Consider the following 115,767-nt stretch of genomic DNA (forward strand, 5'->3'; position numbering starts at 1 on the left):
TGAGGTGTTCCTGTTGCCAGTCAAAGCCATCTCTAGAAACCCCAAGGGGTCTGCCTTGGGTGTCCCCACCTCTGCTATCAGCCCTGGTGCAGACCTAGCCTCCATCTCCTGCAGAGGCCCCGTGGCCTCCTTGCCTCCCCACTCCCAATTCCAACTTCATCCAGAAGCTAGAGGGTGTTTTCCATCCTGCAGCCTGCCCGTATCCTCCCCTGTGGAAGCCCTTCCACGGCACCCCCTCTTCATTGCCACACTCCCCACTGGAACTGGAAAGGCTCAGGGTCCGGCTTGTGTCCCCCCTCCAGCTGTGTCTTACCACTCCTTCCCCCCTCCTCCTCGGTGCTGCCACACTGAACAGTTTTCAGTTCCCTGAACAGGTTCTTTCTCATCTCTGGGCTGTTCTCTATCTGGAAGGCTCTGCTGTGCGTCTCGTTTGTGGAGTGATGGCGACACATCTTCATTCCCCTCAGTCCAGACTGGGAAGTGGTCCCTGACCTGCAGATCTAGGGTGGAGCCTCCTTTCAGCCCCACCACCCCCGCCCTCCCCCTGTGACAGACGTTCTTTGTGTTATGACTGTCCCTGTCTGTCTCAGCTGCCAGACCGAGAGCATTTTGGAGACAGGTGCTGTGTCTCATTGACTCATTCATTCACCCATCACGTAATTGTTAAACACTTGTTATATTCTAGGCACTGCACTAGTTGCTGAGGATATATAAATGAACAAGTCATCACATTCTTGTGGGGAAGGAATGTCTTACACTGAACAGTTTAACAAAGAGACAGACAGGACAGGTGGTGACAAGTGCTGAGAAGAAAAATTAAGGAGGGTGAGGGAATAGAGTGGCCAAGAGCCTGGGTTTCAACAGAAGGAGCTGGAGAATGAACCCAGGGGCGCTGGAGCTGGGGGCGTGGGAGAGTATCAGAGAGCTGGCATGAACTGGCTTATCGCCTGGAGGGGAGGGCTGGTTCCAAAGCCAGTCTTATAGCAATTTTTTCCATTTGGTGATAGTGAACTTTGGAAGAGCTAGGGGTGGGGAAGATGGGAAGTTGAATCTCCTCTGAGATACAACTCTCTGAGGGGACTGAGGTAGTCCTGGGTTAGGGTGCGCCCTGCTACTGGCAAGAGAGAAGCAAACTCAATATGGAGGAAAGCTTCCCTTGGTTAGGCCAGGAGGATGCCCAGAGTGACATCAGGCAATGGGCTTCAATACAAAACTTACCAAATCACAAGAAAGTAAGCCGCTGAGTGAGAGTCAGCAGAAAAGAAGGAAGTAACAGATTTAGACCCCAGGGATGGAATACAGAGTAGCCATATATGACATGTTTAAAGAAACACAAGATGCAGTCACAAACATGAGCATATAAATGAACAGGAATGAAGAGAGAGAGAGATTTGGGGGGAAAAAAAGGAACTTCAAGAAATAAAATATTTTCTCAAGTTGGATATGGTGTCTCATGCCTTTAATCCTAGTGACTCAAGAAGCTGAGGCGGGAGGATCACTTGAGGCCAGGAGTTTCAGACCACCCTAGGCAACATAGCAAGACCCCTGTCCTAGAAAAAAAAAATAGCCAGGCACGGTGGGGGCACACCTGTAGTTCTAGTTACTTGGGAGACTGAGGTGGGAGGATTGCTTGAGCCCAGGTGTTTGAAGCTGCAGTGAGCTATAATCACTCCACTGCACTCAAGCCTGAGTGACAGAACAAGACCTTGTCTCTACTAAAAAAAATAAAAATAAAAAATACCTCAAAATCTAAAATTCAACTAACAGTAAACAGTTGAATAGAGAGTTAATTAGCCCAGCGTGGTGGCATGTGCCTGTAGTCCCAGCTACTCAGGAAGCTAAGGTGGGAGGATGGTTTGAGTCTGGGAGGCAGGGGTTGCAGTGAGCCGAGATCGTGCCACTGCACTCCAACCTGGGCAATAGGGCCAGACCCTGTCTTAACAGCAACAACAAAAAACAAACAAACAAACAAAAAAAGAGAATTAGTAAGCCTGGAGTTATATACATAAAGCATGCAACAGAGATAAGATGGATAACATGAAAAGAGGTTAAGAGATAAAGAGAGTAAGAATGAGAAGATCTTATATATTAGAGTCCCAAAAGAAGAAAATAAAGGGAATGGGAAAGAGGCGGTATTTGAAGACGAAATGGCTGCACGTTTTCCAGAAGCGATGAGAAAACACAGTCTCAGAAGCAGGAAACACGAAGTATCTCAAGCATAATGCATAAATCCATGCTTATACACATTTTATTGAAACTACAGAATGTCGGAGAGAAACGATGAAAGCAGGCAGGGAGAAAGGACAGATTGCCTATCAAGGACAACAGAACGTGAGCTGGCTTCTCAACCACCGTGACAAAAGGTAGGAGGCAGGAGTAATAGCTTTAAAGTGATGACAGCAAATAAATGTCCACTTAGAAGTGTGTCCAGCAGGGTCCAGGTGCTGTGGCTCACGTCTGTAATCCCAGCACTTTGGGAGGCTGAAGTGGGCAGATACCTGAGGTCAGGAGTTCGAGACCAGCCTGGCCAACATGACGAAACCTCATCTTTACTAAAAATACAAAATTAGCCAGGTGTGGTGGTGCACGCCTGTAATCCCAGCTACTTGGGAGGCTGAGGCAGGAGAATCACTTGAACCCGGGAGGTGGAGATTGCAGTGAGCCAAGATTGTGCCACTGCACTCTAGCCTGGGTGACAAGAGCGAAACGCCATCTGAAAAAAAAAAAAAAAAAAAAAGTGCATCCAGCAAAACTGTTGCTGGTGGAAGATATCCAAGTTACCGTTGGTGAATCCGTTTGGATCTGCAGTAACCTCTTGCCTCCTCAGAAGAAAGAATTTGACTGAGGGGTATAAGGCAAAAGGAGAGACTGAGCGAAGTTCAGAGCAGGAGTCAAAGTTTATTGAAAAGCTTTAGGGCCGGGTGCGGTGTCTCACGCCTGTAATCCCAGCACTTTGGGAGGCCGAGGCGGGCGGATCACTTGAGGTCAGGAGTTTGAGAACCCCCTGGCCAACATGTTGAAACCATGTCTCTACTAAAAACATAAAAATTAGCTGGGCCTGGTGGTGGGTGCCTGTAATCCCAGCTACTTGAGAGGCTGAGGCAGGAGATTTGCTTGAACCCAGGAGGCAGAGGTGACAGCGGCCTGGGCAACACAGCGAGACTCCATCTCAAACAAAACAAAACAAAACAAAAGAAGGCCAAGCGGTTGACCTGAGAAACCGAGTGCACAGCTTGGCCTCTTGACTTGGGGTTTGATACCTTGGCATACGTCCAGGATCTTGAAAGTAAGCTGCTTCCCGCTCCTGAGCTCTTACTGGGAAGCTGCTGATCGCTTGCAGGTGTTTTCTATTAGGAGACTGCCTTTCCCTCGTACTGGCTGTGACCAATTACTTTACAGAAACAGTTAACAACCAACTGACCACCGCCTGAGAGTCACCCAACACTCCTAGTGTGTGTGTGTGTGTGTGTGTGTGTGTGTGTGTTGGGGGAAAGTCCTTTCCTGCCCTGCTCATACCTAACTAGTTACCCACTGTAATAAAACTACCATTCAAGAACCAAGACGAAAAGGAAAAAAAAATACATTTAACATATACAGGTAAATAAAAGCTGAGAATGACCCAAAGAAACTCCCAAAGGATGTACCTCAAGAAGGAAAATGATTCCAGGTCAGCCTAAGATGCAAGAAGAAGGAATGGTGAGGTTAGAAAATGGTAAAAGGGGCAGGGCACGGTGGCTCACGCCTGTAATCCCAGCACTTTGGGAGGCCGAGGCAGGCGGATCACGAGGTCAAGAGATCGAGACCATCCTGGCTAACATGGTGAAACCCCGTCTCTACTAAAAATACAAAAAATTAGCCGGGCGTGGTGGCGGGTGCCTGTAGTCCCAGCTACTTGGGAGGCTGAGGCAGGAGAACGGTGTGAACCTGGGAGGCGGAGCTTGCAGTGAGCCCAGATCGTGCCAGAGCGAGACTCTGCCTCAAAAAAAAAAAAAAAAAAAAAAAAAAAAAAGAAAGAAAGAAAATGGTAAAAGGTTGGGCACAGTGGCTCACACCCATAATCCCAGCACTTTGTGGGACCAAGGTGCGATGAGAGCATGAGTCCAGAAGTTCAAGACCAGCCTGGGCAACATGGTAAGACCTCGTCTCTACTAAAAATACAAAAATTAGCCAAGTGTGGTGGTGTGCACCTGTAGTTCAAGTTACTCGGGAGGCTGAGATAGGAGGATCACCTGAGCCCAGGGAGGTCAAGGCTGCAGGGAGCCGTGATTGCGCCACTGCACTCCAGCTTGGGTGACAGAGTGAGACCTTGTCTCAAAAATAAATAAATTTAAAAATAGTAAGTGTAGCTAAAACCAATCCAAAAATCATCTGTATAAAATAATAATTTTATTTGCGATGTTGAGAGGAAGGAATGTGAAATGTTGGAGAATAATAGTGTATAAATAAGGAAGAGTAAGACTGGAGCTAGTGTCCTAAAGTGTTAGCTGGCATTTGTGGGGAGGGGTAGGGAGGGTGTTAAGATATTGTTTAATATGAGATATTATTAATTAAATACATGTGGTAAAACTTCAAGGGTTTAATTGCCTTTAGCTAAAAAAAAAAAAAAGCAGCTTCAAGGGCAGTAGAGAGAAAAAAGTAGGATAGATAAAACAATCAAATAAAACTCAAAGAAAAAGAAACAAAAAGTGGAACTAATAGAAATCCAAAAGTAAGATAACACAAACATACCCAAATATATCCATAATTATAATAAATATAAACAGACTAAATGGATCAGTTAAAAGGCAAGAGACATTAAGATTGAATGCAAAAACAAAACCCGGGTATATGCCATTCATAAGAAACACAGCTCAAGTAAAAGGACATGGAAAGGTTGAAAGTAAAAAGATGAATCAAGGCTGGGTGTAGTGGCTCACACCTATAATCCCAACACTTTGGGAGGCTGAGGAAGGAGGATCGCTTGAGTCCAGGCATTCATGACCAGCCTGGGCAACACAGTGAGACTTCATTTCTAAAAAAGACAAAAAAATTTGAAAATCAGCGACACATAGTGGTATGCGCCTGTAGTCCCAGCTACTTTGGAGGCTGAGGCAGGAGGATAACTTGAGCCCTGGAAGTGAAGGCTGCAATGAGCTGTGATTCTACCACTGCACTCCAGCCTGGGCAACACAGTAAGACTGTCTCAAAAAAAGAAGAAAACAAAAATGAATCAAGATATGTGAAGGAAAAAAGAAACAAACAAGAGCCTGTATAGCAATTTTGATATAAAACAAATTATGTTTTAAAGCACAATGCACTAATAGAGATGGTCACAACATAATGATAAAGTGTTCAATTAACCAAGAAGGTATAATAAAGTAGCCTTAAAAGGTATAAGGCAAAAATTGGGCCGGGTGCGGTGGCTCACGCCTGTAATCCCAGCACTTTGGGAGGCTGAGGTGGGTAGATCACGAGGTCAGGTGATCGAGACCATCCTGGCTAAATGGTGAAACACAGTCTCTACTAAAAATACAAAAAATTAGCTGGGCGTGGTGGCACGAGCCTGTAGTCCCAGCTACTCAGGAGGCTGAGACAGGAAAATGGCATGAACCTGGGAGGTGGAGGTTGCAGTGAGCCGAGATCACGCCATTGTACTCCAGCCTGGGCAACAGAGTGAGACTCTGTCTCAAAAAAAAAAGTATAAGGCAAAAATTGAAAGAAGTTTTTCAAGCTCGAAATAATTGGAGAGTTATGCCATATCCATGGATTGGAAGACTCAATATTGTTAAGATGAGAGGATTCTCTAAACTGGGGAGATTCAATGAAATCCCAAGCAAAATCACAACAGACTTTTTTCCCACAAAGGCACAAAGGCAATTGAATGGAGGTAAAGGATAATGTTTTCAACAAATGATGCTGGAACAAATAAGCATCTATATGCAAAAAATATGAACCTTGACCCATATCTCACACCATGGACAAAAATTAACTAAGTGAATCATAGATCTAAACATAAAGTACAAAGCTATAATACCTCTAGAAGAAAACATAGGCAAAAATCACTGTGACCGTGGTTAGACAAACATATCTTAGGACACAAAACAGGCAAAAACAGATAAACTAGACCTCATTCATAGAGAAACCAGACCTATTTATCAAAAATAGATAAACTAGACCTCACCTCTGCTCTTCAGAAGACACTCTTAAGGAGAAATAAAAGGAAAAACTAGAAGAAAAACTTTGCAGAAATACATACCTGACAAAGGACTTATATCCAGAATATGTAAGAACTCACACGCTGGGTGCGATAGCTCACACCAGTAATCCCAGCACTTTAGGAGGCCGAGGTGGGCAGATCACCTGAGGTCAGGGGTCCGAGAGCAGCCTGGCCAACATGGTGAAATCCCATCTCTACTAAAAATACAAAAATTAGCCAGGTGTGGTGGTACATGCCAGTAATCCCAGTTCCTTGGGAGGCTGAGGAAGGAGAATAGCTTGAACCCGGGAGGCGGAGGTTGCAGTGTGCCAGATCGCGCCACTATACTCCAGCCTGGGCGACGAGTGAAACGCTGTCTCAAAAAAAAAAAAAAAAAAAAAAAAAAAAGGGAAAAAAAGAACTCTTACATCTAAAAAAATATTCAAATAAAAGATGGACAAAAGGTTTGAACGGACATTTCACCAGTGAAGGGATATGGATGGAAAAGAAGCACATGAAAAGATGCTCAACATCTTTAATGATAAAGGAGATGCAAATTAAAACCACAATAAGAATATGCTCTACATCTATTAGTAAACTACATAAAAAACAAATGCAAAACCCCAAATTGACTATGCCAAGTGCTAACCAGGGTACAAAGCAGCTGGCACTGTCATATACTGCTGGTGGAAATACACATGGTACAGTCACTTCGGAAAACAGATTGGCAGTTTCTCACAAGTTAAATATACACCGACTTTATGCTCTAGCAATCCCACTCCTAGATATGTATCCAGACAAATAAAAACACATGTCTGCACTGATACCTGTATGCAAACATTTAAAGCATAACAGCTCTACTGAGACATAATTCATATACCATAAAACTAACCGTTTAAAGTTTTCCGTGTAGTGGTTGCAGTTGTAAAACCGTTACCTCTATCTAATTTTGGAGCTTTTTCATCATTCCAGAGAAAGACCTCATACTCATTAGCAGTAACTCCCCACTTCTCTCTCCTCCCAGACCCTGGCAAACTATTTATCTACTTTCGGTCTCTATGAATTTACCTATGCTGGACATTCATTATTCAATATAAATGAAATCACATATATCACAAGTAGAATCTTTTGTTCGGAGATTTTTTTCTTAACTTAGCATGATATTTTCAAGGTTCATTCATGTTGTAGAATGTATCAGAATTTCATTCTGTTTTCTGGCTGAATAATATTCCACTGTGAATATACCACATTTTGTTTAACAGTTCATCTTTTTTTTTTTTTTTTTTTTTTTTTTTTGAGATAGAGTCTTGCTCTGTCCCCTAGGCTGGAGAACAGTAACACAATCTTGGCTCACTGCACCCTCTGCCTCCCAGGTTCATGGGATTCTCCTGCCTCAGCCTCCCCAAGTAGCTGGGACTACAGGCGTGCGCTACTGTGACCGGCTAATTTTTGTGTTTTTGGTAGAGATGAGTTTTGCCATCTTGGCCATTCCGGTCCTGAACTCCTGACCTCAGGTGATCCGCCCGCCTCAGCCTCCCAAAGTGCTGGGATTACAGGTGTGAGCCACTGCGCCTGGCTGAGACTTTTTAAGCTATTAAAAATATAATATATTCTGAGAGTGGTGGTGATTGCATAACTATATATATAAAAACTCACAGAACTGCTCATTTAAAAAGTAAATTGTACTGTGTTTAAATTTACTCCAATAAACTTGACTTCTAAAAGTTGATAGACGCCGGGCGCAGTGGCTCATGCCTGTAATCTCAGCACTTTGGGAGGCCGAGGTGGGGCAGATCACAGGGTCAGGAGTTTGAGACCAGCCTGACCAACGTGGTGAAACCCTGTCTCTACTAAAAATACAAAAATTAGCTGGGTGTGGTGGCACATGCCTGTAGTTCCAGTTACTTGGGAGGCCAAGGCAGGAGAATTGCTTGAACCTGGGAGGGAGAGCAGTTGCAGTGTGCTGAGATTGTGCCTTTGCGCTCCAGCCTGGGTGACAGAGTGAGACTCTATCTAAAAAAAAAAAAAAAAAAAAAAAAAAAGATAGAATAGGGAGAAACTGACAAATGTACCACCAACGTGGCATATTTAAAATGCTTCTCTTAATTATTGATAGCAAAGCTGAAAAAAATAGCAAAAATTTCAGCAACAAGATTAAACTTGATCTAATGGACAGTGATTCAATCCCACCTTCCACAGTTAGGTGCTCCCCAAGCAATCACGGACCATTTACAAAAATTGATTGTATGCCAGATTAGAAAGCAAGTTCCAAAACATTTCAAAGAAGAGGTACAGGTCAATTATCCCTTACCCATAATGCTTGGGATCAGAAGTGCTTAGGATTTTGGATTTTTTTTTTTTTTTTCCTTATTTGGAGTATTTGCATTGTATACTTACTGGTTCAGCATCCCTAACCTGATAATTTGAAATCCAGAATGGTCCAATGAGTTTTTCTTTTCTTTTATTTTTCCTTCCTTCCTTCCTTCCTTCCTTCCTTCCTTCCTTCCTTCCTTCCTTCCTTCCTTCCTTCCTCCCTCCCTCCGTCCCTCCCTCCCTCCTTCCTTCCTTCCTTCTTCTCTCCTTCCCTTGCTTCCTCCCTCCCTCCCTTCTTCCTTCCTTCCTTCCTTCCTTCCTTCCTTCCTTCCTTCCTTTCTTTCTTTCTTTCTTTCTTTCTTTCTTTCTTTCTTTCTTTCTTTCTTTCTTTCTTTCTTTCTTTCTTTCTTTCTTTCTTTCTTTCTTTCTTTTTCTTTCCTCTTTCTTTATTTCCTTTCTCTTTCTTTTCTCTCTCTCTCCCCTCCTTCTATCCCCCTCTCTCTCTGTTTCTTTTCTTTTGGGACAGAGTCTTGCTGTGTTGGCCAGGGTGGAGTACAGTGGCACTATCATAGCTCACCGAGTATACTGGGCTCAAGGGATCCTCCTACTTCATTTTCCTAAGTAACTGGGACTACAGGTGTGCACCACCACACCTGGCTAATTTTTAAAATTTTGCAGAGACAGGGTCTCACTATGTTGTCCAGGTTGGTTTCGAACTCCTGGGCTCAAGTGATCCTCTCACTTCAACATCTCAAAGTGCTGGGATTAATGGCGTAAGCTACTGTGTCCAACCCCAATGAGCATTTGAGTGTCATGTCTGTGATTTAAAAGTTTTTAATCTTGGGCCAAGTGTGGTGGCTCACGCCTGTAATCACAGTGCTTTGGGAGGTTGAGGTGGGCACATCACTTGAGGTCAGGAGTTCGAGACTAGCCTAGTCAACATGGCAAAACCCTGTTTCTACTAAAAACAGAAAAATTAGCCGGGTATGGTGGTGCACACCTGTGGTGCCAGCTACTCGGGAGGCGGAGGCAGGAGAATCACTTGAACCCAGGAGGCAGAGGTTGCAGTGAGCCGAGACTATGCCACTGCACTCCAGCCTGGGTGACAGAGTGGGACCCTGTCTTAAAACAACAATAGCAACAAACACAATAAACAAAAAAATATATAAAAGTTTTAAATTTTTGAGCATTTTGGATTTTGGATTTTCAGATTAGGGATACTCAACCTGTATTTGATAGAGGATATTCTTAGATCATAATACAATGAAGTTAGAGGGTAATAACAAGAATACAATTTTAAAAATCCCCATGTATTTAGGAATTTGTCACAGGGATCAACAAACTGACCAAAGAAACAGAGAAGAAAGCCCAGAAGAAGATGCAGGCAGACGTGGAGCTCTGAGCTCTGCCAGTGGGAACACGTCAGATCAGTGTGCAAGAGCGACTATTCATTACTCAGAGTGGGTAAAGTTGGTTGTCCATGTGAGGGGAAAGTGCAGTTGGATCGCTACCTTATAGCATAACCAAGACGCAGTTCTAAATGGATTAATAATAGAGGTACAACTTTAACACCGTTTGGAGAAAACATAGGTTAATATCTTTCTGCCTTCGGGGAAAGAATTCTTAAATAAAATACACCAAAAAGCATTACCTGTGATACAATAATTGATACAATTAAAAAATAACAATTTTGTTTCCCCAAAGATACCATTAAGCAAGTGAAAACACCAGCTAAATCTGCGAGAGACATATACACATATACATGTATGACCAAGATTGGTATCAAAAACCCCTATGGACTAGCAAGAAAAGGATAAATGGGCAGAAAAATCATGAACCAACGTTTCACCAAAGATGAAACAGCTATGGCCAAAAAAATATGACGAGATGCTTAAGCCCACTGGCGATCAGGCACGTGGAAATCAAGACCACAACGAGACATCATCTTCCACACGTTTGATCGGTAAACATTATGATGTCTGATACCGCTCAGTGTTGGCGAGGACATGGATCAACAGGAACTCTCAGAATTGTTGGTGGGAGTGTAATTAGTTCAAGCACTTTGGAAAAGCAGTTAGGCATTTCTCTTTGTATAGAGCAGGGGTCCCCGACCCCCAGGCCGTGAACTGACTGGGGAGGAATCATGATCACCTGAGCTCCACCTCCTGTCAGATCAGGGGCAGCGTCAGACTCTCATAGGACTGAGAACCCTATTGTGAACTGTGCATGTGAGGGATCTAGACTGTGTGCTCCTTATGAGAATCTAATGCCTGATGATCTGAGGTAGAACAGTTTCATCCTGAAACCATTCCTCGCTGTGCACCCCAAATCTGTGGAAAAATTGTCTTCCATGAAACCAGTCCCTGGTGCCCAAAAGGTTGGGGATTGCTGGTATGGAGGCACACTGGCACATCTATGCTCTGGCAAATCTACCTCCCTACTATATCTAAGGGGAAGCCTTTCAGTGTTCCTAAAGACACACCTGAGAATGTTCATAACAGCGTTGTTAGTAATCACAGAAACAGCTCAACTTCCCCTTGATAAGAGAGTGGCCTTGTGGTATCATCACAGAACAGAACATTCTAAACCTCTAAAGTGAATGGACCACAGCTACCAGCCACAGCGTGGGCGAAGCTAAGACACATAGGTGTTTATTAAAAAAAACAAAACAAAAAAAAGTCCCAGAGACTACAGTTTCATACCTTTAAAAATTTTACTTAATTATTTTACTTTTTTTTTTTTTTTGAGACAGAGTCTTACTCTATTGCCCAGGCTGGATTCCAGATTCCAGTGGCATGACCTCGGCTCATTGCAACCTCCACCTCCTGGGTTCAAGCAATTCTCCTGCCTCAGTTTCCCAAATAGCTGGGACTACAGGTGCACACCACGCTCAGCTAATTTTTGTATTTTTAGTAGAGATGGGATTTCCCTGTGTTGGCCATATGATCCTCCCACCTCAGCCTCTGGAGTAGCTGGGACTACAAGCACACCACCACACCCAGTTATTTTTATTTTTTATTTTTTGTAGAGACGGGGGTCTCACTATGTTGCCCAGGCTGAGATTACAGGCATGTAATCTTGGTGGATACGCCTTTTTTTGTTTTGGAGACAGTGTCTTGCTCTGTCACCCAGACTGGAGGGCAGGGGTGCAATCTCGGCTCACTGCAACCTCTGTATTCCAGGCTCAGGCAATTCTCCTGCCTCAGCCTCCCAAGTAGCTGGAGTTATAGGCGTGTGCCACCATACCTGGCTAATTTTTTGTATTTTTAGTAGAGATTGATTTTCATCATGTTAGCCAGGCTGGTCTCAAACTTCTGGCCTCAAGTTGATCTGCCTACCTCGGCCTCCCAAAGTGCTGAGATTACAGGCGTGAGCCACCCGCCCAGCCCATACATTTTTAATAATGGTTTAATGCCAAGAAAAAGTAAGTAATATGTATCTAAACACTTACACTGCACTGAACTTTACAGACAGAGCTGTAAAGGGTACATACAAAATTCAGGATGCCTCTGGGGTTGGGGAGGGGAGGTAAGGAAGGGTAGGGGAGACTCAGGAATTTGGATTTTATTTGCAGGCAAAGGAGGGAGCACTGTTTCTAAGAAGAGTGATGATACCACCGTATTATTGAAAAATGATGAAAGAGAGCATGGGGGAAACTGCTGTCTTCCATATTCAGGCTTTTTCTTCTCTGAGCCCATTTCCTCCCTAGCAATGATAAGAGGAAAACACTCCCGGTGAGTCAGATGCTCTCTAAATATGGTTGTCTGTTGAATGTTGACACCGGCCCTGTGTTTAGTGTCATCCTGGGAACACGCATGAGAAGCTGAAGCACAGACAGGTTAAGTGGCTCGCCCAGGGTCACATAGGTACTCAGCACTGGAGCTGAGATCACACCAGGCTCTGCTTCCTCACCAGAACCGTGGGAGGTTAGGAGTGACCCTACTGGACAGGGATATCTGAGGTGGGAGGGGCTGTGTGTGTGCTCATGCTGAGGCCAGCATGCTGAGAACATCAACCTCAATTTTCCTCCCTACAGGGTCCGGCGGGGAGGCAGGGAGCAAGGTCGTTAAGGATGGGCAGGGTGAGGGGGGGATTCCCTGACAGCCTGGGTTCTGCCCCTCACTCACTACAGGCCCACGCAAGCCTCTTGGCCTCTCTGAGGTTCTGTATTCTCACCTGTCAAACGGGGGTTGTCCCGGGTGTTACTTCAAGGGCTGATGAGAAAGGGGTGAGTGTCCTGGCTCACTGCCTGGCGTGACAAGCAATGCATAAATGTATGCTATATGAGTCACCTGTCCACGGTGGCCCCAGCAGCTCTCTCTAGCAGGGTTTGGCCAAGACTAGGTCCTTCAGAGTGCAAGCAAAGTCCTGGTTTGGGGCCTAGCACACTATAGATGTGGCAAACTGTGTCCAAGAATGTTTTGATGGGAACCTGCCTGGATGACAGAAGATCAGAGTGTTCTGGAAGGTCCCACCCTTCCCAGCTTCTCACAGCCCCTACGGCCCCAGCAGCCAAGCCAGGCTCTGGGGTGATCATTCCCATAGCAACCACCAGGGGTCAGGCTGGCCACTTCTGCCTTCTTCCCTTGTCCCAGTACCTGTGGGTGGCGATGACATCCCTGCCATCTATGAGGAAGAGCATTTCCAACAAGAGCAGGTTTGAGGCCCTGGCTTAACTTTCCCAGTCCTGTTAAAGAAGAACATTGGTAAGTGTGTCCATCCATCTGTTGGACTGTCTGTTGTTCTAACCCATCCATTTATACTTCTGTCCATCCATCCATTTATCTGTTCATTCTTTTGTCTGCCCATCCATCCGTTATCCCTTTGTCTTCTATTTCCTCAGCCATCCATTCATCTCTTCCTTCATCCAGCCATTCATCTGACTATCTATCTGTCCATTGTCCTCCACCCGTCATCCATCCATCCTTCCTCCTTCATCCACTCATCTGTCCATCTGTCCATTCTAATGTCTGTGCATCCATCTATCCATCCATCCATCCATCCATCCTTCCTTCCTCTTCATCCGCTCATCTGTCCATCTGTCCATTCTAATGTCTGTGGGTTTACCTCTCCATCCATCCATCCATCCATCCATCCATCCATCCATCCATCCAATGTTCAAACACCTGTCCATCTACCCTCTGTCTATCCAACATGCAGTGAGACCTTCTGTTGAGCCAGGACTTGCTCAGCTCCAGGGTACCCTGTGAAGGAAGGAGACCTGGTTCCCGCTTCTGCCACTTCACTCCCCCACCTTTGGCTCACCATTTACTGGGGCCTGGAGAGGTATTAGGCAGTGCTAACATAGTGAGATGTGTGTGGTCAAGCTTGGGAGTGCAAAAATGTCATATTTCTTTATTATTTTTTACATCACATTAGACTCCAAGGCCTTCCATCCCCTGCATGGGTAGGAAATTCAATTTGCCTTTTGTGGAAAAGGCCCCTGGGTTAAACAAAAATCTGGGTGGCTTAGGTTGCTTGCTCCTGGAAGGAAAACGGAGAAAGGGCGTGGGGTTAGACTTCGTGGTCTCATCGTGGTTCTCTGCACCCTCCAGGCTTGGTCCAGGGAAAGCTTTGCTAAGGCTGAGAAACCTCCTTCTCAGAAGCACCCCGGACCTGCTTTCAGGCTGTGCCTGGCACAGTGGGAGTCTCTGGTCTCAGACAGGCCCTGCATTTGTTCCCTTACCCAGGAACCCAGGCTGCAGGAACACAGACCTCTCTGGAGTGCCTGGAGCCTGTGGGCTTGGCTGCTTCCGCTAGTGGGTGTTAGAGTGGGGAGAGAGGTGTCAACCAGCCTGAGTCAGGCGGTGCAGGGCAGGAGGGTTTCCTATAGAAGGTGACTTCTACACCAAGACCACAGTGTTGAATAGGGTTAGGCAGGAGAAAAGGGAGGGGAAGTGGCACAGGCTTGGGGTTGGGGGTGATTGGGTGAGAGAGAGAATGCAGGAGAGTGGGCTTGGTGAGCAGAGTGGCGGTGGGAGGAGCTGGAGAGAAACTGGAAAAATAAGGAAGGGCCAATTATGGTGCTCGGGAAGTAAGGAGATACTGAAGGTCTTTGACCAGGGGAGTTCCTGATCCAAGTGGTGTTTCAAAAAGATCACTGTGGCAGTGGGTGGAGACAGGTTGGAGTGGCATCCAGGGAGGAGTAGCTGTCCTAGATTGTCCTTGAGCATCAGCAGCAGATGATGGTGAGCCACCCCACCTGGGTCATGCTGCCGGCAGCAATGAAGGGAGGGGTAAGGCTCTGGGAGGTGTTGGGAGGTAGAACCCACACTGCAGGTCAGGTGAGGGTGGGGCATCATCAAGGCTGAAGTCTTGGACTCTTGTGTAGTTGGGGTGGCCTATCTGTAACTAAGGTGGGGAACCCAAGGGAGGGAAGAGAATTGGTGATGTGTGTGGGTCGGTTTGATTGATAGATTGATGGATTTTCAGAGACAGGATCTACTCTGTTGCCTAGGCTGGAGTGCAGTGGCACAATCAGAGCTCACTGCAGCCTCAAACTCCTTGGCTCAAGTGATCCTCCCATCTCAGCCTCGTGAGTAGCTGCAACTACCAGTGTGCACCACGATGCCCAGCTAGTTTTAAATTTTTCTGTAGAGATGGGGGTCTTGCTTCGTTGCCTAGGTTGGTCTTGAACTCCTGGCTTCAAGTGACCCTCCTGCCGCAGCCATCCAAAGCATAAGGATTATATGTGTGAACCACCATGCCTGGACTAGTTATTTATTTTTAAGCATTAAAAAATGGTGAACTATGCAGAATTCACAGGATATACCCATAGTTTAACAAAAATGATAAAGCAAATCCCTATGTAACTACAACCCTGGTAAAGAAAGAGAACATTGCCACCACCCCAGAAACCCCCATCCCCAATCCTCCATCACAACCTCACTGTGCTGGAGAGGGAAACACTATTCCAACCCTTAGAGGAATCTTTCTCTCACTTTTATTTATGATTTTACCACCTGTACAGTTGTAAACAATACAGTTTTAGCTCTTTCGTGTTAGTTTTGAAACAATACAGTTTTAGTTTTGCTTATTTTGGAAGATTACATGAATGAAACCCACCTTCCTTTACTCAACGTTATGTTTGGAAGATTCATCTGCATTGCTGCATGTAGAAGTAGTTCATTCCTGTTCATTGCTGTATGCTATTCCAATATGTGAACATACTCTGATTTATTAATCCATTCATTTCCTGATGGATGTTGGGATGTTTGCAGGTTAAAGCTGTTATGAACAACGCTACTATAAGCATTCTTATAGGTGAGTAGGTACAAATATGCATGTACTTCTGCAGGCTATGTATCTGGAAGTGGACTGTCTGAACCACAGGTTATGAGCATCTTCAATGTTACTAGATAATGCCTGCTTTCTAAAGTGGTTGAACAAATTTACAGCCCCACCTAGCCATCCTCTGCCCCCTCCTAAGTGCTCCACAGAGCCACACTCTGTATGGCTAATTTGGGGGAAATCTCATGGGTGTGTCGCGATGGCTCATTGTTATTTTAAATTGTATTTCCATGGCATGTATTTATCGGCCGGTTGGATTTCCTCTTTTGAAGTGCCTATTCAAATGCTTTTCCAGCTTCTTATTGGGTCATTTGGCTCTATAGCAGACACATCTGGGGCTAGCATCACTCTGATTTCAGCCTCCATGTCATGGAGCCTCCCACTGCCAGAGAGTCAGTCTTTCCACATTCTACCCCAGGGACTCCTCCAACCATGTGGGAAAGCCTGGAATGGTGGAGAAATGCTCCAGCCTCCTGACCTTCATGGAAACAACCCTGGAACTCTCAGGGGCCTTGGAGGTCCCAAAGGAACCCAGTCTTCAGTACCTATAGCAGTGACCTCGACAATGCCTGTGAACTGGGTTTCTACCTCCCTCCTCCACCAACTCCTGCTCCTGGCATGACCTTCTAGATATACTGCCTGCACCCAAGTCCTTGTCTCAGGCTCGCTCTTCATTTCTTCCTTGTCCGTTTGTAGGAGGTATTTATGTATTCTGGATAGTACTCCTTTGCCAGTTATATTATTGTCAATATATTCTCCCATTCTATGAATTTTCTTTTTTACTTTTTTTCCCTGCTGTCTTTTGACAAACAGACATTCTTTAGTTTAATGTATTCTAATTTATTAAACTCTTACTTCTGGTTAGTTTATGTTATGGCCTGGAAGTTTAATAGCTTTTCACCCATAGATCTTTAATTGATTTTGGTGACTGGTACGTGCTAGGGTCAAATTTCATTTTTTTCCCTGTAGGGATACCCAACTGTTCTAGCACCATTTATTGAAAAGTCAACTCTTTCTTCAATGTTTAGAAATGTCACCTCTGTCATAAACCAGGCAGCCACATATGTATTAGATTACTGGTGAGTGCCCTAACTTGTATATTTCTGCATGTCTTAAATTATTTCTTATTTCAGTTTTAGAATTTTATCTGGGTTTTGCACATTTCCTTTTAGATTTATTTCTCAGTACTTGATATATTTTGAAGTATTATAAATGATGGTCATATTTGTTATGGCCATGTAACAAATCACTCCAACACTCAGTGGCTAAAACAACAAATATTTATCTCCCCATTTTTTTGTGCCAGGAATCCAGAGGTGGCCTAGCTGAGTGGCTCTGGCTCACAGTCTTTTATAAGGCTTCAGTCAAGTTGGACGACAGGGCTGAGGTCTCATCTGAGGTCCTGACTGTGGAGGTGATCCACAGGGCTGCCTCATGACATGGCAGCTAGCTTCACCCAGAGCAAGTGATCTGAGAGAGAGAGATAGTACGAGAGAGAGTGAGAGAGAGAGAGAGAGAGAATCCAAGATGGAAGCCACACTCTTTACAACCTAATATCAGAAGGGACATCCCATGATTTCTGCCATATTCTATTCATTAGAAGTTAGTCACCAAATCCAGCCAATACAAGAAGATGAGATTACACAAAGGAGTGAATACCAGGAAGTAGGGTTCACTGGGAAACTGCTTTAGAGGCTGCCTATTGCAGCGATTTTTAAAAATTTTCATTTCTTAATTCTTACGGCTACTATATAATATTACATAATTATTATTATTTTTGAGATACAGTCTCACTCTGTTGCCCAGGCTGGAGTGCAGTGGTGCCATCTTGGCTCACTGCAACCTCTGCCTCCCAGGTTCAAGTGATTCTTGTGCCTCAGCCTCCCAAGTAGTTGGGAGTACAGGCACATGTCACCATGCTCAGCTAATTTTTGTATTTTTAGTAAAGATGCTGTTTCACCATGCTGGCCAGGGTGGTCTCAAACTCCTGGCTTCAAGTGATCCACCTGCCTCAGCCTCCCAAAGTGCTGAGATTGCAGATATAAGCAACTGTGTCTGGCCTCATAATGATGTTTTAATATTGATTTTTGTATACAGCAACCTTGCTAAACTCTCTTATTGAATCTAATAGTTTATCTGTGGATTGCTTTGCATTTTTCATGTACTCATCATATCATCCATGAATGATAAAGTTCATTTTTATCTTTCCAATCCTTGTATGTTTTATTTTATTTTATTTCTTTTCCTTGGTACACAGGCCAGGTCTTACAGAACAAGAGTTTAACAGCTGTGGTAATGGTGAGCTTCCTTAGCTTGTTACCAATCTCCAGGGAAAAGTTTTTAACAGTTTCACCTGAAAGTATACTATCTGCTGTAGGGTTTCATATACCTGTATATTTAATCAGATATTATCAGATTTAGGGAGTTCCCTTCTGTTTCCAGTTTGCTAAGGGTTTTTGTTTGTTTTAAAATCATGAATGAATGTTGAATTTTGTCAAACATCTCTTTGCATATATTACGATCATTATTAGAATTTTGGTATTTTAATGTCATGAATTACATTAATTTTTTTGGTAATGTAAACTATGTGTTGCATTTGTTAAACCTAACATTATCCTTTTATATGTTACTGGATTTAGTTTACTAATTTTTTAAAATAAATTTTGCATCGATGTTCTTAGGAAAGAGTAGCCTGTAAGTTTTCTTTCTCATACTGTCTTGTTGGGTTTTGGCGTCAAGAGTATGCCAGCCTCATAAAACGAGTTTGAGTCCTCGTAAGAGTTTGGGGCCAACTTGGAATTATTATTTGTTCCTAGAATGTTTGGTATAACTTGCCAGTGGAACTGTCTGATCTTAAGTTTTCACTGTGGGAAGATTTTTGAGTATAAATACAAATCCTAGAATGTCTAGGACTGCTCAGAATTTCTATTTCTACTTACATCAATTTAGGTAAGCAATGCTTTTCTAAGGCTTTTTTTTTTTTTTTTTTTTTTTTTTGAGACGGAGTCTCGCTCTGTCCCCCAGGCTGGAGTTCAGTGGCCGGATCTCAGCTCACTGCAAGCTCTGCCTCCCGGGTTCACGCCATTCTCCTGCCTCAGCCTCCTGAGTAGCTGGGACTACAGGCGCCCGCCACCGCGCCCGGCTAATTTTTGTATTTTTTTAGTAGAGACGGGGTTTCACCGTGTTAGCCAGGATGGTCTCGATCTCCTGACCTCGTGATCTGCCCGTCTTGGCCTCCCAAAGTGCTGGGATTACAGGCTTGAGCCACCGTGCCCGGCCCTCTAAGGCTTTTTATAAATTTTAAATTTATTGGCATAAAGTAGTTCATAATATTATCTTCTTATATAATTATGGTCATAATAATGTTCTCCTTTTTCTACCTGACATAGGTTATTTGTGCTTTTTTTTCCTAGGGTCTTCGTTATTTCTCCAGAGGTTTGCCAATTTTGTTAGTCTCTTCAAAGAGCCAATTTTGATTTTTGTTCATTTTCTTAATTGTATGCTTACTATTTTGTTAACTTGTGCTTTGGTCTTTCCTATACTTTTTGGGTTGAATTTACGATTCTTTTTCTAAGCTCTTTGAAATGGATACTTAGTTCATTAATTTTAAGTCTTTATTCTTTTCTAATATATGCTCTATATTTTCTTGTAAGTATTAACTGTAGAAAAATTTCCTACCAGCTTTGATATATATATTTTCATTATTATTCACCTCAAAATGTTTTTAGTTTTTAATTGTAACTTCTCTGTGATATATTATAAAGAAGTATGTCTTTACATTTTCCACATTATGGGGATTTTCTAGTTATTTTTTATCGATTTTAGCTTAATTATATTGTGGTCAGAGCAACATTACATGAATGGTTAAAATTCCTAGAAATTCATCAAGATTTGTTTTAGGCTCAGAATATGAGCCAAATTTATAAACGTTCTGCTTGACACATGTATCTTACAACAATTGTGTGCAGCGTTATACACATGCTCGTTAAGTCTAGTTTATTAACAGAGTTCTTCAAATCTTTTATACTCTTTTGTCTTGTTTTTAAAATTAAACTGAAAAAGGTGTCTTAAACTCTTCTATTATGGCTGTTGATTTTTCCATAGTCTTATTAAGTTTTGCTGATATATTTTGAGCTTATGTTGTAGGCACAAATTTAATATTGCTATGTCTTCCTAGTAACGTTTGTTATCTTTACCTCTGGTTTTTGCCTCGAAGTTTATTTTGTCTTTCATGAATATAAATACATCTGCCTTTGTGTGTGTGTGTGTGCGTATGTGTGTGTACGTGTGTGAAATAAATTGTGTGTGTGTGTGTGTTAGATTCAGGGAGTACATGTGCTTGTTTGCTACATGAGTATTACGTGTGTAATGGTGCAATTGGGCTTCTGGTATACCCATCACTCAAATATTGGACACTGTATTCCATAGGTAATTTTTCAACTTTCTCTTTATTAGTATTTTTACCTTATTACTTTAAACTTTATTCTTATGCTTTAAATGTATCTCTTCTTTTGTAAACACTATAATTTCCCCTCCCCCCATTCCAAATCCAGTCTGAAATTCTTTGCCTTTTAACTGGAGCATTTAGTTCATTTATATTTAATGTAAATGTATATGTAAATGTAAACATAGTGTATACTTCGTAAATGTTTAGAATTAAATCCATTACTTTATCTTATCTGCTTATTCTGTTCTTTTTCTCTTCTTTCTGGACTTAAAAAATTATCTGCAAATATTTTATCCTTTAATTTTGTCTCTTAGCTTGTTTGAAATGACATATTGCTTCTATTACTTTAGTACAGGGGTTAGAGACCTTTATTCTGTAAAGGGCCAGATAATATATATTTTAGGGTTTGTGGGCCACAGTCAGTGGCTTTTATTAGGATCTGTGGGCCACAGTCAGATTTTTTATAGCCATTTAAAAATGTAGAAACCATCCTTAGCTTGCAGGCTGTATAAAAACAGGCTGCAATCTGTATTTAGCCCATGGGCCATAGTGTGTAACCTCTTCTAGTGTTCACTCTAGAAATTATAACATGCACACTTAACTTATCAAAGCCTACAGTTAATGAAAACCTCTACCCTTCTGGACAACACATTGGTATTAGAACATTTTGAGTCTATTGCCTTCCTAACCCCAATTCCTATGTTATGTTGTCTGGTATTTACATTTTTTCCCAAACTCTACTAGATATGATCATTACTGAATTTGTTTGTTTGTTTGTTTGTGTGTTTGTTTTTTGAGACACAGTCTTGCCCTGTCACCCAGGCTGGAGTGCAATGGCACGATCTTGGCTCATTGCATCCTCCAAGGTTCCAAGGTTCAAATGATTCTCCTGCTTCAGCCTCCTGAGTAGCCGGGATTACACGTGTGTGCCACCACACCCAGCTAATTTTTTGTATCTTTAGTAGAGACGCGATTTCACCATGTTGGCCAGGCTGGTCTCAATCTCTTGACCTCGTAATCCACCACCTAGGCCTCCCAAAGTGCTGGGATTACAGGCATGAGCCACCACGCCCAGCCGATCAGTACTGTTTTATGCAGTCAATATTTGTGCACATTTGTCTGCATATTTACCGCTTTCTCTGCTCCCTATTCTTTTTGTGACCTCTGACCTTCTATCTGGATCGGGTCCCTTCCACCTCAAGTACCTGTGTTAGAATTTTCGTTAGTGAAGGTTTGCTGGTGGTGAACTTTCTCAGTTTTTATTTGCCAGAAAGTGTCTGTATTTTGCCTTCATTATTGAAAGCAGGATTCCCAGGATTCTAGTCCCAGCTCTGCCATCATAGCTGCTGTGTGACTATAGCCTAGTCCTGTCTTTTTGGAACTCAGGTTCCCCATGGGTGAACCAAGAGGAAGAGCTAATCATCTCCCCTCCTGCCACCAGCTCATGTGACCAAGTCCCAGTGTTGTGTCTGTACTGGGAAGTTTGTTATCAGAGTTGCTGAAGTTACTCAAGGCCCCTGAAGAGCTGGGTGATAGAGAGTGAGCTGATGAGATGAAGTTGCCTCCCCAGAAGCCACAGTCTTCAGAATCTACTGCCTCTAAAGTTACCACAGCCATAGCACCTAGGTAGGTGTTACCCAATATCTGGCTTGGGCCAGCAGTTTCTCACAGGGATGGATGAGCAATTCTAGGTGAGAACTTGCTGCTCCCCTTGGGCTGGACAAACTCAAGAAGGCAGGCTTCCCTTTCTGGGCCTCCAGGCCCACCTGAGACCTGCCTTCCCTGAGCCCAGGCAGGACACCTGGGTTCCAGCCTCTAACTCTGTACCTCAAACCAGTCCCTGCCCTTCTCTGGGCTCCAGTCCTCCCCACCCCCTCAGTGAAATGGGGTAAGGCACAGTTGAGATAAGTCTCAAGGGCCCCTCCTGCTCTGCCCATCAGGCAAAGGTGTGACGGTCCCTCCTGGTGTGTGGCCCTGATCTCCGTCTGCTCCTGTGGGGGAAAGGGCAGTGCTGAGTGTGGGCACTGGGGCAAGGACCTGACCACTGAGCACTCCTCACCTGTGCCTGCAGGTGGCAGCAGCACTCACCTGGCAGACCCTGTGGGATTGCAAGAGCTAATTTGCACAGGGCCTGGGAAAGGGTCAGCTCAGTCATGCAAAAAATAATTCCCAGCCCACCGATGCCCGCTTCCTGCCTCTGCCAGGCCCTTGCAGGCCCCTCGCCTCCACCCTCAGAGGAAGCCAGAACTGGGAGACGCCTTGGCCAAGGCGTTCCGGAGTAGGTGCTGCAGGCCCTCTGTGGCCAGAGCCTCTGCTCACCCAAATCCTGCCCTGCTTCTAGGCCAACCCCCGAATCCATTCTCATTTAGTTAGGGCTGCCAGCCTACAGGCAGTTAACTGCTCCCACCGGCAAAACTTTAACGAGAAGTTAATTAATAAAACTCATGACTGCCAGCCCCACTTCTTTCAGTGAGGACTGATTTTATTAACTACTCAGTCATTGGGGCAAAGGCTGATATCCCCGTGTTTGTATCCTTCAGGATCCTAGGGCAAATGAAAGGTGACTGGTTATCTTTTCTGGGCAATGTGCTTTATAAACCACACTTCTTTCAGTCCTTACAATGAGGTACTACTATTATATCCATTATACAGATGAGAAAACTGAGGCCTTTCTGTTTACTCTCTTCCCCAATGTCACCTAAGTAGAAGTGAATCCCAGTCTGACTCCAAAGGTATTTTCCCCTTGAGTGGCCCCTCAAAAACCGCTCTGTTTCCTTTTATGGCTGGAAGGTCCTAGAACCTATGAGCTAAGGGGATGTTTCTACCTTCTCATGGCCTTGCAGGGAGGAATTGTGTAGACTCAGGTTTGTTCCCAAAGCAACTCCTTTGCTTTAGTGATGAAGGGAGCCCTCACCCCTTAGCTCTGCTGAGACAGTCCTTGTGCCCCTCTGCCTCCCCTCTAACCACCAGCCTCCAACCTGAATGAAGTTCCAGATTCTTCCTCTGCTTTTCCCTTACCTCTTTCATGTCTGTGGTTGCCCCCGAGGCAGTATTCATATGATTTCAGATGACACAGAAGATTCATTTTTAATTTTACATAATCACTAGTCCTTTGTTAATTATGGCATGTGCCCTTCATCATTTAATGGGATATTATATTTTATTTTAAAAGTGATCATTTTGAATTACATGTAGAAAGACCAATTGATCTGGAAGAAAATATTAAGTAAATATCTGGCCAGTTTCTAGACTTGTTGAAAACCACTGGAACAGAACTTGCCTACCTGAAGTTGGGGAGACCTGGTTTGGGTTATCCCATTTCTTCTTAACCAAACCAGCCCAGGGAGGAGTTCGTCAGCCTCAAGAGAGAAGTCCTGTCCCTTAGGGGAAGTTGGCCTTCCTCCTCAGCCAACAAGCTCGTGCTGCAGCTGGGTTATTTATTTCTCTGACAATGTTATCAATGTGCTACACACGTGTGGTTTCAGATAATCGTGGTTGCCTCGGGTGGACGTGGAGGGCAGGTTGACTGCAAAGAGCCCCAAGGGAACTTTCTGGAAAGATGGACGTGTTCTGTATTATTTGGTTGGTGTGTTTGGTCCAAGAGTGTACATGTTTGCCAAGTCATCAGTCATCACCCTGTACACTTAATATGTGGAAATTTTATTGTAGGTAAACAAAGTTGTTTTGAAAACAACATCAAAACCAAAGCCACAAATATTAACTGATGTTGGGAGCCACTCATATTCATTTCTGGTTCTGAGTTCTGAGCTGCAAGGTGAGCTCTGGTCAGCTGCACTGTGGCATATGCTTGCTCTCATTCAGCCGACATTTCAGCTGCTCCCAAAGTCAACATTCATGAGTCCTGCCATGTGCCAACCACAAGAAGAATGCATAAAATGACAGAGAGACGCTTTTGACAAAGGGACATCACAAGTCAGGCAGGAAAGGGTGACTTAACCGATAAATTATGTTGGGACAATTGGTTCTCCATTTAGATGCAAACAAAATTAGATCCTAGTAGGGTAACTATAGTTAACAGGATTTATAGTTTATTTCAAAGTAGCTGGAATAGGAGATTTGGAAGGTTCCCAATGCAAAGAAATAATAAATGCTTGAGGTGATGGTTATCCTAATTATCCTAATTTAATCATTACGCATTGTGTGCATGGATCAAAATATCACATGTATCACATGTATGACTATTATTTATCAATTTTTAAAAAGACTCACCCCACAAAAAATTAGACCCCTACCTCACAACATGTTCATCCACACAAACTTTCCAGATGAATTAAATGTTAAACAGATACTATAAAAGTATTAAAAAGAAAATATAGGAGAGTATTTTAAAAATAAATTCCAATCAGAAAAAGCCTTTTAAAGCAAGACATGAAAACCAGAAATCGTAAAGAAAGACTACATCTAACTATAAAAATGCAAAACTTTTCTATGACCAATGACACCAAGAATTTAGCTAACAGCATGCAGAAGACCCTGGGAAAATATTTGGCTCATGTGTGTTAAAGAATTAAGGTTTCTAATATGCAAAGAGGTCCTATGAATCAGTAAGAAAGTGGCAAAAAGCCCAATTAAAAATGCGTAAAGCAGGTGCCCTGCGTTGCCCAGACTAGCGAACAATACAGTCAGGATGGCTAAAGATGACCTCCAAGAAACCAAAAGGTGAGAAGTCTGGTTATGCCTTTTTTATGCAGATGTTAGAGAAGAACACAAGAAGAAAAACCCAGAGGTACTTGTCAATTTCACAGAAATTTCCAAGAAGTGCTCTGAGAGGTGGAAGGCAATGTGTGGAAAAGAGAAGTCTAAGCCTGATGAAATGACTGAGGTGGATGAAGTACTCTATGATTGAGAAATAAAGGATTACGGACCAGCTAAGGGAGGCAAGAAGAGGTCTCTAAAGCCCGCAAAAGGCTACCATCTGGATTCTTCCTGTTCTGTTCAGAATTCCACCCTAAGAACAAATCCACAAACCCTGGCATCTCTATTGGAGATGTGGCAAAAAAGCTGAGTGAGATATGAAACAACTTGAGTGACAGTGCAAAGCAGCCTGACATCACTAAGGCAGTGAACTGAAGAAGTGTGAGAAGGGTGTCACTGACTCTAAGTCTCAAGGAAAGTTTGATGGCGCCAAAGTTAAAATTGCCTGGAAAAAGGTAGACGAGGAAGAGGATGAATTAAAAAAGCTGTTTATCCATCTCCTTGTCAATATCTTAGAGCAGAGGAGTGTCAGAATTCAGGGGTCCCCAACCCCTGGTCCATAGACCAGTACTCACCTGTGGCCTGTTAGGAACCAGGCATCACAGCAGGAGGTGAGCGGTGGGTGAGCAAGTATTACCACCTGAGCCTCCTGTCGGATCAGCGGTGGCATTAGATTCTCATGGGAGCCTGAACCCTGTTGTAAACTGCGCATGAGCGGGATATAGGTTGAGTGCTCTTTAAGAGAATCTAACTAATGCCTGATTATCTGAGGTGGAACAGTTTCATCCCAAAACCATCCCCCTTGCCTCCACCCCCGGCCCCCGTCTGTGGAAAATTTTCTTCTGTGAAACCGGTCCCTGGTGCCAAAAAGGTTGAGGACCGCGGCTGTAATTGACTCATCTCTTATTTGCGAAGTATCTGTTGCCCTCATTAGTTTTACTTACAAAATTTGATCACGATCATGTTGTAGTCTCTCAGAGCGCTCTAGAAACTGTCAGTGGTTTACATAAAGTGGCCATGGGTGTCCAGAGCACCCTGAAACTGTATCAAAGTTGTACATAATTCCAAACCTTTCTTTTGTTGTTTGTTTGTTTTTTGAGACAGAGTCTTGCTCTCTCGCCCAAGCTGGTGTGCAGTGGTGTGATCTCGGCTCACTGCAGCCTCCACCTCCTGGGCTCAGGCGAATCTCCCACCTCAGCCTCCCCAGTAGCTGGGATTACAGGTGCATGCCACCATACATGGCTAATTTTTTAATTTTTTGTAGAGATGGTATTTCACCATGTCACCTAGGCTGGTCTTGAACTCCTGGGCTCAAGCCATTCACCATTCGCCAGCCTTGGCCTCCCCAAGTGCTGGGATTACAGGCATGAGCCACGATGCCCGGCCTCCAAACATTTTAAAATGAAAAGGCACTCTCATATTCTCACTCTGTGCACTTTGCTGTTGGTGTGACAGGGCATTTAAAGATGTTTCTGGGCTGGGCGTGGTGGCTCATACCTGTAATCCCAGCACTTTGGGAGCCTCAGGTGGGCAGATCACCTGAGGTCAGCAGTTCGAGACAAACTTGGCCAACATGGCGAAACCCTGTCTCTACTAAAAATACAAAAATTAGCCGGGCGTGGTGGTGCATGCCTGTGGTCCCAGTTACTTGGGAGGCTGAGGCACGAGAATTGCTTGAACCCAGAAGGCAGAGGTTGCAGTGAGCCGAGATTGCACTACTGCACTCCAACATGGGGGACAGAGCGAAAAATACCAAAAAAAAACAAAAAACAAAAAAAAACACCCCAATTAAAAAAAAACCGTGTTTCTGGGATTTTTATAATTTGTAAGATGGTGTTAACTATGTGGTTATTGGCTAGAAATCCTGAGTTATCAACTACATACGTCTATAGTTTGTAAAAAGAATAAAACAACTGAGGCAAGCTCTTGATGCTTCTTGTCTGGCGTTGAGGCTGCGGGGAAGGTGCCTTTTGGAAGCGCCATAGCTCAGGGCATGCACCGTGACGCTGGACTGGTTGACTGCAGTGGGCATTCATTTAGCTTCAAGTTGTCTTGTTTCTGTATATGGTGACAGCCTTTTGCTGCCATTCTTAGCTAGGGGAAAAGGTAGGGGGTCAGCTGGCATGAGAAGTGTTTAGTTTTTGTTTTGTTTTTTAGTTAAGTGTGGTGGTTTTTAAACAAACTCTAGAGCTCTTCATTGTCAGTAAAGCAAAGAGCCACTGCAACGAAAGTTCAGGAACCTTCTGTCCTTAAACACAATTTGCAACATTCTGTTATTATTATTTTTTGTATGTTTAGAATGCTGAAATGTTTTTGAAGTTTAATAAACAGTATTACTTTTTTTCAGTTGGGTAAAGGATATAAACATTTGTTTCACAGGAGAAGAAATAAAAATGGATGATGAAGTTACGAAAATATGCTCGGTTCCACTCAGAATTACAATAGGCACACTAAAACAATTTTTTGCCAATCTAGAGAGATCACCTCCACATTGGAATGGAAATGCTGGGACTCTAAATTGGTACTACTTTTTAAGGGGGGCAATTTAGCAGTGTCTATGCCTTTTTATTTTAGACAGAGTCTTGCTGTGTCACCCAGGCTGAAATGCAGTGGTGCCATCATGCTCACTGCAGCCTTGACCTCCCTGGCTCAAGTATCTGTACAATTTTTAATTGCACAATTCTATAACCTATTAATCCCTCTTTTAGGTATCTATCCTTTAGAAATAGCCACATGTGTGCCAAAATATATATGTTAATTACTGCAAAGTATATTACACCAAAGAATAGGACCCCTAAATTTCCTTCAGTAGAGGGTTATGGCTAAATAATTTTACATTCTATGCAATGGAATTCTTGTATTAAAAATAATGAAATAGAACTGTATATTCTAAGCTGAAATGATATCCATTATAACTTGGCAAGAGAAAGAAAAGCAAGTTGCAAACACTATGTATAGCATACTAATTCTATTTTTGTAAAACAATTGCATATATGAGTTAAAGGGATATATAATAAAATGTCTTGCAGTTACTGAATGTTTACTGTATATACCAGGAGCATTGAATTATTATTACTCCTATTCTACATATGAGAAAACAGGAACAGAGTGGTTAAGTAATTTGCCCAAGGCGGCACAGCTGGTAAGTTACAGAGCAGGGATTTGAACTCTGGTAACCCAACTCCACAGTCTGAGCACTTAATCCTATACATGGCCTTATAGGCCAAAAACACTTCTGTTAACAGTGATGACCTGGAAAATCAACACTGGAGGGGCAGGGTCACTTTTTAATAAATAATTCTAAGCAGACATTAAAAAAACATGAACTGGTGAAAAGGACTTATAATGAAAAGCCCCAGTTTCCTGCAAGCCCCCTCCCCAGAGGCAACCACTTCTAATAGTTTGAGCTCATGTGGCAGTTACCTCCAGAGCCATAAATAACATGCTTATACTGCCATTTCCTGATTTATTAACCTTGGACATTGTCTGTTGACTTCTACAAACACTCAGAAAAGGAAAAATCAGCTTATCTTTTTTCTCCTTTCTTCTTGTTATGTTGCTTCTTGATAACAAGGCTGTTTGCTGCCACTGACTCTGGTCTAGACCCTGGACTGGACACTCGACCGCACAGTTGCCAAGACTAGGCCCACTGAGGTTCAAGACGGAAAAGGGACTTGCCCAAAGTCACTATGAGTTGGTGCTGGAGGTGGCACCCAGCCCCTGATCTGCATGGCTCCAGGACCGGGCTGTCTCTGTGATATCCTCTGGCCCACCCTGAGAGTGACTGTGACACGGGCCTCTCTCACTCTGGCAGAGGCTTAGCATGGCTGGGGTGGGTGGCCCTGGCTGGGTTGCCGCTGAGGGCTGGCTGAGGCCTCCTGCTGCTAAGGCAGGGGCAGGCGTATTTGCAGAGCGGCAGGTGCAGCCTCCCAGTGTTTTATTCTCCACCACTGCCGGGTCTAGACTTTGACCCTCAGGGACTTTTACACAGCTGGCCTTCCAGATCACTGCCCCCATAGCCTCTCTATCTCCAGGGGAAAGTCTGAGCCAGTGGCTGAGACTGGCAAAGCGCCAAGCACTGGATACCCGGGACCCTAAGGGCGAAACCACCAGACTCACATGCCCTGAACCTGCAGTCACCTGGGGCCATCAGGTGGGGGTGGGGGTGAGGGTGTATAGGGGTGGAAGAAGCTTTAAAAAATGACCAATGCGGGCCAGGCACTGTGGCTCATGCCTGTAATCCCAGCACTTTGGGAGGCCGAGGCGGGCGGATCATTTCAGGTCAGGAGTTTGAGACTAGCTTGGCCAACATGGTGAAACCCTGTCTCTACTAAAAATAGAAAAATTAGGTGGGTGTGGTGGCGCACGCCTGTAATCCCAGCTACTCGGGGGGCTGAGGCAGGAGAATCACTGGAACCTAGGAAGTGGAGGTTACAGTGAGCCGAGATGGTGCCACTGCACTCCAGCCTGGGCAACAGAGTGAGACTCCATCTCAGGAAAAAAAAAAAAAAAAAAAAAAAATGTCCTGAAGGCCTCTTCAGCCCGGAGAGACATGAGCTCGGGGGCTGCGGGCAGACAGCAAAGAAACACGGGGTTAGGGTGCAAGCCTGGGACTTGTAGGGGCCCCTAGCAGTGAAGAAAGGCTTTGCCTAGCACACAGTGGCCCCTGAAAGGGTGCTGGTGGCACGGTCCCCACCCTTGTAGTCCCTTTTCCCAGATGTGAGCTCCTGATAGCTTTATTTGGGGTAGAGGAACGGTCCTGTTCATGATGTGTCTGCATTTACAAAGGCTGTTCACTCATGAAGTCACAGACTCCCCACCTTTCCGAACCTTGGTCTCCCCATCTGTAAAATGGGTACATGGGCAGGAATGGGGGTAGGAATTGAGGATTGCGGGAGCCTTCTGGCTTTAAAATTATGAGCCCTGAGGAAGGTCCCTGAAAAAGCTTCTGCTAGGTAGGTTGTGACTTTGGCTGCTGTAACAAACTCAGAGTAAGAACCCATATAAACAAGAAGCTGTTTACCTCCATACCATGCGAGGGACCAGGCTGTACGGTGGCTGTGGTGGCTCCTGGACTTTGGGCACTCATACCCCTTCCCTTTCTGCTCCTCCAAAAGGGTGCACCTCTTTTTTTTTTTAAGGGCATGATGCAAGAGTTGCAGACTTTACTTACGGCCGCATCCTATTTTTCAGAGCTTGGTCATGTGGCCACCTAGTTGCAAGGAATGTTAGGTAATAATGTCTTTATTCTAGGGGGCCGTGAAACCAGCTGAAAATATGGGGTTCTATTCATATAGAAAGGGGAGGTGGATACTGAGGAACACTTACAGTTTCTGACATGGAATCTAGAGGTTGCTTGCTGGAGGCCCCATGGGTGAGGTCTAGCCTTAGATAGGCTTTGTTTGGCTTAAGACAGGCTTTAAATCTATTTGAATTCATCCCCAACTTATAACAATTAAGATTTTCATACTAATTTCAAATTTCTGGCTTCCTTGAAAAAACTGAAGGATCAGGCCACATGGGGCTTGTATTTCCTCAAGTGACAGTTCACTGGAGCTGGGCAGTGCTTCCCAGCATGGCCCATACTCTCCAGTTCACCCCAGGCACCCCCACTCCCTATTGTCTCCCACCCCGGCCCCTCCTGCTCTCTTTAGCTTTGCTGCCTGGCTGCTGTGGGCACTGCAGTTTGTGATTCTTGGCCCAGCATAGCCACCGGCTTCTATAAACAAGGAAATTGAGGCACAGAGAAAAAAGGGACTAGCCCAAGGTCACCTGGTGAGCCTGGACAGAGCTGGGACTGCAGCTGCCGCCTGCACACTCAGCCTCAGTGTACTTTCTGCCACACTGGTCACTTGAGGATCACCTGGGTGCCCATGTGCTCAGGAGAAAGGATGGCCCAGTGGTTGAGCCATTAGGTGCTGGAATCTGATGGGTCTGGGTTTGAAATTTGGCTCTGTCACTTTCCAGGGCAAGTAACATCCAGCTCTCTGAGCCTTATTCTTTTTCTTTCTTTTTTTTTTTTTTTTCCTTTTTTGGACAATGGAATGGAATAATAATAGTTTGCCTAACAGAATCACATGAAGATTAAAGTGAGGTGCAGGGCCATTGGCACTGAGGGTGGGCATCTCCTTACATGTTACACCCTAAGTATTTTGCTCTTTCCAGCCTGCACAAGAAATACTAATTACTGGGACAGGAATTCAGAGACAAGTGGAAAAGCAGAAGGCTTTATCCCTAGGCAACTGGGGGACGTGGCTTCCCCTTCTGTGCAGTGCAGCTCAGTTTCCTCCCTGTGGGGCCACCGCAGCCCCACACTGCTGGGACCAGTCTGCAGGGCGAATAGAATCTGTGTCAGGCTGCAGAGGTGGGCCTGAGCCACGTCTGTGCCGGGCTGTCCCGGAAACACAAACACCCTGTCTGTCTTAGGAGCTGCGCCTACCTGCCCTCTCTTTCTTCAGCAGCCAGAGCTGCCTGCTTGGGTTTTAGTTCTGGCATGAGTTGGCATAACCTCAGGGAGGCACCACTGCATCTCCTGTCAGCTCTTCTAAAGCCACGCCTCCAAGTATGGCGTGCTTTGGGGCCAGCTGTGACAGCTGGGGGGCAGCCCCAGTGCAACCCCACCACAGTCCAACATTTGGTTTCAGATTCTATTTACATAGATTTATGTACCTAGATACTTGTGGGTTTGGTTTGGTTTTGTTTTGATTGCACAAATAGCATTAGAACAGCTATAATGGAAACAATTCTAAAATGGAAAAAAAAAAAAAAGGCACGCACAATGCTATCAGTTGGTTTGGCTTCCTAAGAGCACTGCTTAAGTGCTGGCAATAAGCCCGACACTGTGCTGTCTATGGTTGATCTCACTAAAGCTGCACAACCACCCAGTGAGGAAGAAACCTGTCACAGATGGAGAAACTGAGGCACCAAGAGGTAGGTCACTTCCTCAAGGTCACACAGCGAGGACTGGAATCCAACTCCAGGGTCCTGTGCTTGCCCCCTCCTCAGGGCTGCCTCTCCTTGCCTCTCATCCCTGCCACCTCTCAGCTTGCCCTGGAAGCATCAATTTGACATCATTGTTCACTCTGTGCAGAGCTTTTCCAAGTGGCCCTGGGTAGCAGCCCTGTCTTTGAGTGGGGAAACAGGTCCCTGAGACAGGTGGAGACATTGCCTTTGTTTTCTGCTTATTTCACTGAATTTTATATTGCAGTCATCCCCCAATATCTGTGGGGGACCAAATTGTAGGATGCTCAAGTCCTTCAGTCATGCCCCCCACGACTTGTGCAGAGGGCCGACTGTATAAGCACTTTCCTTTTGTTGTGACCATATGACCATGAGCTGGGGGTGACCAGCTCTCTCAGTTTACTGGAACTAAGGGATTTCCTGGGAGGCAGAGCTTTCAGTGCTAAGCAGAGACAGTCCCCAGCAAAATGAGATGGTTGGTGACCCCAGAGGACAAAACTGGGTTGTGCTTTCTGAGCCATCTCCTGGCTCAGCTGAGCACTTGGACAGCTTCGGCTCTCCACTGGTCAGGCTGGACAGCCCTGTGACCGCAGCTTGTCCCTGGAGTGTCTTTTCTTCAGGACCCCTCCTGGGTAGGAGGAGACCAGGCTTTGGAGGTTCCTCAGAGGAGATGTATGGGACCTGAATACAGCTTTCCTGACCTGCTGCTCAGAGGAGCCCGCAGGGAGGTGAGATGGGGACCCAGGACAGGGCTGAGGGCAGGCAAGGGCCAGGGGCATGTTGGAGCTTGCTGTTTTGGCTTGCAAGAACAGTGGTTAAATTTTTAGGCATTTTGTGAGTTGGTTGTTAAACACAGCCACTGTGAAGAATTAAATTACATACACAAAATTAAATTACAGTCATGCATTGCATAATGATGTTTTGGGCAATGACAGACCACATAGATGATGGTGGTCCCATAAGATTATATGGGGCTTGTAGAGAAAGCTACATACAGCACTTGATATTGGCCTTGCAGGTCAACTAGGGGGAAATGATTGATATTCAGTAATGGTGCTGGGACATTTGGCTTTCCATGTAAGAATATATACATTTTAAAATGCATCCTCTAGGCTTGGATAAGCGCACTCTATGGTGTTTGCACAACAGCAAAATCACCTAATGACACATTTCTCAGAACGTGTCCTTGTTGAGTGACTCATGACTGTATATTTAAAAAGATAATAAATACTCAGAATGAAACACTTTCTGATTATTTTACCACCATCATTCATTGTAATGGATTGAATCCTGTTCCTCTTTGCCCCAAATTCATATGTTAAAGTTCTAACCCTGAGTACTTCAGAATGTGAGCTTATTTGGAGATAAGGTCTTTACAAAAGTAAGCAAGTTAATTGGCGTTTATTAGCATGGGTCATGATCCAATATGACGGGTGTGCTTATAAAATGGGGGAATCGGGCAGAGACACACACACGCAAGGAGGGCACCATGTGAAGATGAAGGCAGAGGTCGGAGTGAAATTTCTACAAGCCAAGCAGTGCCAAAGACGGCCGGCCAACCACCAGAAACCAGGGGAGAGGTGTGGGACAGATTCTCTTTCATAGCCCTCAGAGGCACCAACACTGCCGATACCTTGATCTTGAACTTCTAATATCTAGAACTGGGAGAGAATACATTTCTGATCAAGCCACCCCGTTTGTAATCCTTTGCTGTGATCGCCATAGCAAATGAATCCTTCTGTGCTCTTGAGGTTGCCATTGGTTGCATTTGTAGAGCAGAAAGAATGGTGAGTTTCTGTGCACCTTTTCCAAATGCTGTGTTCGTTTGCTATCTTGCAATTGGCCATGGCAGAAGTATTTATGTATTACAACTTTCTTTTTCTTTTTTTTTTTTTTTTAGGTAGAGATTGGGGCGAGTCTCAGTAGGTTGCCCACGCTAGTCTTAAACTCCTGGTCTCAAGCGGTCCTCGCACCTTGGCCTCCCAAAGTGTTGAGATTACAGACACTGCACCTAGTCTGAGAATATTAAAACCATGGAAATCTACAAATGTTACAAATCAGGACTTGCTTTGTTGTTTTGTTGATTGTCTAGATAGAGTTGACAAAGTGGTGAAATGTTATTACGGTACATTCCATGCAATCGATGTGTCATGTCTGTAGCAGTTACATCATGAACAAAACAAACAATTTGAAAACCATGATCGGATTCATCTAACTATTCAAAATCTGTATTCAAAATCAGATTCAGCAAAGATTCCAGTATCTGAAGACTATTATCCCACTAGGCAAAAAATTGCTCACGTCATTGATGGACAAATGAGATACCAACATATCTTTGCTGTTTCCCTTTTTCCTAGTTAATGTAAATGAAAAATAGCAATATAGGTATCCAAACAACACTTAGAGAGCCAGTTGTTAATGTTTAGTAGCCCACTACTAACGTGGGGTGGAGGAGGCCAGCTCTGGCCCGTCCAGGACTGAGGGGCCCAAGGCTGCAGGGCCCGCACGGGTGGGTGGACCGACTGCCTGCTTTTCAGCTGCTTTGAGTGGACCAGTTCCAGTGTCTCCTCCCTGGGAGTGGGGTAGGGGAGCTGCCTTCCTACCCTCTACCCTGGGGGGCTTCTGTAAGGCTTCTGCTTGGTCCCTAGTGACCTCTGGCTATCAGGATCCTGTGGTGTTAGCAGCTGAATTTATTTTTCTTTTTTCTTTTCTTTTTTTTTTTTTGAGACGGAGTCTCTCTCTGTTGTCCAGGCTGGAGTGCAGTGGCATGATCTTGGCTCACTGCAACCTCCACCTCCTAGCTTCAAGCGATTCTCCTGCCTCAGCCTCCCGAATAGCTGGGATTACAGGCGTCCACCACCACACCTGGCTAATTTTTTGTATTTTTAGTAGAGACCAGGTTTCATCATGTTGGCAGGCTGGTCTTGAACTCCTGACGTCAAGTGATCTGCCTGGCTTTGCCTCCCAAAGTGCTGGGATTTAGGCATGAGCCACTGCGCCCAGCCAGCAGTTCAATTTCTTGATGGGGAAGTAAGAGAAGAAATTAAAAATCAATGAAGTAATTAATCAAGTAATTCAATAAATATGAAGACAAATATATGTAATGAAAGGGCAATGAAGAAAGCCAACTAAAAAACAAAAGAGTGGAGATAATTATGCCTGGTCTGGCATGCAGGAGAGGCTGCTGGGCCTAGCATTGATCAATAGCCTTTATCTCGTCAGAGCAGGGCTGAGTCCTTCAGTTACTCTCCTTGAAATATAAATTGGTCCCCTCACTCCCTGTTTGAATCCACCTATGGCTTCCTGCTGCCCTGGGACTAAAACTGTATTTCCATTTCTGTCTTCACAGCCCGGCTCTTTGCCCTCATCTCCTTTGCCTCTGTGCTCCAGTCACAATTACCAGATGCTAGTTTCTCCAACATGCTGAGGATATTCCTCACTCTGAGCCTTTGCACATGCTGTTCCTTCTGCCTGGTATGCTGAGCCCCAGGCCCACTCTTTCCAAGGCTGGCTCCTCCTTATCCATCAGGACCTTGTTACAAACGTCACCTCCTCCAAGAATCCTTCCCTAATTACCTGGCTAAAGTGAATTTTTTATTTCATTTCATTTTCACTCTTTTGTTGTTTAGGTTGCTTTTTAAATTGCCCTCCCATTACATGTATTTGTCTTCATATTTATTGAATTATTTGATTAATTACTTCATTGATTGTTTGATTTCTTACCTTACTTCCTCATCAAGCTATCAGCTCCATGAAGGCGGGGATGGTTTCTGGGCTCTGTCATGTATGCGGAGCCCAGCTTGAGGCCTGGCACTTGGTAGGCACTTAGCAAATGTTCGTTGAATGAATGAATAAAATACATTCACTGAGAAACTGTATGACCTAGAGATAAATCATGGACCTATGGTCCAACAGAGATATGGATTCAAGTCCTGTCACTGGCACTGATTGCTGGTGTGCTCTGGGGCAGGTTCCTAAATCTCTTTAGGCCTCAGTCTCCCTGTCTATAACCCCCATTCCCTTCGAATGATTGTTATGGTGATTAAATAAATCAATCCATGCAGTTTTAGGAATGGGCCTGGCACAGAGAGGTGCTTGCGAGTGTTGAATGTCAGTATTCTTATAAGTAAAGGGATGTGGGACTTTGGGGTTCAGGGGTTCAGAGGTTTAGAGCCTGACTTCCCATAAAAGAGGATGGGGGAACTCCAGGAGGACTTCTTGGAAGAAGGGGCATTTGAACTGGGCCATAAAGGGGGGTGGATGGCATTTCTCTAGGCAGAGATGACAGTAGGGAGATCAGGAGCCAGGAGGGACATCTGGTCCCAGAAAGAGATCTGCGGGTAGGCCAGGCCTGCTCTGGGGCTGGGAGGAGAGCCACTGGGTGCCAGGGATATACTCAGTGTGAACTGCTTTGTTCTAGGCCACAGGCTCTGCCCCCAGTCTTGACATTTGGTTTTCACCTGTTTCCTCTGTGTAATTGACACGGCAGCTGCTGACTCTGAGGAGGCATGGGGAGGCCTGGCTGAAAATGCCCCTGGAAGAGGTGACTCAGTTGCTCCTATCTCGACCCTGGCAGAACTCAGGTAACTCAAAACACAGGCAAACCTGGAGAGGCCCCCGATGCTATGCCAGGAAAGCTCTGCAGTGTCACGGAACACACGGAAGTGGCCTGATGCTACTGACTCATGGAGGCTTGGTGGATTGCTCTGAGTTGTTTTCTGTCACCCTCCATCTCCTTTTCTGTAAAATGGGGAGAGGCACTCCTCAGAGCTGCTGGGTCAGTCAGGGGAGCCTTTGGTTGGCACAGTGTGTTTCAGAGTGGTTCTGTGTCTCCTCGGCCCCAGGTGTCTTCATGTGATTCGCTTGAAAACACAGCAGGACAGGTCCTGTCATTATCCCCATTTCACAGATGAGGAACACTGAGGCTCAGAGGAGGTCCCTGACCTGCTCAGTACCACACAGCTGGAGAGTGATAGACCCAGGGCTGGAGTCAGACCCTGGACAGTGCACAGATGGATGATCACGTATTGACAGAACTTGGATGTGACCACAGGATACAGAGAGTGGAGAACTGATCTGATGAACTGATTGCAGGAGGCATGGTAATACCATTTCCTTTCTAGAAAGCATGGTGAGGATGGTGGGGCTGATCCTAGTGCTGGCTGCAGAGCAGTGGCATGGAGACTACCTTCCAGATGTGGCCAGAATGCAGGAAAGTTTTCCTATTGTTCTAATATGAGGAGGCAACACTGCAGCCAGAATGGTTTAAAAGGTCAGTAATTCATTTTTATTTTTATTTTTTGAGACAGAGTCTCTCTCTGTCGCCCAGGCTGGAGTACAGCAGCACAATCTCGGTTCACTGCAACCTCTGCCCCTTGGGTTCTAGTGATTCTCCTGCCTCAGGCTCCCAAGTAGCTGGGACTACAGGTGTGCACCACCATGTCCGGCTACTTTTTTGTATTTTTAGTAGAGACAGCGTTTTGCCATGTTGGCCAGGGTGGTCTCAAACTCCTGGCCTCAAGTGATCCACGCACCTCCTTTTCCCAAAGTGCTAGGATTATAGGTGTAAGCCATTTCGCATGGCCCAAAGGTTAGTAATTTAAATTCTCCTCTGGATTTTGATGTGGCAGATGTTTACTGAGCACTCAGCCACGTGCCAGCCATGGGTGGAAGCGCTTAGCATTGTCTCGTTTAGTCCTCACAACTCCATGGAGAGATACTGCTATCAGCTCCATTCTGCAGATCAGCAGACTGAGGCTAAGGGAGATAAGCCAGCCGGTCAGTGGAGCTGGATGCCGACCCAGACGGTCTGCTCCAGAGCCCCAAGGCTCATCACGCCTCTGCTGCCTGCTCTGTGGACTGTTTGTTTTCTAAATAAATCTAAGGCCCTGGTACCCAGTAGTTGCTGTGCAAATATCAGGTTAGTGGATGCATACATGAATTAGGTAAAAATGGCCCAAGTGAAATAACCTGTGAGTAGGAAGAGATTTTAGAGACCATTTAGACCTCCCTGTAGATGTGGCAGGTGTCTTATTTGCAATGCCCTAGCTGAACAACTCCTTGGCTTCCCTCTGAGACAGGTAGCTCACCCCCTGACCTTGTGGACGGCACCAGCTCTCAGAGGGAGCAGGGAGGCTGAGCCTGCAGCTCTGCTGGAGCACAAGACGACAGAGCTGGGGACCCTTCCTGCCCCTCCACACCTCCTAAGTGCCCCAAGAGGGAAGGAGTCTGCATTTCCTGAGGCCCTCCACTGAGTAGGGGTGAGGGGTGCGCAGGCTGAGACTGGCTCGATAAGGGGCCTGGAGTCCTGGTGGGAGTTCTGGAGTCAGACTGCCTGGGTGGAACCTCCGTTGTGTTCCTGAACCCCCTGTGCCCTATCTGTAAAATCCACATTATAAAGTGGTTCCCTGAGGTCAGGAGTTCGAGACCAGCCTGGCCAACGTTGTGAAACCCCATCTCTACTAAAAATACAAAAAGTAACCAAGTGTGGTGACACATGCCTATAATCCCAGCTACTTGGGAGGATGAGGTGGGAGAATTGCTTGAACCCAGGAGGCGGAGGCTGCAGTAAGCCAAGATCGCATTACTGCACTCCGGCCTAGGGGACAAAGTGAGACTCCATCTCAAAAAAAAAAAAAAAAAAGTTGTAAAGTGGCTTCTGCCTCTTGGGGTATGGTGAGGAGTCCGTGGGCTGATCCCTGTAATGGGCCTAGCACAGTGCCTGGTTGCCAGGATTACATAATAGCTTTATTATTATCATCTATGGCCACCAGACATAGAACTGGACACTCTCTGGCTCTACCCCTTCATCCCAGGGGTGCTGGGCTAGGTCCTGGATTGGTGGTGGGGAAGGAGTCCCAGAGACAAAGCCCTCACCTCACAAATGCTCCCTAGGTACCTGCTGAAGCAATATCCTGACGCTGTCTCTTTTCTTCCCTTTATTTTTATTTTATTTTATTTTTTATTTTATTTTATTTTATTTTATTTTATTTTATTTTATTTATTTGAGACAGAGTTTCACTCTTGTTGCCCAGACTGCAGTGCAATGGCACGATCTCAGCTTACTGCAACCTCCACCTCCTGGGTTCAAGCGATTCTCCTCCCTCAGCCTCCAGAGTAGCTGAGATTACAGGCACGCGCCACCACCCCTGCTACTTTTGTATTCTTAGTAGAGACAGAGTTCACCATGTTGGTCAGGCTGGTCTCGAGCTCCCGACCTCAGGTGATCCACTCGCCTTGGCCTCCCAAAGTGCTGGGATTACAGGCATGAGCCACTGCGCCTGGCTTTTTCCCTTTACTTTTAGAAGGCAGACAAGGCAAAGGCATGTGCCCTCATTTACTAGATGATCTGAGGCACAGAGAGGTTAAGAAACCTCCCCAAGTGCACCTAGCAAGTGAAGGTCCCAGCCCAGGGTCTCAGGCCCAGCCCCTGCTGCTCTATCACAAGCCAGGGGCCCTGAGGCCAGAGGGCATGGGGGATGGAGCATGGGTGTCAGGGGTGGAGGAGTTGCCAGCGGGTAGACAGGAAGTCACTGGGACTCCCCTGGTGTCCTTATCAGGGTAGGTGGCATCTCTGGGGCCGTGGGGAAACCCCGGAGCCTAGAGGTCAGGCTGTTCTCCCGCAGATCCCCCTTTCTCTGATACTCCCCCTTCTTCTGGTACCCCAACCCTGTCTGTACTCAAGCAGGAGACTCGTAGGGCAGAGCAGGCCTGCAGGCCCATGGTGCAGCAAAGGTGGCATCGGCTGTTGGGAATTTGCCATGGGGAACAGGGGCAAGAGGGAGCTGAGACTAGGAATGCCAGTGGGGTCTGGGCTGGTCTCCAGGAATGGATCTGGGCTGTGGCCAGCAGATACCCCTTCTTTACCACCTTGGGGAGTCAGAGAGGGCTCCAGTCCAGACCTGGCTCCACCAGACCTGGATTCACCTCTGCTCCCATCTGACCATCTGTCCACCCATCCCTGTTTCACCTCTTGCGTCTCACCTCTACCTCAGCTCCTTTCTTCAGCTGTGGAATCGAGCTGGCCTCCTCCTCCTTGCTTCTTAAACACCAAGCCCTGGCCTTGAGGGATGTCCCAAAGGCCACTTTCCTCACCCTATTCAGTCCTCATGTGTCACTTCCCAGAGAGCATCTAAGCTGCCCCACCCCACCTCCATCACTCTTCCCCCTTTCCTGGCTTAATTTTGCTCCATAAGTCTTACCACTGGATTTATTTGTTTATTTGAGACTGAGTCTCACTCTGTCACCCCAGCTGGAGTGCAGTGTCACAATCTCGGCTCACTGCAACCTCCTCCTCCCGGACTCAAGCAATTCTCCTGCCTTAGCCACCTGAGTAGCTGGGACTACAGGTGTGTGCCACCATGCCTGGCTAATTTTTGGTATTTTTAGTAGATACAGGGTTTCGCCATGTTGGCCAGGCTGGTCTCGAACTCCTGACCTCAGGTGATCCGCCTGCCTCAGCCTCCCAAAGTGCTGGGATTATAGGTGTGAGCCACTACACCCCACTGCCACTGGATATATTTAATACTTATTTGCTTATTCATTTCTTGTATCTCTGCCCACAGTTCTGAGGGCAGAGGTTTCTGTGTTTTCTTGGCTGCAGGATCCCCCATGCCTGGCACAGGGCTTGGTGCACAGCAGGCCCTCAATAGACACTGGCGGAAGGCATGGTGCATCCCCTGCCTGTCCGCACTTCCATCCATCCACTGTCTGTGCTTTCTTCCCACACTTCTTCACCCATCAATCACCCAGAATTTCTCAATCCCAGGCCCTGTGCTGGTTCTTGGGTTTGGTGCACTAGCAGGGCACACAGATCAGGAAAGAAAGAATTCCCATACTTAGGGGTTGGTCCCAGTCCAGGGGGAGCCTGGCGGACTGTGGGAGAAGCAGTGGGGTGAGGGGAGGTGAGGGAAGGTTCCTAGGGTGCATGTAGCACCTCGCACCAGCTGTGACCCACAGTGGCACCTGATAGAGACTTTGTAGAATAAATCAGCCATTGCCCGGATGGCCTCTAGAAGGGGTGGCGGGGCTCAGACGGTGTTCTCAATGTTGGGGATGTGACGTAGGAATCAGAAAGCATCTGGAGGAGGGGTGCCTGGGTGTGAGAGCTTGAGAAACTTCCCCTGGAGAATTGCCGGACTGAGACAAGGAGTGAAGGGTGGGGCAGGGGCCAGGGAGGCAGGGTTAGGGGTGAGTGGGCCAGGGCCTGCCTGGAGGACTCCACTCAGCACCCTCCCAGGACGCCTGGAGCAGTGGCCGCTGAGCTCTTTCCAGGAAGGGGCTTCTATCCCTGCCCCTTTTTCTACCTCAGTTCTCCCTTTGTCTGGTGTCCTGCAGGAGCCTGGACACTCAGAGAGCAGAACGAGTAGGACTCCCCATCCCCCTCACTTACCGCCTCCTGACCCCACCAGCTGCTGGTTGGGGCCTGTTTTTATTACAGGCAGGTGAGTCTGGGCCCAGGATTCCAGGCGGGGCCTGGACTGAGGGAGGAGGCAGGAAGAAACTCACAAAGAGTTGGCAGATTACGGATGGAGGGCAGCATCTCCCAACAGCCTGGGCGGCCGCTGAGACCCTAAAACAACCAAGGACTCCCCCAGGCTCATCCAGCAGCCTCTGCTTCCCAGGAAAGAGGCGCTGAAGTCCATGGAGAGGTGAGGGGTGGGGGGCTCAGCACCTACGGGCCAGGTTGGCCCCTGCAAGGACACCTGGGAACAAGAGAGGGTGGCAGCTGCAATGGCTGTGGGGCAGCCGGAAATGGAGCGAGACAGGCAGGCGGAGCCTCACCTGGGGCTGCCCGCCAGCCCAGACAAGCTCAGACTGGGTGCCTGTGGCCCTGGGAGGAGGTGGAAGGGGAGGAGCAGGCCACACAGGCATAGGCCGGTGAGGGACCTGCCCAGACCTGGAGGTAAGAGATGGGTGGGGGACAGGGGTGGGAAAGATAAGTGGGGTGCCCCTGCCAGCCTGTCCCCTTGACCTTGGCCATCCCTCAGGTCTAGTTCAATGCCCTGAGGGTCCCGATGTGTGTGGCCTGGCCCTTGGCCTGTTCAGGGTACTGGGCGTCTCTCAGTGGAGGCCCTGGCTGTTCTGGGGTTACCCCTTGCAGTGCACAGTGTGGCCGGGCATGCTGGCATGGTGGTCATCCTGGCACCGGGAAGCTGGCAGGTGTGAGGTGTGTTCCTGGTGTCCAGAGGAGGACACTGCAGGACGCAGGGCAAGGGTGACGCTGTGGAGCCTGAGTGTGGACGGGAGGCGGGCAGCAGGACCTGAAGCTTCCTGCCTGCTTTCTGCAGCGCCCTGAGCAGCTTCCTGTTGGGATCCCACGGAAACTGGTTTGGGAGCAGGTTGGCCCAGGTTGTTTGACTTTTGACGGGGGAAGAAGGCAGCCTCCCCTGGCGAGCCAAGTGGAAGGAACGGGGTGCAGACCTGGGGGCGTGCCTGGCCAGTGGCCAGCAGAGGATCCCCCTGCTCCCCCCAGGTCCCTGCACCCAGCAGCACAGCCCTCCCTGCCCTGGCTGCAAGAGGCAGGAGAAGAACTTCAAACGGTCCCTCCCTCCACCGGCTGCTTGTCTCTTCTGGGCCAGGCCCCTCAATGGTGGCTGAGGACTCTTTGGAACAGGGAACTGTTGCGGAAGAAGGGGCCCGGCCCCCCCACTGCCTCCTGGGGGACCCTGGGCCAGGCTTCCCTTCCCTCCAGGCCTGTTTCCCTGTCTGTTCCATGAAGGAGCGGCAGGGGCACTGGTCTGTAAACCCATAAGCTGCAGCAGTAGGCCCCTCGCCTGGTCTCACGGGCCACACACGCCAGACAGCCAGAGGTGGGTGTCTGGAGTTGCGGGTGGGGTGCTGGCACCGTGCCTTCTCTACCAACTTGGCTCCCTGGGGCGTGTGGGCAGCAAATGGGCCCCCCGCATTCCCTCTGTTAATTAGGCAGCACCTGCTGATGAGTGGCTATTATCATTGCTCCATTACGCCTTCTGAGCCATCTGTGCCCCAGCACTTAGGGGGAGACCCCAGGGGCTCCTGGCTGCTGGGCACAGGCACATGCGGAAGGCGGCATTTCTGGGATGTGTTGGGGGGCTGGGCGCTCCGTGGGCTTTCCACAAAGTAGTTTCAACTTCTGCTCTTCATTTTACCAAGAGAGAAGTGGTGGCAGTCCTGGTGTCCAGGTGAGGAAACAGTGGCGCCCTCTTTATGATTCTCCCAGTGGGAGGTCTCTTGTAGCCAACACCTTAACACATTCTGTGCTGGGCACTGATGGGGTGTGTGTATGTGTGTAGGGAGTGGGGGTGAAGATGGGGTGCACAGGGAGATCAAAGCTGACATCCAGGAACACTGTAGCATCGAGTGAGATGATACACAGTCCTCTCGAGATGGACCAAGTCCTGCCATCTTTGCACACTGCCGTGCCGCCCTGTGGGTAGTCACTAAACCTCTCTGGGTCTCATTTGGCTCCCTTGGCACAGGAGCGATGATGCCTCACTGCCTGACCAGAGGCACCTGACCCAGGCCTGGCATCCGAGCAGCTGCCACTCAGACCTCACAGGTCAGGGCCAAGGATGCTGCTGATGCAAGAGGCACAATTTTAGAGGCAAGAGCAGCAACTGGGATGGTCTTGAGGTAAGGGGTCTTGCTGGTGACCCCATGCCAAGGCTGGGACCCCTAGTTCAGGAAGGGAGGCTTCTACAGAGGAGTCAGAAGCCTCTCCTGCTGCCCTCTCCACTGGGGGAATTTGGATTTTAAAAGAGAACCCAAGCTGGGCGTGGTGGCCCACCTGTAATCCCAGCTCCTCGTGAGGCTGAGGTGGGAGGATCATGTGAACCCAGGCGTTTGAGGCTGCAGGGAGCTCTGATTGCACCACTGCACTCCAGCCTGGGCGACAGAGCAGGATCCTGTCTCAAAAAAAAAAAAAAAAAAAAAAAAAAGAGTGGGGAGTTCATGCTAAACCAAACATACAGCAGTGGCAGTGACAGGTTCTCCAAGATAGACGGATATCCCCGTTTTACACATGAGAATGCTGAGGCACAGGAAGGTCAAATTTGATGCAAAATCTCACGGTTGGCTATTTGGAGGGCTTTAGGGTGACGCTGGTGGCATCTAGGTGGAGTGATGGGCAGTTTGGAGCCTCCCAACCACTGGCGCTCCTCCAGACAAGGCTGCTTCTAGCTGGGCACCAGGCAGGGATCCTCCCAGGAGCCACACTCAGAGGAGGGGCTGTGCTTCTGGCTCCAATCCCCTGAGCTGCAGAGGGCACCGTGACATCCAGGGATGTGTAGAGTCTCACCCAAGAACCCAGACTTCTGGACGCCCAGCCGTGCACACTGCAAGAGGGGCCCAGGCTGGCAGGCATATGACTGGGTGAGGAAACGGCTTGATAGAAGTGGCCCAGCCTTGCTCTGGGCTCAGGGCCTTCTGAAGGCTGGGAGCAGGGGTATGGCCAGAATGACCTATTCTGGATGGATCCAACCTTCCTGCCAAGTGCTCTTGGGAGGTAGGCAAAAGGTCAGACATTCCGTCATGCTTAGGGAGAGGGGGTGGCCATGCTGCCTACCTTCTATCTCGGGCAGCGGGGCACCCAGGCGTGCCTTCCCCGCTGGGGAGGTCAGCAGACGGGGGTGGGCCTTGGAGGCCCAGCCAGCCTGAACCCTAAGGAACTGCATTCTGCAGTGGCCCCTTCCTGGCAGGGCAGGGACAGGGTGACCCAGGGGGAGGGAGAACGTCTGCCTGTATCGGGCTCAAGGCCATTTTTTGTTGGCAGGTGGTCAAGATGCCATTGGAACCAAGAAGCGGGTATGGAGGGGAAAAGCAGGACTTAAATAAGGCAGCTCTAATCCTGCATGACCTGTCAGCCCCTTTCCCTCTCTGAGTCTCAGTCTTCTCCTCTCACATATGGGGCAAATCCTCCTTGACAGAGTTGTGGGGGAAAATGCAAGTCACCTGCCTAGCACAGTATAAGTGTTCAACAGAGGTCCACCTGCTCTAAGTCTGGAACCTTCAGGGGGTGGGGTGGATAGAGGCCAGTGCTGCAGCCAGGTGTGGACACAGGAGCCTGACTGGCATCCGGGCAGTGCCTCCTCCCTGACCACAAGCTCCAGCGCTTTTGAAACCAGATGCAGGTTAAACATGGGCAGGGCACCTGCCCAGGCTCCACTCACCAAGGGAGCCAGCTAGATGGAGTCTGTCCTTGGAGCTCCAAATAAGGTATCAGAAAATAGGCTTGGACCTGGGCATGCTCACCCCTCCTGTGTGCCCAGGCTTTCATTCTATCATCTGAACTGGCACCGACCTTTTGCATCCCAAGGCTAGACCTGAAGCGCCATTAGATTTGTCCCATTTTAGCGGTGAGAATGACCTTGCTTCCCCCGCATGTCGGCTAGGCCAGGCTCCCTGCTCTTTCCCCGACTGGGGGATGGGCAGTGGGTGGGGGAGGCAGGCCTAGGGAACCAGACACACAGCTCCCTTTGTGAAGGAGGCTGAGTCACATGTACAACGCAATCCCTGTCGGGCCCTGGGGCGGGTGTGATGGGAGATGGTGTTATCATGGGACTGTGGGTACCCCCACGCCTGTGTCCAGGAGGCTTTCCCACAGGAGATAGCAGGGAGATGGCTGGGAACACTGGCCGCCAAACACACGGTCTGAGCTCAGGTCCTGACTCTGTTGCCGACTTGGTGCAAAGCTTTGGGAAGGTCCTCTGTCTGAGCCTCAGTTTTCATCTCTGTGAAATGGGAACGATCATCACTGTTTTGTGGAGGAGGTAGTAGATGTGAAAGGGTTCTGCAAACTGCAAATGGTGGAGTGCCGGGCCTTTGGCATTCGTGTGGGCTTTATGATGATAATAATGATGTTGGCCAAGATTTATTGAGCACCTACTGTGTGCCAGGCCTTGTGCTCAATGATTTACATGGTCACTCCTCTTGCAAGGGGAGAAGCCTGGATGTGAACAGCTCTTGTCTAAAAATACCCACCTCTGAGGCTGGGCGCAGTGGCTCATACCTGTAATCCTAGCACTTTGGGAGGCCAAGGTGGGAGGATTGCTTGAGCCCAGGGGTTCAAGACTAGCATGGGCAATGTAGCAAGATCCTGTCTCTCCAAAAAATACAAAAGTTAGCCTGGTGTGGTGGGACATGACTATAGTCCCAGCTACTTGGGAAGTTGAGGTGGGAGGATCGTTTCAGCCCAGGAGATTAAGGCTGTAGAGAGCTATGATTGCATTACTACATTCCAGCAAGGGCAACAGAGCGAGACCCTGTCTCGAAAACAAACAAAAAACCCACTTCTGAGCTGGCAGTGGTTGCTCATGGCCATTTGCACAGGTGGGGACAGCTTTTCACTCTTTGCTAGGCTGGTTCCCACTAAATGCTGTGGCTCTGGCTGGAGGGTTAGAGGTAGAACAAGGGGCTGAAGACCTCCTCCTAACCCTCCCAGCCTCCCCATGTCTTCCTACTCCCCCAGGCCTCAGTCACAGCAGACAGTAAGGATGCCCTAACCTCTTATCCCTGTCCTGAGGCCGTCATGTTCTTGGAGATCTCCTACCTCCCTGGCAGCCCCCTCTCTGCCTCCTTTGCAGGCCACTCTGAATAACAGTGTCCTGACCAATGCATCAGGGTGCCTATTGTCTGCCAGGCCTGGGCTGCAAGATTTACGCATGTGGCCTCATTTAACTGCCCCAATAGGAGGTGCTATTTTGGTCCCTACTTGGCAGGCGAGGAGATAAATGGATGGAGAGATGCTTGCCCAAGTCATCCAGCTGGCCGGCTGGGAGTAGAGGCCAGCTGGCCTGAACCCAGAGTCTGTGATCAGAGACTCCGGGCTCAGAGAGGGGGCAGCAGCATTGCCCCCTCTCGTCTGTCCCTCAAATGAAGGGCTTCCTGCACCTTCAGCTTTCTCCTCTGTTATAGAAAGGCATGGGTACCTCCCTGTACCTTGATTCCCCTTCTGTAAAGTGCAGATAGACTGTTGTGAAAACCAAAGGAGAAGATGAAGTGCCTAACAGGAGCTGGATCCCTGGTGTCCTGTGTTTGGTTACAGCCCACACACCTGGAGGCCCAGCCTTGGCTTGCGATCTTGGCTAAGTTACTTCATGTCTCCGACCATCTCTAACATACAAGTGGTACCCAGCCCACAGGGTTGTGTGGATAAAATGAGAATGATCTCCATAAGCAGAGCATCTGACACCATAAAACCTCCAGACATAGCAGGTTATTATTAGTCCTGTTATCAGCACTCATAACAGACAGTGTTGTGTTTAATAATTCATTGAATTTCTCCCCATTTACTCCCAGAGCCCCCCTGGATGCTGAATACCAACTCTGGGTATCACTGTGATGAGAGCCAGGCTTGTCTCCCTAGCCAGGCTCCGAGCTGGGGGCCTGCTTCCTCACCTGCCTGCCCCTAGCTCCTAGTAGGTCTCTGCAAAGCCGGACGGTGAGACAAGCAGGCAGATCTGGGCAGCCAACTCCTGCCCAGCCAGGCGGCCCCATAGGCCTCTCCTATGTAGCCAGAGTGGCAGCTGGCTCTGCACTGTCTTCAGCCATCTGCAGAGAGAGTGGTGCCTGCAACTCTCCATCTGTGCTCTTCTGGTTGGCACCTTCTGTGGGGTGTGTGTGTGGTAGTGGGGGGGACAGCTGCCCTGTGGCCTGGTCCCTGGGGAACAGCTGAGGCTGCCCCGGTTACCAATTGATCAGGCCCTGAAGGACTGACCTTGGGGAAACTGAGGCAGAGGTGGTGGTATGTCAGGGACTCCCCATCCTCTGCTAGATAACTCACTTGTCCTCCCTTGTTAGTAGGCCCCCCAGTTTAGGCTGGTCCCTGCTGCTTTGGCAATAAGGGAGCTCCCACTGCAGCCCTAGGAGGGTGCAGAGGGCCTGACATGGGCCCAGTGCTCATGGTGCCTCCCTGCCCCAGGCATTGGCCCACAGCCTGGACTGGGGGCTGTGAATGTGGGGAGCACAGTGCTGTTTTCTGGAAGCTCTCACCTTGTGGCCTCCCTGCACCCCACGGGGTGGCTTTGTGGCCCTTCCTTTCTGCAGCTTGATTTCAGGCGGGTAGGTGAGGAGTGCAGTTCACCTGCGGCAGCCCCGGCTCCTAGGCTGCCTGAGACGTTCCATTCATTCTTCCTCCACGTGGCATCAGGAAGCTTTTCCAGGCCCCCTCGTTTAGAAGGCAGATCTCTGCCGGAGAGAAGGAATCTCAAGTTCCCCAAGCATCCACATGTCCAGGCCCCAGGCTGAGGCCTGGGGAGCTGGATTGCTGAGTGGTTAGGAGACCTGGCTATGGAGCCAGACCACCTGCAGCCCCGCCATCCCAACTCGGGCACCTCCCTGCTGTGTGATCTTGGGCAGATTCATTCTCGTCTCTGAGCTGCAAGTCTCTGCCTTAAGTTTCCTCTTCTTCATCACCACATTCACAGGGAGTATTTATTGAGGGCTTGGCAAGCACCGGGCGGCGGCGCTGGTCTGAGCAGCAGGTTTGACTTATCTCCACTGCCAGGGGCGCTCTGGAGCTGGAATGCAGACGGTGATCAGCGAGTGTAATTACTGTTGTTGTCACCACTCACCCTTCTGACACTGTAAAATCCTCCCAGCATGTCTGACTGAGGAATCATCTATCCTCATTGCTCGGAGGAGGGCAGACGGGAGCCTCTGCAGGGAGTGTGAGTTATCCAAAGCCTCTTGACTTGAGAAGGGCCCTGAACCCCAACAGCGGGAGGCACTGCTGACAGAGGAATGACCAGAAAGGGGATGGGGAATGGCCCATTTCCACTCTCTGAGCTTTTGGGGCCATTGGGAATGGCTCTTCACCCAGGCCTCAGTTTCCCCTTTGGCTCAGCAGATGGATTAAAGGAGGCCATTTCCAGAATCCCCTGGGGTCTCAGAATCCAAAATGACTTGGGATGTTGAAACTGTGGGTGCTTGAGAAGCACTGAGAGGGGAGACGTGTCACCCCCTAGAGGGGACGCGGGTCAGCCGGTCCGTCGTGCGTGGCCTGGCTGGCCTCCTGCCCGGCTGCCTGTCACCCGCTCCCTCCTGACTGCCTTCCGCTCTGCCGGTCAGCACTGGCTCCCGTCGGCTGCCAAGGAGGCTGGACTCTCCTTCAGGAAAGGGTAGTTGTCGCCCTGACTTGGGGGGTGGGTGGACAGCATCCAAGGACCCTGTTGCCGTGGCAACCCTGGCCTCTCTGTGGGAACTTTGGGGATACAGGCCCTGGGAAGCCACAGATGGAGGCTGAGGAAGCAGAGTGATCCCCGGCCCCTGCCTGTCCCTGAAGTCTGTCTGCCTGGATGAGGGGTGAGGCTGAGGTGCCCCCTTGCCCGGCGCTGAGTCATGGGCATCCCCCAGGGTCACTGCCTCAGCGCTCTCAGCCCTGCCCCCTCCTGGTCTCCCTCTGAGAAATCCATGACTCACATATATCGTCCGTCATCCCCAGTCAAGCTCAGGGAGGAGGGAGGAGCCCAGCTGGGGCAGGAGGGGGGTGTCTCCCCACCAAACACACCCGGTCCCTCCCTCTCCGCACTAGCTGCCTGCCCTGCCCTGCCATAGGAGATGGGCTGGGAGCCTCCCACACTCTCCAGCTCACTCGGCAGGCAGCGGGGACCAGGGCTGGCAGGTTAAGCCGCTGGGGGTGGATCCTGAAAGGTGGTCCAGCCGCCTGGCCCTGCGTGGGACCTTCCACCTGGCAGCAGGTACCCAAACACGGGCTGGACAGCAGGTGGGAAGAGGAATAGTGTGTGAGTGTGGGTGTGGGTGTGTGCATCCATGCACGGGTGGCTGTTGGGCAGTGGGTAGGGGTGGTGGTGAAATGGGGAAATGGGGGGGGGGTCTTGGTATCTTGGTGGGATCTAGCCCAGATCAGCATGGCTGTGGGGGGTCTCTAGAGTCGGGGTGGACCCACAGGGAGATGCCTGGGAAAGGGCTGGGGCCAAGGGGGAGCGGCATGTCCCGGGGCTCCCAGGCATTTCGTAGCAGGGGAAACCGAGGCTCAGAGTGGTGTAGTCACTGGGCCCAGCAAGCTGGGGTCTGCTCTCTGGGCTGTGAGATCAGTGCTCCCACCACACAGGTGGGAGAACTGAGGCTCCGGGAGGGCAGGTGGCTTGCCCAGGGTCACCTAGCACATCCAGGGATAGAAAGCCGGTGGCCAGGCTCAGGGAGGAGGGGGCACTTGAGGGGACTCCTGAGGGAAGCTTTCCTGCAGCTGCCCCTCGGGCTGGGTCCGGGGTCCCCACTAAGCTAGGGACAGCTGTGCTCTTCATCATCAAGGCCAGCTTTGGGAGGAGGTGGCCCCACAGGGTCTCTGAACATGGGGCACCTGGGTGAGAGTCCTGGAACCGGTGACACGCAGACGGGAAGCACAGGCTGCAGGCTGAACACCCTGTCGGTTGCCACCAGACCTCAGGGCTCTGGCTGCCTGGGACTGATAGGACTTCCCACCCTGGTCCCCACGGGGGCTGGGGGTGTGTAGGAAACTGATGGTTCCTGTCCTCCCCCGTTCCCAACTCACCTCCGTTGTGGTAGAGTTGGGGGGGTCTCCCAGCACCCCACCGGGAGGAGCTTGGTGCTCATTTTACTGAGTGGGGAGGAGGGGATGGGCCAAGGCAGGGCCGTCCCACTCCCCACCAATGTGGAGCAGCTGTGGCCTGGAGTCCACGGGCTGGGTAGAAATAGCCTTTGTGGCTCCTTCAGTGGACCAAGGAAGTTATTTATAGAAGCATTTATTGAGCGCTTACTGTGCGCTCTGTACTCTGTTGGGGACATGGCTGTGAGCAAGGCGAATAAGGTATCTCAGAGCTCGTGAGTGGCCCAGACCCAAGAGCCAAGACCCCTGCCCCTCCCAGAGGGTTACCCTGGGCAGCCCGTTGGCTCCTTGGGGTCAGAGGCTGTGTGAGAAGGAGCATATCTGGGCTTTAATAACCATGGGCTGCCAAGTTGGCTCCACAGAGCCCAGGCAGGGGTCTTGTTGGGCTCTTGTCTGCCAATGTCCAGGTGTGGAATGAGCTCTTAGGGCCAGACCTGACCCCTTGTTTGCTGCAGGGACCCGAGATATGGAACCACCTTGGTCACAGCATCACTGTGGCCTCCTTGCCTTTCCTCTCCTCTGGCCTCAGGAGCTCAGCTGTTAAATGGTTATGTAGGGGTGATCACAGCTGCCCTTGCCCCTGGCTCTGAGAGTGCCGAGTGATGGAGAACACAGCTCCAGGTGTGATCTGTGACGGACAGGCTGTGTCCCCACCTGGGCCACTGGGCAAGGGCCAGTCAGCCTGGCATGACACTTCCTTTTGTCAGGGACACAAACAAACCAAACCGTTAGGAGGTGAAATGGAGGCGTGAGATAAGCTCGCTAACCGGAGGCCCAGAGAAGGGGAAGAGGACCAGGGAGGCCCTGCGGAAGGCACTTAGGCTGGGCTTGGGAGAAAGTGGGAGGGGAAGGAGCTGATATCTGTATGAGCACTGTAGGGGGAGTCCTAGTGGAGGAAACTAAGTAGGAAAACATTTGGGGAATGATACAAACTGAGGACCATGGGAAGGGTGTTACCGGACCCCTGGCATGGGTCATTTCATGGGACTTGATGAGCCAGGCCAGCAGGTCCCAATCTGCTCTGCGGGGGGAAGAGAGGCAGGAGGACTCACCAGGTGGGTGCTGTGTGGGGCTGGGGGCCCAGGCTACAAACCCAGCAGGACGGGGAGGGGCAGGATGGGTGTGCAGTGTGAGGTTGGCCAGGCAGTCCCAGTCTCTGGCTGCTGGGTCAAGGCTGAAGCTTGGGGGCAGCTTCACGTATGAGGGAGATGAGGTGGAGGTGGCGCCCAGTCGAGGGGAAGGGCAAGAGAGAGGTGGCAGAGCTGCAGCAGGGTTGGTGTAGGGGGTGGCCTCCTGGCAAGGCCCAGCATGACAAAGGCAGGTGCGGGGAGTGGGCAGAACAGCTGTGGAGGTGCCACTGCGGACTGTGCTCCAGCCGGACTGGGATTCGGGTTCCGCCATCCTGTGCAGAAGCTGTGTACAGGTGGGGCCGGGGGCTGTGCTGTCTCAGGGATGCGGGATGGGTTTCCATGTGGCAGGGCTCCCAGGGAGCCCACAGAGGAGGCTGTGGAGAAGTTGGGTGGAAGTCGGGAGGAGAGGGAAGGGTGACAACAGAGCCCCAAACCCCAGCACCACCTCCTCCTCCCAGACCGGAGCCTGAGCAGCGCTCAGCCCCCGTCCCCATGCTGGGGGTGGCCCTGTGGACCCCGCCTTCTGAGTCACAGCAGATGGGGGCATCATGTGAGCAAACCCAGCAGTCGGGGGTGATCAGACGCAGCAACCGGGCAGATGGCAAGTGGGGGGCGGGGCGGGCTGGCACAAAGGGGTCTCTCAAACCGGGTGGGGCGGGGCCCTGGCACGGCCTCAGCCTCCCAGGCCTGCTTTCTCCTGAGCCGTCACTCGGCTGAGACCCTGCCCCTCCTCCTGTCTCTGGTGCTCCATCTGGGGCACCTTGAAGCCCCCAGGGGAGCCCTGTAGATTCTGGGCTTAGGCCTGGACTGCTGGGTAGAGAGGCCAAGGGTTGGGGAGGAGGAAGGGACACACATTTTCTGACCACTGCCTAGTGCTAGCCTGCCCTGGCAGGAGGTCGGCTAAGCCCCAAACTCTCCCTGATTCCCTGATGGCTGAGCCTGGACGGGAGCAATCCTGGACCTTCCCCGATGTCAGACTCTACCAGGCCTTGGGCTCAGTGCCTTGCACACGACACCCACTTTTCAGATGAGGACACTGAGGCAAGGGAGGCTTACCCAGTGAGCAAACCCACATCTTTGGGGATCCAGAATGTGGGCTCTTGTGTCTTGGTGGAGAGGAGGCTCCTCAGCTGGCTGGGCACATGTCTTGAACCCCGCCCCTGTCACTGCCAAATCCACACACCTGTAGGGACACCCTTACAGACAGCAAGGGTGGCTTGCCCAGGGAGAATCCCGGCTTTGTTTCTCTCTGGTTGTGTGAACGTGGGCCTGTGCCTCAGTTTCCTCATCTGTAAACTGTGGATTACAATCACATCTACTTCCGAGGCTGTTACGAGCATGAAGAGAGTTGATATAGGACAGCATATGGGACAGTGCATTTCCCATACGTGGGAACGTTAAGCCTTTTTTTATTACCTCTCCCATTCAACAGATGGGTGTACTGAGGCCCAGAGATAACCTGTAATAACTGTGAGCACTTCTCCCTGCCCCCACTACTACTGGGAGAGCAGTGGCCACCTGGACACCAGTGGCGCTCACTCACCCACCTCTAGCCTGACTCGTGCTTTGGTGAGGAGGCTAGTGTGGTGGGCGTCGGGCTCCCAAGCTGGCGCCTGCGCAGGCTCAGGCAGTTTGTGGTATGCTTGGCAGTTCCAGGCAGAGATAAAAGCTCAGCCCTGGAGGAGCTGGCATGCTTCCGGGCATCAGTGGACAGGCCTCTCTGCATTAGTGGGAGATGGCCTAGCGGTGGGGAGACAGCCTCACTGTCCAAGAGCCAGCCCAGCCCTGGTGGCCTGAAAAGTTCTGCGGTGAATGGCTCTGGTTTGGCTTTCCAGACTCAGGGCCACTTACACCAACTCCAAAACAAGAAACAGTGAGATGGAGAGCTGCCTCTGCCACCTCCCAGGCCCTCTCCCCTCCCGTTCCCAGGTCTCTGTCCTTCTCCCAGTACCCCAGCCTGGATGCTGAAGGCCCACGGAGGAAAACTGACTTTTGAGAGGAGCTGTGGAGGCTTGCATTCCACTGTCGAAGATGACAGCTTCTCTGGACCCGTTTCCCGGCCTGTAAATGGAGATAACAATACACCCCTTTGCAGGGTTGCTGTGGAATTTGGGGCAACAAATGGCTGCAAAGTATGTACCTAGCACAGTGCATGACTTCAAGAGGTCCTCCCTAAACCTCAGCTCAAGGTTTAATCTTCCAGGTCATGCGGTCGTTGAGTTAGGCTCAAATCTTTGAAAAATGACTTAGAGTAAGCGGCTGAATTTCTCAAAACTTCATTACTTGGGCTGTGAAAGTCTCTGATATCTAAATGTGGCCCTGTGGGGATGAACCGAGACAACCACACGTTGTAGGGGCTCATGAGATGTAGACCCTGTCCCCAGCTGGCCCAGAACTTTGCTTTTCCATCCCCCAGCCAGGCTGCCCCCTAGGAGAGGCAGCACGAGGTGGGCTGTTAGGGGTGTGGGCCCTGGGGCTGCCTGATTCTGTCCCAGCTTCACTGGCTGTGTGACCTGGAACAGGTATATTAACTTCTCTGTGCCTCATCTTCCTAATTGTAAACATGAGGATGGTAATGGCACCTTGAGAGGGTTAAGTGAGCCTCTAGATGTTAAGTGCTGAGTGCAGGGCTGGGCACACCTCAAGTGCTGTTGTCATTGCTCCTTCTGGGCCATGACCAAGCCTTGTTCTTAGACAGCAATGGAGACTTTATCGGGAACAATGATGCCATCCTCCCAAGATGTTACTGGGAAAACCACCAATCCTGTGACAGCTTCCCCTTTGGACATGCCCATTACTAGGGTCTTGATCTGCTGCCCCGAGGCATTGTCCAGCCTGGGGCTCCTTCATGTTCCTCAAGACCTGAGACCTGACCCAGGGTTTGGAGTGAGTTGATATGACCCTGGGCTGGGGAGCTGGGCTGCAGCCATTACCCACAGAACCGCCGACCTTTCAGCGGACCAGAGGCTGTGACACTAGCCCTGGAGAGGAGGCCTGGGTTCTAGTCGAGCTGGTTTCCTGGGACAGAACAGCACTGTGGTCACTTCTCTGCTGGGTGAATTCCTGTGGCCCCTGGGAGCTAGGCTGAGCAGCTGACCCCTTCTGGGTCCTTGGCAGAATCTGGGCTTCAGGGTGTGGCTCTGTGGCTGGCACCTTGGGTCTCGGACCCTGTGGCAGGGGGTCAGACAACTGCCCAGACCCACCTGCTTTGATGGTGACAGATGCTAGGGGTGAGCCCCAGGGGCTGGTGGGGGCCCCTGAGTCATGCTCGGCCCTGTGCCTTCTGCCCACTGTTCCTCTGCTGTGTCACCATCTGGGCATGGGCCAAACAGTTCAGGGGCGACTCACAGCCCAAACCTCCACCCCTGGGGCATACACTTCACTGCCTACAAAGACCCTCATTCAATCTTGAGTGCTGCTCGCCCTCTAAGACTTGAAACTTTATCCACATTTCACAGATGAGGAATCAGGCCCAAGAGCTCGGAGCAGTCAGTGGTAGCAGGGCCCGAACCCAGTCTCCGGCCTGTTAGCCTGGACTTTTCCCCAGAGTGCCACAGATGGCCATTCCCATGGTAGGTAGTGAGTTCCCCATCTTTGTAGGTGTTCAAGTGTGGCAGGGGAGTTGCAGAGGCAACTTGGGTATTGCATGGGGCTTCTCTTCATGGCGCCTTCCAGCCCTGAGCTTTCCCAGCCTTGGGGGAGATGGGCACCTGATTCCCACGTTCCCCCAAGTCGTTATGTCCCTAAGCATCACATGGGTCATTCTAGCTGTATCAGGCCGTGCTTGTGGGCAGGTGGTGCCTTTATCTGGAAACCCTCTTCATAGCCTGGCCAACTGGCAAGGTTCTTCCAAGGAACCTCCACCATGAAAGCCATGAATGCATCTTCAGAGACTCCTGTCCATGTGTAAATAGCTCAGTGGGCTGGATGGGAGGGAGCAGAGGGGGAGAGGCATCCAGCCGAAGAGGACTGGAGTGAGCTGGGAGAGGCTGATGGAGGTTAGGAGGGGCAGGACACCTACCTGGGGAATCTTCAGGGCCCCTTGCTCTCCCTTATCCAATAGGCTTGAACCTGAATAGGGGCCTTCCTGACTTCATGGCACTCCCCCTGCCCCCTACCTGCCTAGAGGACAGTGGGCAAGGCTGGAAGAAACCCTCATGTACAGCTTCCTCAAAGCTGTACTTATCCTACACCATGGCCGTGCTGGCCACACCCTCTGGGGGGCTATGCCACTTGTGCGCACACCTAGGGGACCAGATGCACACGGTCTGTCTTCCAGTTCCTCTCCTGCCTGCGTCCTGGCACCTTAACTGGAGGTGGTGGGAGCTGGGACCAGTGCAGCACCCTCGCCAGCCATGGTGGGGGAGGACAGCCAATGCCTCTTCGTGCCTGCAGCAGGTGGTGGCATGCCCCAGGGTCCTGTCTCTGTCCCTCTACCTGGGTTTGGGAAACTGGAGTTCGAAGCTTTAGTGACTGCGATCTAGGAAGGACAGTAGTGTTTGCAAACCCCATGAGCAAAGGAGAGAGCAAGGTCCGGCCCCGCCCCTGTTCCTGGGCCCTGAGGCTTTGGGCCCTGTGGCTCAGCACCTCTGAGCCTCCCTTTCCCTCTCTACGGAGTAGCTGCTGCTGACTCTCCATGTTGATGCCAGGACAACAGAGGCAGCTGAGGGAAAGGAGTACACCATGCTCCTTTGGATCCAGTTTTACCAGCTCTGTGTCCCTGGGCAAGCTCCGTGTCCCTGTGTCCCTGCTATAAAATGGGAATGATAGTACCTCCTCACAGCGTGGCCCTGGAAGCATGTGAGGCCAAGTGCATATCCTACGGTTTGTACTCATGCATGGCTCCCTTCTCTGCCCCAGCTGCCTCATGAATCTCTGCAGACTAGTCCTTGGGCCACACCCCACCCCCAGCTTGCTAGACTGCAGGACCCCATGGCCATAAGCACGTGCCCTTTCTCCTCCTTGCTTTACCTGGGAGATCCCATGGGGAGCACAGGTAGGAGCTTGGTGTCTGCAGCAATGGGAACATGCCCCACTTTCATTGGCAAATCTGCTACCTGGGCTCCCCTTAGACCCGAACCACAGGAGTGGGCCTTTGAGGGTCTTGGGGGTGGTAATTTTGCTTTAATGTAGAGAGAAAATCCAAGGTTCAGTGCTCACAGATTCAGATGGAATCGCAGACATCTTCTAATGCAGCACTCATTCAAACTGTCTGTGGCCCTAGCGGCATAGGAACGGCATGGGCTCCCAGGCTTCCATGCCGCAGGACTTCTCAGAGCCTTTACCAGGAAAGCAAAGGAGAGTTTGCCTTGTGTATCAGATCCTATCAGGCTATGCACAGTCTTGGGAATCCTTCTCTGGCCAAGCACCCAGCAGAGGTGTGTGTGCTCCTCATCCTGTTAGAGGCGGGGGAGTGGAGATGGCTCAGTGCTCGAACCCTCTCCATCCCCTATCCCCTACCCCTCACATAGCCTGAGTGGCACTTCTGGGTTGGATCTTCTAGATCTTCTATGGTATCTATCAGGAATGGCTCCTTTTAGGAAGAGGTGTGGAGCCTGCCTGCCCTGGGTTAGAGTCCCAGCTCCGTCTCAGTCTTCATTTACTCATCTAGCAGTCACTGGGATCATCTGTGGACCAGGCGCTGTGCTAGGTACTGGAGATGCAGGTGGTGAGCAAGACAGGCGAGACAGCAAAGCTGAGCAAGGGATAACACATAAGCAAATCGCAGAGTCTTGTCAGTGTTGGGTGCCGTAAGGGTAATAAATCACAGTAATACATCACATGGAAGCAAGTGATGGATGCGGAAGATAATTTTAATTGGGTGGTCACGGAAGGCTTCTCACAGGAGGGGACATTTGAGTTGAGGCCTGAGAAGGAGGCAGTCAGGGAAAGGGTCCTGGAAAGGATGTGCTATGTTGAAGGAAAAGTGCGTGCAAAGACCCGGAGGTGTGTCCGAGGATAGAAGTCTAGAGTGGCTGGAGTTGGCGACTGCAAGGAAGGGATGGGGTGGCCTAAGGCTGGGGGATGGGAGTAGGCTTGTGGTCACTGGCTTGTGATTTCAGCAGTCCTGCTGCTCCCTGAGCCTCAGTTCTCTGACTTACAGAATGAGCTTCATCATTTCGGTCGCCGCCCCCACCCTGGTGGGGAATGTTGTAGGTGTGAAGTAAGACAGTGCTTTGGCTTTTGGCTCTGGGCAGCGATGAGCTATTGCAGTTATTTTTATTATTACCATGAGTGGGATGTTTAGGGACTATGGGTGGGGCTGGGGAAGCTGTGCCTCTGTTTCTCTGGGTTGCTGTTGTAAGTGAGTACTAAGTGTATGTAAAAGACGTGGCGTGCCTCGTCTGTACCTCCCCCCAGGTCCCCTGAACCATAGCCCCCTGCCAGCTCCCTTTAAGCCCAGGATCCTTTGATGCAACAGAGGCCGCCTTCTCCGGCCGGCAAGCCCTGTGAGCCTTTCCGGGAGAAGGTTTCACCAGAGAACAGCAAGTCCTTTCTTTGCTTTCTTTTCCTCTTCCTCCGGTGGCCAAAAATAGGGCCTGAATGGGACCCAGCTCTGGGCCTGCAGTGAGACAATAGCGGCCTCCTGACTGAAGCTGCCTCCTGGCTCTGCTCCACGGAGGGGCGGGGGAGGAGGGGAGTTGCAGAGACGCCATCCCCTCAGCCCCAAGCCCCTGCTGCCTTTCCCATGGCGTCTGCCAGAAATCACCCCCAAAGCCCCTTCCTCTGTCGGACGCTCCCCTCGGAACGTGATGGCCAGTGGCGTTCCCTGCTTGTGTTCTCAGAAAGTGCTTGTAGCTGGTTGACTGAGACCCCAGGACCTTTTGCACCCCTGAGCAACCCCAGCCTATCTGCTGGCCTGTTGCTGGTCTGGAACCGAAAACCTCAGTGGGGGTTCTAACTCCTGGTTCTCTTCTGTGCCCTGTCCGGGGAGTACCACAGTTTTTATGCCCTTTCCCCTTTGATTCAGTGGGTATGAGAAACTTAGAGATCAAAGGAATGTGCCCTCTTGGAAGAGAGTGAGCTCCCTGTCACTGGAGATGTTCAAATAAAGTTGGCCGAGCACTGAACGTGGGGGAGAGTTAGGGATTAGTCAAGCGCCAGATGGACAACTGGTCTTGATCTCTTCATGTCCCCAGAGAAGATCTCCGTTTAAATTCCATACCCCTCCCTTACCAGCTAGGAGGCTCACGGCAAGTCACATCCCTGAGCCTCTGTTTCCACATCTGTAAGGTGGGCCCCATAGGGCTAACCTTGTAGAGTGGTAGAAATGGATCTCCAAAATGCCCAATGTAGTTCCTGGCACACAAGAGGAGTTTCAGAAGCTCTACCTCTATTTTCCTCCCTCCCCAGACTGGAAAATGAGAATCTGAGCTCCTAGCCCCCTGGGAGCTCTAGAAGGAAGCCAGGAGGAACCTCCAGGCCTAGGGCTAACTCAGAAGGGGGATTCTTGGTAGGCTGTGGCAATCTGAGAAGGCTTCCTGGAGGAGGTGGACCCTAAGGAGTTTTCAAAGAAATATGATGCACACGTTGTACTCACAAAAGCCAATGGTAGGATTAGAGGGTGTTCTGCTTGTTTTGAGGCCAGGGCCACAGTCTGGCAGCTTCTAGAAGCAAATCCAGCTATTGTTAGGCATAATTTGGTTACTGGGTGGCCTGCACTGGGTTCTAAAAAAGATTTGGTTTCAGGCTGGGTGCAGTGGCTCACACCTGTAATCCCAGCACTTTGGGAGGCCAAGGCGAACATATCATGAAGTCAGGAGTTCGAGACCAGCCTGGCCAACATAATGAAACCCCGTCTCTACTAAAAATACAAAAATTAGCCAGGCATGGTGGCGGGTGCCTATAGTCCCAGCTACTCGGGAGGCTGAGTCAGGAGAATTGCTTGAAACTGGAAGGCGGAGGTTGCAGTGAGCTGAGATTGCGCCACTGCACTCCAGCCTGGGCGAAAGAGCAAAACTCCATTTCAAAAAAAAAAAAAAAAAAAAAAAAATTTGGTGTTAAAGTCAATGTTGACAAACTTGCAGATTTCATGTAAAAACCTGGGGCTCTGCCTCTCTGGAGAAATTGGAAGCTCTGGCGCTTTGTGGTCCCTTCAAGACAGGCAAGTGTCCCTCAGGCTCTCCATAAATCGCTGTCCTAACCCCTGCCCTCCCTCCTGTCAGCTCCCTGTCTGGCCTGGGCAGCGTCTGAGTTGAGGACTTGGGCACGGGACAAGTTACGGGGCCACGTTGCTTTGCTGGGTCTGAGCCAGGCTGTGACGTAGTCCCTGCAGCTGCCAACGGTTGCCAGGGCAACGGTTGCCAGGGGCTGCTGTCACCTGCGCCCCTTCTCCCGCGCTGGCGGCTGGGGCTTCTCAGCCTCTCTTCCCTGGCTGTCCCCTTTGTTTGAAGCTCCAGTGAGGGAGCAGTCGCTGGGGTGGCACAGCTTCAAAGTCTCCGTCCTCTTGAAAAGAGGTGGTGGGGGGGAGATTGACACCAGTCCCGCAGGCTACTGCCTGCAAACAAGAACCCCTCGTCTGCCATGCACATTCTTAATGTATCTATAGTCCGCTTGATGCCACAAAGGAGTCCAGGTACGATTCTCCCGCCTCCTCTCCTCCCCATCCCTCTCACTCCTGCTCCCTCTCCCTGCTCCCCGCTTCTCCCCTGTCTTCCTCCTTCACTCTCCTTCCCCTCCAGCTCCCCTCTTTCCTCCCATCTCTTCCCCTTTATCTTTTTCCTCTCCCCTGCATCCCCCTTCTACCCAACATTGATGGTGTAGCCAGTGGGTGGGGTGGCACTAGGGACCCTGGGGGGGTCAGATGGTACTCCAAGGGACTTGGGCAGTTAAAGACAGCAGCTTCAACTAAAAGGAAGTGGTTGGGGGTGAGAGTTCTGCACCCCTCCCTGCAGCCCAACCCTTGCTGAAGATTCTTTTGGGTCCCTGGGCTGCACCCCAGAGGTCAGAAATAAGCCTCCGACAAGTCCAGGGCATGAGAGGACTGGAAGTGCAGGAAACAGCCGCCAGTGGGGCTGGGATCCAAGGTCACCTGGGTAAGTTCCGATGGGCCCCCCGATTTGGGCCCTTGGGAGGATGGCGTCCAGCTGAACCCATGGAAACACATTGTGGGAAGCTTTCTTTACTGTCACTTTCCAAGAGATACGCTTTCTAAGAGTCAGGTAAGTTCAGGGGGGAAATAGGCCTCGAGATGAACAGCGTGTGTCCTGGAGCTGGCCCTGGTTCACATTCAACCTTCATTACTCACTTAGCTGTGTGACCTCAGACAGATAACTTGACCTCTCTGGGCCTCGCTGGCCTTTTTTTTGAGTGGGTGTGATGGTACTTGTCTCAAGGGTTTTGAGGAGGCTTAAATGCGTGAACATGTGTAAAAAGCTCACAATCCTGTTTTGCATTTTCAAAGAGCTTAATGAACACGGTTGTGTCACTGGAGGTGGTGAGCACCCCGCCTGTGGAGTGTGCAGCGCCTGATGCTCAGTGATGCTGTGCTGTGTGCTCAGGAGCTGGGATGGAACTCAGTGCTTCTAATTCCCTTCCCTGGACGGGGCCCAGGCGCAGCCAGGCTCGGGCCCCCAGCCTTGGTGGGGGAGAACTTTGTCCTACTCAGCCTACTTAATAGGGGAGGGTGCTCTCAGCCCCTCAGCCAGCAATCCAGGACCTCGAGGAGGGGGAGGAGAAAAGAAAGGGAGGGTTGGTGGCCAGCGTTGGGAATGCTAAGTATCCTGTGCTCCAAAGATGGGAGTTTTGCCAGACCTGGGGTAGCTGAACTGCTAAACAAGGAGGGAGGTGACTGAGGCTGACCTTGAGGGCCTGGCCTTGGGCAACGTGGGAACACAGATGGGGAAGGGGAACCTCAGCCAGACAGTTGAGGTCCGGCTGTGGTTTGAGAGGGAAGACAGTCTGGACAGGGCAGGGGAGACGGCTCAGCATCCTCTTTGTCCCTTGCTGCCAGCTCGGAGGTAAGCTCTGTTCTTACCTGTAGGCATCCTGAAGCCTGCGGGAGCCTGGAGGGCCCTGACTCCAGAGAAGGCATGCAGGGGACAGGCATCAGTGTCGCCCACTTGACAGGGGAGAAAATAAGGCCCAGAGAAGGGACAGGCTGACCCCAAGCTTCCAGTTGCCTGCAGAGCTTGTCTGAACCTTATGCCCCTAACTCCTGCCACCCCTGCTCTAGGCATGTACATTCCCTGGGCAGGTACTGATGGGCGTATGCCCTGGCGCCCAGGAGGCTGGCCTCAGCTGCTTCTTGGAGACGGCCAGGTGGAGACTTGGCCATGAGCCTCTGCCTGGCTGTAGACCACCCCAGGAACATAAGCTAAACAGGTCTGCACCGGAGTGCTCGGACTGCTGGCTCTTTGGCTCTTTGAGATCCCTTCAAGACAGGTTGGTGTCCCCAGTGCCTTCCTAATCCCTGTTTCTCCTTTAGGTTCTAAGTCTCTTCAATCAGTTCTAAAAGTTTTTTGTTTGTTTGTTTGTTTTTTTGAGACAGGGTCTTGCTCTGTCGCCCAGGCTGGAGTGCAGTGGTGTGATCTCAGCTCACTGTAACCTCCACCTCCCGGGTTCAAGTGATTCTCATGCCTCAGCCTCCCGAGTAGCTGGGATTACAGGCATGTGCCACCATGCCCAGTAATGTTTGTTTGTTTGTTTGTTTTTTTAGAGATAGGGTTTCACTGTTTTGGCCAGACTGGTCTCAAATTCCTGACTTCAAGTGATCTGCCCACCTTGGCTTCCCAAAGTGCTGGGATTACAGGCGTGAGTCGCCGTGCCTGGCCTCCAAAATTCTTCTTCTTCTTCTTCTTTTTTTTTTTTTATTAATTTGTATTTAGAGACAAGATCTCACTCTGTGAGGCTTGAGTACTGTGGCACGATCATAGCTCACTGCAGCCTCAAACTCCTGGGCTCAAGCAATCCTCCTGCCTCAGCCTCCCAAGTAGCTGGTACTACAGGCATGCACCACCACCCCTGGATTGAATTCTGAAATTCTAAGAGGCTTTGATTCTCATCTCCTAAAACTTGCATCCTCATATTCTTTCTCTCTCTTTTCCAACATCCTGAGTGTCTTAGCTGCTTGCGATGAAGTCGCAGGCCCAGCTGGCCACGGCCAACTTTAATGGAATGGCGCACCTGGGGACAGCCCTGGCAGTGCCCTTTTCCCCACAAGCTGGTGCTGCCGGCCGAAGGGAGGTGGGATAGGCCCGAATATACCCCAGGCTCACCAGGGACCTCTTTCCTGGAAGTGTCAGGGATGATGATGAGTGGCCCTGGGGAATGCCTAAGTATCTCCTCTAGCTCATCTCATGCTAGCTAATGACCTTTGGGACAGCTCAAAGGGGAAGAGGGGGGAGGGGGCTGGAGGTGCTGGCAGGCTTCTGTGTGGCGACGAGATTTCTGAGAGCTTTTCTCCGTGTTGATAACAGGGGTCCATGCAAAAAAGGCTCTACCTTCATGTTGGGCTGGGAAACTCCCAACCAAGCTTTATGGGTTTCTTTCCTGCAGGACTTATCAGGGCCTTTGATATGCTAATATACAAGAGAAAGTATGACCCCCAACCCTTTCTCTAATATGGGGACTAGTGCTCCCTGAAAGTGCTTTGGCAAGTTACCTCATGGTAAAGATGGGGAGACTGACTCCCAGAGAAGAGAAAGAACTCAAAAGACCACAGTGGCTAAAAGTTTGGGCTCGGAGGTTAGGCGGACCTGAGTTTGAGTCCCGGCTCGGCTGCTTATTTGCTGTGTGATCTTGGGCATAACTTAACCTCTTTGGGCTTCAGTTTCCCTGTCTTTAAAGTGGGGACACTGATAGCATGTGCTTCACCAAGCTGCTGCGAGGATTGCAACGGGCTCTGCTGTTAGGGTTATTGTGAGGATTGAACAATTAATTTTTTGCCAAGTACTTTGCAGGATGCCAGCGGCTAATTGAGCACTTGGTGAGTGGAAGCTGTGATCCTCCCTCTCCTCTTAGAATCTCCCTGGATTCCAGGGTTCTTTTCACTGCACCAGATAAGACCCCTGTTTAGTCCCACTCATCATCTGGCGTCCTGCCAGGCATGGGGACTGGGAGGATGTGGGGGCCTGAGGCCAGGGCACTGGGACTCTCACAGATGTGTCACAAGGCTGGCATCACAGGGAGGAGGACCAGTGTGTGCAAAGGCTTGGAGGTGGGAGCATCCAAGGCCAAGTTCCTTCCTGGCTGGGTGACTATATGTTGGCTTCTCTGAGGCCTCTTAAGCAAATGCCCAGTTCCACATACGGGAGGCACAGGGGCAGCCGGCTTTGGACAACTGACTCTCTGGGAGGACTCAGAGTCCCTTCCCATGAGCGGGTCCTTCCCTCTCAGGCTGGCAGGGAGTGCCCCAACGTCTCCCCTTTGTCAGTCTCCCCACAGGGTGTGTCTGGGCAGGCAGAGGGTCTTGTGGCCCAAGGACTTGGCTGGACCAGAAGCTACCGGGACAGTGAGACCTGAGCTGGTGGTGTGGGGGGGTGGGGGGTGTCCAGCAGGTCTGGTGTAAGAGTGTGAGCCTCACCCTGGGCAGTGAGCAGGTCAGGCCTGGGCACCCGCTAGCCTCCGAGGCAGGCAGCTTGCTTCGTTTTATTCTCCTTTATTGCAGGAAAATTCCTGAAAACTGAAGTCACTCTGCTTCCACCGGTGATCCTGGAACACCGCTCCTGGGGAGCTCTCTGTGGTCACCTAACCTTGGACTTCAGTCATTCACTTGGGGAGTGGGAATGGGGGAGGGGAGTGGTTAGGCCTTTGCAAGCTGTTATCCCAGGACCCATGGGCGCGGCTGAGGGCCTAGGGGACTGGGCTGGGAGTGGGGCGTGGCCCTGAGTGCCACCTGGGTCTGACAGGGGCGTCTCCTTTGAGCTGTTGGGTACATGCTATTTCCAAGTAAGATTTACTTTTATAAAAAACTTTTGGAAACCGTTGGAGGGAGGGTCCTCTCAGACACCACCCCACCCACCATGGAGGAAGCACCTGCAAGAGCCCTGCTCTTCGCACTGTTCCCCGCCCTCCCTGTCCCCTCCCCAGCTTTGAAGTCTGAGCGGCTCCCTTGTTCCTCCTCTGCGGAGCTAACTTGCCTCCTCTGTGGTGCTCCCAGCCTTCTCTTGTTTTCTCCTCCTGGCCCCCTGGGTCACTATGTATGCACGGGCACACACACTCATGTGCACACACACACGCACACTCATTCATGCACACACACAGGCACACTCATGCACACACACTCACGTGCGCACACACACGCACACTCATGCACACACAGGCACACATGCACACACACTCATGCGCACACACACAGGCACACATGCACACACACTCATGTGCACACACAGAGGCACACATGCACACACACTCATGCGCACATACACAGGCACACTCATGCACACACACTCATGCGCACACACACAGGCACACTCATGCACACACAGGCACACATGCACACACACTCATGCGCGCACACACACGCACACTCATGCACACACACAGGCACACTCATGCACACACACTCATACACACACTCATGCACACATACGCACACTCATTCACACACATGCATGGGCACACACATTCACCACACACTCATGCACACACACTCACACTCATGCACGGGCACACACACTCATGCACACTCACATGCCTGTGTAACTGCCAGGAGTTCATCCTCACCCTGCCCCCTGACTCTCCCAGGCCAAATTCTTGCTTCCAAAGGCTCAGCAGCTCCGTGTTATGCCCCAGCAGCCCACAGGAGAGCAGCTGCGGACGGGAGGGGAGCTGGGGCAGTGGAAGTTGAGCTGGGACCTTCCCCTCTGCCTCTCCCATTGAGGATCAATTTGAGGGGAAGTCCTCCAGGTGGGCAAGACTAGGCTGGAACCTGGAGATCGCCTCCGGGTCTCCCTTGTTCCTCCCTCCTTGACTCCCTTCCCACCCCGCCACCCCCCACCCGATGCCTGCCCTTCTCCTGATGTCTTTCAGGAGGCCCCTTCCAGGGCCCTGCTAAATGCTAGGGGAGCCACAGAGGAGCCTGATGGGTCCGCGTCACAGGGCAGGGAAGAGGCGGTGCTGGAACGCAGGCTGCCCTGGCCCTGAGTCCAGGCCCTGCCATCTAGCAGCTGAGAGATGCGTCGCTAGTCCCTACCCTCTCTGACCATCTCTAAACCAGGGCTGCTGGTGCCTCTCTCTGGTTCATAAGCCCCTGGTTCCCAAGCCTGCAGTGTGTTGATCAACGGGATGCTTGTTACAGCCAAGCTCCCAAGCCCACCCCATCAGACCCTCTGTGGGCCGGGACTGTGTATCTGCATTTTAGCTCACTCCCAGGGGGAGGTCTGAGCACCGGCAGGCTTGGGAGCCTCCGATGTGAGCCTCTGTGGCAATGGGGGAGCGTGTCATGTTGAGGGTGGGTTGTGGGCCGGCAGGAACACGGGTTAATTTTGGCAAGGAATGGACGGGTAGCTGAGGCTTCATGGGGACGACTTGTCTCAGCTCGTCTCAAAGATGAGTGGAATGTCACAGGACTAGGTGTTATCCAAGGCAAAGGGACAGCAAGGAGCAAAAGTCTGGGAGTAGGATGCCTGTGCTCAGGGGCGGGCAGCGGCCGCTGTGTGTAAAGGGAAGAAGGAAGCAGTGGACGGCCAGCTTCGTGAGTCTCCCTGGCAGGAGACGGCAGAGAGGCGCCTGCCCGGGAAGGGTTAATCCCAGAGCCATCCAGGTCCTGTCCACTCAACTTCCACCTCCATCCTCCGAGGAAATGGGTTTTCCAGGAGCTTGGCCTGGGCAGCGGTGACTCGTGGCTCCACACGGAAGTGACTCAGGCCCTCTGGGAGAAAGTGAGCCGTGGGTCCCCCCTGCCCACCGTGCAGAGGGGCAGGGCTGAGCTAGGTCTGGAGCTGGAGCCCTGGGGGTGGGGCAGGGGATGGGCTGGGGGTGGGGTGGGGTCTCAGACAAACTCTGGCCATCCTCCACTCTGTTGGATCCTTGGGGAACCCCATGATGTGGCCCCCATTGTGTCAGGTTGGACCGGCCTGTTCTGTCCTGTGTGTGTTTACGGAAGGTCTGAAGTCAAGGGTGGCTGTTCTGGAAGCTGGGGGTGGCGGCGGCTTCCCTGGGCCTCAGCCCCAGCACCCTCTCTCCCAGGCTGGATTCTCTGTGCTACTCTGCATTCCCCTCTCCTTCCCTTTGGGGGGATTCTAAAGCCAGGGGGTTGGAAAGGATGTACATCTCCGGGGCCTTTACCAATGCCAGCTCTACAAGGAGGGGGAGGCTTGGCACCACGCCCATGTGATCTCAGAACACACAGCCTTCCCCAGCCTCAGTGTCCGCATCTGTAAAATGGTAGCAGTGGGACCAGCATTACAGGGTGGTTCTGAGGGTTTGGTGTGATACCACGGACGTCGCCACTGACATTATCATTGTGGGGATGTTGCTAGAATGCCCCCTGCTCAGCTACTCCCTCTAGCTCTGTGTGAGCCGAGGCAAGGCCCTCGCCTGTGGGGCCGTGCTTGGTACTGAGCACCTGATGGCTGAGGCCCTGTAGCGCTGGGCTTCTGCAGCTCCAGAGGCAGAGACAGGTCAGGTCCCAGGGGTCTGTGCGGATACTCATGCTACATCCCTGGTGCCTGGGTGGGTGGGTGGGCAGCTGGCAGCTGTGCGTGTGGGGGGCAGACCTGGAGGGGTGGCATAGGCAGGGATGAAGGAAGGGCGCTAAGCAGACAAGCGGGACAGTGCCCCCCGGCCCCATCTGCATGGCGACTTCCTTGTCCCCAGCCCAGCTCTCCTGCCCCAGTGGGCGTCTGGAGGAGGGAAGTTTTCTGGGTGGGGTTTCGGCCTTCCATTGCGCTCTCCCGGAAAGGAAGCTTCATGCTCTAAGAATTTCCCCTCAAGGTGCTCCGGTGGGTGAGCTGGCTGCTGGGGGCCACAAGGAAGAGAGGGAAACAGGGAGGAGGGGCCTGTGACAGGCCCAGGGGCTGAGCTATTTCGAAAGTAGAGCTACTTAGCTGAGACTCATGGTGCCTGCCTCTAAGCCCTTTACAGGCATCAATTCTTCAATTCTCACAATGACCTTTGAGGTGAGCTTGATTTCTTTATTCTTCTTTACAAGTGAGGAAAGCGAGGCCCAGAGAGGGTGAGTAACTAGCCCAAGGACACACAGCTAGTGAGGGAGTCAGGATTTGAACCCAGGCAACCTGGCTCTAGAGTCTACCCCTTAGGTTAAAGGAAGCCAGGCAGCCCCTCCCCATCAAGCCTAAAGCATGTTGATGGAGCCAGAGCTGTCCACCTTGGAGTAGTTGTTCAAACAGCTGAGGTGGAGTGGGGATGAGTCAGGAAGTGGTGGGGACAGTTGGTCCCTTGTGTGTGTTTGCATTTCTTCCATGGAACCCCATGTTGTCACTTCACTTGTTTCCTACCAATGATGGGGAGCTCACTACCTGTACTCCCCTCCTTTACTCTCAAGGGCCAATCCAGGAGGGCTGAAGTGAGGCAGTGGTTCTGCTCTGTCCTTCAGCCATGCCTACTGGCAGTGAAGGCTCACTTTGAAGGTCAGTAAGCCAGGGAGAGGCATGGATTCTGGCCAGTTCCTTCCTTCCTTGCTTGCTGTGTGACCTCAGTAGGTCACTGGCCCTCTTTGGGCCTTGGATTCAAATTCTCCAAATGATTTGTCAGCTTCGAGTTTACAGGTGGAGACTGGTGGTAGCAGTGAGGGGCTGCTTGGAGAAAGTGGCATTTGGACTGACAATCAGAGGGGGACAGCAACAGAGACTGACAGGAAGCAGAAGGAAAGAAGGGGTCTGGGAGTCCTTGTCCCCAGATGTTGGGTTTCCTTCCGCTGGTCGGAGGTGGCAGGAGGCATTTTCAAAAGGAATCAAAATGCTTACAAATCACAACCTGGGAAATGGTGCCCTTCCCTAAAACACTTCCACATCCTTCTTCTCAAAGGGCCCTGTGATGCCACCAGGGCAAGATGCTGAGCCTATTTGACGTATGACTGAATTGATGAGGCCTGAGAAATTGAGGTTCCATTTCACATGGTGGGACACAGGGGATAGGCTCGTGATCGAAGGGGCCAGGTTTATTTGAGGGAAGACTGGCCCAGGAAGGAGACATCGAGCTCCTGCCTGGGACACTCCTGCTTTTAATGCTGCTCTCAATTATTCGGTTCAGAAGCCACCTCTTCCTGAAAGTCCTCCTTGGTTTCTCTCAAACTCAGACTCCATGTGTGTTCTCTGGCTTGTGGCCCATGAGTGCCTCTGTCACTGTGGCCAGCTGCCGTGCCACACAGGATGAGGTTCTGTCTGTGTCTGTGGGCATCCAACTCTGCCACAGGGCCAGCTGGCCATAGGGAGGGCCAAGCCTTCTGGCAACTCTACAAGTGCCAGGGCCACAGGTTCCCTGCCAGGCACTATAGTCCTGAGCAGGCAGGGAAAGCCCCTGACCTCAGGAGCATTTCTGGGCAAGTCATTTAACCACATGGGCCTCAGGTTCTCCATCTGTGCAATGGATCAACAGCAGTGCCCACTTCATAGGGCTGGAGTGAGAATCAGTGCAGATGCGGGGGTGGGACGGGTCAACACAGAGGCTGGCAGATAGTAGCCGCTCAGCTAATGGAGAGCTTGGGGGGTTAGATGTACTCCATCCTTGCCAGGGCGGGGCAATACCGAGTCCTTGTCCCCAGCAGAGACCCTGGTCCCTTTGCTGTTCCAGATGCTCAGGGCCCTGGGAACTGGCGCCCCCTGGCGGTCATGATAGGAAGCGCCCTTCCCCTCTGGCTCCAGTAGAGGGCGTCGCGGATGCATCGATCTTTTAGTTCCTTCACTGTCCATCCCCACAGCCTTTATCCGGCAACCTCTGTACAACCAGGGCCTGCCCACAGAGATAGATCAGGTGCTCCCTGGCTGACCAAGGAGGAGGGAATGCACCATCTCCCACTACCTGGAGGAGGCTAGAGGGGGTGGGAGGGGCTTCGGCCAGTGGTGGGAACCAAAGGAGGCTGGGACTGACGCTGGAGGGAGTTGAGAAGGGCTTCCTGAAGCAAGTGTCCTCTGAGCTAGGTCTCAGGAATGATGATAGGGAGGTAGCTGGGGAGAACTCTGGGAACCCCCTTTTGTCTGTGTTCCCTCCGGGGCTGGAGGGGCAAGGTGGTGACGGTTCTAGGTAGAACACTCACACCAGATTCTAGACAAGATCGCGCCGTCACTCTGGGTTCAGGAGGGAGGCACTTTGATTAGCCCGATTTTGAGTGACTTACACTAGGTCCTGCAACGGGTAAAAGGTGGAACTGAGACTGGAACTAGTTGGACTCTGAAAGTCCGCCTTGGTTTCTCTCAAACTCAGATGGCAGCTGTGGCCAGCTGCCGTGCCACACAGGATGAGGTTCTGTCTGTGTCTGTGGGCATCCAGCTCTGACACAGGGCAAGCTGGCCATAGGGAGGGCCAAGTCTTCTGGCAACTCTACAAGTGCCAGGGCCACAGGTTCCCTGCCAGGCACTACAGTCCTGAGCAGGCAGGGAAAGCCCCTGACCTTGGAAGCATTTTTGGGCAAGTCATTTAACCACATGGGCCTCAGGGTCTCCATCTGCGTATCTTTTTTTTTTTTTTAAAGCAGGGTCTCACTCTGTCACCCAGGCTGGAGTACAGTGGCACAGTTATAGTTCACTGCAGCCTCGACCTCCTGGGCTCAAGTGATCCTTCCACCTCAGCCTCCCTAGTAGCTGGGACCACAGGCATGCACCGCCATGCCTGGCTAATTTTGTTTATTTATTGTAGAGATAGGGTCTCCCTATGTTGCCCAGGCTGGTCTGAACTCCTGTGCTCAAGCGATCCTCCTTTCTTGGCCTTCCAAAGTGCTGGGATTATAGACATGAGTCACCGCGCCTGGCCTCACTGCCTCTTGATGATCAGCTTCTGGCTGCACGGAGAGGTCCATGGGCTGTTTCCACACTTGCCTCCTCACCTCACCTCCTACATCCATGCCACACTGGCCTCCTTTTCTGCAGGGCCAGCCCAACCACCGCACAGGCCACACTCCCAGCTAACACTCCTGGCCTTTTCCAGGTGGTGACTTCCAAGAGTGACTCTGTGGGAGGAAAATGACTGCCCAGTCGCTGCTGCAGATGACACCGTTCCTGCTGAGTCTGCTCTTCCTGGTCCAAGGCAAGTCTTCCCAGGGCTCCGCTGGGCTGTTGGAACTTATGTTAAAAAGTCCCTGTGCCTAGGGTGGCTGCCAGCATATATGCTAACTCCTTTAGGCAGGTACAGCTCAGTTAGTAGAGGGTACCTTGGAGAAAAGAAAAAGACACTCCTTCCTTCTGGCAGGTGCAGCCCCGCAGTGTACAGCTTAGGGTATGGAACCTGGATGGGGTCCTGGTCCCACTCACCTTTGCAGCCAGAGCCTTCTTGTGCAGTGTACCACCTGCACAACCATCTATGGCAGCCATGGCCTCATTAAATACTTCATTGCTGTTAAGAGTATGTTTTGCCTTTGAAATTACTATTTGTTTTCAGTTTCCTCATTTTATAGTTTGATGCTGATAAGTTTTGAGCAGGAAAGACTAATACATTTTTGTAGACCCTTGGAATGTGTGTGAGTCTCAGGCTCCAAGTTCATATGTACTCAGCCTAGGTCCTGTCCCTTCCATGCCTCTGGTCAGCCCCTGCCACAGGGTCCCATCTGCAGCCTCTGCCTCCTCAGGTGCTCACGGCAGGGGCCACAGGGAAGACTTTCGCTTCTGCAGCCAGCGGAACCAGACACACATTAGCAGCCTCCACTACAAATTCACGCCAGACCTGCGCATCTCCATCGAGAACTCCGAGGAGGCCCTCACAGTCCATGCCCCCTTCCCTGCAGCCCACCCTGCTTCCCGATCCTTCCCTCACCCCAGGGGCCTCTACCATTTCTGCCTCTACTGGGACCGACATGCTGGGAGACTGCATCTTCTCTATGGCAAGCATGACCTCTTGCTGAGTGACAAAGCCTCTAGCCTCCTCTGCTTCCAGCACCAGGAGGAGAGCCTGGCCCAGGGCCCCCCACTGTTCGCCACTTCTGTCACCTCCTGGTGGAGCCCTCAGAATGTCAGCCTGCCAAGTGCCTCCAACTTCACCTTCTCCTTCCACAGTAAGGCAAGAGGGAATAACTTCCAGGCAGAGGGAATAACTGGGCAGTGGTCTGGAGGCAAGGAAGGCAAAACGCAAAGTGGACTGGGCTCGCAATGTCAGATCATGAGGCCTGGACTTTGCTCACAGGCACTGGGGAGCCAGTGAAGGTATCTGAGGAGGGGAGGAGTGTGATCTAAGTGCTTGGATAACAGGCATGAACCACTGCGCTTGGCCTCACTGTCTCTTGATGGTCACTTTGTGGGCAGGCAGGGGTGAGGATGGAGGGGCAAGGGCCCATCGTGAGGCTGCAGAGAAGGTCTTGGTGAAGGAGGATGAGGTCTGAACAGGGTGGGAGAGCAGAGACTGGAAAGGGACTGAAGATCAAGAGCCAGGGGAAAAATTCTTCTTTCAGCATCAGTGTAGACTGTTTATTTCCTTTCACAGAGGAGGAAACTGGGGCACAGAGAGGCTGCCTAGAGCTGCACAGCTAGCCAATGGGAGAGCCAGGATTTGAACCCAGCAGCTGATTGGAGTGGGGTGGGGGTGAGGGGCGGAGCATGAGAGGTCAAAGGTCAGGAAAGCAGTGGGGCTGACTCTGAGGTCCAGAAGCTGCATCTTCCCCCTTGAGTGTGACAGGTTCCATGTGGCCACTGCCATTCTGCACCATTAAATGCTGAATGGTGGCCAGGAAGGGAGGAGCATCAGAAGCAGCTTGAAGGTTTACTGGGGGGTTTTCACGTCTTTCCAACACCTCGAGTTTGAGGCAGGGCTTTCAGGAGTGGAGGGCACAGAACTTTGATTGTGTTAGTGTTACAGGCTAACTGACTATGTCCAGTGCAACAGGCAGGGCCAGGCCAATCAGTGGTGGGGGGATCTCCACACCCCAGGCTGGGAGTCTGCCCTGCAACCTGGGAGGATTTAGGACAAAGTTGGTCCTAGTTGCAAATTGGCATTCTGAAGACCAGACTGAGCCTGGTCTTGTTTGACCTGGAGAGGGTTTTTTTAAAAAACATGGACCAGGGATTTCAAATCGCCTAAAACCCAGGCTTTCTGGGTTATGCATTCAAAAGATGTGGCTACCCAGGGCCTGCCTTCCTCAGTGGCACAGAAAGTATACCCTCCAACCCCCACTGTCTGTCTTCCTCATCTGACTCCCAGCTAATCCCTGGAGATACCTTAGTTGGCCGCCTTTGAGTGCAGGCTACCTGGGCAGAGGGGCCCGAGCCTGGAGTCAGGGAGGCTGGTGGGTGTGGAGTCCCAGGAACCACCACCAAACCACTAAGCCCCCCACATCCCTCCTAAGGAGGCCTGGCTGGACCCTCCCTGCTCCGTGTGTGTAGCTAAGGACGCCTGCAGAGGGTGCTGAGCAAGGCGCATCCCACCCCATCCCACTGGGGCTGGCGTTGCTGGCGGGTTCTGTAAGACACAGCCCCCGCAGGCTGGCCTCATCTGAGTGACCTTGGCAGAGTCCACTCTACTTCTTGAAGCCTCAGTTTCCCCTCTATAAAGTCAAGATCGAGGCATTCAGAGTCATGTCAGGGTGGCAGGGGGCAGAATGGGAGGGTCCTGGGGCCTGAGTCAGCAGCCTCGGCGGGGGCCTGTCCACCCCTCCCCCAGGTCCTCCCCACACAGCTGCTCACAATGCCTCGGTGGACATGTGCGAGCTCAAAAGGGACCTCCAGCTGCTCAACCAGTTCCTGAAGCATCCCCAGAAGGCCTCGAGGAGGCCCTCGGCCACCCCCGCCAGCCAGTAAGTGTGGCACCTGGGGCTGTGAGGGGAGCCAGGAAGGTGTCAGAGATCTGGACCTGGGCATGGCGGAGACCTGGAGCGGGGGGCCACTGCGAGGCCTTCCCTGGGACTGGAATGCTTCCTTGATTGATCTTTCTGCCTTTTGGGAGTCAACACAAGCCCCCCAGGCTGAGCACCTCTCCCGTCTGAGTCTTTAACCAACATTGCATCCACCATCCCAAGCCCTCCTCCCCCACGTAAAGAAGGGACAGGTGGTCCATGGTACAGCCCAGCAGACCAAGGCTCAGAGACGGCAGAGCCGCTCCACGGCCACGGAGTGGGTGGGCACAGGCAGAGCTGGGCCCGAATCCACAGTGCGGAGTCCCAGGACAGCCCCCACCACCCCATTGCTCTCTCTTCCTGTGGCTCCCAGGCCCCCCGCCTCCTTTGTCTGACCCCACCCCCAGCTCATTCTTTCTCTCCCTCACGCACACAGCTGCCTGCTTTTCTCTTTTGTCTGCTCTCCACTCTCTCCTGCCCGCCCAGCCCCTCTCTCTGCCTCTGCCTCTTCCCTGTGTCTCTGTCTGAGTGTCTCCTCCTGCCTCGGTCTCCCTGCTGGCCTGGCCCCCTCCCCACCATCACCGCCGCTTTCTCCTCCCTGCCAGGCAGTTGCAGAGCCTGGAATCGAAGCTGACCTCTGTGAGATTCATGGGGGACACGGTGTCCTTCGAGGAGGACCGGGTCAACGCCACGGTGTGGAAGCTCCAGCCCACAGCCGGCCTCCAGGACCTGCACATCCACTCCCGGCAGGAGGTCAGATGCGGGCTGGGCTGGGGCTGGCAGGAGGTGGGGGCTGTGAGCACTCCCTGAAGCTCAGTGCCCCCGCAGCCTCTCCCTGGGGCCTCCCGAGAAGGTTCCAGGCCCGAGGATAGCCATCTTCAGTCAGTAGCTCAACCGTGGGATTGAGGAGCCTGTGTGGGCACAGTGGCAGGACCTGCTTCCTACCCCAGTCTCCTGGGGCCACCCGTATGAACAGAAGAGCAGCCCCTAAACACCTGTCCATGCACCCCCTGTTTTTTTTTGAGACAGGGTCTTGCTCTGTCACCCAGGCTGGAGTACAGTGGGGTGATCATATCTCACTGCAACCTCGAACTCCTGGTCTCAAGCGATCCTCCCACTCCAGCCTTGTGAGCAGCTGGGACTACAGGCTTGCCACCACACCTGGCTTGAAAAAATTCTTTGTAAGGCCAGGTGCAGTGGCTCACTTCTGTAATCCCAGCACTTTGGGAGGCCGAGGCAGGCAGATCACTTGAGGTCAGGAGTTCGAGACCAGCCTGGCCAACATGGTGAAACCCTGTCTCTACTAAAAATACAAAAATTAGCTGGGCATGGTAGTAAGTGCCTGTAATCCCACCTATTTGGGAAGCTGAGGCAGGAGAATCGCTTGAACCCAGGAGGCAGAGGTTGCAGTGAGCCGAGATCACACTACTGCACTCCAGCCTGGGCAACAGAGCGAGACTCTGTCTCAAAAAATATTTTTTATTTTTGTAAAGACAGGGTCTTGCTCTGTTGTCCAGGTTGGTCTTGGCTTCCTGGGTTCAAGCAGTCCTCCCGCCTTGGCCTCCCAAAGTGCTGGGATTACAGGTGTAAGCCACTACACCCAGCCACACCCCCGAATTGAGACTGCTCCCTGAGTGGCTGTGGTTAGCTGGGAACCACCCACACTGCCCACATGGCCATCCCCCACTTGGCTGCTGTAGGCAGAGCTGGCATCTGAAGCCCCAGACAACAGAACAGAACCACGTGGTTCTCCCAGGGCTATTTGCCCTGGAGTCCTGGATTCTAACCACGAGACTCCCCAGCCAGAGCTGGTAGCAAAGAAGGGAGGGATGAGGAGGGCTGTCATGAGTCAGGCTTGACTTCCTGAAGAAATAGGCTTAGAAGTGGCAGTGTCAAGGAAGGGATGGGTGTGTGTGTGCTGGGGCAGGCGGCACGGATCTGGGGGTCCACATTTGGCTGAGCCCTGAAGGGACCTCTGCAGGAGGAGCAGAGCGAGATCTTGGAGTACTCGGTGCTGCTGCCTCGAACACTCTTCCAGAGGACGAAAGGCCGGAGAGGGGAGGCTGAGAAGAGACTCCTCCTGGTGGACTTCAGCAGCCAAGCCCTGTTCCAGGTATGGGGTCCTCATGCCTCCCAGGAGAAAGCAGTTTTTTTCTGACAGAGGTGGAAAGAAGGCATGCAGATGAGCTCCTTCCTCTGGGAGTCAAAGCCTTTCCTTTTAAAGTTAGAAATTGCACTGCAATGTGCGAATCTCCCTGTGAAAGGGCTAAGCAATATTCTTCTTACTATAGTGTAAATGACTACATGGGCAAAATTGGTTCCAGAGGGAGACGCAGCATCTCAAGGCAATGTACTGGGAGAGAGAGTTATCTAGAGAGAGTAAGGGGCTTCTGGGCCCTTCTTCTCAGCCCTGAACTCCCTCCCTACGCTCTTCCCCTAACCCCATGTATCTAGGACAAGAATTCCAGCCAAGTCCTGGGTGAGAAGGTCTTGGGGATTGTGGTGCAGAATACCAAAGTAGCCAACCTCACGGAGCCCGTGGTGCTCACCTTCCAGCACCAGCCACAGCCGGTGAGTGGGGACCAGCCATCGAGGGGACAAGCGCCCCTCGGCCATATCGCCCTTTCCTCTCCCTCCCTCCAGACTCATTTGTCTTTATAACGAAACAATTGCCTGATTGAGGGCTCCAGCCAGTCAGGTCCAAATGGGGCAGGTGGTGGCTTGACTGTGTTCTAGGCTTCCTCTGCCTGGCCCGTAAAGCGGGGGGGAGTGTAACAGAAGCCACTCTCCTTCTTTCTTGTCCCTACAGAAGAATGTGACTCTGCAATGTGTGTTCTGGGTTGAAGACCCGACATGTGAGTATGCAGGGCTCTCAGGGCTGGACAAGTATCTGAAAGAGAAATGGAGTCCTGGGGGGTGGGGGAGGTGGGGTTAATCACCGAGGGCTTCCTGGAGAAAGGTGGACTTTGAAGAGAGAGCAATGACAGGCTACGAGTAGGCCGGGTGGAAGAATGACACAGTCGTGCTTTTGGGGGTGGGCACAGTGGGGTCCTGGAGGACTGGACTTGATTGGAGCCCCATGCTGTCCCCTCCTCAGTGAGCAACCCGGGGCGTTGGAGCAGTGCTGGGTGTGAGACCGTCAGGAGAGAAACCCAAACATCCTGCTTCTGCAACCACTTGACCTACTTTGCAGTGTTGATGGTGAGGGTCCCCGCTCCCGCCTTGCAGTCACGCCCCAGGCTGTGTGCTTGTTCTGTGCAGGCACTTTTCATATATTAAGTCATTTATTCCTCATAACAGCTCTCCAAGGTAGCTTCTATTGTTGTCCCATTTTATAGATGAGGAAATGGAGGCTCAGAGAGGTTAAGCAATTTACCCGCGGCCACCAGCTAGTCAGTGAAAGAGCTGGTTCGTACAGACCCTGCTCTTTATTCCCAAATTTTGGCATGTGCTAAAATGCAGATTCCTGGCCCTCACCTAGAGTTCTGATTTGGCAGTGCTGGGGCCAGGAGTGTTTCTAATGATGCCCCTGAGGTGGCCTCTAGTACCCCCAACACCGCAGAATTCACGCTCCCAGGACTGCAGGATTCTGCCTGTGGGTATCCACCTAGGGCTTGAACACCCCTGGGTGTGGGAATCTCGTTCCCTCACAGGAAACCTATTCCCATGTTCAATGTTGTAGAAGAATCATCAATGCCAGGACAGAATAGGGGTTCTCTCATGAGAGGTTCTTGGCCTCTGTGTGTCAGGAAGCCCCTTGAGAATGTGGTCAAATCGAAAGATGCCCCCACTCCAGAAAAATGCATTCATGGGACCACATTCTGCTCAGTTGGGAGAGGGGGTTCTTAGGCTTCCGAGGCCCACCAGGGGCCCCAGGTTAGCCCCTCATGCAGGGCAAGCCTCCAGGTTGGGTGGGGGACACGGAGGCCAGCCCTCACCTGTCTGCTGGGGCCAGGTCTCCTCGGTGGAGGTGGATGCGGTGCACAAGCACTACCTGAGCCTTCTCTCCTACGTGGGCTGTGTCGTCTCTGCCCTGGCCTGCGTCGTCACCATTGCTGCCTACCTCTGCTCCAGGTGAGGCCTGAAAGGGGTGGGGCAGGGGAGGGGACCCTCCATTGCACACACCTCCGCCAAGGCACCACACACACCTCTGGTCGTGGCCCACCCGCATGACCTGGAACTGTGTGTGTGGTTAGGGGAGCTGTGGCGGGTACAGCATGCTGACCCCTAGTGGCCACATCTCCTCCTCAGAGCTGTGGTGTTTGGATAACATAGCATTTACAAATTTTAACTGTCAACGTTTTATTTATTTATGTATTTATATTTTATTTTATTTTTTGTGAGACAGAGCCTTGCTCTATCACCCAGGCTGGAGTGCAGTATCACGATCTTGGCTCACTGCAACCTCTGCCTCCCAGGTTCAAGTGATTCTCCTGCCTCAGCCTCCTGAGTAGTTGGGACTACCGGTGCCCGCCACCACGCCCGGCTAACCTGTGTATTTTTAGTAGAGATGGGGTTTCACTATGTTGCTCAGGCTGGTCTCAAACTCCTGACCTCAAGTGATCTACCCACCTCAGCCCCCCGAAGTGCCGGGATTACAGGCAAGAGTCACTGCGCCCGGCTAATTGTCAACATTTAAAATTGAGGGAGTCCACCTAAGAATCTGTTTCTTTCTTAGAGTAAGACAGGAAAGCAAACCAAAAAATTTAAAAAAGGAAAGAATCTTCATTTCTGCCTTTGAATAAGCAGATTTGTGGGAGCACTGGGTGGACAGAATAATATCAAAGCGATAATGATCATTCTTAACATGTGTGTCCAACTTCCCACGTGCCATGTACTGTTCTAAGTGTTTTACATATGTGAACTCAGTTCTTCCTCACAACAGCCCTATGAAGGAACACTCAGAGAGGGTAAGTGACTTGCCTGAGGTCACACAGTGGGGAAGTGGCAGAGGTCAGATTGTCAGTGCTTGACTTGGCCTAAATTGGGGTTCACTTGCCCTCAGTGCTGAACCCTTTTGGATAGAGAAGAGACACCCTCAGTTCTCACTGTCCCCAGTCACGAGGAAGGAGGAGAGGATGGTGAAGCTGTATTTATGTGTGGGCACAAGCATGTGTGTGCATATATGACTGTCATGTGTGCACACAGCTGTGTCCCCGGGGAACTAAGTAGGTAATGGTGATGAGGAAGGACAGCTGGGTGATGAGATGGGCCCAGCGGAAGGCTGGGGTTGGAGGCAGAAGTCCCCAGCACCCAACTGCTCACAAACATGCCCAAGGACACAGCACAGGAACCCTTAGGAATTGAGCACCTTATCTATGTCAGATGCTTTGTGTCAGTGTAACTCTCACCCGACCCTATGAGGGCACCATTCTCCCACTTCACAGATGGGCAAACTGAGAGTCTCAAGGGGAAGGGACCAGCTCAAGATGGTGCCATGAGTTAGGGGCAGGGCAGGGTGGGACTCCAGGGTGGTGATGCTGGGACCTGCATGTTCTGCGGCACCCTCTAGGGCCATGTAGAATCCTGGAGTGGGGGTGGGAGGTGGGGTGTGCACACATTGACTTGTAAACCTCAGACAGACCGATGCGTGCAGCCCACACTCAGACTCACAGGTGCACAGTCGTGCAGACAGACAGGTAGACACAGAACGTGGACGGCATGGATTCTCCAACACGGTGAAAATGCCAAAGTGTTTGGCATTCTCTGACTTTGGGGGTGTCTGGTTTATTATCGTGGTTGATTTGTCTTCCTCGCTCTGCCTGGCTGAGGCTTCTGTGAAACGTGCACATGGCGCCTGAGTCTGTGGGTGCTGGGCACACAGTAGGTGCACAGGGGGATGTGGGGAACAGCTTGGCTGCAGCCACAGGAATAGGATAAGGGGCATGTATGATTGCATGTGTGTGTCGGATTTGGGGGCAGTCTGGGAAGGCTTCCTGGAGGAGATGTGGGCACACTCCCCTCTCTACCTTCCCACACTGGCCCACCAGGGTGCCCCTGCCGTGCAGGAGGAAACCTCGGGACTACACCATCAAGGTGCACATGAACCTACTGCTGGCCGTCTTCCTGCTGGACGTGAGCTTCCTGCTCAGTGAGCCAGTGGCCCTGACGGGCTCCCAGTCTGGCTGCCGAGCCAGCGCCATCTTCCTGCACTTCTCCCTGCTCGCCTGCCTTTCCTGGATGGGCCTCGAGGGCTACAACCTCTACCGACTGGTGGTGGAGGTCTTTGGCACCTACGTCCCTGGCTACCTGCTCAAGCTGAGCGCCATGGGCTGGGGTAAGTTGGATGGGGGGTGCCTCAGACCTGCCTCTCCCACTTGGCTCTGGTAAAACCTGGGCACCTGGTTCTGCCTCTCCACCTGTCTCTGTGATTTCCCTCCCGGCCTCCTTCACTCATCCTCAGGTGTCCTTCACCTTGGCTGGGTCACGGTCCCCTTTAGGAAGAAGTGGTGAGCCCTGTCCCCAAGAAACACTTCCAAATTCTCCACATCACTCACTCCATTGCAAAGGGGATTTATGAGCAGGGCCACGGTGTGTAAATGTGCAGGTTGTGCACTGCTCAAAGGCACCCAGTTCAGAGATCAGTGGGGCTGAAATCCAGTCCCACTCCACTCATTTAATTAACTTAGGCTGGCAGTGGCCCTGCCTCAGGATCCCCCTGGACCTTGGGTAACAGATTCCCTGCGGCTTCGGCATTTTGTTCGTGGCCAATGACTGTTCAATTCACCTCTGGCTCAGCCCCCTTTTGTCAGACCTACAGCCCAGGGGATCATGATGCCACAAGTCTTTCTGGACGTTGCACAGACCCCCAACCTCTGCATGCCCCTGACTCCAGCTTGCTGCTCCCCGTGGGTTTGTCATTGGACCCCTTCTTTGTCCATTCCCCCATTTGCATGAAGTTCCTCTGGAGGCGTCTCTGTGTGAGGACACTGTGTTTGGAGGTGGGCAGCCCGCTCGAGGGAGCTTCCAATCTCCACCTAATGGACGAGGTCAAGGCCCAGTGCAGACGTCCCCTGATGGCAGAACTCTTGCTGTCCCTCCTAAACTCTCTGCCCCTCCCATCTCCCCTGTGACATCCAGCCCTGCAGCAGAGACCCACAGGCCTTTCTCCCAGGGGCCCCCAGGGCGATGAAGGGCAGGGCTAAGGTCGGAGGAGATGGCTTCCCCTTATAGGAAACCCGAACTGGAAAGGTGAGGGGGAGGGTCCAAGCTTGGGGGAACTTCGCCACCAGATGGGGCTGTGTTGGCTTCGGGAGCCCACACTTCAGAGGGAAGGGGCAGGCCTCAGAGAGCAGGAAGTGGAGCAACATGCATTGCCACCCTCAGGCTTCCCCATCTTTCTGGTGACGCTGGTGGCCCTGGTGGATGTGGACAACTATGGCCCCATCATCCTGGCTGTGCATAGGACTCCAGAGAGCGTCATCTACCCTTCCATGTGAGTGGCTGTGTGCAGTGGGGGCAGGAAGGTGGATCTCTGGGTGCAGAGGCCAGAGTGCAGGCCGGGCCCAGGTCCTGCTGGCCAGGAGACACCTGGGTTCCAGTCTCCTCAAGGAATTGGCCTGGCAGTGACCGGAGCACTGGTCTGAGTCATGGAGGGTGAGAAAAGGCCTGGATCCACCACTCACTCACGAGGTGACCTTGCGCAGGCCCTGGCCCTTCTCTGAGCCTCGGTTTCCTCGTGCATGAATGTGGGTATGGGTGGGAGCAGATGAGCCTCAACACATTCCTCAGCAGCACCTCTCTGTCTCCCCAGGCAGATGGGAAGACGGAGGCTCAGGGAGGGGAGAGATCCACTCTTGGCCGCACTGAGGGCTGGTGTGCTGTTCAAAGGCAGGAGATGAGTGTGGTTGAAGTCCAGTCCTTCTCCACTCACCCGATTCACCCAGGCTGGCAGTGGCCCTGCCTGTGGATCCCCTGAACCCAGCCTGGAAGCCAGGGTTCCCGAGCTCCAGGCTGGGAAGGAATCCTTCCCATTGGCTCAGTGGTTTTGAAATTTTCAGCTCTTCACATTGTGACCCAGTGATATCTGCCTCACTTTTGTACTATCTGTATTATTACTTACTTGATATTTTCCTTTAAACAATCTGACTGGTTAACTTAAATGTATTTTTAAAATTACATCAACACTGTAAATAGAAAACAAGCAGTATTTGCTGTAAACAGTAGATAATCCTGAAAACAAACATGACAACCACAGCCCAGGAAATGCTGCCCCTGCTGGCTGCACACTGAGCCCTCCCGCCCTTGCCTGCAGGTGCTGGATCCGGGACTCCCTGGTCAGCTACATCACCAACCTGGGCCTCTTCAGCCTGGTGTTTCTGTTCAACATGGCCATGCTAGGCACCATGGTGGTGCAGATCCTGCGACTGCGCCCCCACACCCAAAAGTGGTCGCATGTGCTGACGCTGCTGGGCCTCAGTCTGGTCCTTGGCCTACCCTGGGCCTTGATCTTCTTCTCCTTTGCTTCTGGAACCTTCCAGCTTGTCATCCTCTACCTTTTCAGCATCATCACCTCCTTCCAAGGTAAGGAGAAGACCCGTCCTTTGGCCCAGGCAGGGTGCCTACACATGGAGCACAGGGCAGGGAAGAGACCACCCAGGGAACCTGAAGGCTTCCCTTCTCTGGGCCTCAGTCATCCCATCTCATTCATAAAATGGGGACATTCAGGCCACGGTCAACAAGTCTTTATTGAGCACCTACTATGTGCAGGCCCTGTGCAAAGCCACAGGGCTATGGCTGAGCTGGTTGGGTGTGGGCCCTGTTCTCATGGAGCTCAGCTCTAGTGGGGAAGACTGAGCGTCAGCAGACAAGCATGTAGCCATCAAAGGTGGTCCCAGATAGCAGGGATGTCGTCATGAGTACGTGCTGCACAGAGGCTGGACTGGGGTGGGGGACCCCCTAAGAAGGGTGGCCAGGGAGGCCTCTCTGGATAGGAGATGTGTGAAGACAAGAGAAGGATCTCGCCCTGGAGAGATGGAGGGCCTCCCTACTCCAGGTGTGGTCCACGACCAGCAGCAGCAGCATTGCTGGGAGCTTGTTGGAAATGCGGCCTCTGGGCCACCCAGGCCCTGCTGCATCAGAATCTGCATTTTCACAAATGCCTATGGGGTCATGTGCATGGGACAGACTCAGGAGGCCTGGTCTAGGGGAAGGAAGCTCCAGGCAGAGGGAGAGGCAAGAGCGAAGATCCTGAGGTTGGAACCAGTTGTGTGTAGGAAGGACAGTGAGGGAGAGCGTGGCCAGAGGGCAGCAGGTCAGGGGTGGAGGGGTGGGATCCCGGGGCGGGGTTGTGAGGGCCCTGGCTTGATGCCAACAGGGTCCATTCCTGTTCTTATATCTATGTGTGTACATTCAGGTGCACACACAGGCGTGCACACCCCTCTGTTCCTGGCCGTGCAGAATGGGAGGAGGTTTATGGCCAGGCCCAGGGGCTCACATGGGGTACAAGGCCAGCCTCCCATACAAGGTCACCGTAGAATGGGAGCTGGGAGTTGGTGGTGGGGATATGTTACCAAAATTTTGGTTATTTAACATTCAAGCCTTCGTTCCTGCCTGTGAGATGAGGAGACTCAGGACTGTAAGTGAGGCGTGTACATTCACACAGACATTTACTGAGCTGTGAATACGTCATAGTGCGGTTAATTTGGGGGGTGCAAAATCACACAGTGCTTAACTGGGTGGGCTCCAGAGCCTGTTCACCACGGTTTGAGCCCTGGCTCAGCCACATTCCCTTACCTGGGCCTCCTGGGCCTCAGTTTCTTTGTTTACAAAAGAGAATAGTGATGAATAGGACGGGCCTGCAGGAAGCTTGTGACAGTGAGAGGCCACACGGGGACTAAGCGTAGTGCCTGGCTCATAGGAGGTGCTCGCTGGGTCCCATGGGTGCCCAACAGCACGTGCTGGGCAAACACTGGTGGGGAGGTGGGGCAGACCCGAGTCACAGTGGCTGGGGAGAGAGGAGGACGGGTAGGGCAGGGCTCCCCCACCTGCTGACCCCGTGCCCTCACTGCCCGCAGGCTTCCTCATCTTCCTCTGGTACTGGTCCATGCGGCTACAGGCCCGGGGTGGCCCCTCCCCTCTGAAGAGCAACTCAGACAGCGCCAGGCTCCCCATCAGCACGGGCAGCACCTCATCCAGCCGCATCTAGGCCTCCAGCCCACCTGCCTGTGTGAGGAAGCACAGATGCGGCCTCGCTGCACACTGACTGTGGCCCCCGAGCCAGGCCCAGCCCCAGGCCAGTCAGCCAGACACTTGGGAAGGCCCAACGACCATGAGAGATGGGCTGTTGCCGTGGTGGACGGACTCCCGGGCTGGGCTTTTGAATTGGCCTTGGGGACTACTCGGCTCTCACTCAGCTCCCACAGGGCCCAGAAGCGCACCGCCATGCTGGCTAGGGGACTGTCCTCACATCTGTCCTAACCCGGGTGGAGGCCTGGTCTCTCCTTACAACCCCTGGGTCCAGCCCTTGTTGCTGGGGGGCCAGGCCTTGGATCTTGAGGGTCCGGCACATCCTTAATCCTGTGCCCCTGCCTAGGACAGAAACATGGCTCCAGTTGCTCTGTCTCTCGTGGTTACCCTGAGGGTGCTCTGCATCCTCTGTCATTTTAACCTCAGGTGGCACCCAGGGCGAATGGGGCCCAGGGCAGACCTTCAGGGCCGGAGCCCTGGCGGAGGAGAGGCCCTTTGCCAGGAGCACAGCCGCAGCTCGCCTACCTCTGAGCCTAGGCCCCCTCCCGCCCTTAGCCTCCCAGTCCTCCCTCCATCTTCCCTGGGGTTCTCCTCCTCTCCCAGGGCCTCCTTGCTCCTTCATTCACAGCTTGGGGTCCCCGATTCCAATGCTATGTTTCGGGGAGTGGTTTCCAGGAGCTGCCTGGTGTCTGCTGTAAATGTTTGTCTACTGCACAAGCCTTGGCCTGCCCCGACCCAGGCTCAGGACTGATGCCTGGGCTGGGCTAGGTCCCTCTGTCCATCTGGGCCTTTGTATGAGCTGCATTGCCCTTGCTCACCCTGACCAAGCACATGCCTGAGAGGGGCCCTCAGCCTCTTCTGAAGCCCTCTTGTGGCAAGAACTGTGGACCATGCCAGTCCCATCTGGTTTCCATCCCAGCACTCCAAGGACTGAGACTGACCTCCTCTGGTGACACTGGCCTAGAGTGTGACACTCCTAAGGGATCCTCTCCAAGTCCCGCAAATAGCTCCAGGCACCCTCAGCCGCCCATCATGGTTAATTCTGTCCAGCAAACACACACGGGTTGATCGCTGGCCTGTGCTAGGTGGTAGGGACACAGATGACCGACCTGGACACTCCCCCTGCCAACCCTCAGTCTGGTATGTGAGGCGTGCATGAAGCAAGAGCTCCTGGAGCTACAGGCACGGGGACAGGAAGCCATCATTCCTGGCTGGGAATCCTGGAAGACTTCATGCAGGAGTCAGCGTTTAATCTTGACCTTAAAGATGGGAAGGATGTTCTTTTTACGTACCAATTCTTTTGTCTTTTGATATTGAAAAGAAGTACATGTTCATTGTAGAGAACTTGGAAACTGTAGAGAGAATCAAGAAAAATAAAAATCAGCTGTTGTTATCACCTAGCAAACTGGCGTAAGCGTTTTGGGTCATTTTCTTCTGAGCTTTTTACCAAGCTTCTGTTAAAACAGTCACTGATGCAAATACCTTGAGGCCAATCAGGAAACATGAAAGAGAGAAGAGGGCCGTGTGTGGGGAAAAAAAAAAAAATATCGACTGCTGGAAACCAGGGCAAAGGGGAAGATAAATGTCAACTTGGTGTCTGTGCTGGGGAGGCAATGGGGAGTGGTGGGGTCTGTGGCAAACTGGAGACTCCCAACCCTGTGCTGAGGGGGTGGCTGCTCATCAGCTCCAGCTGGTCACTGCATTGCAGGGATGAGGGCCCATATAGCCAGATCACCTGCCTTTTATGAGAAATGGGAAATCCAGAATGTGATTTGAAATCCCCTGATTTTGGCGAATCCAAAACATCATCTGGCCAAAGAGATTACAGTGAAAAGCTGCCTGGTCCTGGGATTTATGCAACCAGTTTACTGACCACTCTGCAGCAGGTGGGCTGCAATAATTAAATCACCGGACTTCTCTCCCCTCCCTGCCTTTAACCTTGTTTCACCAAATCAATCTCTCCTCCCCCTCCTAAGGCCCAGGTTAGGCAGATCACACAGGTTCCCATCTTCCCTGTGGTGAGGGCAGTCGCAATGGATCCTTGCCACTGTGTTCAGTGCAGCCAAAGTTCTCCCCAAGGCCCACAGCCCACTCTCTCCCTTCTGTAGGCTCCTCCCTCCTCCCCTGGCCACTCAGCAGGGGAAGAGGCTCAGGGTCTTGGATTGGACAGGCTGGGTGTGAGGCAGCTGGGCCTATACTGGCAGTGCCCTCTGAGGGGCGTGAATGTGGGATTTTGGGACCTGCAGGGGCCAAGAATCCGTGTGCCCTGTGGCTCTCCCAACCCTCCCTCCACTCACTCCACTGACCTCTGTCCCCACCTTTCTGCAGGTGGCGGGGGGGCTCCTCTTATGCCCCCAGCTCCAAAGGACAGAGGCCAAACCTTCCCAAGCCTCCCCTACCCCAGTGTCCGAACTGGGCAGCCCAGGGGGATCAGAGCCAGCTTCCCTCCTTACAGGCCTCTAGGTCTCCATGAGGGTGTCTCTCAGAGCCCCATGGCCGGGTTAGGTCCTGGGGTGGGGGTTGAGGCAACTCCCCCGTCCTCCAGAAGGGAGGGAAAGGACCCAGCCCCCTTCCTCCGCAATTCTCCTGCTTCTCAAACATCTGGTTTCTGCATCTGAGGCTGGCTCAGGTAGTGGGGAGGGGTCTTGGGTTGGGTCTCACCTTCTCGGGTAGGCCCTGGACGGGGCACGAGCAGCTCCGTGCTGATCCTTTCACCCTGATGGTTCTTATCATGCACTTTCCTGGGCTGTGGGGCTTTGGACAGCGGGGCCGCCCTTTCTGCCAGCACGTGGCCAGGCCTGCATCTGGAAACGTCCCTTTAACTTGGGAAATGGGTTGGAGTAGCCGAGGGCTGAATACTGGCTGGGTCTGGCTGGAGGACTTGAGGCCCCGCCCACTGGAGCCATTGGGAGAAGCCGGGGCAGGAGGTGGCAGGAAGGGACACTACGGTTTTGTTGGCCCTGGGATTGGGGGGAGTCTCAGGGTTCTGTGAGTGGCTCCAGGCTAGTCCTTGGTCCCCATGGGGCCTTTCAGGGAAGGGGTCATAGGAAAAGGTGGCCCTCCTTCCAGCCCTGCCTGACCTTCCCCTGCCCTCCCCCCAGGTGCCCTGAGCCTGCATTCCCAAGTGGGCTGGGTGCTCGGAGTTCCACTGTACTCACCCCCAGACCCTTCTTCACGCACTGGTCCCTGCGAGCCTCTCTGAGGTCCCAGGCGCCAGGATGGCCCGGCACATCCAAGTCCACTGCCCCACCTCACCCCCACCTGCAGCTGGAAGGCAGGTCTGCAGGTCTTCCTGGAAGGGAGGTCTGCAGGTCTTCCCGGAGAAGGCTGGCTGGCTGGGTGTGGCGCAGTGGCAGGCCCAGCCATTTATCTGCCTTTGCAGCCCTCCCTGCAGGGGAAGGTTTTGGGGCTCAGGAAGCCCTGGACTCTGACCTGCTGCTCCATGCTAAATTCCCACCTGCTTCCACCCCATGAGTGACCCTGACATCCCCTCCCTACCCCTTCCCAGACCCAAAGGGCTCAGCAGGAGACACTGAGAGGGAGGAAGGGGAAATGGAGGCCAGCGGGGGCCGTGTGGCTCCCCAGTTCGATCCCAAGGCTAAGTAGGGCTAGTGCCAGCCCCGTGGGCCAGAGGGGGATGCCAGCAACCACACACCTTGGCGGGATGCCCTTCACCTTCCAATCTCCAAGTGGCCATGACCTCATCCACAGTGCATCTGTGGGGCCTCCAGAGTTGAAGCCCGAGTGGCTGGAGCCCCAATTCCTTTAGGCTGAAGCCCAGGTGTGTTTGCCACCCGCCCCCACACCCGATCAGTGACCAGCTAGGGTGTGAAGACAACAATTTCACAGATCTGATGATCAGAGGCGATGTCATGGCCACATCCACTGGCTGAGCGGCTCCGCCTGCGTTATCCGTGAGTTCATCACACACCTCCGGGGGCTCAGGGTGACAGACAGTGCATGCAAGGTCACCCAGCCAGGAAGTGGCCAGGACGGATGTCAGTCCAGACCTGACCAGCCCCCGGGGCCACACTCCTGTCTTCCCGCTCCCCTGCCTGTGGGACCGTCCTGTTATCCAGGCTGGTGGGGGAGGCTCAGGCCACAGGGTCAGCTCCTGCTCTCTTCCCACGCCTTCCAGCCTGGTTCAAGCCACAGGCTCCATCCGGGTCTTTGTCCTCATGCCCAGAGCCAGGTTCTGTGCCCAGGTTCTTGCAGGTCTCATCAAACCCTGACACAGCCTTAGGAGGCAGCCCCATTGCCATCTTCACTTTACAGAGGAGGAAACTGAGGCTCAGAGAGGCTCCCAGCTTGTGAGAGGAGGGGTCTGAGTACATGCGTCTGATTCCAAAGCCTGTGCTCGTCACAGTTCCCAGGGGTCTGCTCTGAGCCAGGCCTGTATGGCCACCCAGCCTCTGGCCCCATAGATCCACCCCAGTGGGGCCCTGGGGCACATATCTGGGTGGGCTCAGCAGCTCCCTCTGCAGGTGGACCCAGGGTGCGGTGAGACTGGGAGCACTACCCAGTTCCCCACGCTAACCTTTCACAACCCAACCGATGGGGCCATTGAGCAGGAAGGGTGAGAAAGAGGAGACAGGAAGCCAGAGCGGTGGGGCTGCAGGGTGGGGGCAGGCCAGCTCGGCAGAGCCTGGGGCCAGAGGGCCAGACAGCCGCAGGGCTCTGGTGGCGTGGGCAAGGCTGGCCAAGGATGGCGACGCCCAGGGGTCTGGGATCCCTGCTCCTGCTTCTCCTGCTCCCGCTTCTCCTGCTCCCGACCTTAGGTGAGTAGCTGGCTCCTCATCCCCTCCTGCCACACTTGGCCAACCCTGCCCTGCCGAGGGAGGGATCCAGGGACAGACGCAAGGACTAGAGAGGGTGAGGAGTTGGAATGTCTGGGACGTGTCCTCCGAGACCCCCCGTGGCCGCCTCATCACCTCCTCTAGCCCTGTCCCTTTGGGTCAGTCCTTTCCTTCCACTAAACTTTGCTCAGGACTGGTCTCAGGTTCCCTTTGTTGCTCCACAGTGCCCTGGAGATAGGGGAGGTCGGAGGGTGCTCCCTGACTCCCCGACCTGGGCTGTGTCTCCCTGACAGCCCTGGCTCTGGGACAGGGGTCGGCCCTGGGCAGGCAATTCTCCAACTGGCTTGTGGCATCCTGGGGACAGTATTCGGACACTCTGGAAGCTGAGGCCAGGAAAGTCTGTCACCTCGTTCTTCTGGCCCTCTCCTCCTGTACATGTCACCCCACACCGGCTCCCTCTCCCAGTCTCAGCCACGACCCCTTGGTCCTCAGTGGCCTGAGCCAGGATCCACACTCCTCCCTGTCACTCTCCTGTCTCACACACAAACATGTGGTGCATCTCCAGAGGCCGTGGAAGTACCCAGGCCTTGCCTTCACTGGCCTCTCTCCCGGGAAAGCTGTCCCCCTACCCCTTGCCCACCTAGGCGGCTCCACTTACCCTTCTTGGCCTCTGTGGTGTCTTAGCAACCCTCTCAGACAGAGGGAGGTGCTCCCTGTTAGTGCTCCCTCCTCAGTACTCCTGTGTCGGGGCCTGGCGGGCCGCTCTCGTTTTGCTCCTGACTCAGTGAGGGGCCTGCATGTCCATCTCCCTGTGTGTCCAGCGTGTGGTCGCATGACTTTGGCCACACAGATCAACTGCTTTGGGCTTCAAAGAACCGTCTTCTCTTCAACCATTGGGAGATTCAATGGAGTAAATCAGTCCCTGGCTCAAAAAAGGGTGGGAGATGGTAGCACTGTCCTCCTAGTGGCCCCGGGAGGTCCTGGTACAGAGCAGGCCACCGGGCAGCCCTTGATGGATGCATGAATGGAGCCACCGATGGCAGCTGTGACCAGGGCTCATGGGCATCCTCAGGCCCCAGTTGTCATCGCTGGTTGGGTCTTCAAGGCTCCTCCAGGCGATGCTGTTTCCCCCGTGGTGATGTGGGCGCTCTGGTTGGGGCAGAACAGCAGCCATTTGATCGAGCGAGGAGCTTTGAGAGGTCTACACACAGGAAGGTCTACACACTTCCTGTGTGGACAGTGATGTGTTAGTCTCCATTCATCCATTTGCCCATTCATTCATTCAGGAAGCAGCGATGGTGCCCTCTGCTCCTGCTGGTACCACTTGGCCCCTGCCCTCAATAGGCTGACAGTCTGCAGGAGTGACACAGTGTGGTGGGGACTCGCATGTGAGACCCAGCTGTTAGGACTGAGCAGGGGTGGATGCAATGGAGGGGCTGGCATGAAGGGACACATGACAAAGGTGTGGGCAGAGCACGGGGAGCAAGGAGGGTGGTCGCTGGGCAGGCTGGCACTTGGGGCGGCCTTCAGCACCCTGAGGTCTAAAGGGCCCAGGAGGGAGTGGACCCCTGGGCTTCTGGAGCCAGACTGTGGCTGCAGGAGGGAAATGGCGGTGGTTTGCTCGTGGTGAGCCAGCAGGGGCTGAAGGAGCCATGCGGGTTGGGGGTGAGTGCCCACCCTGCCCTCCTCCTGCCCTCTGATCTCCAGTCCACTCCCCATTTGCTGACCCCCAAATGGGGCAGCCCATGGAGGCCAAGCTCTGGAGCACAGAGGTTCCGGAGAGGAGGGGAGCGTTATCCCACCCACAGGCCTAACACAGCATCTCCTCGTCTACATGAAGTGCTTGCAGTGTCTTCAAAGAATAAACACGGAAAAGATATTTAACGATCCTGTCTGTGTAGGGTGCTTGCCAAGAGCTTCACTAACATGCCTGCAGTGAAGTTCATGGCAATCCGGGAGGGAGTCTCTGATGTCACCCACCAGGGGGCTGCCTGCACCTGCGCTCATTCATGAGAGCAGGGCTGGGATGGCAGAGGATGGCACCTGCCCTCAAGCTGATGATGTTCTCTCCCGTCCTCTTCCTTCCCTTCCCATTCCCTCCTCCCCTCTCCTCTCTTCTTCCCTCTCCCTGTTTCTGTCTTCCTCCTCCTCTCCCTCTTCTCCCCTTTATTTAAAAAGCAAACATGGATCATTTTACATGCATGCCCATCTATCATTTTCATTTCCTATTAAACAGTGCATCATAAATATCTTTGTAAACTAACAGAAATTTACAGTTCCTTTATAAGCTATCTAAAACAAATTATCACATATAGAGTCCACTATTACAAAATCCACTCTAAAATGTTATTTTTTTACTGTATTGTTACTCTTTATTCAGCCATTATTTTTATCATGTATTTTTTTGTCTTAATGATTAAAAATGAACAGTTTTTTTAAAATATGACAGTAACACTGGACATGAGTTTTTAAAAATCAAAAAGCAGAGAGGGAAATAAAAAATGGAAAGCAAATGAGCCGCTGCCCGCCTCACCCCCCAGCACCACCCATTGCAGAGGGATCTCTCCTAACAGTCCCTGGGGGGCAATCCGAAAAGTGACGACACAGGGCCAAGACCCACTTCCCGTCCTCAACGGGAGAAGGATACAACAAAGCAATTCAGAGTAAAAGACATATAAGTGGCCACAAATACACAGGTAGATGCTCAAAATCCTTATGAAAATAAGATTCAATATCATCTCTCAGACTGGCAAAAATTCAAAAGTTTAGTAAACTATAGAATAATAGGCATGTGAATAAGTAGTCACTCTTACCCACTTTGAGTGAGAGTGTAAATAGGTACACCATTTTCTGGAGGGAAATTCAATAATACCCAGCAGTTTTTTAAAGCACATACAGAAAGTCCTATAATAGGAATTTTTTTTGTTGTTGGTTTTTTTTTTTTTTTTTTTTTTTTGAGACAGAATCTCTCTTTGTCGTCCAAGCTGGAGTGCAGTGGTGAGATCTCGGCTCACTGCAACCTCCGCCTCCCGGGTTGAAGCAATTCTTCTGCCTCAGCCTTCTGAACAGCTGAGATTAGAGGCACCCACCACCACGTCCAGCTAATTTTTGTATGTTTAGTAGGGCTTCCCCATGTTGGCCAGGCTGGCTGGTCTCAAACTCCTGACCTCATGATTTGCCCGCCTCTGCCTCCCAAAGTACTGGGAGTACAGGCATGAGTCACCGCGCCCAGCCTTCCTGGCAGTGTTTTAAAGCACATACAGTTAGATACAGAAAGTCCTATGTTAGGAATGTTTTCTGTGAGTTCTCAACACAAGCTGAAAGATGCACACTCAAGAATTTTTATGGCAAATTGTGAAAAACAACATCCACCAAGAGGGGACTGGTTAAAAAAAGTGTTGCAATGCCCATGTAACGGAATAGTTTGCAACTATATAAAGAATGAGGTGGAAAGTTCTTCAAGATATATTGCTAGTCCAAGCGTGGTGGCTCATGCCTATAAATTCCAGCACTTTGGGAGGCCAGGATGAGCGGATCGCTTGAGCCTAGGGGTTTGAGATCAGCCTGGGCAACACAGCAAAACCCTGTCTCTACAAAAAATAAAAATAAACAGCATTAAAAAATGAAAAACTAGCCAGGCATGGTGACATGTGCCTGTAGCCCCAGCTACTTGGGAGGCTGAGGTTGGAGGATCAATTGAGCCTGGGAGGTCTAAACTGCAGTGAGCTATGATCATGCTATTGCACTCCAGCCTGGATGACAGAGCAAGACTCTGTCTCAAAAGAAAAAAAAAGATATATTGTTAAGTGACCTTATTTGTGTAAATTTTTAAAATGATGTATTGGCAGGGTGCGGTGGCTCACACCTGTAATCCCAGCACTTTGGGCAGCCAAGGCAGGAGGATCGCTTAAGGCTGGGAGTTTGAGACCAGCCTGGGCAACATAGTGAACATAGTGAGAACCCTCTTTAATCAATTAAAACATTTTTAATTATAAAAGATGTACTTATAAATACTTGCATATGCATACCTTCTGCAAAATTTCTAGAAGGCTGTGCAATAAACCGTTAAAGGTGGTAAACTCTTTGAACACCTACAATGAGCTATGTCCTTTATCTCCAACCCTTCCCAAAACTGGCAAGGAACGTATTATTAGCTCCATTTTGCTGGCAAAAGATTGAGCCTCAGAGAGTTTAAGTTGCCTCAGGACATACAGCTAGTAGATGACCCAAAGCTTCCACTTCCTGCCCTGTATTAGGTGAAAGGGAACTGAACTAAAAGTGACAAAAGCTGGTCTTTACTCCCGGAGCAGCCTCCAACTACCTAGTAACCTTTCTCAAGTCATTTTGCTCCAGGGGCCTTGGTTTGGTGTATTTTCTACCTGTCCCAGGAAGTAGCTGTGAGGGTTGTAGTGTGAATGCGGGAGAATGAGGCAAACCAAGACAGAATACATCCAAGAGTTTGACCAGGAGGCCACAGTTACAAGGGCTTTGGAAGGTCTGATGTGGAATAACTGAAAAGCCAGGCAGACTCCGTGGAGGAAGGGGTAAAGGAGTAATAGCACAAACATATTAAACCTTGTATCTACAAAGCCACGTGCCAAGCCTTTTGTACATGCTTTTTCCAAAGCATCCTACCAGCCCTGGGAGATGGGGGTATTTGTTTTTACCTTGGGAACAGCCCCAGAGACGGTCTGCATCCTGCTCAAGTGCACCATTAGTGTGATGTATGGAGCTGGAATTCCAGCCCAACCACCAGACTCTGGAGCCTCAGCTCCTTTCCCCCATCCTCGTCCTTGTTGCCCATCTTCATCCAGCCCATTCACACTCTCGGCATTCCTTCCTCAGGTCAGGAAAAGACCACTGAACAGCCAAGAAACCCCTGCCTGGGGAGCAACAACATAGACAAGTACGACATCCTCAACTTGAATGACAAGGCTTCGTGCTTCACCAAGTGCAACCAGTCGGGCAGCAACTCCTGCAATGTGGAAAACTTGCAGAGGTGAGGGGGCCCTCTGAGCTGGAAGGGGAATTTGAAGCTGCTAGAAGGGGACCTATCAGGAAGGGATGGGGCCATCTGACCCCATGGCCCCAGAAAATGCTGTTGCCATCTGACCCTTCCACCTTGTTTGACACCGCAGTCCCCCTGACCCAACACCCCCATTCTGGCAGTTGGGGTCCCTACTGATCTAGGGGATTTAGAGATGAATCCACTCCTATCCTGGCCCTTGGGAGTTGTGGAAGGACCGACACAGACCCAAATAATGATGACTCCAGAGTGTATACAGAAGGGCAGACAAGGTGCCAGGTTAGCCTGGAGGAGGGAAGTTGGCCAAGGCTTCACAGAGGAGGAAACCTGGAAAGGGCTTTGAAGGGTGCATAGGAGTTTTCCAGTTGGATCTAAGCAATGGTGGGGATACAGGCAACAGAACTTGAGAGTAATGGGGGATAACTACAATGCTTTGAACTGTAACAACGTAAACTGCGTGGGGATGGAAGAGACAATGGGCACATGCGATGGGTGGGAGATAGGACTGGAAATAAAAGCAGAGACTAAGGTGTGAAGGGTTGTGTAAGCTATACCAATGGCAGGGGTGTGGCAGGGCAATGACATATTTTAAGCGCAGGTAGAGTATAGTCAATTCTGCATTTTGTGAAGATTGCTCAGGCTTCAGGGATGGCTACAGGGGTGGTGATGCAGGAAGACATGACCAGGGCTCTGGGTGGGAGTGAGGGCCAAGCCAGCACCACCAGCAGCAACTGGCATTGTGTACTTGCAAAGGAGAGATGGAAGGGGGAGATGATATGATGTAGACTCAATAAGACAAGAGACTGGTTAGATGTGGGGGTGAGGGAGATGAAGGGATTTAGAACACAACATCTTTAGGAGACATCTCCAAAAACATCTCTGCCTCTCTTTCCTTCTCCCACTCTTAATCAAAGTTGCCCATAACTCTTCTGGGATACCTAGAAAAGCATGTGGCTTGTATTAGTACTTAATGAATATGTGTTAAAGGAATGAGTAAAATCCCTGTGCTCTCAGGCTTGGTGTTAGGACAGCCATCTCATTGGATCATGTTATTTCGGTGGCCTGAAAATGCTTCCATTCCCACCTGCAGCCGATCCAGTAGCTTCTTAGCACCCTAGTGCTGTTCAGAGGCTCTTCTTTGTGCTGCCAAGGTATATACCCAAAAGAATTTAAAACAAGTCTCCAAACAAAAGCTCATACATGGGACAGGCACGGCGGCTCACGCATGTAATCCTAGCACTTTGGGAGGCTGAGGGGAGCAGATCACTTGAGGACAGGAGTTTGAGACCAGCCTGGCCAACATGGTGAAACCCTGTCTCTACTGAAAATACAACAAAATTAGCCAGGCCTGGTGGCAGACGCCTGTAATCCCAGCTACTCGGGAGGCTGAGGTGGGAGAATTGCTTGAACCCAGGAGGTGAAGACTGCAGTGACCCGAGATCTCTCCACTGCATTCCAGCCTGGACAACAGAGTGAGAGACTCCATCTCAAAAAAAAAAAAAAAAAAAAAAAAAAAAGAAGAAGAGGAGGAAGAAGAGGAAGAGGAAGAAGAAGAAGAAGCAGAAACAGCTAGTACATGAATATTTGTAGCAGCATTTTTTCACAGTAGCCAAAAAAAAAAAAAAAAAAAAAAGAGAGAGAGAGGAAAATACCCAAATGTCCCTCAATGGATGAAGGCATAATCAAAATGTGATCTTCCCATACAATGAAATAGTATTCATCCATAAAAAGAAATAAAATACAGGGGCCAGGCACGGTGGCTCATGCCCAAAGTCATCCCAGTACTTTGGGAGGCTGAGGCAGGAAGATCACTTGAGGCCAGGAGTTCAAGACCAGCCTGGGCAACAGAGTGAGACACCAACTCTACTAAAAATAATTTAAAAAAAGAAATAAGGCCAGGTGCAGTGGTTCATGCCTGTAATTCCAGCACTTTGGGGAGCTGAGGTGGGCGGACTGCTTGAGGTCAGGAGATCGAGATCAGTCTGGTCAACATGGTGAAACCCCATGTTTCTCTACTAAAAATACAAAAAATTAGCTGGGTATGGTGGCTCATGCCTGTAATCCCAGCTACTCGGGAGGCTGAGGCAGCAGAACCACTTGAACCCAGGAGGCGGAGGTTGCAGTGAGCTAAGATTGCGCTACTGCACTCCAGCCTAGGCGACACAGTGTGACTTCATCTCAAAAATAAAATGGAATACTGATACACGCTACAACATAGATGAACCCTGAAAACATTATGCCGAGTGAAAGACGTCAGAAACAAAAGGCTGCATGTGGTATGATTCCATTTGCGTGAGCTATCTGGAATAGGCAAACTCAGAGACAGAAAGCAGATGAGTGACCGCAGAGGCCGGGGGAAGGGGGAGGGGAGAGCTTCATGGGTATGCGTTTCCTCTGGGGTGACGAAATGTTCTGGAACTAGATAGTGTGACGGTTGCACAACATTGTGACTTACTTAATGTCATTGAATTGGACACTTTAACATGGTTAAAATGGTAAATTTTACGCTATGTGCACTTTACCACATGCACAAAAAAAGACAAACACATAAAATACTCAGAGGGATGCCTAGCGGGAATCCTGCAGGAGCAGCCTGGACGGCCCCCAAGCCACTTTCCTTCCTCCTGCCCTGATCCCAGGGTTTTCACTTCGAAAGTTTGGGTCAGCCCTCTCACCCCAAGAGCCTGACGAGTGAGTAACTCAGTCTGCAGGATCTTACCCTCCCCCCATCCCTGGCCCTTTGCAGATACTGGCTAAACTTCGAGGCCCATCTGGTGAAGGAAGGTTTGACCGAGAAGGTGAACATGACTTTTTTGAAGGCTTTGGTCCAGAACCTCAGCACCAACACCGCAGAAGACCTCTACTTCTCTCTGAAGCCCTCTCAGGTGAAGAGTTCCCCAGCCCTCTTGGCTGGTTCAGACCCTATTTTTCTTGGACATATATTTCAAAACTCTAAGAGAGTTATATCCTGTGATTGGTGCTCATTAGGGCTTGTCTCTCTCCCACATCCCAATTGGCAGAGCTGTGTCTGTAAAATGAGCTCTAGTCTCCTCCAAGCCTAAAATTTCCTTGAGCTCTTCTACTGAGGGAATGTATTTGAAATGAGGGAAAGGGTTCAATGGACAGACTCTGGGTATATGCTGGTCTGGATTCAAATCCCAGCTCTGCTCTTGACCAGCCATTGCGATCATGGGCAAATTACTTTTCTGAGCTTTGGTTTCCCTGTCTGTAAAAAGATGAAGGTATTGCCCACTTTCAAGATTCACATGGCCAGGTGCAGTGGTGCACACCTGCAATTTGAGCACTTTGGGAGCCGAGGTAGGAGGACGGCTTGAGGCCAGGAGTTCTAGACCATCCCGGGCAACACAGTGAGAGTCCATCTCTACAAAAACAAAACAAAACACAAAACAAACAAAAGATGAATGAGAGGAGCAAATGAGATAATGCACAGCGAATGCTTGGGATAGCGAGGGCTCAGAAAGTCTCCTGCCTTTCGGAAGAAATGGATGTGGTGGTGGAACTTCAGGCTGCAAGGTGAGTTGGTTAGCGTTGAGGTACTTTTAGGTTTGTCTGGAGAAAGGGAAATGGAAGATAGATTCTTTCTCAACCCTTTATTATGTCACTCAAGCAGCTGAGCCCTCTGCATGGGTTATGCACTGGCCCCAGAAATCACCCACGTGTCCTTTCGATGAGGGTCTGGACTGGGAAGGAGAAAGTTGGGGCCTTCAGCTCCAACCATAAACCCCCTGTGCCAGTGGGCATGGGGTGCTTCTGAGGCAGGCCCTGGGTGGGTCAGGCTGTAGCCCTTAGTGGAACAGGGAGCTCAGAAAATGAATGAAACATGCTTTGCAGGTGGGCACAGTGGCTCACGTCTGTAATACTAGCATTTCGGGAGGCTGAGGCGGATGGATCACCTGAGGTCAGGAGTTCGAAACCAGCCTGGCCAACATGGTGAAACCTTGTCTCTACTAAAAATATAAAATTAGCTGGGCGTGGTGGTGCATGCCTGTGATCCCAGCAATTTGAGAGGCTGAGGCAGGAGAATCGCTTGAACCTGGGAGGCGGAGGTTGCACTGAGCTGAGATAGTGCCATTGCACCATTGCACTCCAGCCTGCGCAACAAGAACGAGACTTCATCTCAAAAAAAAAACGAAAAAACAAAAAAACGAAAAAAAAAAAAACCGCCATGCTTCACAATGACCACTGAAATGTATTTCAATATTTTGACGATTCTTTGTTTTTTAAAAAAGGTATTGTTGTTAGGCAGGCAGGATTTCACATTCAGAGTAAATGTGTGTGTCCTCCCTCTCTGCCCTTGTTCTCTTGCTTCCTGAACTTCCTTCCTGACAGTTTTATTATTTCCATTTATTCCTGAGTCAGAAGTCGGACACTGTCACAATCAAGCCTTGTGTAAACACTGGGACTGTTAGGGCTCTGGCCAAAAGCACAGGCCCTCCAGCCGTCCTCATACTTGCACATTCAGCTTGCCCAGGCGTCAGATGCCCAAACAGGCACAAGCTTAGCTCTACTCTCTGTATTGGGAAAACCGAGGCTCCACAAGGGCTATAACTTCTTTAGGGACGCATAGCCTGTGATGAGCAGAGCTTGCACTGTGTCCCAGGCGTCCTGCTTCTCAGAGCTGACAGTCCTAGGTGCTGCCCCCTGCCCAGTGTGCCTGTTTCCCCTCCCAGCTGGGGGAGTGGCAGGACTCGTGTTGGGGGCTGGGTACTGATGGGAGCTGCTGTGTCTGTGGTTGTAGATTCCGAGGCAGGTGATGAAGGATGAGAACAAGCCTCCTGACAGGGTGCGACTTCCCAAGAGCTTTTTTCGATCCCTGCCAGGCAACAGGTCTGAGGTCCGCTTGGCCATCACCATTCTGGACATCGGTTCAGGGACTCTCTTCAAGGTGAGGACTCAGGGAAGCTCCAAGGTTAAGTGCTAGGTCCTCTGGAGGCCCCAGCCACAGCTCGCTATCATTGGAGTCTCCTGAGGGATCCGATGGGGACGGAGCAGATAGTGAGCCTCTTAGTGTTTCCAACGCAGCCCGTGGTCATCCCAGACCCCTGTCGCTAGAGTCTATGGCCTTCAGACTCACACTGGTCACATGCTCTCAGATGTTTGACCCCCACACATCAGTGCCCTTTGGCTTGTCTGTGTATCCTGAGGGTGCTCATGTGCCCTGTGTGTTCTCGTGTGTGCACAAACATGCATGTCCTTTTCTGTTCCTGTGCACGCACAATCCCATGTGCTCAACTGTGATCATATCCACACTAGCAAGTGTACCCATGCCCTTGCACATGTGTGTACCAGGTATGTGCACCCAGAGGTGTGCATCCACTCCTGTGCAGACACGGGTACCCCTGAGGGCTGGTGTGCTCCCCCCACCAGCCCCCTTTCTACTGAATACACTCACGCTAAGACCCTCAGGGGCACGCTGTCCTCCCCGCTGACTTCCATTTCTTGGCTGATCTTAGCCCCGTGCTCCTTCTAGTTAAGAGGGCAGAGGAACTCTGGAGGCCAGCACTGGAGAGCTGCCACGTGGACAGCTTTGCGGCCAGGTGACCTGCTTGGCCCAGCCCAAGCAGGAGACCACTGGGAGCAGCAGGGAGGAGCCTGCCCATGACTGCTTAGCTCCCTGGTCCCCTGTTCCCTAACTCTGCCCTCCAAGCAAAAGGCCATGGGTTCCTGGAGGCTCCTAGGAACCCCAGCCTTGGTGGGTTGGGATGGCCCCTTCTGCAGCCTAGCTCCCCGATCTCCCCTTTCACAGGGCCCCCAACTCGGCCTGGGAGATGGCAGCAGCGTGTTGAATAATCACCTGGTGGGCTTGAGTGTGGGACAAATGCGTGTCACCAAGCTGGCTGAGCCTCTGGAGATTGTCTTCTCCCACCAGCGTCCACCCCCTGTGAGTCCCCTGCCCAGGCCTGGCAGTCACTGCAGGGCAGACAGGCGGGTGGGCACACCTGGGCCTATGGGCCCTGCATGGGACACTACACATCTGTCCCCTACCCTCCCACAGTCACCCAGGAGGAGCCATTAGGGCCATGCACATAATTGGGTCCAAGGCCACACACCATAGAGGCACACATGAGGACCTGGCAAGCCCACGTGCACACCCACGGCATTCCACACCCTCCACACCCGTGCTCCCCGGCACGCACACATGCATGCAGACAGCAAACCCTCCCGCCCACAGCCCCACACCACAGTCGTGCCCTCCACACGCAGGCCCAGGGCTCATCAAATGATGCACTTAATTTTTCTGTGTGGCCCATGGGCGTGAACCTTGCCTTCTACCTAATGCACACTCACGCTAGGCCTCGGGGGAGCACACCGTCCTCCCGCTTCCCCTGCCCTCCCCCAGCCTTCCCTTTTCCTCTCTCCTGACTTCCACTCTTCATTTCAGAACATGACCCTCACCTGTGTATTCTGGGATGCGACTAAAGGTAGGGCTTGGAGGACCTTCTCTGGGGTAAGACAGGAAAGGAGGGTATGGGCTGCATTGTGGGGCAGGGCAGGCTCCACTAGTCGAGTCCCTCCCCTGCCTTCCTCTTCCCTCCCCTCCTCTCCTCTTCACTCCCTCCATCCCCTCCCTTCCCCTCCCCTCCTCGCCTCCCTTCCCCTCCCCTTCCCCCCTTCCCTATATTCCCTTCCCCCCGTTCCCCTCCCCTCCCCTCCCCACTCTTCTCCCCTCCCCACTCTCCTCCCCTCCCCTTCCCACTCTCCGCCCCTCCCCTCCTTATATTCCCTTCCCCTCTGTTCTCCTCCCCTCCCCTCTCCACTCCCCTCCCCTCTCCACTCCCCTCCCCTCTCCACTCCCCTCCCCTCCCTTCCCTATATTCCCTTCCCCTCTGTTTTCCTCCCCTCCCCTCTCCACTCCCCTCCCCTCCCTTCCCTACATTCCCTTCCCCTCTGTTCCCCTCCCCTCCCCTCTATACTCCCTTCCCCTCTGTTCCCCTCCTCTCCTCTCCCTTGCCCTCCCCTCCCTATATTCCCTTCCCCTCTGTTCCCCTCCCCTCCCCTCTATACTCCCCTCCCCTCCCCTCCCTATATTCCCTTTCCCTCTGTTCCCCTGGCCTCCTCTCCAGGGCCCACTGGAGACTGGGCTTCTGAGGGCTGCTCCACGAAGGTCGCGCCTGAGGGGACTGTGTGCTGCTGTGACCACCTGACGTTTTTCGCCCTGCTCCTGGTAACAGCCCCCTCCACTCTGATCCCAGCCATCCCAGGGACTTCCAGCTCCTGCCCAGGGGAGGGGGCTGCCTGGTGGTCTTGGGGTATATGAGCCTGGCCTCCAACTGACGTAGTCCCGGTTCCTGGGTCACCCACAGAGACCCACCTTGGACCAGTCCACGGTGCACATCCTCACACGCATCTCCCAGGCTGGCTGTGGGGTCTCCATGATCTTCCTGGCCTTCACCATTATTCTTTATGCTGTCCTGAGGTGAGTGATCCCCAGCCCCCTACCATGTCTCTCTCCCACCCTCAAGGGAGGCAGCAGGGCAGGGTGGGAAGCACTCAGGTTGTGCAGCCCCTGACTGATGTCCTCTCCACACATTAGTGTCTTCATCCCAAAATAGGGTTGGGGGTTGAAATGTGTCAGAGCTAATTCAGGAGCAAGTGGCAGAAATTCAACTCAAATTGGCTTAAACATAATAGGGAATGTGTGGTTCACATAACTGAGAATAGCAAATAGCAAATAGGGTTCATGTAACTGAAAAACCCAAGGTGCATGGACTTCAGGCAGGGTTCAATCAAGGGGGAGTCAAAAGAGGTCCCCAGGACTTGATCTCCTTCTGCCTCTCACAGCTTCGCTCACCCCTTGACAGTCACATCGGGCAGCCTCACCACCCTCAGGGGCCCTGGCTGCCTCAGGATTGCATCATAGGTCCTTAGCTGCTTAGGCAGAAATAAAAGAGATCTCCTCTTTCCAAGTATTCTAAGATGAATCCCAGGATTAAGAAGGGTTTAAAAAATTTTTTTTTTATTTTGAGATAAAACAGAAAGCTGCAAAAATAGTGCAAAGAGTCCTGTGGTTCCTTCTCCCAGATTCCCCCTATGAATACATCCTAGACAACTGGAGTTCAATATCAAAACCAGTAGCTGGTGGTACAGTACTATTGACTAGAACATAGACTTTGCTCAGTTTTCACAATTTTTTATGCACATTCATGTCTGTGTGTGTGTGTGTGTGTGTGTGTGTGTGTGCAGGACACATCATTTGCTGAGCCCAGTCCAAAATGAAAATATAGAAGTCCGGGTGCAGTGGCTCATGCCTGTAATCCCAGCATTTTGGGAGGCCAAGGCAGGCGGATGACCTGAGGTCAGGAGTTCGAGACCAGCCTTGCCAACATAGTGAAACCCTGTCTCTACTAAAAATACAAAAAAATGAGCTGGGCGTGGTGGTGGCACATGCCTGTAATCCCAGGTACTCAGGAGTCTGAGGCAAGAGAATTACTTGAACCCAGGAGGCGGAGGTTGCAGTGAGCCGAGATCCACTGCACTCCAGCCTGGGCAACAAGTGCAAAACTCTGTCAGAAAGAAAGAGAGAAAGAGAGAGAGAGAGAGAGAAGGAAGGAAGGAAGGAAGGAAAGGAGGAAGGAAAGAGAGAGAAAGAAAGGAAGGAAGGAAGAGGGGGAGGGAAAGAAAAGAAAAAGAAAAAGAAAATATATGGCCCCTTATTCAAAAATTTTTAAGAATGTCAAGATGGCGACAGTAGAACATGAAGTCCTTCTGCATATGGGCCCTACACAGGTCACGTGCTCATGAAACTGGCCCTGTGTGAGCATGTGTCTGCGTGTCTGCGTGCATCAGCCTATGCAGTTTTATCCCATGTATACACCAGAGTTGAGTCTTACTGGTCTAACTTGGACCATGTGCCCATGCCTGCCTGGGTCACTGTGGTCAAGGGCTGGAATACACAGATTGGCCGGCCAGGCCACATGCCTGCTCTTGGGTTTGAGTTAACAAAGAACCCCTGGCCCCTGACCTATGTTGTGCTTGAGAGTGGGGACGGGCATTCCTCAGGGAAACCTGGGGCTGTGTCCAGAAGATGGGGGAGTGAGTGCACGACAGGCAGAAACAGCAGAGAGCACTGCAGCCTCACTCGCCTGGGCCCAGGCCATGGCTGAGGGACCCACAGGACCTGCCAGCTTGAAGGAGCCTAGGGAAGCTGCCAGTTCCCCAGCTTGTCCTGTCCCCCAGCCTCCTGGGGGTGCCTGGGAGTGACTTGAAGCAGCCCTTGGGTCTCCTGTCCCCGCCTCCAGGGCCGTCCCACTGCCCTCTCCATATGCCTCTGTGTTAGCATTTGGCCCCGGGCCGCAGCCCCTACTAGGCCCACCCACTCCATCACAGACCAACCCATGAGTGTAAGTGGTGCCCCTCACCCCCACCCTCCAAGCCCTGGCCTAGGACATGGTCCCAATCCCCAACAAGCCGAGTGTGACTTGCCAGCTGGCCATGTTGCTGGACCCTGTGAGCGGGGCTTGGAGCGCCAGGAGGAATTGCCACCAGCTCCTCAGGGTGGGGCCTGGCATCTCAGGTGAGGTGGACATGATCCCAGATGCTCCTCCAGGAAGCCCCCGGCTCCCCTCCCTCGACTGAGAACCCTTTTGAATCTGGTTTGCTAAGAATTCAAAGTGGGAGCTCCAGAGAGAGGGAGGTGAGCCTGGTGAGTAACTGGGCAGGGAGTCTGGAGCCCAGGGTTGGAGCCCCTGCCCTGCTCTGTGACCCCGTAAGACTCCTCCAATCCCTCTCTGAGCCTCACTCTCCTACTGCATTTTCGGCTTCATGCACCCACCCACCTGTCCATCTACTTCACCAGTGAATCCATGGCCCCTCCAGGGTTAGGCCTGAAGTTCACAGCATGGGAAAGACCCGAGGACGGAGAGAATGGGGAGTTACACTATGCTGCTGGGAAACGTCCAAATCAGCTCAGGCTAAGGGGCATTCAGAGATGGCCTCCCCAGAAGGAAACATCCAAGGGGTGTTTGAAAGGCAGAAGAACAGGAGTCAGGCAATTAAGGTGGGAAGAGCTGGGGAGCAGGGAAAGGCATTGAGAGCAGTGGGAAGAGCACTGGCAGAGTCTGGGAGGTGTGAAAAATCATCATGCATTCAGGAAACTGCGAGTTACACGGTTTGGCTAATGCAACTGTTACTGCATGGTGCCGCGAAGTTCCGGGCTCTTGGTGCCCTGAGCAAAGAATTGGATGAGATACACAGAGAGAGCCAAGCAAAGCAACGAAAGTGTATTCCACGCAGTATTCCACTCTCAGAGGGGGAGAGTGGGCTGACCTTTGCAAAATGAGATCAGCCTCACCTTGGTGTAGTTGGGTCATTCCGGGTGTTTTTTTCTTCTCTTCCCAAGGCTGCCTAATCTCTAGCCAGTGTCTGGCTTTTGACTGATAGGTGTGTGTTGTTCAGTTACTTTGAGCCCTTGTGCACTTGTGCGTCACCTCCATCCCATAATTTTAAGTACATGCATGATATGCAGCCCATATGCATGAACCTTAAGTAGCTAATTATCATACAGGGTTATGTGAAAGATACTTTTTCTCTCTCATGCAAATGCCCATCTCTGAAGAGCTGCCCCTTACCGGTTTGGCCTGGATCTTCCTGGCCATAGGGTCCCTTTTTTATATCACTTTTGTCTTGCCTGCTGAACCTCTGCTTTTCATCTTGCTTCTTGCTCACCCACCCCATTCACCTTGCTTCTATTCTCTGCTTTTGCCTATTCTGCCCTTTATCCAACTTTTAATTCCCTTTGCTATTCTCCTGCCTCATTTTCCGGCCTCATTTTCCCTATTATCCTGCCTCACATCGATCAAGGGATGAGGTTGGTAGGATCCGGAACCCACAGGGCCCCACGGGCCATGAGAGGCTCCTGGACTTGAATCTCAGGACATTTCCACTCTGTCTGCTGGCAGGGGCAGAAGCTGGCAGTGGGGGTGGAGAGCCATGGGCTGTTTGGGGTGGACAGGCCTGGATGCCTCATGAGCGCTCCCCATGGGAGCTGTGGCCCCTTGGGGCCTCTTATTTCTCTCCCCAGGCTTTCCCGGCAGAGGTTCAAGTCAGAAGATGCCCCAAAGATCCATGTGGCCCTGGGTGGCAGCCTGTTCCTCCTGAATCTGGCCTTCTTGGTCAATGTGGGGAGTGGCTCAAAGGGGTCTGATGCTGCCTGCTGGGTCCGAGGGGCTGTCTTCCACTACTTCCTGCTCTGTGCCTTCACCTGGATGGGCCTGGAAGCCTTCCACCTCTACCTGCTTGCCATCAGGGTCTTCAACACCTACTTCGGGCACTACTTCCTGAAGCTGAGCCTGGTGGGCTGGGGTAGGTGCTGCCTGGATGGACAGAATAAACAGCCGACCCCGAGGGTACAGAGGAAAATAGCATTGGGGAGAGAGAGGAGGGGCTCCCAGAGCTGGAAGGATGGCCATCTGGAAGGGATGTGGAGGAGGACGTGCCAGTAAGCCCCAGTGATGCCATGCCGCTTCCCCTTGTGCCCAGGCCTGCCTGCCCTGATGGTCATCAGCACTGGGAGTGCCAACAGCTATGGCCTCTACACCATCCGCGACAGGGAGAACCGCACCTCTCTGGAGCTGTGAGTGGCGGCTGTGGAAGCAGGGGCAATGCCGCATATTGGGGCTGGAGAGAGGTGGGGAGACGAGGGATTTCTAGGAAAATCTAGACCAAATGTGTCAAGACCAGAAGAATCCTCAGATCCAGCTAGCTCATGGCACAGAGAAGTAAACTGAAGCCTAGAGAGAGAGAGGAAGTGAAATGAGAGAGGGGCCTGAGAAAGGAGAGGGAGAACTGGACCAGCAGGCAGGATGCCTTACTCGAGCCCACATGGCACCTTGAGGCAAAGTAAAGAAGGTCACCCTGTCCGCATGCTGGGTGTGCAGCCTGCAGAGTGGAGGGTGTGTTGGATTTCAGTCCCCACCTGCTGCCCAGCCAGGTGTCCTTGTTCAGGCCACCACCTGCCCAGTGATTCCCAGTAGCCCTAGGTCTAGTCCAGGCTCTGCCCTGTCTGCTGTGTGTGTGACCTTGGCAGGCCCGATCTCTCCCAGGGCCTCAGTCTCCTCATCTGCACCATGGGGGAACTGATCAACATGCTCTTTGAGGCCCTTTGCCCCTGCAGTGCAGGGGGCGGTGGAACTGAGTTGTTTCTAGACTCCCACCTTGGGATCCTTGGGGCACTCATCACTGGGCCCATGGCTCTCTGCTAAAAGGAGCTGGTAAGGCCTTAGACCTGTCCCCAGGGCCTCAAAAGCAGGGGCCCCAGGAGCCGGGGAGGTCACAAAGGTGCAGGCAGTGGGCCGGGTGGGGACTGCAGTGAACTGGCAGTCACAAGCCCATCTAATTAGCGGCCAGTTACTATCCTTCAGGAGGGCATCCACAGAGCTGCCAGGTGTATGATTTTATAGGAGAAGCAGAAATCTAGGTATTTGTACCAAAGTTTCTGATTTTAAAGGCGGCCACTAATTCAGTTTTTTCACAGTGTAATATGGGGCAAATGAAACATGTCTTTGAGGTCATTTTCGCATTAAAGAGACTGGAGTCTGGTGATGGCCCCTCCCACAGCGGGAGAGCCAAGGATTGATGGGTGGAAATGGGAGAGGCACCTACACAGACAGAAAAGCTCAGCCAGGGGACTTCCTGGGCTTGCTGGCCAGAGGTACCACTCCCAGTCCCACCACAGGTGTCCCCTCCTCTAGATGCTGGTTCCGTGAAGGGACAGCTATGTACACCCTCTATACCACTGTCCACGGCTATTTCCTCATCACCTTCCTCTTCGGCATGGTGGTCCTGGCCCTGGTGGCCTGGAAGATCTTCACCCTGTCTGGCGCGACAGCGGTCAAGGAGCGGGGACAGAACTGGAAGAAGGTGCTCACCATCCTGGGCCTCTCGAGCCTGTTGGGTGTGACATGGGGGTTGGCCATCTTCACCCCATTGGGCCTCTCCACCATCTACATCTTTGCACTTTTCAACTCCTTGCAAGGTGAGGCCCCTGCACCAGGGAGGTGATGGGCTGTGTTGTCTGTCCCAGGAGGTATTGGGAGGTGGGGAAGAGGGTGGTTTGCAAAACACAGGACTCTGGTCAGGCTAGCTCAAGTCAAGGATGTTGATTTCAAATATTCAGAGCAAGGGTCCAGGGCAGCAAAGTCTGGCTGCTGTATTAGTCCGTTTGTGTTACTATAATATGAAGGAATACTGGAGACTGGGTAATTTGTAAAGAAAATGGGGTTAATTGGCTCATGGTTCCACAGGCTGTAGACAAAGCACAACACCAGTATCTGCTCCTGGTGAGGCCTCAGGAAGCTTCCAATCATGGTGGAAGATAAAGGGGAGCCAGCATATCACATGGCAAGAGTGGGAGCAAGGGAGTGGGGAGGCACCATGCTGTTTTAAATGAGATCTCGCATGAACTCCGAGCGAGCGCTCACTCATCACCAAGGAGATGGTGCTAAGCATCATGATGGTGATATGGATTCATGAGGATCCACCCCCATGATCCAATCCCCTCCCACCAGGCCCCACCTCCAACATTGGGAATCACATTTCAATATGAGATTTGGAGGGAACGAACATCCCAGACATATCAGCTGCCTTCATGGGAGCTGCTACCAGGATCAGAAAAAGCCACCCAAACCAAAGCAGATACGTTCCCCATCGTTTTCCTGGAGCTGTGGAGTCTCTCACCTAGTGTCTGTGGAAACTCCTTCATTCTCTCTCCACTCACCCTTTACTACCTATGGCCCCAAATGGTTACCCAACATGGCTGCCATAACTCTACCTGACCTTGCAAGTTGGGTGTCCATCATGCATCTCTGGTCCAATCAGCAGTGACCAGAAGGGCAGAATCATGTGATCTGATGTCCACATGACATAGACGGTATCTCCAGAGATCTATAGAGGTAGGAAGGAAATGCTTGCTACATTTGCTACCGGCCCCCACAGGGCTCTTCCTCTGAGATCCCAGCAAAGGGGTAAGAGCAGTGCATGGGTTAGGGTTTATATGTGCTCTATTTGCTCCTTGCATCCACAGCTCAGAGAGGCATCACAGCCTGACTGTGTGTGAGAGAAACGGCCAAGACAGGAGTGACGAGACTCAACCTGTTCAGAGGAGTCACTAGAAACCCAGGCATCCTAGATTCAGCGGGTACAAGCCCCAAGACCAGGGCTGGCTCCCAGTGCCCCATGAAACTTTGTGACTTAGTGGCTGGGGCCAGGCAGCCCTGGGTCCAAATCCTAGCCCCATCCATGACCCAGCAAGTCACTTGGCTCCTCCCATCCTCATTCATCTCGAAATTGGAATAATCCCATACTTATTTTACCAGATTGTTTGTTTGTTTGTTTGTTTGTTTTTGAGGTGGAGTCTTACTCTGTTGCCTAGGCTGGAGTGCAGTGGCATGATCTCAGCTCACTGCAACCTCCACCTCCTGGGTTCAAGCAATTCTCCTGTTTCAGCCTCCTGAGTAGCTGGAACTACAGGTGCATGCCACCATGCCCAGCTACTTTTCGTATTTTAGTAGAAATGGGGTTTCGTCAATTTGGTCAGGCTGGTCTCAAACCCCTGACCTCAGGTGATCTACCTGCCTCAGCCTCCGAAAGTGCTGGGACTACAGGCGTGAGCCACTGTGCCTGGCCTGTCAGATTTCAAAATGAACAATGACAATGAATATGTGGGAACCACTAGGTCTTCAATATGTGGGAACTATATCAATTGTCACAGAAATTATGACTGTAAGGCCATCTGAGGCTGTCTCCAGATGGAGAATCATGAGTCCATGCCTGAAGAATCCCAGGGGTTGATGGTTGGGGAGAAATGCACCTTGAAACGATAGCTGACCTTGTTATTCTTTCAGGGGTTACCTTGATAGGTAAGCCTGCACACTTCACTCTACAAAGTTTCCACTGGGTCTGGATTATTCTGTTACCTCCTCTCTTCCTCTCCAATACAACAGAGCCCTTGGTATACTTGAATTGCCCATTGAATTCTTCTCAATATTTGTCATGTATATAGTGTTTCAGTTACAGATTTCCTTGAAACAGAGTTTTTCTAAGTCATGTTCTATACTTACTATCATTTCTTGCACCCAACACTTTCCCTTTTCCTCTTGCTGGAGTGCCTCCCATAATAATCCTTTATAGAGGGAGTGATGGTTGTTTTGCATGTCTGAAAATTCCTCTATTTTGCTCTTTCTTTTCTGTAATAGGCATATGTAGATATTTTATTTGAAGGTCTCTGTTTTTCATTTCCAATATTTCTATTTGGTTCTTTTTTATTTCATTTTTGAAATGGTTGTGAAATGGTTGCATTTTTGCCCGACTTTCCCAGCAGTTCTTGAGTGGTTACGGTGGGTCTCCTCCCTCTCAGCAGCCACCAGCCCCGGCTGCCTCACTCCCTGGCACCCCTTTCCAGGCTCACTGAGGCCTCTCCTCCCTGACAGGTGTCTTCATCTGCTGCTGGTTCACCATCCTCTACCTCCCAAGTCAGAGCACCACAGTCTCCTCCTCTACTGCACGACTGGACCAGGCCCACTCCGCATCTCAAGAGTAGGAAGGCACGGCCCTGCAATCTGGACTTAGCTCTGGCTCGCTGTGTGACCTTGGGCAGCTCTGTGCCTCCCTCTGGGCCAGTTTCCTTCTCTGTGCAATATGGCTGGGGAGGGAGAGGATGGGACCAGGTTTGACCACGTGGCTTCAGAGATCCCCTCCAGATCCAACTGCAGGTTCAAGAGTACACATAAGCAGGTTTGCAGGGCTCTAAAGTTCCTATAGTCCTGAGAGCACCTGCCAGCAAAAAGTGACAGTCACCTCCATGCCCTACCCTCATTGCAAAGCCCTCACCCACATTCTGTCTCAGCAAGGGAGGAGAGTCTGTTGCTGGCGTAGCCCTGGAAGGAGCCCCCAGCCTCTCCCCTCTTCCTTGTCACTGGCCTCCCACAGCTACCCCTATGGCTGCCTGTAACCTTGAGGGGCATTCAGGAGGCCAGCATTCCCTCAGGCATTGGGGGTTTGTTTTGGGGGGTGGGAGTTAATCCTCCCACCCAGTCTGCCCCTGGTCTCTGCCCATCCCATCAGAGCCCACCCTCCTGGAAGAGACCCCAGTGTTCAGGGTGCTGGCAACCCTGCAGGTATCCAGGGACACTGCATTTCAAAGAACCACTGAATGGGTGAGCTACCTTGGGCAAACCCCCCACTCCCGATTCTGACTGCCACGTACGTGGGTGGCCCAACCTCTGACCTGCTGTCATCATAGAGGTAGAAAGCAAATGATCTGGGGCTCAGCACACCTGGGGGTGCTCCCACTCATTCACTGTGTGGGGCCGAGGGATGAGGGTGGGGTTGAGGGCTCCCTGAGCAGAGGCTGGGCATTGCCACTAGAACCTGAGCTCCTAGAGAACAAGGACCTGGGTGGCCTCGCTCACTGTTCCAGCCCAGGCCGAGCACAGGGCCTGGCTCATGGCAAGCCTTGAATAAATATTTGTTGGCTGAATGAGTGGATGTATGAGTTTGGCACCAGCCTGGCAGAGCCCTGAGCCAAGGGGGTGTCTCAGGCCAGACCTAGGTTGGGCAGGGCACTTCCAGCAGCTGGGGCTCCATGTCACAGTCGCATGCAGATTTCTCAGTAGGAAACAAAAAGAGGCAGAAACAGCAGAGATGGGGGTAGAGATACAGAGATGGAGAGACGGAGAGAGAGACTTAACAGACAGGCCGACACAAAGAGGGAGAACGGAGGCAGAGAGACAGAGGCAGGGAGATGGCAGCCCCACGCCAGCTCCAGCGACACCCCCTGCTTGCGGGGAGCAGTACATGTTGACATCATTCCCCTCCTTGGAGCCTCACCGCACAAGTCCACCTCTCGCTCTACCCACAACTTACCAGCCATCCTCCCTACCCGGCCCCCAATCCTCCCCAGGGAGCTCTGTGAACTGTCAAACCCTGCCTGCAGGTGAGAAGTTATTGTCACTATTAGGCCTCCCCCAACAGCCCCGGAAGCTGCAGGCTGCAGCCCACCTCCCCGTCCAGATGGTGGGTGCTGTTGTTGACTGCAAATGGATGCGCTTCGCTTCCCCTCCCAGCCCGCAAGCAGTTGAAAGACAGGAAGGCGGGCCCTCGCTTTATGCAAGTCGCTGTGTTCCTGGAAGGGAAATCCTGGGGTGTGAATATTTCCTCAGTTGAGCCATAGGAGCAGTTCTGGTGGACAAACTTGGTGTGTTTTGGGGCTTATTTTCACAGACATCTGTTTCTCATGCTCAAGGTCTCACTCCCTTATCTCAAAGGCTCAGGGTTAGTAATCTAAGAAACAGCTGTTCCACCATCTGATAGGTCTGGGCTTAAATCCTGGCTCAGCTGCTTAGGAGCTGTGTGATCCTGGGCATGTTACTTCACCTCTCTGAGCCTCAGTTTCCCCCTCCATAAAATGGGGATTATCAAGTCCTCACCTCATCCTGACAGCATTAAATGAGGTGACAGAAATAAAGTGCCCAGCACCGACTCTGCAGGAGTTAGTCAGCTCCCCGACTCCCCCTTGATTTAAAGAAAGACCAGCCAAGGGTAATGGCATGAGGAAATGGAGGCCCAGACAGGCCCAGCCACCTGCCCAACTAAGGTCACTTCATGGGCTGGGCTGAAGCTAGGGCCAGGCCTCCCCAGGTTGCCCTCCTCCTAGAGCGGTCCCTGAGTTTAAGGATTATCACCTGGTCCTTGGCTGGGCTTGGTGGCTCACACCTGTAGTCATAGCACTTTGGGAGGCCAAGGTAAGAGGATTGCTTGAGCCCAGGGGTTCAAGACCAGCCTGGGCAACACGGTGAAACCCCGTCTCTACTAAAATACAAAAAAAAATTAGCCGGGCGTGGCGGCGTGTGCCTGTAGTCTCAGCTACCCAGGAGGCTGAGGCAGGAGAATTGCTTGAATCTAGCAGGTGGAGGTTGCAGTGAGCCGAGATTGCACCACTGCACTCCAGCCTGGGCAACAGAGTGAGACCCTGTCTCTAAAAAAAAAAGAAAAAATTATCTAGGCATGGTAGCTACTTGGAGGAGGAAGCAGGAAGACCACTTGAGCCCAGCAGTTCAGGAATTCAGTGAGCTATGATGACGTAACTGCACTCCAGCCTGGATGACAAATTGAGACCATGTTTTTTAAAAAAAGAAGGAGGAGGAGGAGGAGAAGGAAGGAGGAGAAGGAGGAGGCGTAGAGGAGAAGGAGGAGGAGGAGAAGGAGGAGAAGGAGGAGGAGGAGGAGAGGAGAAGGAGGAGGAGAAGGAGGAGGAGGACAAGGAATGGAAGGAGAAGAAGGAGGAAGAGGAGAGAAGAAGGAGAAGGAGGAGGAGGACGAGGAGGGAAAAGGAGGAGGAGGAGGGGGAGGAGGTGGAAGGAGGAAGAGGAGGGGAAGAAGGAGGGAGAAGGAGGAGAGAGAAGGAGGAGGAGAAAGAAGAAGAAGGAGGAGGAAGAAAAAAGAAGAAGAATAAGAATTATCACCTGGTCCCAACCCCCAGTCTCAAGGGAAATTCTGGGTCGCAGAGTTTCCCAAACTGCTCAGTGGGATGTGGGACAAACAAGACCACAAGCCCCTGATGGCTGGGCTTCCTGGCTCAGATGGAGAGGGCAGTAAGGAGGTGTGGCTAGCATTGGGAGTGCACTGCTTTTCTGGCTGGCTTTCCACCCTGGGGCTAGGCAGGGGCCGAGGGGCTGGAGTTCCTCATCACCTGGGGTTCCTGCAAAAGCAGCTCCAAGTGGCAAGCTGAGCACCCATAAGGCCAAGGGGGCTATGGTGAAAATACACCCCAAAGCCCAGAGTGGATGGATGGAGTTCCTCCGTCATTGCACAGCAACAACAGCAACCTAGGAGGTGGGCCGTCATCACAGGTGGGAGCACAGACCCTGACCTCAGTTCACCGGTTTCAAATTCGGTCTTCGCAACTTGTCTTGGGCAAATTATTCAACTACTGAGCCTGTAAAACAGAAATAGCAGCAGCTGCCCCACAGGGCTGATGAAGGAAATGAATAAATGCGACAGTGCCTGCAAGGACTGCCCACTGCCTGGCCTGCCTGGCCCAGAATGAGTGTGAAGAAGCCAGAGCTTTGCCTTGGCCATCATCTCATCAGGTCCTGGGCACAGAGAGGGTCCCTTCTGCCACGGCTCCTGCCTGGTTCTCTGTTCTGCCCAAATCTCTTCATTCCTTGTCTTTTTTCAATACAGCATAGCAAATACACAGGAAACAAGAAGACTCTTTTGCTCTATGCTGTCAGATAGACAACACTAAAAGATATAAATCCTTCATCAATGAATGGATGCAATGCAATTACAATAAAGATTTTGGGGCGGGCATTGTGGCTCACATCTCTAATTTCAGCACTTTGGGAGGCTGAAGCAGGAGGATTGCTTGAGCCCAGGAGTTCCAGAACAGCCTGGGCAACATAGCGAGACCCTGTCTCTACAATAAAATAAAATAAAGGAAAAAAATAAATATTCTAATTGATTTTACTTTTTTGGATTCTCTAGAAACTTTTAAAATTGATACGGAGGCATATAGTCCTCAAAAAGCGAAGTCAATCTTAATGGAAGAGGGCATACAGGAGGCGGAGGTTGCAGTGAATAGAGATCGTGCCACTGCACTCTAGCCTGGGAGACAGACCTAGACCCTGTCTCAAAAAGAAAAAACAGAAAGAAGGCATAGAAGGAAGACTTGACGTCTAGACATAAAGATATTACAAGACCAGTTTGGTAAATGCAACGTGGAGTCTGTGCAGGGATAGGAAAGAAGATCAGTGGAACAGCAAAGAGTGCTCAGAGGCAGACCCACGGACATCTGGGGGATTTAATACATGACGAGGGTGGCGTCGTCATTTTCAGAGGAGGAAATACCTAAAACTAACATATTAGTTCATGAAGACACATTTAAAATCATTAGTTATCAGAGAGCTGAGATTGAAATGACAATGAGACCTCATTGTATCCTTATTAAACTGATGAACTAGAAAGCTAGATAGTACCAACGGGAGAGATGATATGGGAGCCAGGGAGAGTCTAGACTGCTTCAGCTGCCAGGAGAAAAACATAGTGCTTCTACTGAGTCAGCAATCTTGCTACTGGTCATTTATCTTAAAAAAACATTATTCCAGATCTAGACTCTTCTAGACCTGTGTAGCATTGTCTGTGATGGAAGGGAGTTGGCAGCAAATCTGAGTGGTCTGTCCAGTCCGCCCAGCGTTTGCTGGGGAGTTCCCTCAAGACTGCCCCAAACCGTCAAGAGCTAGGGCCAGCTGGAATTCCGAAGAAATAAACACTAGAAGCAGGGGTGATCTGTATCCGTCCAAAGCATTGATTAGGGAAACGTACATAGGGAAGGCTGTAGTATTCTCATGATGGACAGCAAGAAGGGAGATGTGTCTGTTCATAATGAGGAGGTGGGTTTATGGAGTTTATATGAGGGTTTAAGGAATTTGGTTCAGGGCTGGGCACGTTTAACATTTGTTTGATCTTTCCATGTTTCCAGCAACAACCTAAACCACTATCAGTGCCTGGGGACGTTGAAAGCTCCCTCTAGAACACTTGGACACCGAATGCCTGTTACTGGAAGGACAAAGAGGTAATTAATAAGTGTGGATCCACACAGTAACATGGAGAGATCTTAAAAACACAGCCCTTCATGAAAATATAAGAACCAGAAGGATATATTCATTCAGTCTCATATTAAACATATATTTAAAATACCAGCATGCAAAAGAATACTCATTTTGGAAAAAAAAAATATGCATCAGAACTCTTGCTTTATAGAGGTGGGAAATGAAAGTGGGTATGGAGAGAAAAAGGAATGAATACATATGTAAAAGGAATAAAATATTGCATGGGATTGAAAAAGGAAAATGAAGCCTAAGCTACATCCCACCAGCATAACACATCACCTGTTTTCCTTTCTCCTCTCTCCTCACTTCCCTCCCTCATCCCAGCCAGTTCCCCACAGAGGTAATTATGAGTTGCTTAGCACCACGTCTGAAATACACACACCCTCTGGTGAGCTCTCCACGGTGCAACTGATCCTTTACAGCTTATTTTTATGGCTGCTTGATATTCAAACCGGGAGGGGGAAAATCATTCTCTATTCATGAGAACTGAGGCAATTCCTAAGTTTGTAGCAGTAACACTAACTATGCAACCTTGTCAGCACAGTGACAGTCTGGATTCCCTCCTGGCAGCCCTATCCCCTGACCAAAAAAGGCCTGGGCACCCCTCCCTCCAAAAATAAAACAGTAAAGATTATATTTTAGGACTATATTAGTGCAAACATAAATATAATTCAGGGCAGATTCATAGTTATATAGTCATTATTATTCTTATTTTTTTCTTCTGAATTGAAAAGAAATTAAACATTTTCACGAGCCACTAGCCTAATGGATAGGTTTTCCCCATACTTCGAAGTAATGTTCTACATCAGAGCCCCGGCCTGGACTAGAACCCAGGACTCGGTCAAGGCAACGTGGCTCTGTCCACCACAGCTGGCAGCTACTCCAGGACCCACACTGGTTTCTGTCCGTCTGGATCACGGCTACATTCGGCATGCCATGTGGCAGGGGCTGCGGTGTGCTGGTAGATGTTTAACAACTGGCTTGCTCAGGGGAAAAGCCCTGGTCTTGGCATTTGCTAATTTTTGTGGTGTAAATAACCCCATGGCCTTTTTTTTTTTTTTTTTTTTTTTTTTTTTAAGAGAGGGTCTCACTATATATTGCCCTGGCTGATTTTGAACTCCTGGGCTCAAAGGATTCTCCTGCCTCGGCTTCCCAAAGTGCTGGGATTACAAGTGTGAGCCACCATGCCCAGCCCTTTTAATTTTTAATAATGGCTGTGTTTCACAAACATTTTGAAAAGGTTATCAACTAGCACGTTGATGCCCCGCTATACCAGCGCACCGCTGGCCCAAGGACCCATGCAACCTGGGAAGACTACATTTCCCAGAAGCCTCCTCTCCCAGGACCGGCCTTCAGCGTCCCAGGCTGTTACCATGGAGACGGCTAACTGCTAGCGCAGGCTGTCCTCGGAGGGGTGAGGAGGGAGCAAGGGACTTGGGGTGGTTGGACTCTGTCTGGCAGGGAGAGGGCGAGGGCGAGGCTGGTGGCCTCCTTCTGCCTGGGGGCCTCCAGCCCTGATCTTTCTGGGGAAGTTGTTGGGGGGGTGTGTGTGTGTGTTTATGTGTGTTGGGAGGAGGAAGTTGCTGGTGGAGAAGGGGTACAGGAAAGGGCCTGTGGGTTGGGGCCCAATCTAGGGAACCTTGAGACAAGACTGCCTTCC

At 51.4% G+C, this 115,767-nt stretch overlaps 2 protein-coding genes across 16 annotated transcripts; both read left to right on the forward strand.

Annotated features, from left to right (window-relative positions):
* Positions 1-41,714: 41,714 nt before the first annotated feature.
* ADGRG1 (adhesion G protein-coupled receptor G1) lies at positions 41,715-85,063 on the forward strand. 15 transcript variants are annotated; one of them, XM_038008442.2, is made up of 14 exons: positions 41,715-41,805; positions 70,641-70,739; positions 71,263-71,700; positions 73,299-73,431; positions 74,076-74,223; positions 75,452-75,583; positions 75,925-76,041; positions 76,280-76,325; positions 76,568-76,671; positions 77,426-77,544; positions 79,479-79,747; positions 80,797-80,905; positions 81,725-81,993; positions 83,487-85,063. In XM_038008442.2, the coding sequence occupies exons 2-14, from the start codon at positions 70,676-70,678 to the stop codon at positions 83,615-83,617; spliced, it is 2,079 nt and encodes a 692-aa protein (XP_037864370.2). In that variant the 5' UTR covers positions 41,715-41,805; positions 70,641-70,675; the 3' UTR covers positions 83,618-85,063. The 15 variants fall into 15 exon arrangements, with proteins under 15 accessions (XP_037864370.2, XP_037864365.2, XP_037864372.2 ...); XM_038008437.2 differs by having other exon boundaries at positions 71,278-71,700; positions 79,461-79,747; XM_038008444.2 differs by having other exon boundaries at positions 71,278-71,700.
* A 3,215-nt stretch (positions 85,064-88,278) lies between these two features.
* ADGRG3 (adhesion G protein-coupled receptor G3) lies at positions 88,279-109,975 on the forward strand. Its single transcript, XM_007993467.3, has 12 exons — positions 88,279-88,436; positions 93,300-93,453; positions 96,227-96,365; positions 98,240-98,386; positions 99,248-99,382; positions 99,884-99,923; positions 100,566-100,666; positions 100,806-100,918; positions 104,522-104,802; positions 104,980-105,073; positions 106,191-106,474; positions 108,927-109,975. Exons 1-12 carry the CDS (start codon positions 88,364-88,366, stop codon positions 109,034-109,036), a joined length of 1,671 nt encoding a protein of 556 aa, XP_007991658.2. The 5' UTR covers positions 88,279-88,363; the 3' UTR covers positions 109,037-109,975.
* Positions 109,976-115,767: the final 5,792 nt, after the last annotated feature.

Source organism: Chlorocebus sabaeus, chromosome 5 (assembly GCF_047675955.1).
Source record: "Chlorocebus sabaeus isolate Y175 chromosome 5, mChlSab1.0.hap1, whole genome shotgun sequence".
Taxonomy (NCBI): Eukaryota; Metazoa; Chordata; class Mammalia; order Primates; family Cercopithecidae; genus Chlorocebus; species Chlorocebus sabaeus.

What these genes read in the sequence shown, in the direction of transcription:
- ADGRG1 (XM_007993460.3), top strand. Translation starts at nt 70,676, where the DNA reads ATGACTGCCCAGTCGCTGCTGCAGATGACACCGTTCCTGCTGAGTCTG. An exon ending in TCTGCTCTTCCTGGTCCAAG is followed by an intron (nt 70,740 to 71,262) that starts GCAAGTCTTCCC and finishes TCCCATCTGCAG; the next exon opens with CCTCTGCCTCCTCAGGTGCT. An exon ending in AGCGTCATCTACCCTTCCAT is followed by an intron (nt 80,906 to 81,724) that starts GTGAGTGGCTGT and finishes CCTTGCCTGCAG; the next exon opens with GTGCTGGATCCGGGACTCCC.
- ADGRG3 (XM_007993467.3), top strand. Translation starts at nt 88,364, where the DNA reads ATGGCGACGCCCAGGGGTCTGGGATCCCTGCTCCTGCTTCTCCTGCTC. An exon ending in GCTGAGCCTGGTGGGCTGGG is followed by an intron (nt 104,803 to 104,979) that starts GTAGGTGCTGCC and finishes CCTTGTGCCCAG; the next exon opens with GCCTGCCTGCCCTGATGGTC. An exon ending in AACCGCACCTCTCTGGAGCT is followed by an intron (nt 105,074 to 106,190) that starts GTGAGTGGCGGC and finishes CCCCTCCTCTAG; the next exon opens with ATGCTGGTTCCGTGAAGGGA.